General features: G+C 41.7%; 7 protein-coding genes across 7 annotated transcripts; 5 read left to right on the top strand and 2 right to left on the bottom strand.

Moving 5' to 3' along the window:
- The first annotated feature begins 15,890 nt into the window (after nt 1–15,890).
- Nucleotides 15,891–19,931, top strand: LOC133107504 (extracellular calcium-sensing receptor-like). Its single transcript, XM_061216491.1, has 6 exons — nt 15,891–15,979; nt 16,083–16,368; nt 16,814–17,386; nt 17,815–17,934; nt 18,606–18,729; nt 19,018–19,931. Exons 1-6 carry the CDS (start codon nt 15,891–15,893, stop codon nt 19,929–19,931), a joined length of 2,106 nt encoding a protein of 701 aa, XP_061072475.1.
- A 2,148-nt stretch (nt 19,932–22,079) lies between these two features.
- On the bottom strand, nt 22,080–26,060 carry LOC133107503 (extracellular calcium-sensing receptor-like). Its single transcript, XM_061216490.1, has 6 exons — nt 25,858–26,060; nt 25,348–25,639; nt 23,678–24,472; nt 23,360–23,587; nt 23,157–23,280; nt 22,080–22,993 (listed from the first exon to the last, which is right to left on the bottom strand). The coding sequence occupies exons 1-6, from the start codon at nt 26,058–26,060 to the stop codon at nt 22,080–22,082; spliced, it is 2,556 nt and encodes an 851-aa protein (XP_061072474.1).
- Nucleotides 26,061–28,696: 2,636 nt separating this feature from the next.
- LOC133107502 (extracellular calcium-sensing receptor-like) lies at nt 28,697–36,847 on the top strand. The gene is made up of 6 exons (XM_061216489.1): nt 28,697–28,923; nt 29,227–29,524; nt 29,609–30,448; nt 32,020–32,241; nt 34,373–34,496; nt 35,952–36,847. The coding sequence occupies exons 1-6, from the start codon at nt 28,697–28,699 to the stop codon at nt 36,845–36,847; spliced, it is 2,607 nt and encodes an 868-aa protein (XP_061072473.1).
- Nucleotides 36,848–42,533: 5,686 nt separating this feature from the next.
- LOC133107501 (extracellular calcium-sensing receptor-like) lies at nt 42,534–49,990 on the top strand. Its single transcript, XM_061216487.1, has 6 exons — nt 42,534–42,760; nt 43,052–43,349; nt 43,436–44,275; nt 46,098–46,316; nt 47,875–47,998; nt 49,095–49,990. Exons 1-6 carry the CDS (start codon nt 42,534–42,536, stop codon nt 49,988–49,990), a joined length of 2,604 nt encoding a protein of 867 aa, XP_061072471.1.
- A 4,124-nt stretch (nt 49,991–54,114) lies between these two features.
- LOC133107500 (extracellular calcium-sensing receptor-like) lies at nt 54,115–65,562 on the bottom strand. Its single transcript, XM_061216486.1, has 8 exons — nt 65,296–65,562; nt 63,440–63,477; nt 60,757–60,903; nt 60,193–60,490; nt 59,270–60,109; nt 57,224–57,442; nt 55,605–55,728; nt 54,115–55,013 (listed from the first exon to the last, which is right to left on the bottom strand). The coding sequence occupies exons 1-8, from the start codon at nt 65,560–65,562 to the stop codon at nt 54,115–54,117; spliced, it is 2,832 nt and encodes a 943-aa protein (XP_061072470.1).
- Nucleotides 65,563–73,211: 7,649 nt separating this feature from the next.
- LOC133107499 (extracellular calcium-sensing receptor-like) lies at nt 73,212–79,419 on the top strand. The gene is made up of 6 exons (XM_061216485.1): nt 73,212–73,435; nt 73,543–73,831; nt 74,386–75,213; nt 76,816–77,040; nt 77,336–77,459; nt 78,518–79,419. Exons 1-6 carry the CDS (start codon nt 73,212–73,214, stop codon nt 79,417–79,419), a joined length of 2,592 nt encoding a protein of 863 aa, XP_061072469.1.
- Nucleotides 79,420–86,069: 6,650 nt separating this feature from the next.
- On the top strand, nt 86,070–92,235 carry LOC133107497 (extracellular calcium-sensing receptor-like). The gene is made up of 6 exons (XM_061216484.1): nt 86,070–86,293; nt 86,404–86,692; nt 87,927–88,754; nt 89,880–90,104; nt 90,401–90,524; nt 91,334–92,235. The coding sequence occupies exons 1-6, from the start codon at nt 86,070–86,072 to the stop codon at nt 92,233–92,235; spliced, it is 2,592 nt and encodes an 863-aa protein (XP_061072468.1).
- The last annotated feature ends 13,568 nt before the right edge of the window (nt 92,236–105,803 follow it).

The following is a 105,803-nucleotide window of genomic DNA, read 5'->3' as shown; positions in this document are numbered from 1 at the left end:
TTACAATAAAGAACATTAAGTAGGCTGACATTTTTGGTTCATATGCTGTGTGACTTAACCTATAGCGAGGTTAAAGTTAGCTAGCAACACATAATGACAATTCAACAAAAACTGCATTTAAAGTGAGAGATAATGTCATAATGGTTGCCAAAATCAGAAAAAAAAAAAACGGAAATTCAACACAAAAACTGCCTTTTAAAGAAGAGATAATGATTGGCAAAAGCCGAAAAAGACAGGAAATTCACAGAAGCACAAAGAACATTATCTTGACCTATGCACTGACAAGGCTTTCAACACACAATGCATCAATACCTGCTATGGGTACTGTAACTATGGTGGTCCACCACTGAGCAGGCTTCTGAAGATTCAATGAAATATTCTCCTTGAATCAACAACCAAATATATTATTTTCAGAGGAACGCAGTTGATTTATTTCTAGGAATCAATGAGGTAAGTATTTTGTTGCTAAAATGTACCAATTATGTGTCTTGTTACTTTCTAGTATCTAATGCTCTGAAGAAGAAGAAAAAAATATCACTGTCACATTCAGGGTATGAGAATGAAAATAATAGTCATAGAGGAATATCAACATCCATTTGTTTCAGTCAGTATATATCTCCGTATCTTAATTTGAAATATATACATGTACAGTACTGTGCAAATGTTTTAGACAGGTGTGAAAAAATGCTGTAAAATAAGAATGCTTTCAAAAACATTAATGTTAATAGTTTATTTTTATCAATTAACAAAATGCATGAACAGAAGAAGTGAATGAACAGAAGAAAAATCAAAATCAAATCAATATTTGGTGTGACCACCCTTCAAAACAGCATCAATTCTTATAGGTATACTTGCACACAGTTTTTGGAGGAACTCGGCAGGTAGGTTGTTCCAAACATTTTGGAGGACTAGCCACAGTTCTTCTGTGGATTTAGGCAGCCTCAAATACTACATGTCTCTTCATGTAGCCCTAGACAGACTCGATGATGTTGAGATCAGGGCTCTGTGGGGGCCATACCATCACTTCCAGGACTTTTACATTAATTACATTAATGGAATTTGGCAGACGCTCTTATCCAGAGTGACGTACAGTTGATTAGACTAAGCAGGAGATAATCCTCCCCTGGAGCAACGAAGGGTTAAGGGCCTTCCTCAAGGGCTCAACGACTGTGCGGATATTATTGTGGCTACACCAGGATTCAAACCACCGACCTTGCGGGTCCCAGTCATGTACCTTAACCACTATGCTACAGGCAACCCCTTCTTGTTCTTCTTTACGCTGAAGATAGTTCTTAATGAATTGGCTGTATGTTTGGGGTTGTTGTCCTGCTGCAGAATAAATTTGGGAGCAATCCAATGCCTCCCTGATGGGATTGCATGATGGATAAGAATCTGCCTGTAATCCACAACTCCTTTTTCAGAAATGCAGCCGTATACTTGCAAGGAACCTCCTCCATGCTTCACTGTTGCCTGCAGACACTCATTCTTGTACTGCTCTCCAGCCCTTTGGCAAACAAACTGCCTCCTGCTACAGCGAAATACTGTATTTAACATTTTGACTCATCAGTCCAGAGAACCTGCTGCCATTTTTCTGCACCCCAGTTCCTGTGTTTTTGTGTATAGTTGAGTCGCTTGGCCTTGTTTCCACATCCGCAATTGTTCCATGAAGGCCACTTCTGACCAGACTTCTCCACACAGTAGATGGGTGTACCTGGGTCCCACTGGTTTCTGCCAATTCTGTGCTGATGACACTGTTGGACATCTTCGGATTGCGAAGGGAAGAAAGCGTGATGTGTCTTTCATCTGCTGCACTAAGTTTCCTCAGCCTGTTTCTTTGTGCTTATTCAACAGAGCTTGGACAGCTCTGGAAAAACCCCTGTCTGCCTTGAAATGTCTGCCTGGGAGAGACCTTGCTGATGTAGTATAACTACCTTGTGTCTTGTTGTTGTGCTCAGTCTTGCCATGTTGTATGACTTCTGACATTAAACTGTCTTCAGCAACCTCACCTTGGAAGCAGAGTTTGGCTGTTCTTCACCCAGTTTTAACCCTCCTACACAGCTGTTTCTGTTTCAGTTAATGATTGTGTTTCAACTTACATATTAAATTGATGATCATTAGCTCCTGTTTGGTATAATTGGTTTATCACACACCTGATTATATGCCTACAAAATCCCTGACTTTGTGCAAGCGTACCCAGTAGAATTGATGCTGGTTTAAAGGCAAAGACTGGTCACACCAAATATTGATTTGATTTAGATTTTTCTTCTGTTCACTCACTTTGCATTTTGTTTTTGTTGTAGATAAAAATAAACTATGAATATTTTTGAAAGCATTCTTACTTTACAGCATGTTTTCACACCTGCCTAAAACTTTTGCACAGTACTGTACATTTACAATAACCGTGAATACTTAGCATTGAATATTTCAACATATTTCAACAGCATTGCAATATGGTATAATTATACCAAATAATAACTTTTTATTTAAACCAAACCAGGTTACATGTTGTGTACGTCAAGCGTCACCTGATTGCAAAGTATGGGGCCATTTTATTCTGACATTACTTATTTTGAAACGTACCGATAATCTATTCGAGCCCGGTGTATTGAATGAGGTGTATTGCCTCTGTCACATATTGTCGTGAGAGTTAACCAAGGATCTGGATGGGAGTGCGGTCGCTGGTCACACAAGTTTGTGATTTATGAACCACTCCATCCTCTTGGCCTCCCTGGCATCTACAGGGATCTGTGGCACAGCCTTAGAGTGGATCAAATCTTATCTCTCTGGCCGGTCCTCCCAGGTGTCCTGGGCTGGAGGGGTGTCAACCCCTCGCCCCCTTGTTACAGGAGTCCCCCAGGGCTCAGTCCTCGGACCCCTCCTCTTCTCCATCTACACGAGATCCCTTGGCCCCGTTATCTCTGCTCATGGCATCTCCTATCATTGTTATGCCGATGACACCCAACTCTTTTTCTCATTCCCCCCATCAGACACACAGGTCTCTACCCGTATCTCCGCCTGCCTGAGAGACATCCAGAGCTGGATGGGCAACCACCATCTAAAGCTCAACCCAGGTAAAACGGAGGTCATCTTCATCCCTGCTATAACCTCTCTCTTCTCTGATTTCTCCATCTCACTAGGGGATACCACAGTGACCTCATCCCCTAGTGCAAGAAACCTTGGAGTGGTGATGGACAACAGGCTATCCTTCTCTGAGAACTTCGCTACGGTGACCCGGGCATGCAGGTTCTTCCTGTACAACATCCGGAGAATCCGACCCTTTCTCACCACCTACTCCACTCAGCTCCTTGTTCAAGCAATGGTCCTGTCCCACCTGGACTATTGCAATTCTCTGCTGGCTGGCCTTCCAGCATCTGCCATCAGCGCCTCCTCCTCACCACACCTGCACCTCACGCTCACGACTGCTGTCTGTTCTGGTCCCACAGTGGTGGAATGACCTCCCGGTGGATGTCAGAACGGCAGAGTCTCTGACCTCCTTCAAGCGCAGACTGAAGACCCATCTCTTCAGGCTACACCTTTCCCTCCCCAACTCACCACCATGATTAGCCTTAGACTGTAATGGCACTTATGTATAGATTGTGTAGATATTGTTACTTGTATAGGTATTGTTATTTTTTGTATTCTAGCTGCAATTGTGGTATGCTAGTTTGAAAGTTGATTGTACTCTTAAAGGGTTCTGATTTTCTGCATGTTTACACTAGGACTCGGAACTATACTGTCCCCTCAGGTCCTCTTTGCACTTTTTCTTGTGTTTAATTTGCACTTTGTTGTATATCGCTCTGGATGAGAGCGTCTGCTAAATGCCATGTGTTTGAGTGATTTTTATCTGTATTATTTAATTCATGGAGCAAACTGACGAATGTGTTACTTAAAGAGTATAGTGCTTTCGGACAACGTGGGTGTGTGTTTAAAGGGCGAGTGTGACAGAAACAAGGAAAGCCAAAAGTGTTCCTCTTAAAATTGTTCACTCACACACATCGTTTTATATTGACTGTTATTGACTATGTCATGCTCAATTCTGAGTACGAGTAATGAGTAATGGATAATTTAATTTCTTAGTATCGGAAACGGATACGAATAATGCACTATTCGATCACCCATACTCTAGAGGTCCAAATTCCCGCCTCTTTCATATTCAGTTTGTGATAACTTTTTAGTTTTGAGAACAAGTGTTTGGCTGTGGCGGCAGTCATATAGTGAAATTTAGAATTAGTGCACACTAGTTAGTTAAGGATCTACATGTGGTACTTCTGCTGCTTTTACAGTTCCTCCTTTGTTAATCATTTGTGCTTTCTAGCTATCTTTTGCTGACGTACAGTAAGGTAAACACGACACTAATCATGATAGATCAAGCCCAGTTTAAAGCAGGCCAATCATGTGATAGATTGTCAAAAACAAATAGTTGAGCTGTGCTGGTGAAACAGGCTAAGATGCAACATTGCAGTTTGTTGCAGTTGCACACCGAGGACCAGGATTCGATTCCCGGTCCTGCCAAAAAGCCGAGTTTGTCCTCATGGAGTGTTATAATTGGCTCGCTGCTCCAGGGGAGGGACTTGGCAGGGTTAGTAGGGATCATCGCATACAGCGCCCCGGGCGCCTCGGAGTAACGGTCTAATTGAGACAAGACGGCTTGGAGAAGGCATGTCGCTCTCAGGGTCGCAAGATCCAACTGGGCCACTGAGTATTGTTTCTGTGTTTTTTGCGTGTGAGCAGTAGGTTATAAGGAAACCTTGTTAGTCCATCAGCAGTTGTAGATTTGTTGTCAAATTACTGCGTTACTTAGACCAGGTGTTTTGCATTTTCTGTCATTAGTTAGCAAATCTCATGTGTTTTTTCACCAGCCGCCGGCAGTTTCGCTCGGTTCTGTTATTCTGATTAGGTGATCAGAATCAGTTGGATGCTTTGGACGCTGCAATTGTTAGGATAATTTTTAGATCGCTAGTTTGCATTAGTAATTAGCAGTTTATATAGGCGTGCTCAGAGCAACGCTATATAACAGTGGAATTGTTTGCAATTCGGCAGAAAAGTGCATTTTTTCCACTAGCGGTGTGTAGTCGAAGACCTCCAGGGAGCTTAAGTATTGTTTCTGTGTTTTTTGCATGTGAGCAGTAGGTTATAAGGAAACCTTGTTAGTCCATCAGCAGTTGTAGATTTGTTGTCAAATTACTGCGTTACTTAGACCAGGTGTTTTGCATTTTCTGTCATTAGTTAGCAAATCTTGTGTGTTTTTTCACCAGCCGCCGGCAGTTTCGCTCGGTTCTGTTATTCTGATTAGGTGATCAGAATCAGTTGGATACTTTGGACGCTGCAACTGTTAGGATAATTTTTAGATCGCTAGTTTGCATTAGTAATTAGCAGTTTATATAGGCGTGCTCAGAGCGACGCTCACTCCCATTTTGGAATGGTATGTTGTGTCAGCACCCCATTACGGTCTGCTCTCTCCCCTTCAGAATGCGCTTCCAGCGACGTGGCCCTCCACGACGACGGAACCCCACCAACCTCTGCTACCCCTCACTGACCCCCTGTGACAACTTCACAGTTGCAGGGGGGCTATGGAACTGTCAGTCTGCCACACGGAAGGCTGACTTCATTACGGGTTATGCCTCCCTCCTGTCCCTACAGTTCCTTGCCCTCACCAAGACCTGGATTACACCAGAGAACACTGCCACCCCCGCTGCCCTCTCATCCTCCTTCTCCTTCTCACACACCCCCCGGCCCTCTGGCCGTGGAGGTGGCACTGGCTTGCTGATCTCCCCTTCGTGGAAATTCTCTGCATTTTCCCTCACTGACCTATCCCTATCCACATTTGAATGCCACGCTGTCTCGATTACTCACCCTGTTAAACTTTATATTGTCGTTGTCTATCGTCCACCAGGTGCCCTGGGAAGTTTCCTTGATGAGCTTGACACTCTACTCAGCTCATTCCCTGAGGATGGCACCCCACTTATCCTCCTGGGAGATTTCAACATCCACCTGGAAGCCTCCCAGTCTGCTGCCTTCTTACCACTACTTCACTCCTTTGACCTCTCTCTGCAGCACTCTCCCCCAACTCACAAGGCTGGAAACCTTCTTGACCTGATCTTTCTGAGGAACTGCTCCTCTTCTAACCCCACTGTTACCCCTTTACACAAGTCCGATCACCACTTCATTTCCTTCTCCATCCCCCTAGCTGCTCTACCTCCCTCCCCTTCTCTCACCCCCACTGTTTCTGTCCGATGTAACCTCCGCTCTCTATCGCCCTCATCCCTTGCCCCCAGAGTCACCGCTTCCCTCCCTCCTCTTGAATCCTTCTCCAAACCACCCACTGATTCCGCATCTTCCGTGCTGCTTTCCTCTCTCTCCTCAGCTCTTGACTCTCTCTGTCCTCTTGTCTCCCGGCCTGCTCAATCCTCCCCTCCCAGCCCATGGGTTTCTGACCTTCTATGTTCCTCCAGGCCAAGCCTACGTGCAGCTGAGAGGAAGTGGAGGAAATCAAAAGACCCGTCGGACTTGTCTTCCTACCAGTCTCTCCTGGCGGAATTCTCCTCCGCTATCACCACTGCCAAAAGAAATTACTACCAAACAAAAATCCAGAACTCCACTTCTAACCCTCGTCAACTGTTCTCCATTTTCTCCTCTCTCCTCAGCACACCTCCCCCACTATCTCAGTCCTCGCTCACTGCTGATGACTTGGTATTTTTTGACGAGAAGGTTGCAGATATCCGCAGCACCTTCGCGACCACCACCACTTCTATGCCTGCTTCCATTTCTGTGTCTGCCCCCTGTTTCTCCTCTTTCTGTCCCCTTACAGATGCTGATGTGTCTCACCTCCTGCTCTCCCACCGCCCTACTACTTGTGCCCTGGACCCCATCCCCTCAAACCTCTTTCAGGCAATCACGCCTGACATCCTCCCGTTTGTCACCTCCCTTGTTAACTCCTCTCTGTCTCTGGCTGCTTTCCCTCATCATTCAAGAGGGCCTACATCACCCCGCTCCTAAAGAAACCCACTCTTGACCCTTCCTGCATTCAAAACTACCGTCCGGTATCTCTCCTTCCTTTTCTATCCAAATCCATTGAACGAGCCGCCTCCAACCAACTCTCTTCCTTCCTCTCTCAGAATAACCTGCTGGACCCCCACCAGTCCGGCTTCAGACCTGGCCACTCGACGGAGATTGCACTCCTCTCTGTCAACGAGTCCCTTCAGGTTGCACGAGCAACCTCTCTCTCCTCTTTCCTGATCCTTCTTGACCTCTCTGCGGCGTTCGACACGGTCAACCACTCCATCCTCTTAGCCTCCCTGGCATCTACAGGGATCTGTGGCACAGCCTTAGAGTGGATCCAATCTTATCTCTCTGGCCGGTCCTCCCAGGTGTCCTGGGCTGGAGGAGTGTCAACCCCTCGCCCCCTTGTTACAGGAGTCCCCCAGGGCTCAGTCCTCGGACCCCTCCTCTTCTCCATCTACACGAGATCCCTTGGCCCCGTTATCTCTGCTCATGGCATCTCCTATCATTGTTATGCCGATGACACCCTACTCTATCTCTCCTTCCCCCCATCAGACACACAGGTCTCTACCCGTATCTCCGCCTGCCTGAGAGACATCCAGAGCTGGATGGGCAACCACCATCTAAAGCTCAACCCAGATAAGACGGAGGTGATCTTCATTCCAGCTTTAACCTCTCCCTTCTCTGATTTCTCCATCTCACTAGGGGATACCACAGTGACCTCATCCCCTAGTGCAAGAAACCTTGGAGTGGTGATGGACAACAGGCTATCCTTCTCCGAGAACATCGCTACGGTGACCCGGGCATGCAGGTTCTTCCTGTACAACATCCGGAGAATCCGACCCTTTCTCACCACCTACCCCACTCAGCTCCTTGTTCAAGCAATGGTCCTGTACTATTGCAATTCTCTGCTGGCTGGCCTTCCAGCATCTGCCATCAGACCCCTACAACTGATCCAGAATGCTGCAGCCCGTCTGGTATTCAATGTTCCCAGACATTCACATGTCACCCCCCTGCTCAGCAACCTCCACTGGCTGCCTGTTATGGCTCGCATCAAATTTAAAACTTTGGTGCTCGCATACCAGGCAGTTAAAGGATCAGCCCCTGTGTATATTCAATCCCTTATCAAGACCTATACACCAACAAGACCTCTCCGTTCTGCCACTTTGTGCCGTCTGGCGCCTCCCCCTCGCCACACCTGCACTTCACGCTCACGACTGCTGTCTGTCCTGGTCCCACGGTGGTGGGATGACCTCCCGGTGAATGTCAGAACGGCAGAGTTTCTGACCTCCTTCAAGTGCAGACTGAAGACCCATCTCTTCAGGCTACACCTTTCCCTCCCCAACTCACAATCACTGTGATTAGCCTTAGACCGTAATGGCACTTATGTATAGATATTGTTACTTGTATAGGTATTGTTATTTTTATTGGCTGTTGTTGTATTCTAGCTGCCAACAGTGGTATGCTAGTTTGAATGTTGATTGTACTCTTCAAGGGTTCTGAATTTCTGTATGTTTACACTAGGACTCGGAACTGTACTGTCCTCTCAGGTCTACTTTTGCACTTGTTCTTGTGATTAATTTGCACTTTGTTGTACGTCGCTCTGGATAAGAGCATCTGCTAAATGCCACGTAATGTAATGTAATGTAATGGACGAGGTCGTAAGGTGGTGTATCCCTAGCTAGCACTAATTGGATAAGATGGGGTATAATTGGCTCTCCAAACTGGGAGTAAAAGGGAAAATTTGCTCTACTGCCAAATAAAAAAAATGGAAAAACACGTTATTGGTTACCTTGTAACCACGGGGGAGATATGCTATGCAAATCAAAGCTACAACAAAATAGTCTTAATAATAATTGCATTTATGATGACTATATGTTAAGAACAACACTTAATGTGTATTTTACTAGTTATGGATGTGATGCTTCGGATTAAAAGCGGCTGCTAAATGACAAAAATGTAAATGTAAGCTCCTGGTCCAAGCGATGGTTTTGTCCCGCCTGGACTACTGCAACTGCAATGGCTGGCCTCCCAGCGTCCGCCATCAGATCCCTCAAACTTATCCAGAATGCAGCAGCTCGTCTGGTCTTCAACCTTCCCAAACACTCGCATGTCACCCCCCTGCTTACTTCCCTCCACTGGCTGCCTGTCATGGCTCGCATCAAATTCAAAACATTGGTGCTAGCCCTCCAAGCAGTTAAGGGGTCAGCTCCAGCTTACCTCCAAAAAATCATCAGACCCTACACCCCAGCCAGACCTCTTTGTTCGGCCACCACAGGCCGCTTGGCGCCTCCCCCTCTCCGAACTTCCACCTCCCATTCACGACTACTGTCTGTTCTGGCCCCACAGTGGTGGAACAAACTTCCCATGGAGGTCAGAACAGCAGAATCTCTTAGCATCTTCAAGCGTATACTGAAGATGCACCTCTTCAAGCTGCACCTTTCCCTGTCCCTCCCTACCTCTTTTTTTTATTTGGCTAGGTATGCATTGTTTGGCTAGGTAAGCGGTTCATACATTGTTCATGCATTTGTGTGTTGCGGTACTACGATTAAAAAATAAATAAATAAATAAAAATAAAAATTTAAAAATAATTCAGATGATCAAATGGGCCCTGGTCCTTGTCTTCATTGTGCAGGTAGCAGTTGAAATCGTACTTCCCTCTAGGGTCTTTCAGCACACTTAACCCTGGTATGGGTATGCACTTTGCACTTTGTTGTACGTCGCTCTGGATAAGAGCGTCTGCCAAATGCCATTAATGTAATGTAATGTAATGTAATGCATGTTATTTGGCTATGTATATAGCTGGCTAGTCTATATAGTCAACCGCAAACGATGCAACGGTAACTTAGTTTGAGACAAATATGGGTTTAGCACGTTTTAACACGTAAATAGATAAAAAATTGCCCAAATTGCACTCCAGACAAGTGATCACTGAACCCCAATTACTCATTATACAAGCAAAGAATACATATCTGTTATAATATTCTATCGGTAGCCACAAGCAAATGAGCAAAAGTTAGCTTGCCAAATTTACAAATATCCACCTGAAGCAATATGAACATAGTAGAACTATTACAAGCATTTGAAGACATTATGTTCAAATAACAGTGGAAATTATGGCTAGCTATGGAACTTTATAACTGTTAACTGAGAAGTAGCCAGCAAGCTATTTAGCTGTAAGCTAATTGCAGGCTAGCTTGTGTAGCTCGGTGATTTGGAGACTAGACTGAAGCTACAGTGAATGAGGCCTCATCATTTGACGAAACTGTGATGCAACTACGGCCACATGACCCCCTGAATTGAATGGACTTGAATAGAACACATTCACTGGCAAGAATAAATGCAACATTTAAATGTATACTTAGTGCAGTCATATACGTCTATGCAAAACGAAAGTAACACAGTGCTGAAAGTTTCAAAGTTTGACCACAAAGTTCCATTAAATGCCGTTTAAAGTTCTCACAATTTTGGACTCCTAACAGTCAAGAGAGGAATTGCAACAACCTCAAACCACAAAACTGTTTATGCTTCCCACAGTCTATGAATATAACACGTAATATAAATTGTTATTATACAGTTCAGTGTTCTCGTGCACTGTTTTGGAAAGCTGACAGTGACAAACGCAACAGAGCCTGCCGTCTTTTCATAGTGTTGACTTTATGAGATCTTGACTTGGTGCGACAAGCGATCACTGAAACCTTGTATGCTATTGCTTATCTAGTCAGAAAACAATACCAGTTCACAAACAAGCAAATTGGCGAGTTTCAGTGATTGCTTGCCTCGAGTGCAATTTGGGCAGCACACGAACGAACACGATCAGAATTAGCCCTCAGAATGCCATTGGCTGTGGCAGTTGGAACCAATTTTGAACCAATGAGCTTTAATTGCTGTACAGCTGTACAGTGTTTTGATACATTTGATGGCCTTCCAAATGTACACTTTGAAACCCAAATTTAAGGACCATAAACACAGGCAGAGGGTGAGTCAACATGTCAGTGAGTCTTTGTCAATGATAGGAAAGGATTTACAAAGAATGTCCAAATTTCTTTTTTTTCCTTTTTTTTACAATGACAGTGACGGACAGAATAAGTGCATGGTATACATTAAATATAGGACCTTACACAAAAATGTATTTTGGCTGATGCATTTATAATAGGTGGGAGCATGTTGTAAAACAGCTACTACATATATATTAATTAATATTCTGTGATCTTAGTCGAGGGGTATTTTCAGAAGGGTGTTTTATAGTATCATTTACTAGTATAATCACATTAATTGAGAAGAGATCTCTATGTATAGTCATTGCACAATCATACCAATTTTATCTTATATATCGATTGAAACTTACACTAAATCCTCTAAACTTCAAGAAACAGAGAAGAAATAGATTCCAGGCCTCCCAGGCCAGGAATGCAGGGCCTCCCCATCTATCTCTCACTCAGCTACCCAAAGCCAACCAGGAAACAAAATATAGTGAGTGTGTGAGTGAGTGTACGTGAGTCTTTCTTCCTCTACCTTCCTCTCCTCTACTTCTCTCTCCATCACATTGCCTGTGCCCTTTCACCTACTTGGATCCTAGGCTCTAGGACCAGTAGTTTGAATTTGCGTGTCAATGAATAAACACAGATGAAGAAACAGCATACAATAAGCCATAAGTGAACTAACAGCTACAGATTTAAAACACACAGAAATTATTTGATAGCTATAGTACTGTAGCATTCAATTCCCTGTGGTCTTTTAATTTTTAACCCTCTGAAATGGCATCCGATTGCTTGCTAGTACTACTGTAGCTTGTCGATTACTAGTTTGGAATGTAAGCAGCATGTAATATTACATGCAACATTTGTCCAATGATGTACTGCTTTGATTATTTTTATGTAGATACAGCATAGTGGAAAGCTACATTCAGTTTGCTGGTAGTTTGAATTTACGTGTCAACGTATACACGTGGATCAAATATTGGTTATCAGTTATCAATTCTTTGTTTTACCTTTAGAAATCAGTTTCGGTTGACCGTTTAAACGTTTAAGTGTTCACACCCCTAGTAAATACTGGACTCTTTCTGCAGAGAAATAAATACTTTTCTTCTGGATATACCTGGCCTTGCTCATTATAAGGAGAGAAATGACTCTGCTCAACAGCTGCGAAACAGGACGGCCAGGTTACAGTTTGCTATGTAGTATGAAAAAAACGTTGTAGTTCTGGAAAAAGGTTGTGATGACAAGAGCAGAGTGTGAAGGCTAAAAGGAACTGTCCAAGAACAAAAGCACCCCCCCCCCCCCCCCACTCGTTTGTGAAGCAAGGTGGTGGGAGTATTATAGTTGACTGCCACATGTGCTCTCTTGCCTTCATTGTGAGACGGGTGCGTGGGGGTTGGACCCAAAATGCACGACTCAGAAACAATAATGGAATAAAGTCCCGTTAGGGCTTTATTTGGGACGAATCCCAGGAGTGTAGTCACAACAAGCAAAGTCCATACACGTAGATCCAGCCAAACAAACGATAAACAAACAAAAAGCACGGTGCCGAGGGAAGAGGCAAACTCGTAGTCGGTAAACGTGCAGGGAGGTCCGGTAGCAGGAGAGCTGTCAGCGGGGCAGATGTACAGGCGGACAGCAGGCAGAGTCGTAGTCGAGGGCGATGCGGAAGTCGAAACCATAAAACAATCAGCGAGGCAAAAGTACAAAACGGTAGGCGAAGACGTGGTCAAAAAACAAACAACGAAACTGAAATCAATAACGATGGTCGGTAAAACAGGCTTGGATCTTAACATGAATCAAATCAGAACTAATGCTCAAGAGTTGCGTAGTAAACTAGAGGCAGGCAATTTCGCGAAGAACAGTTGCGCGACTGGGCTATAAATGCGGGTGTAGACAGGTGTAGACGATTAGTTAGAGCGTAGCAAGGAAATGGAAAACAGGTGCGATGGATGACAAGTTTAACAAGGAGATTAGTAATCGTTAGTAATAAACCTATCCTGCCCTAGCATTAGTAAATTAGTAAATGACATGCACGAGAAACGTAAGGTAACATGAACACATGATTAGTTTGTTAGTTTCTACCCAATCCTGATCTAACGTTAGTAGTTTTAGTAAATAGACAAATGGAAACACTTAGGGAGTGAATGACAGAAGGAGAGAGAGAGAAAAGGCGGAACGCAAGGTTTACGGAAAGACATGTAAAAGTGTATGCATAAACAACGACCAGTTAACGTAACAATAAACATAAATCAAAACATAACACAAAGCGAAACTAAGACGATAACCAATCAACATAACAAGGTAATATAATCGTACGAAACATAACTAGACATGACAAGAAAATAAATCGTAACGAAACATAACTAAACAACATGACGAACCTAGACTAACATAATACATGATAAGACACTACGTGACTAAGACAACATGAATGAACATAAAACATGGCGAGACAGACCTGAAACGTGACAGGACCCCCCCCCCTTAACGACCGACTCCTGGCGGTCCATGGAATTTATCAGGGTGGTCACGATGGAAGTCTCTGATCAATGTCTTATCTAGGATGAGACTGGGAGCTACCCAGGAACGCTCCTCAGGGCCATAGCCCTCCCAGTCAACCAGATATTGCACACCACGGCCCCTCTTACGAATGTTCAAAAGCTTCTTCACGGTGAATGCAGGGTGGTTATCAATGATGCGGGGGGGAGGGGGTGGGGGATCGGGGGGACAAAGGGGATGAGAGGATACAGGCTTAATACATGAAACGTGGATGGCGCTTCATCCCACAGCCATGATCTCAAACATATGCCAATGATCCCTTTATTTGTAATGGTGTTCCAAATATAATTTTTGGTAAGCCTATTGTCTGGCCTATGTCTGTAGCTGTTTTTGTGTAATTTCTCAGCCTCATAATGGCTTCCTTGATTTTCATTGTCACAAGTCTGGTTCTGATGTTGACAAATGGCAATGACAGATTTCAAAGGCAATCAAAAGCCTTGAATTAAAACTGGATACTGAAAGCTTATTTATGCCTACACTAAGGAAGCAATTGAACACACCAACCCAACTGTCCAATTACTTTTGGTCCATTAAAATGGAGGGACGATGTTTAAAAATGTCTCCACAGGTTACCTGATATCAAATTTAAACTCATTATTCATTGCTTCATTTCAAATCCAATGTGGAGGAGTACAGAACAAAAAGAAAATAAATTGTACCACCGTCCAAATACTTGCAGATTGCACTATCGGTATAATTATTTTCTTGTATTTGCCAGTTTTAAAGAGGGGTAAAACTGGGGAGATAATAGATAAAGTTATTTCACCCACATCCTGCCATTACTATCACAGCCAAATCAGTGTTGGGAATGACAGTTGTAGGAATGACAAAAGTACAGTTTTTGGATAAAGCAAGGTACATGCTCAGGCAAAATTTTGTGGCTAACATTTGATCTAGATTAAATACACAAAATTCCTGTATTTGCATAATCACATATACAGTCCGTAAGTACTTGGACAGTGACACATTGGTTATTGTTTTTGCTTTGTACTCCAGCAAACAAATAGTTCAAATAAAACAATCACCGTCTGCTTAAAGTGCTTTTAGCTTTAATTTGAAGGTTTTCAACATATCCTTAGTGGGTGAACAGAATTGTAGCTGTTGTCATACATTGTTTTGACTTTGCTGTTGTCCCCCCAGTTTTTGAAAGCTAATTTGGAAGAAATTGGACAATTGGCTGCTCAAATATTTCTTGGACTGGCGTCTTAAGTGACATCATTAGTTCATGCAATCTGTTGTTGCTTTCTCTCAAAATGAGGACTAACAAAGTGTCAATGCCAGTAAAGTAGGCCATCTGTAGGCTGAAAAATCAGAATAAACCAATCAGAGACATATAGAGCCAAATAATTGGGTGTTAAAATGTTTGGTATATTTTAACGAAGCATGAACACACTGGTGAGCTCAGCAATAGCAAACAACCTAGTAGACCATGAAAGATGTGTCAGTGAAGTCCAGCAAGAGAAGACCACGCCAGCAGGACCTCAGAGGGTTCACCCCAAGATCCAACCCCCTCGCAAGCCTCAAGAATAGAATGGCATGTTGTCATACACTTTAGTCTGAATTCATGGTAGTTATAATGCTTGTCTAACAATTGATTGCAGTTTTTAGCTTACTTGTACGGTGGTACTATTTCTCACAATAGCAGAGAGCTCATAGGCTGCCCATATCCCATGCTGAGAGAGACCTTTTCCTATATTTTGCAAATACATATGATAGAGATATCTAAACTTGGTCTAAATTCATCTGAAAATGATACTGAATAAGAAATGCTGATTCATGAACAATGACAAGTAAAACACTACCACTGGTACCACTGAAAACTGAAAAGAGGGAGTTGGAACAGAAGCAGGTAAACCATTACCAAATACCCTTTGGAAACTATTCACTAACTGACATGCTATTTATTGAAACATTTTTAAAACGGTTATAAAATAACCAGTCTAACTTTTTTTTTGTATTTCATTTATGTATTTTTTCATTTCGTTATTTATAGTGAATTGGCTTGCAGGACATACATTTTATTTGCTACATTCTCTCTAGGGACTCTGTTGTTTACTTTGTTAGATCATGCCACAACAGCATTGCAATGCCCCTTAGGGAACAACATCAAGCATATTTTCCAGAAGCTACACCTTCACTTAAAAATACACACATGCATCCTGAGGACTGAGCTGCCTTAAATAAATGAGAGATAAATCCCTCAGTTCTCCAACAAAGAAGTGGGGTACAATGGCAAGGCTACACAAAAGCTTACTATGCATATTATTCCTGAGTGTAGAAGTTAAGGGTGATTCAAACTGCAAGCTATTCGGCAATTTTGGACTGCCAAGTATATCCAAACGGGGTGATGTCATGCTCGGAGGGATTTTCCCAGTGTTCAATAAAGAAGAGAATCGCAATGTTTCCTTTCAAAAAGAACCACATGGAGGAAACTGTGTAAGGTAAGAGCCTGATTTAAACATAAAATAAAAAATTTCACAATTGCTTTTGCTTTACACTTTGTTCATGTTGAATCTCCCATAAAATTCTGTACATTTCCTACAGATTCGACTTGCGAGCGTATCGTTGGGCACAGGTGATGATGTTTACGATAAAAGAAATCAATGAGGACCAGAGCTTGCTCCCAAACATCAGCTTGGGATATGCGATTTTTGACTCATGTGGCTCCCCAATTAGTGTATTGCGAGCTGCTCTCACACTATTAAACGGACAAGAGGAGACAAAATCAGCAGCTGAATGCCATCCTCCCGTATCTGCAGTTATTGCAGCAGCAGGATCATCTCGATCTGTAGCTGCTGCTGGAGCACTTGGACCATTCAGTGTACCAATGGTAAAGTCTTGTTGCATGCAGTAGCCAGATTGAATTTGCTGCATGTGTTGCATGTAAGAGCCAGATTTGGTATTTAACAGTCATGGCCTTTAACGTTAATTGGATATTTCACCCTTTAATAACATGAATAATTTTGTTGAGCCAACCCACATAGAAATAGAAAAAATATTTCCAGCTGTTTGCTGACTGCTGTTTGCAGTTTAAATTAATCTCTGCTCATTTGCTTTTTCTATGTACCTGGGTGTGTGTTACAGAAAATTCCAATTGATTTGTTAGAACTTAATTTATGGGCACCACATTTTTTTATGTGGATAAAAAAGTTATTTGTATTATAATTAATTTAGGAACATATGCAAATTATTCATGAATAATTCAAAAATACAAATTATATTATTTTAAGCACTTTTTCTCAGTGGATTAAGTTAATGCTTATATATTCCATTAGGTAAGTTACTTCTCAACCTGTGCTTGTCTGAGTGACAAAATTAAGTATCCCACATTTTTTCGCACAATTCCAAGTGATTACCATCAAGCCAAAGCTTTAGCCTCTCTTGTCAGACGATTTGGATGGTCATGGATTGGAGCTATTCAAGCAGACAATGATTATGGAAGAAATGGGGTCCTGTCATTTACAGATGAAGTAAAAAAGTTTGGAGTTTGCATTGCATTTATCGGAACAGTTTTACGAACATATCCAAGGAGTAAAATACTGGACGTGGTTGAGATGATTAAACGTTCAACAGTGAGAGTGATTCTTGCATTCGTTCCAGAAGGTGACCTGTATCCTCTGATGCAAGAACTTGTAATGCAAAACATCACAGGTATCCAGTGGATAGCAAGTGAAGCATGGATAACTGCAGCAAGGCCATCTACCATTGAGATTTTCCGGTCTTTTGGTGGTGCAATTGGATTTGCAACCCGCAAAATGGCAATGCCTAAACTAAAAGACTTCCTTGTGAACATCGATCCCTTAGCTGTTCAATGGGATCCTTTTGTGAGGGACTTCTGGGAAACAATTGTGGGTTGTGACTCCTCTCCAATGGCTCATGTATTGCCCAAAAGCAAACCATGCACAGGAGATGAGAAATTGGATCCAGCTCATGCTTTCTTGAATGTTACACAACTACGGGTGTCATATAATGTGTACAAAGCAGTGTATGCCATTGCACATGCTCTTCATAATTTGATATTTTGTGTGAATGACAGTGAAAAAAATTTGAGGAAACTGTGCATCAACACTTCACAAATTGAGCCCAAACAAGTAAGTCTATACAGTATTTTTCAAAATCTCCCTTTGGCTAAGAGTGGATATATATATATATATATATATATATATATATATGTATATATAATTTCTTTATATTATTATTCAATTACACGGACAGAATTGTGTTTTTCAAAGGAAACCTGGTTAATTATTTTTGTTGTTTGCAACCACTTTTCAAGGTCAGTGATCATCTAAAGAGAGTGAATTTTGTAAACAGCTATGGGGAGGCTGTGTTCTTTGATGAAAATGGAGACCCTCCTCCTTCCTATGAAATCATCAACTGGCAGCTGAGAAATGGGGTGGTAAAGCACGTGACAGTGGGACATTTCAGGACATCAGCGCATGGATACGAGCTTGTTATTGAAGAGGAAAACATAATTTGGAGTACAGGAAAAGTGGTACTGATACCTACATTCTGCTATATAAATGCAAGGAATTAATATTATTAATTACATTCCAATTGCAGTACATTCTAACACATAATGTTGACGCTATTTTAACAGTAGTGTGAAAGATGGGCAAGAAGTAGATTACTTTATTCATTCTTATTCTTTAATTATGTGGTCCTTGGAACTACCATGGAAAATAACATCAACACTGCAAAAAACAAACCTCCAAATGATTCAGATAGCTAAGTAATCTGAATTAATTTCATATGAAATTCTGAGCATACTACTTCTCGGATGTTTACATTCAAAAAGCCAACAAGTGATATGTAAAAAACAGAGAGAGAAAGAAAAAGTAAACCACTGGGAGATTTGCTGTAGATGTAGACTGCATATTCACAAAATAACTTCTTTGAATGCATATTACATTGTGCCAAAAGAGGAAAAACTGATATACTGACTTCTGGAAAACTATCTCTTTAAAAAAATATAAGGATGCTCTCATATTGGTGCTATTAATGATAATTTGTGAATTTACTACAAAACTGAATCTAAATTAAATAAACTTAATTTCCATATGGCAGATTCCGAAAGCGGTATGTACAGAAATCTGCCCCAGAGGCTCAAGGAAAGCACAAATTAAAGGCAAGCCCACCTGCTGTTTCGACTGCATTCTGTGTGCAGGTGGAACAATAGCCAACACAACAGGTACAGTAAGAACCCTGGAATATTTAAAGCATTATTGCTTTGATCTTCGTCAAAGAAATTCCAGTAGGAAGAAAAGTGTGACACTGGCCATGTAAAAAAACCCTATATATTTTTTTTATTTCAAGTAAAATTATTGTATAACCTAAAATTATGACAATACACTATATCCCATACATTCATCCATTTAATAAAGGTGTTTGATTATAGTTTCCTTAATCTGGTGTAAAACTTTAATTAATTAACTTAATTTAATTTTTTTATTTAATCATTTTGCCCGTTTTTGTGTAGGTGCAACTGACTGCATCCCATGTCCACTGGAGTACTGGTCAAACAAAGCAAAGGACCAGTGTATCCCTAAAGATATAGAGTTTCTGTCTTATCATGATGGCATGGGAATAGCACTTACAGTGGTATCTCTGTCTGGGGTATGCTTGGCATTTTCAACTATAGTGGTCTTCTTTAACTTTAAAAACACACCCATCGTGAAGGCTAACAACTCTGAGCTGAGTTTCCTGTTGCTGTTCTCTCTACTGCTGTGCTTCCTGTGCCCACTCACCTTCATTGGGGAACCCACAGTCTGGTCTTGTATGCTGCGTCACACAGTCTTCGGCATCACGTTTGCACTCTGCATCTCCTGTGTACTGGGAAAAACAATTGTGGTGGTCACTGCCTTCAGAGCGACACTTCCCAACAATAACATGGCCAGGATTTTCGGCCCAATGCAGCAGCGGATCATAGTATGCTCATGCACCACTGTGCAAATCTTCATCTGTCTGCTCTGGCTCACTCTCAATCCCCCTTTCCCAGACAGAACATTTAAGCAGAGTGACATAAAGATCATCCTAGAATGCAACACAGGATCAGAAACTGCATTTTACGCAGTTCTTGGATACATAGGTATTCTCTCAGCAGCTTGCTTAGTGTTGGCGTTTTTAGCCAGGAAATTGCCAGACAATTTCAATGAGGCAAAGTTTATTAGTTTCAGCATGCTCATTTTCTGTGCTGTATGGCTAACATTCATACCAGCATATGTCAGTTCACCAGGAAAATACACTGTTGCAGTTGAGATATTTGCTATTCTGTCCTCAGCATTTGGCTTACTGTTCTGCATATTTGCTCCAAAATGCTATATCATTTTAATAAAACCAGAAAAGAATACAAGGAATAATGTTATGGGGAAATCAATTGCAAAAAGATCATGAATGCCATTTTATGTACAAATGTTCTAATGTATTTGATATTCCCAGAAATAATTAAATACTTGACCATGACCATGTCTATGCATTCATTTCAGTCTTTCTCCCATTGTGCTTCACACATCACCCATACAGCCAAGGCCACAGTTTACACAAAGACAAAATAATAAAATAATTAATTACTAGGCTTTTGATAACTGAAAGCATTGGTGCGTGAGGAGTGGTGGGTGCTAGGTTCATTAATTAGCACTTTTTGGTTCTCAAATACACTGTTTTCCATCAATTTGTGACAGGATAATGCATTTCTAAACTTCACTTTGACTATGTCAAGAAATCTTGAGAGAAACCCTTCTATAGGGGGATGCCTATAGAAGAGCAGGACAGCAGTGGTCCAGGGGGACCGGTGGGGGAAGAAAATTAGCTAAAGGGAAGGGTCCCAATCAATGTGGGCAATGTTATTGAAGGAAAGGGGGGACCGGAGTATTATTTGCACCTGGGCCTGACAGTTCTTAGTTATGCCACAAGCATGTAAGTGTGGGAATTACTGGTACTGGTCATCTGAATACTCGGACAAGACGAGTACCCGTTACGATTAATGTCATTTTAATCGTAACGAGTGCTGTACGAGCAATTGAATAATTTTCTGTGATGATCGGAGAATAAGAAAAATAATTTATTTTCATTTGCTGCGGGAGCTGTTCATCAGTAAGGAATGTGTAACATAGATGTTGCGTTGTTGTGTGATAGGCCAGTACTATTAAATAGCCGACTTTACCACTTGAAATTAGACAGCGCCATGGTGCTGATCCGAAGGAGGGCGGGATTCACATAAAACGTTGCACTTAAAGAAAATTCTACAAAACCGAAATGTCCTGAATACACAGTGAACAAACAAGAGGTTAGAAAAACCTGTCTGACAAACTAATCTGATTTCTGATTTAGAATATAATTTGTCTACTAACACAAGCAACTAGGTATTTATATTAGGTATTTATTTACCTATTTTATTTTTAGATGTATTCAGTCTTCTGCTGCTGTAGCCTATCCACTTAGAAGTTTGACGCGTTCTGTGTTCAGAGATGCTCTTTTGCATACGACTGTTGTAATGTGTGGTTATTTGCATTACTGTCACCTTCCTGTCAGATTCAACCAGTATGGCCCTACTCCTCTGACCTCTCTCATTAACAATGCGTTTCTGCCTGCAGAACTGTTGCTCACTGGTTGTTTTTTGTTTTTCGCACCATTCTCTGAAAACTCGAGAGACTGTTGTGTGTGAAAATCCCAGGAGATCAGCAGTTTCTGAAACCACCCTGTCTGACACCAACAATCATTCCACGGTCAAAGTGACTTAGATCACATTTCTTCCCCATTCTGAAACTTGGTCTGAAAAGCAGCTGTCTTGGCCACGTCTGCATAGATACAGACGGACATCCGGGTCTTTTGCCTAAATTTGAAGTCCCCACAAATGGGTAAAGGCAGAATGGTGTAGTGCAGTTCTCAATGCAATCCCTATAAGAATCCTTGTGAAATACCCTGTTTTCACTGGTTTACAACTCATTAGACAACCTACAATATACTATAAAAGTCGGTCTGCGTGCTGGTTTTTGTTCCAACGAATTGCCCTGTTATTAATTTTCTGACAGCCCTATAAATTACCCTGGTTCAAGCGTGTACTGAAGCACAGTAAAATCATTCGGATACACTTGCAGTCTGCAGCTGTAGCTGGTACTCATACACATATCAGATAATTATTTGATTGACTCAATCATATCTTAAGTCCAGAAGTTGTCACAAAAGCAAGCAAGCATTATCCAGGCTGTTTCAGAGGGGGAATGATTTACATCCATGGATATAATGGATGCATATTTTCACATCCCAGTGGTGAGAAAGCACCGGCTGTTCCCAGGTTTTGTCAAGGGTGCCTAAGACTTCTACACAGCACTGTATATGAATTCAATAAAATAATAAGTAGGCTAAGTTCCAGAGTTCTAGGATAGTTAGTTGGCTAAGTTCAGTGTTGGAACAACATTGAGATGGACCACCGGTTACAATAAAGGCAATTTATTGAACACAGATATATATTTTTTTTAAACACATTCCTCTCTCAGATATTACAGACATGACATTTCTCTTCAGCATAACAGATGCAGACAATCACTGAGATTTGACATGTGTTTTACCCATTATATGTTTTTTTGTATTTTTCTCAGGTCGAAATAACATGATATAACATTTTGGAATAAATATACAGAACAGCAAGCCAAAACTAGATGCTAAAATTGCAAATATCTCCACAGCAACAGTGAACTTTCCAGGTGAGCTGACATAAGCTGGTATAAAGGTGATCCAGACTGCACAGAATATGAGCATGCTGAATGTGATGAATTTAGCTTCATTGAAGTTGTCAGGTAGCTTACGAGCCACAAAAGCTAAAACAAAGCACAATATAGAGAGGAGCCCAATATAACCCAGCACAGCCCAGAACCCCACTGCTGATCCTACATCACATTCTAGAATGATCTTTTCTTTGTAGTGCTTCATGTTCTTGTTGGGGAAAGGAGGGGATATTGTTAACCAAAGCACACAAATAAGGACCTGTATGAGAGTGAAAGCAAGAACACTCAGTCTCTGCTGGAGTGGCCCAAACCACTTCATGACATTACTGCCTGGAAGTGTTGCCCTAAATGCCATTAATACCACTATTGTTTTCCCCAGAACACAAGAGATACAGAGGACAAAGGTGATCCCAAATGCAGTGTGGCGCAGCATACAGGACCACTCAGAGGGGCGACCGATGAAGGTAAGAGAGCAAAGGAAACACAGGTTCAATGAAAAGAGCAGCAGGAAGCTCAGCTCTGAGTTGTTGGCTTTCACAATGGGAGTGTCCTTTTTTATGAAGAACAGCACAGCCACAAGTACAGTTATACATGCTCCAAATATGGAAAAAATAACAAGCAATATTCCCATAATTTCTTGAAAGGACAGAAATTCGACTGCCTTTAGAACACATTGATCTCTCTTAGCATTAGACCAGTATTCTTCCAGGCACTTAATACATTCATTAGAATCTGTAAGAAAACAATCAACATGATTAGAAAATTCAGTGACAATGTGTAAATGCTCAGAGTGAACAGATATGGCTATACAATACAATAAGTGTATGATAAAACATTGAGTGAATACAACATGATGCAAGAAGCATAAAAAAAGACTGAGTAGACTCAGAATTACCTGTAGCATTGCTGATTTCTCCCTCAGCACAGGGCACACAGTCATAGCAGCAGACTGGCCTTCCTCTCTGCACAGCCTTCCGAGTGCCTGGGGGACAGCTCTCACTGCACACTGACCTGGGTTTCTGTGCAGCATGGTTCAACTCTTAAATAAAAGCACTAATGGGCAATGCGATGTAGTTCATGATGTGAATAAACGCTTACCTCGTTTTCCCCACCCGCCCATACAATACTAACAGGACTCATCACAAACTGCTGACCAGATGGTAGAGAAGCATCATAGTAGCCAACCACTTTGAACTCTACTACACCATCAGGACCAAGCTGCCAGTTCACCAGCTCATATCTGGCTATTGGGTCTCCGTTACTGTCAAAAGAGACTTTCTCTCCGGTTCTCAAAGTGAAATTGACCTTTTTCAAAGCCTCAAGCACCTGTAGATATTCAAGCAGACAAATGCTTGATTGCCTGTGTTCATAATGGAGGAGTTGAATAATTATATATATAAGGGCTAATTGAGTTACCTGCCAGGGCTCTGTTTTCACACTGTTTGTGCAGCCTTGATGGGGTGTACATGCCAGCAGGTCATGTAGAGAATGAGCAACAGCGTACACTGCTTTATAAACATTGTTGGAGATTCTCAGCTCTGACACATCAGTGTATTCATTTTCCAATTCATTCAAGCTCTCTGATCCGGTACAGGGATTCATGTGAGGTCGATTGTTTTCATTTATTAGGGAACACTGAAACACATTTTCCCAAAAGTCTATAACAGCAGGGTTCGCTGGGCTTTGTGAGGGGTGAAGTTTTAGTATGAATTCTTTGAAGCCATTTATTTTGCCTTTGGTAATAGCAAAGCCAATAGACCCTCCAAGGATTCTATAACTTGTTTGTGTTGCTAGATTGTATTCTGTTATCCAGGACTCACTGCCAACCATTTGTAAACCTGTAATATTCTGCAGGGTCAGCTGCTCAAGTAAACTTTTCATCTCAACCTGAGAAAAAAATGCTACAATTACTTTTGCAGTACCTCTTTTGATAACATCTACCACCTTCAGTAGTTTCTCGTGTTCTGTTATGTGAAATTTCTCAGAATACTCAATGCAGATGCCTTCTTGTTGAGCAGCTTTTATAAATGTGGCCATCCCGTTGTTGCCATAATCATTATCACTCCTCACGGCTCCTATCCAGGTCCAGCCAAAGTGCTTCACCATCTGAGCCAGTGCTCTGCTCTGGTAATAGTCACTCGGAATGGTTCTAAAGAATGAGGGAAACTCTTTTCTGTTGCTCAGACATGCACATGTTGAAAAGTGACTGATCTGAAAAACATAGCAAAGGTAGAAGATGAGTACTTTACAAATTTACACAAAGTTTAAATATTTCTTTGTATTTATTTGGAAGTCATTGAGCTTTGTGTATATCATGTGTATATGTACTCAGTGAGCACTTTATTAGGTTTTTTTTTTTTTTTTTTTTAACTTCTACTGCTGTAGCCTATCCACTTAGAATGATGATGTGTTGTGTGTTCAGATATGCTCTTCTGCATACCACTGTTGTAATGTGTGTTTATTTGCATTACTGTCACCTTCTTGTCAGCTTTGATCAGTCTGGCCATTCTTCTCTGACGTCTCTCATTAACAAGGCGTTTCTGTCTGCAGAACTGCTGCTCACTGGATTATTATTATTTTTGCACCATTTTTTGCAAACTCTAGAGACTAGTGGCCATGAAAATCAGCAGTTTTGAGATACTCAAACCACCCTTTCTGCCACCAACAATCATTCCACAGTCAAAGTCACTTAGATCACATAAGCTGATTTGATAATTGCATGAATAAGTAAGTGAAATAAAGTAAAAATGTTCCTAATAAAGTGCGCGGTGCGTGCAGATTTTCTATCATAGAATTTACACAATGGAAAATACCTGCTTTATACACCAACAAGCATTGAGCAAAATTATCATGACTATGCAGCAGTTAAATCAACTCATACAGGGCACATTTCACTGTGACTTTTCATGTGTTTGTGAAAAAAGCTATTAAAAGTTTATTTTTTACCATTACATTTTCACAATAGAGAATCCTTGCTTACGAGGTCCAGACATACAATACTGAACATACTTGTTCTTATTTCAGTTACATATCAGTGTGTTACTCATTGTTTTGGAGTATATACAAGGGAGAAATTGAACTCTTACCAATGGAATTTGAAATAATCCAACAGTTGCTGCAATTGCAATGGAGTTAGTTGACACAGACTCCCCAATAATGGCCTGCACTACTGCTGGTGTGGAACATGATGTGTCGGACAGTGTTTCCTCATAACCATTCATCAGAGCCATGGCTGCTCTAAGAGAGAATATTGTAGAGATGCAGGAATCATATATCTTATATCCAAGAGTTACCCCAGGGAGCAGGTCAGTTCTGTTATTTATTTCTTCAATGGTGAAGATCATTGTCTGAGCCACCCGGAATTCTCTGAAATTAACTCTAGAAATGTCATGTTATGATGATAATTCTCATTTCAATATATCCATGTTTATTATGCACTTTACTTCAAATGCAAACCTACTGCAGTGTTTTTTGCAAGGAATATTCAGTATTACCTTTGATTAGGATGAAATAGATTTAATTACATGTACTACAGGACAGTATAATCAAATAATCACTAATACAGCAGCTGAATGTTGAATAATATTTAACCTCACCCTGAACACTTCTGGGACTCGGGTTTAATGTCAAATTTCATGGTAATTTCCAAAGCAGATTTCAGGGCAAAGACCCCACCGATGTTGATGTCTCCGTGTTGATAGAAGCTGGGCTTGACTGCCCTCCCCAGTCTTCTGCATGGTGGTGTCTGTGCTGCAGCCCAGAGGACTGTCAGTGCCAGCAGAATGGTCTGCAGTGCCATCCCACTGCACATCTCAGATCTAGCACTGCTGTGTACCAGGTTTAAATACAGCTTTCATTCTCCATCAATCTATGATTCTCAAAGGCATGACTGAGCCTCAGGATAATCAGATTGAGGTGGAACAAATTGCAGAAACATCGGAGTAACAGCAAATGTGAACAGAATCAGAAATCACTGCAACCAGCATTCAATGTCAACTCTTTAATTTAATTAAGTAATGTGGAAGAAAGTATAGCCACATATTACTTGCAAATGATGCAAATGATCAAACACTAATCACATTTTTTTGCTTTCTGGGGATTTTTTTAGGCAAAATCAAGAATAGAAATACTGTTATCCTTCCATTTCATAAGCATACTGTTCTAGTTCCTCCAGAGCAGAATCCTAAAACAATGCTGATCAGTAAGGCATGACTAATAATTGCATATTTCAAATACTTTATTTGTAGCATGTAAATGTAACCTGGTTCGTATATTGTTAAACATTGATGGTGACCATCACCAGCAGAGGGCAACTCTGGCACATTTGTTATGAAAGCCTACATTTTTGGAATTCTCATTATCATGTAATTAACATACCAGTATAATTACTAGTATAAGCTTGTATCATGGTCAACCTAAAGATGGGAAAACAGCATGCTTTTTATTGAAACATATTTCCTCTCATGATCCAATGTTTCTTATTAAGTAATCTATTTTTTGATAAAAAACCATAGGTGTCCAAATTATTGGAACCCCTAAGTTTGTTTTTATATTAACCAAATGGTTTCTAGCAAATTTTGTGGTTTTTCTATTTAAAATCAATAGGAAATCGGGAGACAGACACAGTCCCTATTGGTTTGGTTTTAATAAATGTTTCAGAGAAAGTAGCAGACATTTTGGGACAGAATGCCTGCGGCCTAGCCTGTCAATTAGAGAATTTAGACTGCAGGTAAAAAGATAAAAGGGCTGTGCCCTCTCAGGATTGATGAACCCCATCTCTATTTAAAAGACCAGGCCTTTCTCGAGAACGATCGGCAGTTATCAATAAAACCTGCATTATTTCCTGCACCCCAGTGTGATTTTCTTTGCTAACAAGCACACTGACTCAAAATTACTTTTTGTGACCTCCTCAGTCAAACGTCATTAGTCATTAGTACTAGTGTGAATAATAATGTGGAAAATTCATGTTTGCCTTTATCCAGGACTTTCAAATTGGCCTCGATGTAGGTAGATTGAGTGCCAGGAATGCCACATACCATGGCTGCTGGTTTATTAGAGACTCTGATGCCTCAGACTATTGAATCACCTATAATCAAAGCTTTGTCTGATTTTCGATTTCCTTTCCTCCACCGGTTTATGGGGAGTGGGATTAAAGGGAAGCAAGGACTTTGAGGACATGAAATAGAACTAACACGAGCATAGGGATGAGCAGAAAATGAAATACTTCTAATGTCTCAATGCTGTAAGGTTTATTTAAGTCAGGGGTGTCAATCAGCTGCCAATTAAGGCCAATTAAGGCCTTGAGAAAAAGGCGTGTGGATACTTTAACCAATCAATGACTTGACTGAACCCAGAACACCCCAAAAACCAGCAGACATTACGGCCTTCCAGGACTGGAGTTTGACACCTGTGGTCTAAGTGCTTAGGATTTCCGTGTATTGTTACCCTCTGTGCACACCATAGTCTGTCAGTTCAGTCACTTCATTAATTTGATTCACCTGATTCCTGATTGTTGCCCCACACCTGATTGTTATTTCCCTCTTGTTACCAGCGTATTTAAACCCTTCTGTTTGTTGAAATGTCTAACTCGTTGCCAGACTTCTGCCTTTAGATTTACCGGTCTGTCTTGTTTTGAACCGTAGTGTATCGACCCATTTTGGCTTTTCGACTTCTGTCTTTGGATTCTGTTTTGTCCCCTGGTTATCAACCCCTTGCCTGTGACTACAACGTTTTGGATTATCCTTGCTGTTTCTGTTTGTTAGTGTATTCACCCTCTGCCTGGAAACTGCTTATCCCCTGCTGATTCCGTTTGCCTGCTATCGACCTCCACCTATTTAACCTGACAAATTTATAATCAAGACGCTGAACTGAAAGATACTCCTTGGTCTTGCTATTGGGACTGTTGTTCTGCATTCCTGATACAATGCAATCTTTTCCGCTAGACGGGCATGAGAAATGCATTTACTGCATATAAAAAGTCATGACCAAACATGTTGCACTCTGACCACAGGACAGGGAGAGAAATTAGAGAGCACAGAGAAGCAGTCGTGATAGTTTCCGTAAGTAAATAAAAGCCGGTGTAAACTGGATTAATTGAGCGATACTCATCAGTGTTTTCTGGCTGTATAAGGGAGAACTTTCCTTGTTCTTCCAACTTCATGAAGAAGTTCAAAGAATCCACAAACTTGGGAAAAGTTAGGATTCTATTTTCTGAAAAAATGAGCCCAAACACAGCACAGTACGATGCAACTGAATTAGAATGCCAAACAGGAACTGTAATTGGAACAGGAAGCCCCAGTCATGTTAACAACACAGCCCTAGCAGAATTAAATGCCCCAATGGGAAAATTAACTCATTACCACCTGACTCTACGTCCTCATTCCTGTGGGTTTCTATATAACCGACATCTCAGTGCTGAGCGAACCTCAAGCTATGATGGCGTTCAGCACTACTGAGGTCCTCAAAATGTTGCTGTTCCTTCTGGCAGCTACAAACAACATCATCACAACTCAAACCAAGTGTATATTTCAAGGAGAAGAAGATGATCATAGTTTGTATGAAGAAGGAGATGTTGTTTTGGGAGGTTTATTCCCACTGCATGCTAATCAAATATCAACTTCACAATCCTATAAGAAGAAACCTCAACCACTGAGTTACAAGTCGTAAGTTATATATTTCAGTGTGTTTGTGTAGTTTAGTAATGTGTGGTGATTTATTCTAAGATTATATTTTTCAAATCATTTAATTACCTATCATCACCTGTGCAACCTTGCAATTACCTGTGCAATTACCCTTGAAACAATCTGATTGTTTTTGCATTATGAAGACATTTCAAACCAATCATTTGAAATCAAAGTAATCACTTCAGAGGTTGTAGTTTTATGATTCACAACACAGGAATTGCAATACATGCCTTTGGTACTACTCTGCTACCTTAATGTTCTTAGAAGTTGAATTTGCCTCAGTTTTAGTGCTAGAGCCCTACAGTGGATGCGAACAATGTCTTTTGCTGTCTGGGAAATAAATCAACGCCAGGATCTACTTCCTTTTCTTAAACTGGGATACCATATTCGAGACAGTTGTGATGACATTCCAGCTTCATTGCAAAGTTCTCTCATTCTTGTGAATGGGCAGCCTGAGCAGAACACAAACTACAGCTGTGTAGGGCTGCGCAGACCTGTTGCACCTGTTTTAATTGGAGATGCAGGTTCAGGAGCGACAATGTCCCTTCTCAGGACTTTAGGGTCCTTTCAGATTCCAATGGTGAGCTTTCTTCACACTCTACAAACAATTATTTCCTCTGAAGGCCATTTTTGTTAAGCCTTATTAAATTAAAATGTCTTTCAGGTGAGCTACTTTGCCTCTTGCAGTTGTCTTAGCAATCGAAAAGAGTTCCCTACATTCATGAGGACAATGCCAAGTGACTCCTTCCAGATAAAAGCTATAACTAAGCTTATCAGGCACTTCAACTGGACATGGGTGGGGGTGATAGGGGCAGATTCTGATTATGCTCGTTTTGCTGTACAACTTTTCCTGGAGGAATCTGCCAGAATTGGTGTGTGTGCAGCTTATGTTCACTTCTATCCCCAATCCATGCCAAAGGACTCCATCATCAAGCTGATACACAATATTAAAAGATCTTCAGCGAAGGTGATCCTGAGTTTTTCTGGGGAGCCAGATTTGCACACAATTTTAAGAGAGTGGAAACGTCAAAATGTCGCAAGGGTACAGTGGATTGCCAGTGAAGCTTGGTCTACAGGCAATTCTCTGTGGAATGATTATCACGATCTGTTGATCGGAACGTTGGGGTTTGGGATACGCAGGGCTGAAATCCCAGGCCTGAAATCCTTTCTGACCAGGTTGAAATCCTCAGATGCACTTGGGTCTGCTCTCCTTGCAGAGTTTTGGGAGGAAACATTTGACTGTAAACTGAACAGGTCCTTAAACACACATGTACATGGCAATAAAAGTGCCACCCTCAGTAGAAAGCCTTGCACTGGGCTGGAGAACCTGGAAGATGTGCACTCAGTATATTCAGATGTTTCCCAGCTCAGAGTGTCCTACAATGTGTACAAGGCTGTGTACCTTATTGCACATTCACTGCACAACATGAGGACCTGTGTAAAAGGAAATGGCCCATTTGGCAATGGGCAATGTGCTGACCCTAAAGACTTCCTCCCATGGCAGGTGGGTCTGTGTGTTTCTTGTACTGTATTGGAGCACGTAAATTCTGAGAAATTAAATTTTAACTAAACTATTGAAAAAAACAAGTTCATTCATATTATTTTAAATGTTAGTATATATTGTCACCACATTGTTTCCATGCAATTCCCTACTTTTCACACAAAATCTCAATGTAAAATAGGTTATGTTTTTAAGATTTTTGAAATCATTTCATCAGCTCTGATCTTTATTGCTCTAGAAACCTTTTGTGTTGTGTTCCCCACGTCACTGACAAGTAGCATCATTTTCTTTATGAATTAAAAGGGTTGACTCACGAAGCATGTCATAGTGGTAAGAATGTCTGGAAGTATTTATTAAAGATATCTGCTAGTTTTCAAGTGTTTCCCAAAACAATCGCATTACATGAAATTAACATCCATGGACTAGTCATGATAAAGTATTTTGTCATGTTAAATAACTTTATTCTGATTGAGGTCAAATTACTTAGTTTAAGGTTCTGTTCCACTGAAAAAATCCAGTGAAAAATCCATGTACCCTTTTCTGTTTACGGCTGCAGATGATCCCTTATCTATTCAACTTTCAGGATAATATCACATTTTGAATTATTATGTCATGTGTATGGTGTAATTAGTACAATTATATTCCATTTCTGTCTTTGGAGTAAATTTTCTCAAAACCTGATTTTGGATGATATGACAGGACCAATTATTTTGTTGCTTAAGCTTTTGTGGTGGGTACAGCATCACAAATCTCATTGTTAGATCCTGAAATTTTTATTCATGAAAAATCCCAAGTTTCTAGAAATGTTCTTTTTTTTTTTTTTTTAAGACTTGGTTATAAAAAAAATGGCTGAAAACCATCTTCAAACATGTCTTATTTAGAATCTGAAGGAATTATAACAATATCGTACTTGCCACAAAAATGTTCGAATTTCTTATGCAAATGAGCAAATTTACATGTTTTATTAGAATTTATCTTTCCAAGTACATAGCTCATGATATTTGAAGTATGTACCTCTCAAATGATTTGGAAGACCAACGATGCATTTTCGGTGGAACATAACATTAATCCAATTACCTAAATCTGTAGAAATCTGTCCAAACTGGTATTTCCTCTATCCTAGCACAAATGTATGTTTTCAAGACATTACTTTTTGGGAAAGTGATCTTAGGTTCTACTGCTTCTGCAAGTTAAATTTTTGTTGATTAAAAATGATATTAAAAACTGCTTCAGTAAATTGGTGGACTGTCTAGTTCGACTTAATGTCCTTTTGATTCTTTCTTGCAAACTCATGAAGAAAATCTTTTTTTTTAAAACACATGCCATTTTCAAGATTTGTCTAAAATTATATTGAGCATTTTAAAGACACATCGTTGTCTTTAAACTCAATACCCGTGCATCTGAAATATAGCGCTGCATAGTGGTGGTAATGCTTGGGTATGAGGTCTAGAAACATTTGTGGTTATTTGCACAAATTGCAATCTGTTTTTGTCATTATGATTGAAATTTTGGAGGTGAGACATACCAGTAAACTGTCTCCCCTTTGCTCAGTGTGTTTTCCTTGCTTTGTGCAGCTTTTTCACTACATGAAACAGACCAGGTTCACAATACTCGGAGAGGAAGTCAGCTTCAATGAAAACGGGGATCCTATTGCCTCATATGACCTTGTCAACTGGCACCAGGGCCATGATGGCTCACTACAGTTGGTGAAGGTGGGGTTTTATGATGCCTCTCTGGGCAGAGAAAAGGACCTCTTCATAAATGAATCGGCTATTCAGTTTCAAGGAGGCCAACAGGTTTGTCATTTTCCTCTGCTGATAAGGTTCTCTGTCTTCTATCTGGTCCCTCATCTCTTGGATGACTGTATTTGGAAATATGAATTTGGTAAATGTTGGCATATAGCAGACTGCTTTGTAGACATAAGAATGGCAATTTATACACACATACACACCTTCCTAATTTGTCTCACATTCGTTACATTTTCTTTCACAAAACCAGGGGTGGAACAAGTTCCTAGAAATTATACTTAAGTTAAAGTTTGGTTACTATGTAAAAATGCAATCAATTCAGAGTATCTAGCTAAAAATAAACACAAGTGAAAGTAAAAATAGTTTTAACTGTAGGGATATACAATGCTGAAATTAATGGACAGAGGGCACGTTTTTTATTGCATTGAAATTACGTGAATGTTATTTTAGATTACATCAGTGTCACATGCTGTGATGCACCCCTGAGAGGATAGATGAGCTGGACATAGGGGGGTTATTGACAGTCCGGATTGCAGCGGTGTTTTATTCAGTTTTCACAGGAGCGGGGAAGAATGTAGCCAGGGTGCATTCAGCCTTCCCAGGAGAGGAACTCGGCACAAGCGTTTGCAGATCCCAGCCAATGGATTACCCAGAAATGGAATGGCTGGAGAGCCAGATAACACTTTGGCGTTGTTGTCTTTCATCCAGTGTTGTCTTTCGCCACTGGAGCAGGGCGTGGTGCGAATAGAGAACAAAGTGTTTTCCCAGGAGGTAGTAACGTACTGCCCATTTTATTAGGAGACGTTCCTTCTTGATGGTACTATATCAACCCACCCTGGGGCTTAGATTGTGGCTGAGGAAGTGGACCGGTTGCTCCTCCCCCTGTACCTCCTGGGACAACACTGCAGGCATCAGTCTGCAGGAGAAAAGGGCAGTGTACTTGCTTACAAACCACGTGTTACTTCGCCCTAGAAATGAATGAAAAAAATGGAAGAAATTGCGGTATTCTGAGCAAGGCAAGATGCCAGCTATTGGCTGTACAGTGTATATACTGTGAGGGACAATGGCCAGTCATGACAAATTGACCTACTGACTGGCAATTATTTTGCAATGAGTCAAAATAAGTTTTATGAAAACCCAAATAAGTTAATTTGATCAGTGTATTTTGAGTCTGCTTGAATGTCATTTTGAATCTGCTTCAACAAAAAAACGATGTTGGCTTTGTGTCAAAAATGAAGCAGCGAGGAAATTGACCTTTTTCTCAAAAGACAAAAAATGGATATACACTCAATGAGCACTTTATTAGGAACATGTACACCTACACTTATTCATGCAATTATCTTATCAGCCAATCACGTGGCAACAGTGCAATCTGTAAAATCATGCAGATATGGGACAGGAGTTTCAGATAATGTTAGATAACATCAACCATCAGAATGGAGAAGAAATTTGATCAAAGAGACTTTGACTGTGGAATGATTGTTGGATTGTTAGTATCGCAGAAACGGCTGATATCCTGGGATTTTCAAGCACAACAGTCTCTAGAGTTTGCAGAGAATGGTGCGGAAAAAAAAAACCGCCTTGTTAATGAGGGAGGTCAGAGGAGAACGGCCAGACTGGTCAAAGCTGACAGGAAAGTGACAGAAACGCAAATAACCATGGATTACAATATTGGTATGCAGAAGAGCATCTCTGAACACATAACGCATCAAACAAAGTGGATAGGCTACTGCAGCAGAAGACCAATAAGTCCAAAGAATATGTCTAATAAATACCTAATAAAGTGCTCACTGAGTGTATGGGTAGCCACAAACATGGATGTTTGTAAATAGGGGGGGGGGGATTAGCGGCTTAGGAGAACAGCATTTTTTCTCCATTGTTAACCTCATGTGCACCTCACGTATGTTTGACTTTGATTGATTTTACAATGTTATGGAGCATCAATGACAAGTTTTGTTTTTTTAAATGGATATATAGCGTTTTCCAATTAAATTTTAATATTGAGTGTAACTCACTTCTCTTGGGTGGTTAGCCAGTGTATAACTACATTTTGTTGGTCTGTGTGTACACCTGTATCAGGGCCTAAAACACAGCAGTTAGTGTACTGTCTGCCCTGTATGTGTGTTTTATGTTGCCTGTGTGCTATAACCGTATTTGTGTGGATGGCATACCCCTTCAGGCAACACTATCAATGTGCAGTGAAAGCTGCCTACCAGGTTCCAGGAAGGCCACTCGCAAGGGACAGCCAATCTGCTGTTATGACTGTATACCTTGTGCTGAAGGGGAGATCAGCAATGAAATCGGTAATTACATATCTGACAACTGTGCAGTTGCATCTTCTGAAATAATATTCATGAATATTAAAGGAATGAGTTCACAAAGGACTAAAATTAAAGTGAATGGATTTGAAGGTGCAGCCCACTCTGCTGCTTCAAGGAGTCGGGGAAATGGGGCGACCAGCGCCCATTAGCTGCCTTGGGTGTCGTCTGTGCTGGCAGTTTGTTGTCACAGACACTGACTCCGGGTGCTGCTGTTTATAAAAAACATTACATTACCCCTGGCTTCCTTTGCCATAAGGTGATGCTCAGAAATGATCAGATAAAACTTGTAAAAAGTATCAGTCCCTTGTTACCGGCTCAAAGTAACAAAGAAATGGCAGGAGAGACTTCACAACTGTTTCACGCTTAAGGTTTATTTACGTGAAAAAAGCATATGTATTTCAAAATGATCTCAAACACCAAACAGAACAAAAGACAAAGCAAAGCTCTCGCCGCTTCTCTGGAAGGCCGGGCCCACTTTATGTCCTCAGCTGCGCTGGCACATCCCATCCAGGAACACACGGGACCAGGCCTACAAGACATGAGAACAGAATTAAGCAACATAATGCAGAATAAGGCTGAGAGGCCCAAGTGGCCGTAACACCCTGCATATAATGAAGTTGCAAACCACCAACCAACCCTACTGTATGCTGACCACAAAACCAATTTCCAGACTGCCAAACTCAAGTGAAGAAATACAGCTTACAGCAAATATACCTTACAGAAGCTGTCTTATTTACACAAGGTATTATGTGTATTTGAAATAAACATGTGGGAAGTTCTCTCTTTTTAACATTGGGTGGCCTGTAGCGTAGTGGTTAAGGTAAATGACTGGGACACACAAGGTCGGTGGTTCTAATCCCGGTGTAGCCACAATGAGATCCGCACAGCCGTTGGGCCCTTGAGCAAGGCCCTTAACCCTGCATTGCTCTAGGAGAGGATTGTCTCCTGCTTAATCTAATCAACTGTACATCGCTCTGGATAAGAGCGTCTGCCAAATGCCAATAATGTAATGTAATGATACCTTGTGTAAATAAGACAGATGCTGTCGGAGATGCTGTCGGAGTTGCTGTCAGGTGTATTTCTTCACTTTGAAGGAGGTAGGCTGCTGACTCCGATAGCTTAGCATGAAGTCTTGAAGCCTAACATGTTATGCTAACATGGACATTGAGCCAGTGAATGCACAAAAATCAAAATGTAATTGAACATCTCGTCTAAGTCTGGGTAAGTTGGAAAAAAGGTTTATTTCCCAAAATGTTGGTGTTTTCCTTTCAAATGTAGCAATCCCCATACAATGAAATACTTGAATACACATCAACAATATTATATTCTAAAACATCAATCACATAAGGTGCATCTTATGAGACAAGAAATATTTGTAAATACTGAAAAACTGTGATTTGTTATGTTACTATTTTTTTTTCTTTCTCTTGTTGGCAGATTCTGTAGAGTGCAGAAGATGCTCTGTGGAGACTTGGCCCAACCAAGGCAGAGATGAGTGCATTCCCAAAGTCATAGAGTTCCTGTCCTATTATGAATCAATGGGATTTATTCTCTGTGTTGTCGCAGCTGTTGGAGCCTGTACCACTACTGTGGTCTCTGTGGTTCTTGTTGCCCACAGAAAAACTCCAGTAATCCGTGGCAACAACATGGAACTGAGCTTTCTATTGCTGCTATTCTTGGGTATTTGCTTCTTGATCGGGCTGACATTTATCGGTGAGCCCACAGACTGGTTCTGTATGATCCGATACACTGCTTTTGGAATCAGCTTTGCTCTCTGCATCTCTTGCATTCTTGCTAAAACTGTGGTGGTCTTGATGGCTTTCAGGGCCACACTGCCTGGCACCAATGTCATGAGATTGTTTGGGCCAATCCACCAGAGAGCCAGTGTTCTCCTGTGCACCTCTGTGCAGGTTGTTATCTGCCTGGTTTGGCTAACCACAAAACCACCCTTTGCTGCCTACAATACCAAATACCAGACTGCCAAGATCATTGTAGAGTGTGCTGTGGGATCAGAGGTGGGATTCTGGTGTGTGCTTGGTTACATTGGGTTCTTAGCATGCTTATGTTTTGTCATGGCATTTCTCGCCAGGAAACTGCCCGACAATTTCAATGAAGCAAAGTTTATCACTTTCAGCATGCTGATATTTTTTGCTGTTTGGATCACCTTCATCCCTGTATATGTGAGCACATCAGGAAAGTACACTGTAGCTGTCCACATCTTTGCAATCCTCACCTCTACTTTTGGCCTCTTGATCTGTATATTTGCCCCAAAGGTCTATATTGTCCTATTGAGACCTGAGAAAAACACCAGAAAACATATGATGAAAAAGTAAAATAATATTTTTTTTTAAACAACAGAATGTTAATTATTGAAAAAAAACATGTATAAGTATCTTAGGTAGGTATTCAGGGCTGTCCATGTTGTTTGAAGCACTACAGGAGTAATTCTTGAAATACTAGCTTATATCTCAAACATAATTGCCATTCCTGAAGTGAATTAACGAGCAGTTAATTTTTTTTCAGGGATACTTTCAATGTTTAATGAATGAATAAGTGTTGCCCTCCATTGTCATGTTATTTTAGAAATGGATATGCATGCTACAAAGATTGCATATCCCAAAACAAATGTGATGCAATGCGGTAAATGGGGCATCATAATATCTCTAAAATAAATAGTTTGATCTGAAACTAGAAGATCAAAGCTACAAAATGAGGTATTGCTTGTTGGGATTGACTAATCTGTTTTGGAGATACAGTCCCCTCCAAAAGTATTGGAACAGCAAGGCCAATTCTTTTGTTTTTGCAGTATACTGAAGACATTTGGGGTTGAGATAAAATGATAAATATGAGAGTATTTAAGTAAATGATAGTAAATAACACTTCATATTTGGTAGCGTATGCAATGACCCATTGACATCACAATTGTTGATTTTCCAGGCTTTTACTGCAGCCTCTTTCAGTTGTTGTTTATTTCAGGGTTGCATGAATGGATTCCTCTGGAATGGACACATTTCTCCGTAAATTGACAGACATAATGTTTTTGTATACTTCTGAATTCATCCTGTGACATGCAGGTTAGGCAGATTGGAGAGTATAAATTGCCCCCAGGTATGTGTGTGTGTGTGTGTGTGTGTGTGTGTGTGTGTGTGTGTGTGTGTGTGTGTGTGTGTGTGTGTGTGTGTGTGTGTGTGTGTGTGTGTGTGTGTGTGTGTGTGTGTGTGTGTGTGTGTGTGTGTGTGTGTGTGTGTGTGTGTGTGTGTGTGTGTGTGTGTGTGTGTGCCCTGCGATGGACTGGCGACCTGTCCAGGGTGTATTCCTGCCTTTCGCCCAATGTATGCTGGGATAGGCTCCAGCCCCCCTGCGACCCTGTTCAGGATAAGCGGGTTAAGATAATGGATGGATGGATGGATGGCATTTCAAGTACATCTTTTGACATCAAATTCAGTTGTCTTCAGTGCATAGCAAAAGAAAAGGAATTGACCTTGCTGTTCAAATACTTTTACAGGGGACTGTATGGCTTGTTAAAGTATGTGTGACATAAGAGGTTTTGAGAAATTCATCTTTCAATTTGTCCTCATTTAGAATTTACTTAGGTGTTTTAATCATTTCTCATTTAAATGCGGTTAAAGTGCATACTGTTAGATTTTAATGAAGGGCATTTTATACAGCAGTGTTTATACACAGTCCCCCCATTTCAGGGCACCATAATGTTTGGGACACAGCAATGCTATGTAAATTAAAGTAATCATGTTTAGTTTCTTGTTGCATATCCTTTGCATGCCATGACTTCCTGATGTCTGTGACCTATCAATATCATCAGAGTCTGGATACTTCATTTTCAGGTTATCCTACAAGCGATACTAAAAGTCTTTGCATTTGAATGGATTTGAAGGTGCAGCCCACTCTGCTGCTTCAAGGAGTCAGGAAACGGGGCGACCAGTGCCCATTAGCTGCCTTGGGTGTCGTCTGTGCTGGCAGTTTGTTGTCACAGACACTGACTCCAGGTGCTGCTTCCTCTGTTACACTGGTGTCCAAGTGAGTGTCCTGCTGGCATTGGGCTTGGACATACAGGCAGCTGCATTCCGACTTTTGGGAAACATAGCATGACAGGCCAATTCTCCGATCACGGATAATGAATCCAATTACTCGTACAACACTCGTATTCGGAAAAAGGCAATGCTCATTTCAAGTACTCGTCTGAAATTAATGCTCTGCTCACCCCTAATAAGTAGGCTTAGCCAACAAGTCTAAATGTTTGCTATAAAGAGGGCGTAGCCTGCTTAACCATCATTTATATGGCTGGCCTCTCTTTCCATTACATGTACATTTATTGCTTTAGCCTATTAGAAGATTTGGGGCACGGTGTAGCCTACTTCGGAAACAGCACATCTTCAAAGACTGAGCCAATTTTTTGGTGTGGCTTACAGAAAACATAACAAACAATAAGGGTGAGTTCAAGTTTACACTGGCAAACACCATGGTATAGGAGTGGCAAGGCATGTGGCTGATGTGCTTCATTTGTTTATGAGTTTTCCTTTTTGCCTCATGTTAAATATCAGAGGTTGACTTTTTTCCCAGTTGGAAGACGGTAATTTGATCATTCCGATATGACGTGCATGCAGCATTAGGCTTCGTTGCTATAGCTGACCTCTCTTTACATTACATTTACTGCTTTATTAGAAGATTTGAAGCATGGCCACATAACCACTCTGTTTCAGGCTTGTGACACCTCCTCCTGGCTCTCTGCAAGGACAGGGAAAACGTATAGGCTATTGCCCTCCGGTGGGATTCCAGACAGCGACATCTCTCCTATAATTTATCAATGTGTTCCTCCAGCCCTGTACTTTCCTTCCCACAGTGAAGCCTGGAAGCCAGCAGCTTGTAGAACTAGTAAACTAACTGCAGTGGGTTTAGCAAACTAGCAAGCTTAATAACATAGATACAGATACATTTAATAAAAATACATTAAAGAAAAGCTGCCTGCAAAGTAATGTTATGTAGCTACACATAATCAGTGGTTGGCAGAGCTGAAACTGTTGCCTTCCAGGCTTCACTATGGGAAGGAAAGTACCACTTTTTGTCTCCCGTTTAATGTCAAACCATTTTCTTTTTACCTGCTACATAGTCCGTGTTACTATATATAAATGCCAACCATTTACTTAAGAGTTTACAACAGCTAGGCTATATGTTGGCAGGCTTTAGTCTTCCCCAGCTCTGACAATTCATTGCTTACACTACACAATACAATCTTTTTTTGACTTGTATTTCCATTAACAGAATGTCAATCTTTGCTTCAGAGAATCTTTTTTCAGAGAATCTCTTTTAATAGACACATAACATTAATAGTTAAAAAACTTTTTAAATTAGATGAATAAGACCACTGCAAATTCTTAATCTTTACTCATTAATATGTGAGATTCGCTTGCCGTGAATTCCGGTCCATCTCATTCAAATTGACACAAGGTTGTAAGGCGGAAATGATTAAACATTCTCACATGAACAATGAGTGGGTAAGGTTGTATTCCTCTGGTAGTCGGGTCATAAAGTCGGCAAACTCGTCGCGACAGGGGTGACATTCTTTACGGCACGGGCAGGTTTCCTGCAGGGCCCCAGGCATTATTCTCTTGAACTTTCCCAGTAATTACTCTCTCCCTCTCACATCTCTATCATTCCTCAGTCACTGAAATATGCATAGAGCATTGGATTTCTCCCGATAAAGCCAGTTTAGATAATATTCAATATTCATCCCTGACCAAATCCCCCCGCCTGAGATGGTATGGCTCTAAATTCAAATTGGTTATAGACGCCAGGTGGTTTATTGTGGACCCATTTTTATGATCGGGATCAAAGGCCTGGTTTGTGATTTTAGGGAGAGGGAACCAAGCAATCTGGGAGACTGTACTCAGACTCCCATGCACATAGTGTTTGTAGATTTTGTTGTGGTGTCTGTAGCCAGACCCCCATGCACCTAGCGTATGTAGCCTTAGTTACCAGGAATGACTTTTAAGACTCTGCAATTTGGTTTGTATTGTAATACTTTTAGATTTTGACTATTTAGATTTAATTTGTAATTTAAATGTGATTAACTAAGTGACCTACCTGGTCAAATAAATTGTTAAAACTTGATCTTTGTGGTTTCACTTACTGAACACTCACTGTTACACAGGGAATGGGTGGTTACCCCCTGCAGTTGGTAGAGATATTTCCCAAACCTCTCACAGGCCCAGACACTCGCCAAACACTTATATTTAATACTTAATACGTCCTATTTGCGCGTATCTGGTTTCTGCATCAGTCAACCTCCTGGAGCAGTATGCTACTGGCTTCCAGTCTTCTCCGTGGAGTTGCAGTAGCACACCACCAATCCCGTACATACTTTAACAACTCATATCTACAAAATGGTTTGGCCAATCCAAACAACTGATACCTAATTTTGTAGCTCTGATCTTCTAGTTTCGTTAGAAGTTTCCAATGGGAAATTTGGATCTGGAATGTGATACGCCATTTTACGTGTTGCTTCACAATTGTAAATGCAATGTGATAAGAAAATGGACAGACAAAATAGGATTATTAGTGTCAACACCAAAGCTTAGGACTAATTATAAAGTATGTCCGTGATAATAACTGAGTCTAAAATATTAATGAATGCAGATGTAAAAGAATCATCTATATTCTCAATGTGTACATTAAAGTCCCCTAACATCACCACTTTGTCATAGTGTATAACTAAGTGAGAGAGAAATTCTGAAAATTCATGGATAAAAAGCCAGAGTAAGGGCCAGGAGGCCTACTGACTGTAACCAGGGCAGTAGGTTGGGGGAAAGGCAGGCACCACCAGCATTCATGAATGAATTAAGTGATTTGGCTGAGACAGGGATTTTGAGTATTTATGACATTCATTTAAAGTCTGTTTTCAGCCAGGTTTCAGTGAGATATAGTACATCAAGACAATAGTCGAAGATTACTTTGATCACAAGTGTGTTTTGTTTTTATATTAACCAACTTTTCGTGGTAAAATGGGGTTCATCCAGCCCTCTCGGGACCCGATCTCTTTTTAAAAGACCAGGCCTTCGCCAGAACGATCGGCAGTTATTAATAAAACTCACGTTATTCCATGCACACCAGTCTGATAACCAACAATTCAGGGATGATAATCTGCTATAGATTTATTCACTACACCATATAAGGTAAGGACCAGAGCACATTAATGACACGCAACATTTTCTTTGCTAACAATGCAGGATTATTTATTATAATTAAAGCTCTCTGATTTCCTTTCCTCCATTGGCTTATCCACACGTGTGGTCAAATAAGTTTGATAGAGGAGTGGGATACGAGGGAATCATGGACTTTGAGAACATGAGAACATGAAATAGAACTAACATTAACACTAGCATCGTGATGAGCAAATTAATCCTCATTATTTCTCATGTTTTGCAGAGTCTCAATGTGAGCTTCCAGTTTTAAGATCTTTTCCGCTAGATGGGCATAAGACATGCATTTATTGCACATAAAATCCCCACAAATAGCGGAAGACTCGTAACAAAACATGATGCACTCCGAGCACAGGATAGGGAGAGAAATTGGAGAACATGGAGAAGCAATCATGGTAGTGTCCTTACGTAAATAAACGCCGGTGTAAACTGGATTAATTGTGTGATACTCATCACTGTCTTCTGGCTGTATAATGGAGAACTTTCCTTGTTCTTCCAACTTCATGAAGAAGTTCAAAGAATCCACAAAATACGGGAAAATATGACAAAACACGATTGAAAAAAATTAGGATTCTATTTTCTGAAAAAATGAGCCCAAATTCAGCACAGCACGATACGACTGAATTTGAATGCCAATCAGGAACCGTTCCAGGAACAGGAAGCCTCAGTCATATTACCAGCACAGCCCTAGCAGAATTAAATGCCCCAATGGGAAAATTAACTCATCACAACCTGACTCTACGTCCTCATTCCTGTGGGTTTCTATATAACAGACAACTCAGTGCTGAGCTAACCTCAAGCTGTGATGGCGTTCAGCACTACTGAGGTCCTCAAAATGTTGCTGTTCCTTCTGGCAGCTACAAACAACATAATCACAACTCAAACAGGGTGTATATTCCAAGGAGAAGAAGACTCTCATAGTTTGTATGAGGAAGGAGATGTTGTGTTGGGAGGTTTATTCCCACTGCATGCTAATCAAATATCAGCTTCACGATCCTATAAGAAGAAACCTCAACCACTGAGTTACAAGTTGTAAGTTATATATTTCAGTGTGTGTAGTTTAGTAATGTGTGGTGATTACTTTAAGATTATATTTTTCTAATAATTTAATTATCTATCATCTCCTTTGCAACTTTGCATTACCCTTGAAAACATATCTAATTGTTTTTCATTATCAAAACATTTTGGAACAAATCACTTTAAATTAATTTAATCACTTCAGAGGTTGTAGTTTTATGATTCACAGTAATGGAATTATAATACATGCCTGTTGGTTCTACTCTGTTACCTTAATATTCTTAGAAGTTCTTGAATTTACCTCAGTTTTAGTGTTAGAGCTCTACAGTGGATGCGAACAATGTCTTTTGCTGTCTGGGAAATAAACCAACGCCAGGATCTACTTCCTTTTCTTAAACTGGGATACCATATTCGAGACAGTTGTGATGACATTCCAGCTTCATTGCGAAGTTCTCTCATTCTTGTGAATGGGCAGCCTGAACAGAACACAAACAACAGCTGTGCAGGGCTGCACAGACCTGTTGCACCTGTTTTAATTGGAGATGCAGCTTCAGGAGTGACAATGTCCCTTCTCAGGACTTTAGGGTCCTTTCAGATTCCAATGGTGAGCTTTCTTCACACTGTCTACAAACAATAATTTCCTCTGAAGGCCATTTTTGTTAAGCCTTATTAAATTAAAATGTCTTTCAGGTGAGCTACTTTGCCTCTTGCAGTTGTCTTAGCAATCGAAAAGAGTTCCCTACATTCATGAGGACAATGCCAAGTGACTCCTTCCAGATAAAAGCTATAACTAAGCTTATCAGGCACTTCAACTGGACATGGGTGGGGGTGATAGGGGCAGATAATGACTATGGTCGTTTTGCTGTACAACTTTTCCTGGAGGAATCTGCCAGAATTGGTGTGTGTGCAGCTTATGTTCACTTCTATCCCCAATCCATGCCAAAGGACTCCATCATCAAGCTGATACACAATATTAAAAGATCTTCAGCTAAGGTGATCCTGAGCTTTTCTTGGGAGCCAGATTTGCACACAATTTTAAGAGAGTGGAAACGTCAAAATGTCGCAAGGGTGCAGTGGATTGCCAGTGAAGCTTGGTCTACAGGCAATTCTCTGTGGAATGATTATCACAATCTGTTGATTGGAACAATGGGGTTTGGGATACGCAGGGCTGAAATCCCAGGCCTGAAATCTTTTCTGACCAGGCTGAAATCCTCGGATGCACTTGGGTCTGCTCTCCTCGCAGAGTTCTGGGAGGAAACATTTGACTGTAAACTGAACAGGTCCTTAAACACACATGTACACGGCAATAAAAGTGCCACCCTCAGTAGAAAGGCGTGCACTGGGCTGGAGAACCTGGAAGATGTGCACTCAGTATATTCAGATGTTTCCCAGCTCAGAGTGTCCTACAATGTGTACAAGGCTGTGTACCTTATTGCACATTCACTGCACAACATGAGAACCTGTGTAAAAGGAAATGGCCCATTTGGCAATGGGGAATGTGCTGACCCTAAAGACTTCCTCCCATGGCAGGTGGGTCTGTGTGTTTCTTGTACTGTATTGGAGCACGTAAATTCAGAGAAATAAAATTTGAACTAAACTATTGAAAAAAAACAAGTTCATTCATATTATTTTAAATGTTAGTATATATTGTCACCACATTGTTTCCAAGCAATTCCCTACTTTTCACACAAAATCTATGATTTTAAAAAGCATTATCAGCTGATCTGTATTGCTCTAGAAATCTTATGTTCCCCAAGTCACTGTTAAGAATTCTTCAAGATATTTGCAAGTTTTCTAGTGTTTCCCAAAACATGTTGCAATACATTAAATGTAAAGTGCCAGGACTAGTTGTGAGATTCCAAGTATTTGTGTGTAATGTTAAATCACTTTCTACTGATTGAGGATAAAACACTTAGTTTAAGGTTCTGTTCCACTGAAAAAAAAAACACATTTCCAGTCACATTTACCATTTTCTGTTTACTGCTGCAAATCATCCCGCATCTATTCAACTTGTAGGATAATATAATGATTACACCATGTGTATGGTGAAATTAGTACAATTATATACCATTTCTCTCGTTGGAGTCAACTTTCTCAAAACCTGATTTTAGATGATATTACAGGTCCAATTATTTTCTTGTCATAAGATTTAGGGGCGGGTACAGCATCACAAATCTCATTATTAGATCTTCAAATGTCTTTATTTTTCTTCATGAAAAATCTGAAATTTAGAGAAAAATAACTATTGGGTACTGGTGATAAAAAAAGAATGGCTCAAAACAATCTTCAAACATGTCTTATTTAGAATCTGAAAGAATTATAACATGGCGGCACGGATCAGTTGGTGCAGTTGGTAGCACTGCTGCCTCAGCAAGGAGGTCCTGGGTTTGAACCCCGGTCGGCGGGGGCCTCTGTGCAGAGTTTGCATGTTCTCCCTGTGTTCGTGTGGGTTTCCTCCCACAGTCCAAAGACATGCAGGTTAGGCTAATTGGAAAGTCTAAATTGCCCGTAGGTATGAGTGAGTGAGTGAATGGTGTGTGTGCCCTGCGATGGACTGGCGACCTGTCCAGGGTGTATTCCTGCCTTTAGCCCAATGTATGCTGGGATAGGCTCCAGCCCCCCTGCAACCCTGTTCAGGATAAGCGGGTTAAGATAATGGATGGATGGATGGATGGATGGATGGAAGAATTATAACAATATCATATCAAATTTGTCATTTCCGCTGTCTTGAATAAAGTATGCAAATTAGCTAATTTACATGTTTGGAATTAATCTTTTAAAGTCATGATAATCTGAAATGATCTGGAAGACCAAAGATGCATTTTTGGTGGAACATAACCTTAATCCATTTACATAAATCTATAGAAATCAGTCTAAACTACTTCACAAATGTGCGTTTCCAGACTGCGTTTTCATTTTTGGGAAAGTGATCTTAGGTTCTACTGCTTCTGCAAGTTTAATTTCTGTTTATTAAAAATGATATTAAAAACTGCTTCAGTAAATTGGTGTACCACCTTGCAGGGACATTGGTGTTTCACTTAATGTCCCTGCAAGCACAACTGATGAAGAGTTAATTGAATTGAATGGTAAATCTTAGAGAAACCTTTTTGGAAAAACACATGCTATTTTCAAGATTTGTCTTGAAATTCTGCATGAAGTATGTTGAACTTTTTCAAGATATGTTGTTGTCAAATATAGGGCTGCATAGTGTTGGTAATCCTAGGGTATGAGGTCAAGAAAAAAAATATTGTACAGTCGTTTGGTTATTTGGTTATCTATTTTTGTTATTAAGATTGAACATACCAATAACATCTCTCCCCGTTGCTCAGTGTGTTCTTCTTGCTATATGCAGCTTTTTCACTACATGAAACAGACCAGGTTCACCATACTTGGAGAGGAGGTCAGCTTCTATGAAAATGGAGATCCGATTGCATCATATGACCTTGTCAACTGGCACCAGGGCCATGATGGCTCACTCCAGTTGGTGAAGGTGGGGTTCTATGATGCCTCACTGGGAGAGAAGGACCTGTTCATAAATGAATCAGCTATTCAGTTTCAAGGAGGCCAACAGGTTTGTCCTTTTCCCTCCCTGATGAGGTGCTCTGTCTTCTAACTGTTCCTCATCTGATCCCTCATCTCTTGGATAACAGCAACATAAGAATGGCAATATATGCACCCACACACACACACCTTCCTAATTTCAGATGTCTCACATTCATTTCATTTTGTTTCACAGAACCAGGGGTGGAAAAAGTACCAAGAAATTATACTACAGTTAAAGTATGGTTACTACGTAAAAATGTACCTCAATTCAGTCAGAGTATCTGGTTAAATATACACACAAGTGAAAGTAAAAAAGTATGCACTTTTAAATGTACTTAAGTATTAAAAAGTAAAAAGTTTTTAATTGCTAGGGATATACAATGCTGAAATTAAGAGAAAGAGGGCACATTTTCTGTTGCATTGAAATTAGTTTATTAATGTTATTTTAGATTACATCAGTGTCACATGCACTAACACACCCCTGAGAGGACAGATGAGCTGGACATAGGGGGGAATATTCAAAGTCCGGATTGCAGCGGTCTTTTTAAGTGTTATGGAACAAGAACCTGTGGTATATCATGGATATTGGCACAGCTAGCAGGGTGGTGTGCCGTTACACCCCCTAGCTGTGCCAATATCCACGATATACCAACCGTCCGATTTACATAAAGCTTACTTCATACAATGGTTACCAAATGTATCTTTCAAAATTTCTCAAAAGAAATACAAGACACATTTAAATGAATGTATTTGTCAGGGAACTATTTTTTATGGTAAATGTATTCTTCCGCTGAACAGTAGTTTATTGGTTTCTATGCAATGGTATTGCGAATGTTAGCGAGCAATAATGTATCCCCACTCCACTATCTAAACAATGGTACTAAGCAATAATGTATGCCCACTGCACTAACGTTAGCTAAGCAACACTATTGCAATAATGTATCCCCACTGCATTAACATTAGCTAGCTTGCTAGTTTACGTTACACCAGACGACAACAGCCAGTTATGACAAGTTAACCTACTTACTGACAATGATTTTTCTATGAAAATAACTTAAAAGAGGCTTTATGAAGACCCAAATATGTTAATTTGAACAGTTTATTTTGAGTCTGCTTGAATGTCATTTTGAATCTGCTTTAACACCAAAACGATGTTGGCTTTGTGTCAGCAAGGGAAGCAGCCAGGAAATGTACCTTTTTCTCAAAACACCAAAAATGGATATATCGGCAGCTTCAAACATGGGGGATCTTCAAGCATTTTTTCCCACAATTTTCTTGTCATGTGCACCTCATGTATATGTTTGACTTTGATTGATTTTACAATCTTATGGGGCATCAATGACAAAAATAAATCAAAAATGTTTTTTTTTTTAAATGGATATATAGTGTTTTGTGGTGAAACTTTTTAAAAATGTAACTCAACTCTCTGGGTTAGTTAGTTGGTGTATATGTACATTTTGTTGGTCTGTGTGTACACCTGTATCAGGGCCTAAAACACAGCAGTTAGTGTACTGCCTGCCCTGTATGTGTGTTTTTTCTTGCCTGTGTGCTATAACCGTATTTGTGTGGATGGCATACCCCTTCAGGCAACACTATCAATGTGCAGTGAAAGCTGCCTACCAGGTTCCAGGAAGGCCACTCGCAAGGGACAGCCAATCTGCTGTTATGACTGTATACCTTGTGCTGAAGGGGAGATCAGCAATGAAATCGGTAATTACATATCTGACAACTCTGCAGTTGCATCTTCTAAAATTATATTCATGAATATTAAAGGAATGAGTTCACAAAGGACTAAAATTAAAGCAGATTAAATGAATAAAAAACATTCCATTACCCCTGGTTTCTTTTGCCATAAGGCAATGCACTTTATCTGATAATACTCAAAAAAGTATCAGTCCCTGCATATAATAAATTTGCAAACCACCAACCAATCCTCGTGTATGCTGCCCACAAAACTACCAGACTGCCAAACTCATTTTGGAGTGTGCTGTGGGGTCAGTGGTAGGATTCTGGTGTGTACCCAGTGACATTGGGTTCTTAGCATGGCATTTCTGGACAGTATTCTCATATTTTTGGCTGTTTTGATCACCTTCATCCCTTCATCAGGAAAGTACACTCTGCCTGTTCACAAAAAGTGCAATTGTGTTCTAGAAAAACCTTTGGAAACTATACCTTTTTTTGACATTTTCATTTCTGTGCATTCACTGGCACTGTATTTGAACTAAACGGGCAGAAGAGTTGTTTTTGGAGAAGAAGGTTTACCTTTTAAACCTACCTTAAGAAGGTGCACGGATCACTGTTATCCAGTGGAAATGGAAGAGGATACATGTGTGTTCAGCGGTTATAGTTCCAACCCTTTTCAGACCGTCTCTCGTTTTAACACGATATCTTGTGTAAATAAGGAAACTTCGGATTTGCTGTAAGGTGTATTTCTTCACTTTGCAGGAGGTTGGCAACTGACCCCAATAGGGTTCAAGTCTTTATGGTTAGCTAACAAGTGATGCTAACACGAAAATTGTGCCCGTGAATGCACAAAAATGAAAATGTAATCGAACATCTCGTCTAAGTGTGGGTGGCTATGCAATGGTATTGTCGGAAAAAACGTATTTCTCCTCAAATTATGCCATTTTCCTTTAAAATGTAGCAATCCCTGCATATTAATCGAACACACAATTAAATACTTGAATACACATCAACAATATTATATTCCTCTAAAACATCAATCAGATAAGGTGCATCTTGTGGGAAAATAAATATTTGTAGATACTGAAAAATTGAGATTTTTTTGTCTTTCTCTTGTTGGCAGATTCTTTAGAGTGCAGAAGATGCTCTGTGGAGACTTGGCCCAACCAAGGCAGAGATGAGTGCATTCCTAAAGTCATAGAGTTCCTGTCCTATCATGAATCAATGGGATTTATTCTCTGTGTTGTTGCAGCTGTTGGAGCCTGTACTACTACTGTGGTCTCTGGGGTGCTTGTTGCCCACAGAAAAACTCCAGTAATCCGTGGCAACAACATGGAACTGAGCTTTCTATTGCTGCTATTCTTGGGTATTTGCTTCTTGATTGGGTTGACATTTATCGGTGAGCCCACAGACTGGTTCTGTATGATCCGATACACTGCTTTTGGAATCAGCTTTGCTCTCTGCATCTCTTGCATTCTTGCTAAAACTGTGGTGGTCTTGATGGCTTTCAGGGCCACACTGCCTGGCACCAATGTCATGAGGTTGTTTGGGCCAATCCACCAGAGAGCCAGTGTTCTCCTGTGCACCTCTGTGCAGGTTGTTATCTGCCTGGTTTGGCTAACCACAAAACCACCCTATGCTGCCCACAATACCAAATACCAGACTGCCAAGATCATTGTAGAGTGTGCTGTGGGATCAGAGGTGGGATTCTGGTGTGTGCTTGGTTACATTGGGTTCTTAGCATGCTTATGTTTTGTCATGGCATTTCTCGCCAGGAAACTGCCCGACAATTTCAATGAAGCAAAGTTTATCACCTTCAGCATGCTGATATTTTTTGCTGTTTGGATCACCTTCATCCCTGTATATGTGAGCACATCAGGAAAGTACACTGTAGCTGTTCACATCTTTGCCATCCTCGCCTCTACTTTTGGCCTCTTGATCTGTATATTTGCCCCAAAGGTCTATATTGTCCTATTGAGACCTGAGAAAAATACCAGAAAACACATGATGAAAAAGTAAAATAATATTTTTAATAATATAATATTTTTAGAATGTTCATTATTGAAAAAAATACATGTATAAGTATCTTATGTAGGTATTTCAGGGCTGAACATGACCAAAATTAATTTCAGTAATGGTGTTTGCAATAGCCTACATTCTCTACACACACAGCTGTGGAAATTGCAAAGTTAGAAATCGTCAGCTGGAAGATCATATGGGTAGGTAAAGCTGAAGTTCCGCTGAATGGCATTTCCAGTATACTGCTAAGTGCTATGTTAGCGGATTTCATCATAGACAGCAACAAGAACAACTTCATATAAGCAAATGAAGCATTAAATTGTTCTTCAAACACAAAATTACATGGCTCCAGACCATCTGCAAATAAACACAATGCAACTTGTCGTTGATCTTTAAAAATGTCTCTAGTTATGAGCGTATGGTCAGATTTGTGTACCAAATGCAACAACAAAGATGATGCTATATATCTTGAGGTGGCCAGTCTCATGGGAAGTACCAACACATTTGTGCGCATGGGGTTTTTACCCCAATTGCGCTTGTCATTGGTTGCAGGTTGCCATAGATTACACAAATGTATCCTATTTCTAATCAAGTTTATAAGTTAGTTTTTTTAAATTGCACGAGTCGGGACAATAAATTAATACAGACACACTGTCGGGGGGAAATGGATGTTGCAATTATGGAAATTTCGTCACAATGAAAGGCTACGCATTATGGGAGGCTAATCTAAAAACGCAGACCATGACTTTTTACAAACTGAAATCCCATCGTATCCAGTATATAGTTTTGAATACAACATACTTTGAATCCAGACTTCAATGTTACATAGTCTTTTTTTTGGAGGGGCAGGGAGGGGTGCATCACAGCAAAAATTGGGGGTGTGCCCCAAATTTATGTCCCCAAATTTTTGATAGCCTCCCTGATGGTATTGCAGGAGGGATAAGTATCTGACCATTAATTCTGACCAAATCCCCAACTCCATTTGCAGAAACCATACTTCACTGTTGCCTGCAGACACTCATTCGTGTACCGCTCTCCAGCCCAGTTTGGCTGTCCCCCGCCCAGTTTTAACCCTCCTACACAGCTGTGATCATTAGCTCCTGTTTGATATAATTGGTTAATCACACACCTGACTATATGCCTACAAAATCCCTGACTTTGTGCAAGTGTACCGAGAAGAATTGATGCTGGTTTGAAGGCAAATGGTGGTCACACCAAATATTGATTTGATTTAGATCTTTCTTCTGTTCACTCACTTTGAATTTTGTTAATTGATAAAAATAAACTATTATCATTTCTATTTTTGAAAGCATTCTTACTTTACAGCATTTTCCCACACCTGCCAAAAACTTTTGCACAGTACTGTAAATTTCTTAATTCTTAACTTTCAAAGTCTGACTACAGTATTAAACAATAAAGGTTGTTGAAGCTCACTGTTCTAATTGGGTCATTGCCTGAATAATGAGCTTAATCTGCCCTACACTTCTGCTTCTTACACTTCTGCTACACTGAAGCAACTCACCCATTATGAAATCTCAATGACCATGGACAAGGGCAGTTTAAAAAAAAATCTGATTTGCCAGCCCCGTGCCACCACGCACATAGTCAGTCTGCTTTTACTAAGATAACGTTTTTACCAAGACACCATCTTTCCCGCTTTACTGCCTTCCAAATGTGCATCAAAAGCGCACCTGTCAGAAGCAACAATCTAATTTGCACGTTATTGGCTGTTTTGTCAGTCAATCTGTTTTTACGAAGACACCGTCTTTTCCGCTTGCAAGACTGCCAAGCTTGTATGGTGCATTTTGTAAGCATCTAAACTTTATTTTGCTCTTGTCAGTGTGACAGGTTGAAATATTGAATATGTTGGCTGATAACGTTATGGTTAAAATATAATTGAAATGTCATCATTAAATGACATCAAACTAGTTAGCAAGCTGATGATAGCTAACGTTAGCGTTAGCTGACTAAATTGAAGATTAGTGACGAGCTAGCTAGCTAACAAACGTTAGTCTCAACAGGAAATAAATGACTTGAATGCTGTGATTCTTTAATATAATATTCCCCCCTTGTGTACTACTAGTTAAATCAGCTAAATCTATGTAGCCAAATAACTAACTTATCTGGTTAGTTAGCTAACGTAACGTTGTAACTGATGGTTTGAAAGAATGTGTATTTACATAATAATATTGTACCCACTGTGTAGGTGCTGGTATATAATTATTTTAGTGTTTAGTCATTTTGTGTGACACGTTGATTGATGCAAGTACTCAAGGCAATAATTCATTCATATAGTTTCCAAAAGCTCTTTATAAGGTTACATGTAAAAAAATTTCTCATGTCACATTGTGACAACGCTGTGTATGACCCCTCTATTGTTTTAAAAGATTTAATTTAAATAAAGATCATTTTTCTCAAGTTATTGTTGAGTTTGTGTTATCTGTATTAATTCAGAAGAAGACTAACATCATGTGACTGGATAAGTAACATGCATCAGAGCTGGTGAGAATGTGATTTTGGACAAAGCAACAATGTGTATTATCATCATTGTAATTAATTTAATTAATCATTTTAATCATATTAAGTTCATTTGTTAAAGATCCATGACCAGAAATTCTTGAACAGGCTTAGTTACAGGTCACAGCATTATTTATTGTAATAAATCTCAGGTACATCATGATGATAATACACATTCTTGCTTTGTCCAAAATTACATTCTCACCAGGTCTGATGCATGTGTTACTTATCCAGTCACTTCATGACACTGAGCACTTTATAAGGAGCATTTTTACTTTATTACACCTACATCTATGCAAATTGTGTGGCAGCAGTGCAAAGAATACAATCATGTAGATACGGGTCAGGAGCTTCAATTAATGTTCACATCAACCATCAGAATGGGAAAAAATTTGATCTAAGTGACTTTGACCGTGGAATGATTGTTGATGGCAGACAGCATTGAACAACACCTGCCGCCTGATCACTGGTTGCTTGAATCCCACCAACACAAACAACCTGCACATCCTCGCTGGCACTGCCCCTGCTGATATCAGACGGGAAGTGGCCAGTCAAGTCGAGATGAAGGCTGAAGTCAAGCAGAAGCTTCCTGGGGGGAACTATGTATGAAAAGGGATGTAATTCTTACACTGAACAGCCAGTATGGATGTAAATACCCTAAAATTAAAGGCTGCAGTCCGCAATTCAATCTTCTAATCATTATCTAATTTCAAATCCAATGTGTAGGAGTACAGGGCCAAAAGAACAAAAATTGTACCACTGTCTAAATACTAAGATCACACTGTATATTGTGTGTATATCTATATCTTGTGTGTGACTTTTCATTCCACCCTTGATCTCTTCCTCAGCAGTCGTCTCAATGAAAACAGTTAACACATTTAAGTGCTTAGACATTTTTCCTCATATCATTTTAAGACAATGCAGGTTTAGTTTCAGTATGCAGGTGTCTAGATTGTCTGAACTAAGGACAGAAATCATTGCCCTTTTATCAATCTCCTTCAAAAGGAATCATTTCCAACACAGCACATTTATTTAGGGATTTACAATCTTCGTAGCATGCATATCAATTTCTAAAATAACATGACTATGGAGGTCAGTAATTATTCACTTTATTCACAGTTATTCAAAGGGTCCCTAAAGAAAAATTCACTGCTTGTTAATTCGCTTCAGGAATGTCAATTATGTTTGAAATATAAACCAGCATTTCCAGAGTTTGATTATTCTTGTAGTGCTTCAAATGTCATTTTCTGCCCTGAAATACCTACCTACTTATAAATATAGTTTTAATATAATTAAAATGTTTTATTCATTTATTTTTTTCAGATTTTTCATTTTTTCTCCCAATTTGGTTGCCAATTGTACCCTATCTATATAAATTACCCATACGCTCCGAGGCGATCAGGGTGCTTTTGTTGGATGTGGTGAGCCTGCTGAGTCCCCCCCCCCCCCCCCCTCAGAGTGGCGAGCCAATTATGCTGCTCCACGTGAGCCGGCCAAACCCAGGACCGGGAATTTGTGTGCAACTGCAACAAACTGAACTGCAACTGCAAGCTTCACTGCAGCGTAACCTGTTGCACCACCACGGCTCCATGAATTATTTTATTATTTTACTTTTTCATCATCATGTGTTTTTTGGTGTTTTTCTCAGGTCTCAATAGGACAATGTAGACCTTTGGGGCAAATATACAGATCAAGAGGCCAAAAGTAGAGGCGAGGATGGCAAAGATGTGGACAGCTACAGTGTACTTTCCTGATGTACTCACATATACAGGGATGAAGGTGATCCAAACAGCAAAAAATATCAGCATGCTGAAAGTGATGAACTTTGCTTCATTGAAATTGTCGGGCAGTTTCCTGCCGAGAAATGCTATGACAAAACATAAGCATGCTAAGAACCCAATATAACCAAGCACACACCAGAATCCCACCTCTGATCCCACAGCACACTCTACAATGATCTTAGCAGTCTGGTATTTGGTATTGTAGGCAGCAAAGGGTGGTTTTGTGGTTAGCCAAACCAGGCAGATAACAACCTGCACAGAGGTGCACAGGAGAACACTGGCTCTCTGGTGGATTGGCCCAAACAACCTCATGACATTGCTGCCAGGAAGTGTGGCCCTGAAAGCCATCAAGACCACCACAGTTTTAGCAAGAATGCAAGAGATGCAGAGAGCAAAGCTGATTCCAAAAGCAGTGTATCGGATCATACAGAACCAGTCTGTGGGCTCACCGATAAATGTCAACCCAATCAAGAAGCAAATACCCAAGAATAGTAGCAATAGAAAGCTCAGTTCCATGTTGTTGCCACGGATTACCGGAGTTTTTCTGTGGGCAACAAGCACCCCAGAGACCATAGTAGTGGTACAGGTTCCAACAGCTGCGACAACACAGAGAATAAATCCCATTGATTCATGATAGGACAGGAATTCTATGACTTTAGGAATACACTCATCTCTGCCTTGGTTGGGCCAAGTCTCCACAGAGCATCTTATGCACTCTACAGAATCTGCCAACAAGAGAAAGAAAAAAATAGTAACATAACAAATCTCACAGTTTGTCAATAATTACAATATTTCTTGCCCCACAAGATGCTTTATCTGATTGATGTTTTAGAGGAATATAATATTGTTGATTTGTATGAAAGTATTTGTGTGTTGCATTAATATGCATTGATACATTTTAGAGTTTTCCTAGAACACAATTGTACTTTCCTGATGTGCTAACAGGGATGAAGGTGATGAAAAGAGCAAAAAATGTGAGCATACTGGCCAGAAATGCCTTGACACAGCATAAGCATGCTAAGAAACCAATGTAACTGAGTACACACCAGAATCCCACCACTCACCCCACAGCAAACTCCAGAATGAGTTTGGCAGTCTGGTAATTGGTTTCGTGGACAGCATTTTATTATATGCAGGGACATATACTTTTTAGAGTTTTATCAGATAATGTGCATCACGTTATGGCAAAAGAAACAAGGTGTTTTATTTAATCTGTTTTAGTTATTTTATTTATTTTAGTCCTTTGTGAACCCATTCATTTAATATCCGATAATATAGGTAGAAGATGCAACTGCAGTTGTCAGATATGTAATTACCAATTTCATTGCTGATCTCCCCTTCAGCACAAGGTATACAGTCATAGCAGCAGATTGGCTGTCCCTTGCGAGTGGCCTTCCTGGAACCTGGTAGGCAGCTTTCACTGCACATTGATAGTGTTGCCTGAAGGGGTATGCCATCCACACAAATACGGTTATAGCACACAGGCAAGAAAAAAAAAGCATACAGGGCAGCCAGTACACCAACTGCTTTTAGGCCCCCATACAGGTTTACACACACATTAACAAAATGCAATTAGGCACTGGATAACCACCCCAGAGAAGTGACTTGCATTCAAAAGTTTAATCAGAAAACGGTATATATCTGTTTTTTAAAAAACATTTAGTAATTTTAGTTTTCTCCATAAGATTGCTGAATACAATGCAGAAGCCAAACATATGTGAGGTGCACATGACAAGAACATTGGAGAAAAAATGCTGTTCTCCAAACCCCAGACCCCCTCTCCCTATTGAAAAACATCCATGTTTGAGGCTGCTCATTTATCCATTTTTGGCGTTTTGAGAATAAGCCCAATTTCCACTACTTCATCTTTGACATGAAGTCAATGTCATTTTGGTCTTCAAGCAGACTCAAAACGACATTCAAGCTGACTCAAGATAATTGAATGCTTTTATTTGGGTTTTCATATAACTTATAATGACAAATAGCCAAATCATCATCAGTCATCATCATTATCCGTAGGTCAGCTTGGAATAACTGGCCTCACAGTGTGTACACTATACAGCCAATAGCCAGCATTTTGCCTTTCCCCGAAACACTTTTTTAAATCTTTTTCTCTTTCATGATACTCTACTGACCTTCCTCCCTTTATTGGGCGTGGTGACATGCGGTTTGCAATAAAAGACTGTATTCATGTAACTGTCACTGTGGGATATCATTGTAATATACACTCAGTGAGCACCTGATTAGGCATGAAAACCCTAGGAGATCATCAGTTTCTGAAATACTCAAACTACCCTGTCTGGCACCCACAATCATTCCACGATCAGTGTCACTTTGATCACATTTCTTCCCCATTCTTGCATTTGCAGGTGAACTTCTTGACCATGTCTGCAAGCTTGTATGCATTTAGTTGCTGCCACAAGATTAGCTGCTTAAATATCCGCCTTAACAAGCTGGTGTACAGGTCTACCTAATAAAGTGCTCACTGAGTGTAATATGTTATATCTTTGGAGCCTGCTAGCTCCATAAATCATTTTGTTATGAAACTCTTCATGTATACTCAAATGTATAGTTAACGCTAAGAACTTTTATACACAGTAAATACGCAACCTAAAATACAACCAACAACCTAAAACCGAACCGAGTACATTGAACACTACTAATTTGATGAGTTAATGGTCAAAAATACATTCATAGTTTTGTGAATTTTTTTTAACTAACATTATACATCTGAAATCAGGAAGGATTGTGCGCATCTGTTTATGTGCGTGCAAACCCACTAAATTGCCATTCTTATGTCTGCCAAATGCACAGTCTGCTGTATGCCAACATTGACCAAATTGATATTTGTAAATATGGCTATGCGAGAGATGAGGGACCAGATGAGGAACAGATAGAAGACAGAGAACCTCATCAGGGAGGGAAAAGGACAAACCTGTTGGCCTCCTTGAAACTGAATAGCTGATTCATTTATGAACAGGTCCTTCTCTCCCAGTGAGGCATCATAGAACCCCACCTTCACCAACTGTAGTGAGCCATCATGGCCCTGGTGCCAGTTGACAAGGTCATATGATGCAATCGGATCCCCGTTTTCATTGAAGCGGACCTCCTCTCCGAGTATTGTGAACCTGGTCTGTTTCATGTAGTGAAAAAGCTGCACAAAGCAAGGAGAACACACTGAGCAAAGGGGAGACAGTTTACTGCTATGTCCCACCTACAAACATTTCAATCGTAATGACAAAAACTGATTCGAATTTATGCAAGTAACTATACAACTATGCAATATTTCGTTGCTTTACCTCCAACCGTAGCATACTCGCCACTATGCAGCTCTGCATTTGAGATGCACAACTACATTTAATACTAATGCTCAATATACCTCATGTACAATTTCAAGACAACTCTTGAAAATGTCATGTGTTTCCCAAAAGATGATGTGAAATTTTTCAAAGAGTTTCAGAAGATAGCTTTCACTTCAATTAACTCTTCAGGTGTGTTTGCAATACAAAATGAAAAGGACATTAAGACGTTTGTGCTAACAGCTAACAAACTGCACTTTGAAACTAGAGTAGTTTGAATTTCCTTTTTACTCAACAAAAATTAAACTTGCAGAAGAAACTAAGATCAGTTTCTTAAAAATGAATGTCTTGAAAACACACAATCATGCTAGGTTAGCAAAGATAGTTTCAGACAAATTTCTATAGACATAGGTAATTAAGGACTTTGATCAGTAACTGATTTAACTTGACACACAAAATACTTGGAATCTCAAAATACTTGGATGTTGTGGGAAAATGTTCATTTAATGTACTGCTTCAGTAGCAAAATGTTTTGGGAAACACTTGATAAATAGCAATTGTGTTGAATAAATACTTCCTGACATTCTAACAACTATTTCATGCTTCGGGAAACTCAACCTGATAATTTGGAAAGAAAATGATTGCTACTTGAGAGCAAATTGGAGAACACAAGACAAGAAGAGTTTCTAGAGCAATGAAAACCAGCTGATGAAATGCTTTGAAAATCTAAAAGTTAATCTATTTTCCATAGAGATTTTATGTAAAAAGTAGGGAATTGCATGGAAACAGTTAGTATGACAGAATATATACTAACATTTAATGGCACTTAAGCTCTTAAGTATCACCACTTTTTTTCTCACTGAAAACATTTTCTGTATTTGGATACAGATTATTGTAGTTGTTGGCTGGTGCAGTTAGAAATACAATTGTGCCATAACCACCCACAACACTGGACAAATTCCCTTTCAAATGTGATGAAAATATCACCAGAAATTAGAATTCTGGATTGTTTTTTCTAAGCAGTTTTGTCTAAAATACTGCATTTTGTTTACTAAACTATACAACACTTTTTATCCTGAAAAAAGGTGTTTGCACTTCACATTCCCCCTACTCTGCCCCAAACTCCCTCGCCTCAGATAGCAACAGGTCGAGAAGATCATAAAAAATAAGTATAATAACTATGATAATGCCATCACGTATACTAATATACACTCAGTGAGTACTTTATTAGCTATTTATTCAACTTATTTTTTAGACTTCTACTGCTGTAGCCTATCCACTTAGAGTTATGATGCATTGTGTGTTCAGAGATGCTCTTCTGCATACCACTGCTGTAATGTGTGGTTATTTGCATTATGGTCACCTTCCTGTCAGCTTTGACCAGTCTGGAAATTCTCCTCGGACCTCTCTCATTAACAAGGCGTCTGCCGACAGGACTGTTTTTTCCAAGTTACCACATTATTAAAATGATTAACAATTATTGCATTTGGCTCGCTGGACTGCTGGATGTTTTTAGTTTTGCACACCATTCTCTGCAATCTCTGTGCATGAAAATCTCAGGAGATCAGCAGTTTTGGAGATACTTAAACCACCCTCTCTGGGACCAACAATCATTCCTTTTTTTCTCCATTCTGATGGTTGATGTGAACAGTAACTGAAGTATAAGAAACACACAGACCCACCTGCCATGGGAGGAAGTCTTTAGGGTCAGCACATTCCCCATTGCCAAATGGACCATTTCCTTTTACACAGGTTCTCATGTTGTGCAGTGAATGTGCAATAAGGTACACAGCCTTGTACACATTGTAGGACACTCTGAGCTGGGAAACATCTGAATATACTGAGTGCACATCTTCCAGGTTCTCCAGCCCAGTGCACGCCTTTCTACTGAGGGTGGCACTTTTATTGCCGTGTACATGTGTGTTTAAGGACCTGTTCAGTTTACAGTCAAATGTTTCCTCCCAAAACTCTGCGAGGAGAGCAGACCCAAGTGCATCTGAGGATTTCAACCTGGTCAGAAAAGATTTCAGGCCCGGGATTTCAGCCCTGCGTATCCCAAACCCCAATGTTCCGATTAATAGATCATGAAAATCATTCCACAGAGAATTGCCTGTAGACCAAGCTTCACTTGCTATCCACTGCACCCTTGTGACATTTTGACGTTTCCACTCTCTTAAAATTGTGTGCAACTCTGGCTCCCCAGAAAAACTCAGGATCACCTTAGCTGAAGAGCTTTTAATATTGTGTATCAGCTTGGTGACGGAGTCCTTTGGCATGGATTGGGGATAGAAGTGAACATAAGCTGCACACACACCAATTCTGGCAGATTCCTCCAGGAAAAGTTGTACAGCAAAGCGAGCATAGTCAGAATCTGCCCCTATCACCCCCACCCATGTCCAGTTGAAATGCTTGATAAGTTTAGCGATAGCCTTTATCTGGAAGGAGTCACTTGGCATTGTCCTCATGAATGTAGGGAACTCTTTTCGATTGCTAAGACAACTGCAAGAGGCAAAGTAGCTCACCTGAAAGAAATTAATTTTTATTTATTAAGGCTTTACAAAAATGGCCTTCAAAGGAAATTATGTACAGTGTGAAGCAGACTCACCATTGGAATCTGAAAGGACCCTAATGTTTTTAGAAGGGACATTGTCACTCCTGAAGCTGCATCTCCAATTAAAACAGGTGAAACTTGTCTGCGCTGCCCTGCACAGCTGTAGTTTGTGTTCTGTTCAGGCTGCCCATTCACAAGAATGAGAGAACTTCGCAATGAAGCTGGAATGTCATCACAACTGTCTCGAATATGATATCCCAGTTTAAGAAACGGAAGTAGTTCAGGGCGTTGATTTATTTCCCAGACAGCAAAAGACATTGTTTGCATCCATTGTAGGGCTCTAACACTAAAACTGAAGCAAATTCATGAACTTCTAAGAATATTAAAGTAGCAGGGTAGTACCAATATGCACGTATTACAATTCCCTTATCGTGAATCATAAACTTACAACCTCTGAAGTGATTACATTGATTTCAAGTGATTGATTTGAAATGTTTCAATAATATAAAACAGGTACAATATCAGGTACCGTAGATATGCGTATTTGCACAGAAGATAGATAATTGAATGATTAGAATAATCACCATACACACACACATAAGGAAATGTATTACTTACTATTTGTAACTCGGTGCCCGAGGTCTCTTCTCATAAGATTGTGAAGCTGATATCTGATTAGCATGCAGTGGGAATAGACCTCCCAATACTACATCTCCTTCTTCATAGAAACTATTAGAGTCTTCTTCTCCTTGAAATATACACTTGGTTTGAGTTGTGATTATGTTGTTAGTAGCGGCCAGAAGGAACAGCAACATTTTGGGGACCTCAGTAGTGCTGAACGCCATCACATCTTGAGGTTAGCTCAGCACTGAGATGTCTGTTATATAGAAACCCACAGGAATGAGGAGGCAGAGTCCGGTTGTGATGCGTTCATTTTCCCCTTGGGCTATTTCATTCTATCAGTTATTTTCCTCTAGCTGTGTTGGTTCAGTGTGCACTCCAAAGGGCCTGTGATTAAGTCAAAGCCTGTCCAACCAGTATTATTCAACAAATCCAGCTACCAGCTAATCCATTAATTTTGTGTAATCCAGCTAATCCATTAAGATTTATATCAACATCTTAATTACATATCACAGTTAGTTTTTTTTCCAATACAAAGTATGCTTTTTCAAAACTCTTATCACAGGCAGCACAACAGCAGTCTATGTGGACAAAAATGTGGATAATGCATTCAATGACAACATCTTTCAAAATCCATTGATTCTTTTCTCACTCAAACACAACCACCAGCAAAACACTTTATCGACAGCACTTTTTGCACATATTAAAATACTGTTTTCAAAACATAACACTAACATTGATTTAGACAGCAATTTTATATTTCCACCGTAATACCACTACAGAGTCTTAGCAGACAATGCAACATTTGCTAATGTCCAAAATGTAAGTTTGACAGCCATTGCTGGAGTACATACCAGGAATTGGTCCATACAATACAGAGCACCTCATTTAATTTCTGGATGACCTCTATGGAAGGTTTGTTCCAGGAAAGGGACGTGTGAGAACCATGTGCAAACATTTGTAATCACATAGGACAAGGGCTAGCGGGGTCTTAAACTCCCCATGAAAAAGGCTAACCTTGCTAATCATATGGGATTTCCGACCTCCGCGAGTTAAATAGTGACAGCATGTTTCGTTTTTCATTTTCTGACCGCAATTTTCAGTACTGTTTTCACTTCCTGGTGATGTCATGTTGTATTCACACCAGATCACATTTATTTCCTTCGTAACGCATGTGTATTGGTAAGGGACTCTATATTTCATTACATAACTTCCTAATCCTATTACTGCTACAAAAAATATTAACCCTATTATTGCTAACCCTTTCCTTTCCCGATCTTGTTCCTTCTTCAAAGACTCACTGTGGAGGATTTGTTGATTTTTCTTTTGGTTTCGGATTTTCATGTACTCTGTCAGCATTTCCCGGAAACACCCGCTGAAACACGACATTCTCGGCCTCCTTGGGCGTCGTTGCTGAGAAGCATCACTAGGTCCTCCATTGCTCGGGTTATCTCTCAGTGGTATTGGAGTAGCAAAATCGCTGACGTCCTTGTACTCTGGCTCGGTGTCTGGAACTACAGGTTCAGCTGCTTTTCCCGTAGCATCTGCTTCTCCTCCCTCTTCGTCTGTAGACAGGGGTTCCACTGAGTGCCTAGCTGAAACAGAGTATACACCTTCGCCAACCACAACTCTGGTGGTGACTGTTATGGTTAGTGTGTAGAGAGGCCCTGTGGCCTCATCTTTATCATCAGAATAGTTGTGGCGAGGGTTTATCCGCCCTGTGGCTCCCCGCCGAGATTCCTCAACCACAATTGTTTCTCTCACTTGCCCTTTATCATCAATAAGGCCTTCTGCGCACACAGTTAATTGTCTTCTCACCCCTTTTAATATCCCTGCTACAGGGAAAGCGTGCAACCTGAAGTATGCCACTTGCCCTACTTTTTGTGCTCTAGCTTTGAACTTTCTCATTAATAGATCTGTATCACTGCTGTACCATGCTCTGGTTGTATGATCCCAAAAGGTACGTCTAGTACTTCAGCATCTTCTGGTGGGTACAGACAATTTTTAACTTCCTCTTTGTAATCTGTTAATCTCCATACTACTCTTCCTTCTCTATTTTTGGCTTTTCGCCTAAACCTCATAGGTCTGGTATCTGTTTCCCCCCTTCGGTTAACCATCAGCAGCCAGGTGGGCCCGTAGTTGTATGTCTGTTCAATAATATTTCTTAGTTGGTCGTCTCGTTATCTACCCATAATGGGCTGGGCGTATGTTGACTTTTCCTGACCTTTGGAGCTCTCGTTTTAATCATAGGGGATTAATGCATGAGTACATGCATTAAGCTGATCCCTCGAAAGTGAGTTCTCTGCATTCATTACATGTCACAAGTTCCCCTTCTGCTGTTTCAAGGCAGTAACATTTTTTCCTAGGCTGCCCCCCCTTCTCAGGCCCCTCTATCTCTCTAGCCATGAGGAAAGTGGTATTTGTCGCAATGCTAATTCTGCATTGTCCACAGACCACAAATCTGTGCATCATCACTACAGGAGAATGCCCTGTCTGGGTTGTCATTCCCCATAGGGCGTCCCCTGGTAACCCCTCTATTTTTGGGGGTACTCTTGACCCACCAGGTCCCTGATATCCTGGCCTTAACTCATTACATGAACACAGGATGCAACAGCCTGGCCCTTTAATATCTTCCAGCACTGGACAGGCATCATTGAATATCGTTTTTCAGTAGTATTATTATTTGTTATTGTTTTTTGCATCAAAATGAATTAGCACCTGCTATAAACAATTAGAGGCGGCACGGATGGCGCAGTGGGTAGCACTGCCGCCTCACAGCAAGGAGGTCCCGGGTTCGAATCCCCGTCGGCCGGGGCCTCTCTGTGTGGAGTTTGCATGTTCTCCCCGTGTTTGCGTGGGTTTCCTCCGGGTACTCCGGTTTCCTCCCACAGTCCAAAGACATGCACGTTAGGCTGATTGGAGAGTCTAAATTGCCCGTAGGTATGAGTGTGTGAGTGAATGGTGTGTGTGCCCTGCGATGGACTGGCGACCTATCCAGGGTATATTCCTGCCTTTCGCCCAATGTATGCTGGGATAGGCTCCAGCCCCCCTGCGACCCTATTCTGGATAAGCGGGTTAAGATAATGGATGGATGGATGGATATAAACAATCAACACCCCCCCCCCCCCCAATCAAAGAAGAGCATCTCTGAACATACAATGCATCATAACATAAGTGGATAGGCTACAGCAGTAGAAGTCTAAAAAATAAGAATAATAAATACCTAATAAAGTGCTCATTGAGTGTATATTAACCCTCTTTAATCTGCTAAGACATACTATCTGAAAGAGAAAAAGGTAAGGAAGGCGTTCGGTTTAGTTGTGTAGGACACCGACGCCTTCCCTAAGGGTTTTCTATTTTGTTTGGGGCTCGTGTGAGCCGACGGTAGAGGGACGGTGTCCCCGGTTATTGTATTTTTGTTTTGTGTTTATTCCTGAGCTGCGCCTCAGGATTTTTTGTTTCATGCCTAGCTGTTTTTCGCTAGGTTGTATTTTTATTTTTATTAACTCTCAGTTGGTAATCCTCAGTGCTCGCCTTTAAAGCATTAATATTGGTTGGAACACTCGCCCTGTTTTCAGAGGGTTGTTTTATTTTTCTCAGCCGTTTTTTGGGCTCCATTTCTGTTTCCTTATTAAGAATCGCCTTCGGGTTTGTTTTCGTTCCTCCCCCCTGTTTCGGGAGTAGCTTTTATTTTCTGTTCTACTAATCCCTACACTCCGCTCCTGGGATCTAGAGAGGTTCTTATTCGGTTGCACTTGGCTCTCCGCTCAACCCCCACCTGATAGAACACAAAAGCCACCCTGGAGAGACCAGCGACTTGTAGTACAGGGATGAATATGGGAGATTCCCCACTGGAAGCGGTGGTAGCCGCCCAGCAGGCTGCTCTGGGTAGGCAGGAACAGGCGCTGCAGGCATTGCAGGCATAGCAGGCTGCTACAATCGAGCAGCAAACTCTTGTGTTCCAACACCAGGATGAGATCCTGGCCAGGTTAGGCAGGCAGCAGGAGGTGCTACTGGAGCTCGCCAATTGCTTTCGGCATCTAGCGAGCGAGTTCCGCTCAGCACAGGTACAAGCACCATCCCTGGTTCCCCCTCAATCACCCACTCTTCCCCAACTGGCGGTGCCCTCTTACCAACCCATTACACCAGCAGTCAGGGAGCCCAAATTACAGCTGCCGTTACTGTACAGGGGGGAGGCGGGTAAATGCAGGGGGTTCTTATCCCAGTGTCAGCACAGCCCTCACGGTTTTCCACCGAAGATGCCCGGGTAGCGTTTATTCTGTCGCTTTTAACTGGTAAGGCTCTGGCCTGGGCAGACCCGCTGATCCGGGCACAATCCCCCCTAATGGCTAACTCCCAGCTCCTCATACGAGAGATGACTAGGGTCTTCGATCACGATGTCACGGGCAAGGAGGCGGCGGCCCGCCTAACTTGGATGAGGCAGGGAACCTTGAGTGTCGCAGAATTTTCCGTGGCGTTTCAGGCTCTGGCAAGGGAGACGGGGTGGGCGGATGAACCGCTGATGACACTATTTACAGGCGCCTTGTCAGACCCCGTCAGGGACGCTCTGGCCACTTTAGAGCCGCCAGGGGATTTAGGCTCGTTAATTTCTACGGATCCGGATCGATAACCGGGTTCGGGAACGCGCGAGAGAGAGAGCTGGCAGAACAGGGCAGAAGTATGGTAGCAGAGGGGGGACAGGGGGCACACCAGGTAGAGGAGTCCATGCAGCTGGACGGTACTACGCTGGCACGCCCCAAGAGGCGATTCGGTCCGTGCTACTTCTGTAAACGACCAGGGCATCTAGTAAAAAACTGCCCCGACCTAAAAGTAAAAGGGCAGTCCCACTAGCGAAGCGAAAGTCGCTAGTGGGACCGACCGAGGGTATTAGCTTTCGCACAACTATTGGAGAGGGGTCGTGGTGGAGGCTGAGGCGTTTATCGATTCAGGGGCGGTGGATAATTTCATGGACCGTCGGTGGGCTGAACAAAAAGAACTGCCAGTCCGGTCAATGCCACAGCCCCAGTCTATCACAGCTCTCGACGGCTGCCCCTTAGAGTCTGGGGTAGTCCGCCACAAGACTGAGCGGGTTACTATGCGGATCCCGTTCCGGGGCCACCAGGAGCGTATCTATTTTTATCTGGTAGACTCTCCAGCTTACCCGATGGTTTTAGGGCATGTATGGCTGGTAAAACCTGGACTGGCTGACCTGGGCTGGTATCAGCACGCTATCAACTGGGGTAGGCGGAGCCATCCGGTGTCTCGGTGGGGTCCGCACTGCACTACTCATTCCGATCAGAGGCATACTTCCCTGACTCCTCCCAGAGAAACTGATATAGGGTCCGAATTGGACGAGGAGGAGGCTGGGGAGCCCCTGGGTCCTAATTCCAGTGGCCCGGAGGAGGAGGAGCAGGGGGGGAGTCTAGAGCGGGACTCGGTCTATGATTGGGAGCATCCTGTTGACGAATGTGAGGGCAGTGAGGGAATCGACTGGGACACCCAGAGCCTATTCCAAACTACAGGCAGTGAGGGTGAGGGTCGGATGGTAGGGGCTATTGAATTCCTGTTGCCCAAGAACATCCCAAGGGAATATAGCAGGTTAGCGGAGGTGTTCAGACAGTTCCACCTCGAGGCTCACTTTATTCACTGTCTCTACTGGAGAGCAGAGCTATGAGGGACTACATTCGCGATGCTTTAGCCAGCGGGTTCATAAGACCGTCCTCCTCACCGGCGGGAGCGGGTTTCTTTTTCGTTAAAAAGAAAGACGGGAGCCTAAGGCCCTGCATTGACTATCGAGGGCTGAATACCATCACAGTAAAAAATAGGTACACCCTGCCACTTATGAACTCGCCGCTTCGAGCGCTTACAAACGGCGTCTGTGTTCACTAAGTTGGACCTCCGGAATGCGTACAACTTGGTGCGTATAAAGGAGGGTGATGAGTGGAAAACTGCTTTTAATACTCACTCAGGTCACTACGAGTATTTAGTTATGCCGTTTGGCCTTACCAACGCCCCCGCTGTATTCCAGGCGTTTGTCAATGATGTGCTCAGTGAGATGCTAGAGAAGTTTGCGTTCGTCTATCTAAATGATATCCTGATCTTCTCCGCCACTCTCTCTGAGCACATTCGTCATGTAGAACTGGTGTTGACATGCCTGTTAGAGGCTCGCCTGTTTGTAAAGGCGGAGAAGGGCGTGTTTCACGCAAACTCCGTTTCTTTTCTGGGTTTCATTGTGTCAGCCGGCAAAACGGAGATGGACCCGCAGAAAATTAATGCCGTTAAAAACTGGCCCACCCTGGAGTCAGTTAAGCAGGTGCAGAGATTCCTGGGGTTCGCCAACTTTTACCGCCGTTTTATTCTGAATTTTAGTGCTGTGGTTGCCCCCATTACCGTGCCCACTAATAAGAGTGCGACGGCGCAATTTGTGTGGACCCCGCGGGCAGAGGCAGCGTTTGTGGAATTAAAGAGGAGGTTCTGTTCAGAACCTATACTTGTAACTCCTAACCCGTCGTTGCCCTTTATTGTTGAGGTGGACGCTTCTGAACTGGGGGTGGGGGCCATTCTCTCACAGCGGTCGCCGAAAGACCAAAAAGTTCATCCCTGTGCGTATTTCTCTCGGTCGCTGTCCCAGGCTGAGAAGAATTATGACGTCGGGTACAAAGAATTATTAGCTGTAAAATTAGCCTTAGAGGAGTGGCGTCATTGGCTGGAAGGGGCGGAACATCCTTTCACGGTGTGGACGGACCATAAAAATCTGGAAATACATCCAGACCGCAAAGACACGCAATTCGCGCCAGGCGCGCTGGGCGTTGTTCTTTGCACGCTTTTCGTTCATCGTGACGTACTGGCCAGGATCCAAAAATGTGAAACCTGATGCCCTTTCACGAGCCTTTGGCAAAACGGACAGGGAACACACTCCGGAGCCCATTCTCACTGGTGCTCAGATCGTGGCTCCAGTTAGTTGGGCTATTGAGTCGGCGGTGCAAAAAGTGCTACGCCATGAGCCAGACCCAGGGGGGGGGGCGTCTCGCTGTCTCTTTGTGCTCGCTAGGGTTCGGTCTCAAGTGCTTCAGTGGGGACATGCCTCACGGCTGGCAGGGCATCCAGGGGCGCACCGCACCAAAGACTTTTTGTCCCGACGGTTCTGGTGGCCCGGTATGGAGAAGGATGTCCGGGAGTTTGTGGCTGCCTGTCCTGTTTGCGCTCGCAACAAGAACTCCCACCAGGTTCCCGCAGGGCTATTACGGCCGCTACCCACCCCGAGAAGAACATGGTGCCACATTGCTTTAGATTTTATCACGGGGTTACCACCCTCCGAGGGCAAGACGGTCATTCTCTGTCCCCCTGTCTCAAAGCCACCTCGCACATCCCCTCCCAGTCCTTGGATATCTGACACCCTTTGTACCTCCAGGGCCAGCCTCCGCGCAGCGGAGAGGAAGTGGGGGAAATCCAGAGATGCTTCAGACCTCATGACTTACCAGTCTCTCCTGGCGGCATTCTCTTCCGATGTCACTGCCGCCAAAGCAAAATACTATCAAACACAAACTCCGCTTCTAACCCCCGGAAACTTTTCTCCATTTTCTCCTCTCTCCTCAACGCACCGCCTCCTCCTCCTCAGTCCTCCTTCGCTGCTGATGACTTTGCTGATTTCTTCGATGAGAAGGTCACAGTCATCCGCAGATCCTTTACAACCACCGCCCCCCTCACTGTGCCCTTCCCCCCCTCTAGGCCCATCCCTTCCTTTTCCACTTTCTCCCCCCTTACAGACTCTGATGTTTCTCAACTCCTGCTCTGCCACCGCCCTACAACCTGTGCCCTTGACCCTATCCCCTCTTCTCTTCTCCAAACTATCACACCTGACATTCTCCCATTTGTCACCTCCCTTGTCAACTCCTCCCTGTCTTCCGGCTGTTTTCCGGCATCCTCCAAGAGGGCCCACATCACTCCGCTGCTAAAAAAGCCTACCCTGGATCCCTCCATCATCCAGAACTACCGCCCGGTATCCTTGGCCCACTTCTTTTTTCTCTTTACACTCGCTCCCTTGGCCCTGTGATCACTGCACATGGGCTATCCTACCACTGCTACGCGGACGATACCCAACTCTTCGTCTCGTTCCCGCCGTCTGATACGCAGGTTTCAGCCCGTATCTCTGCTTGCCTGAGGGACATCCAGAGCTGGATGGACAACCACCATCTAAACCTCAACCCAGGTAAAACTGAAATGATATTCATCCCTGCTAATACCTCTCCCCATCTGGATCTCTCCATTTCCCTCGGGGATACCACACTCACGCCGTCACCCAGTGCAAGGAACCTCGGCGTGGTGATGGACAGCAGACTGTCCCTTTCCAGCTCCTGGTCCAAGCGATGGTTCTGTCCCGCCTGGACTACTGCAATTCCCTCTTGGCTGGCCTCCCAGCATCCGCCATCAGACCCCTCCAACTCATCCAGAATGCAGCAGCTTGTCTGGTCTTCAACCTTCCCAAATACTCACACGTCACCCCCCTGCTTACTTCCCTCCACTGGCTGCCTGTCATGGCTCGCATCAAATTCAAAACATTGGTGCTAGCCTTCCAAGCAGTTAAAGGGTCTTCCCAAGCTTATCTGCAAAAAATCATCAGACCCTACACCCCTGCCAGACCTCTTCGTTCAGCCTCCACAGGCCGCTTGGCACCTCCCCCTCTCAGAACCTCCACCTCACGCTCACGACTACTGTCTGTTCTGGCTCCACGGTGGTGGAACGAACTCCCCGTTGTGGTCAGAACTATAGAATCTCTCCCCACCTTCAAGCGCAAGCTGAAGACGCACCTCTTCAAGCAGCACCTCTCCCCATCCCTCCCTACCTCCCTGTGAACCTTAATTGTTGTCTCTGTGACTTGCTTTGTGTATCGGTATTTTTAGTTGGCTAGGTAAGCAGTGTTTGGATAGTTAACTTTGGTCATTTTTGCTCTGTTTGTTTGTTTGTTTGTTCAAAAAAATAAAAGAAATAATAAATAAATAAATAAAAAAATGGCCCTTGTCCTTATCTTTGTTGTACAGGTAGCAGTTGAAATTGTACTTCCCTCTAGGGTCTTTCAGCGAACTTATCCCTGGTTATGGGTATGCACTTTGTTGTACGTCGCTCTGGATAAGAGCGTCTGCCAAATGCCAATAATGTAATGTAATGTAATGGTTGATCGCTTCTCTAAGGCAGTGCATTTTGTGGCGCTGCCCAAGTTGTTTAGGATACACGGCCTTCCTCAGGACGTGGTGTCTGACCGCGGACCGCAGTTTGTCTCCCGTTTCTGGCGTACGTTCTGCTCCTTGGTAGGCACCTCGGAGACCAATGGGCAGACGGAACGTACCAACCAGACTCTGGAGAACACGCTCCGGTGCCTGGCCGCGGCCAACTCCACATCCTGGAGTCGACAACTCACGTGGGCCGAGTCCCCTTTCGAGGCACAATTTGGGTACGCCCCATCGCTGTTCCCGGAACTGGAGCGGGGGGCTGAAATGCCTTCTGCGGTGGCTTTTGTACGGCGGTGCAGGGCCACCTGGAGTAAGGTGCGAGCCGCGCTCTTACGGGCCACCGCCACCCAGAAAAGACTGGCTGATAGGTGTCGTAGGGTGGCGCCATCCTACAGGGTAGGGCAGTCGAATCCTTCAAGCTCGCCCCTCGCTACGTGGGTCCTTTTAAGATCATAAGGAGAATCAACCCGGTTACAGTGCGCCTCCAGTTACCCAGGTCTATGAAGATCCACCCCACCTTCCATGTCTCTCGCCTTAAACCAGTGTGTACTAGTGCGCTGGCTCCGGCAGAGGTTCCTCCACCACCTCCACGGCTAATCGACGGGGGTCCAGTCTACTCCGTGCGCCGCATTTTGGTGGAGCGCCTCAGAGGCAGAGGCAGGCAGTACCTCATTGACTGGGAGGGTTTCGGTCCAGAGGAGCGCTGTTGGGTCTCCTCAAGGGACATCTTGGACCCGAAACTGATTCGGGAGTTCCACAGGCGGGGGGCTGATGGAGCATCTTGGGCCGCTCCTTAGTGGGGGGGTCCTGTCATGGTGGGAGGTCATTCCTGTGGTGCCCGCTAGAGGGTCTAGGATAATTGTTGACACCTGTTCCTCATTTGCGCCAGGGGAATTATCTCCCAGCTGAGTATTTAAGGCCAGTTCCTACCAGCCTTCAGTGCTTTTGTGTACTGTTCACTCTTCTCAAAGCCGGTGATGCACACGGTAGACTCTGGTCTGTTAAGAGTCAGGTACTGTGCAGGTGTGTGTTTGCTAAGCCATACTATCTAAAAGAGAAAAAGGTAAGGAAGGCATTCGGTTTAGTTGTGTAGGACACCGACGCCTTCCCTAAGGGTTTTCTATTTTGTTTGGGGCTCGTGTGAGCCGACGGTAGAGAGACGGTGTCCCCGGTTATTGTATTTTTGTTTTGTGTTTATTCCTGAGCTGCGCCTCATGGTTTTTTGTTTCATGCCTAGCTGTTTTTCGCTAGGTTGTATTTTTATTTCTGAACTCTCAGTTGGTAATCCTCAGTGCTCGCCTTTAAAGCACTAATATTGGTTGGAACACTCGCCCTGTTTTCAGAGGATTGTTTTATTTTTCTCAGCCGTTTTTTGGGCTCCATTTCTGTTTCCTTATTAAGAATCGCCTTCGGGTTTGTTTTCGTTCCTCCCCTCTGTTTCGGGAGTAGCTTTTATTTTCTGTTCTAGTAATCCCTACACTCCGCTCCTGGGATCTAGGAGAGGTTCTTATTCGGTCGCACTTGGCTCTCCGCTCAACCCCCACCTGATATTGATTGCTAAAGGAATCCTGTACAGGAACTGCTCTCTGAACTGTTATCTACTGGTACCACTGCGTGTCACATAGGCCGTTATGTGCACATCTCACGAGCTGGCTAGATGTCTGCTTTATTTCAGACGTTGTGTAGGATGCCATTTGTTTAGGTATATCCATCCGATAGCAGCTCAGGGACTCATGAAGGCCCACTGCAGCTATCCCTGTTCTCAACATGGATAAACTGCCAAGCAGAGGAAATTGTTTTAGCAATGAAATGCGCAATACTGCATACACTTAAATGTGCATCCTCCCTAGACCAAACTTGAGGGGGGAATCCAAATATTACCTGTATAACTGAGCGTTCAGTACATTTCAGAAAAACCTCACTGATCAGGTTTTAACTATTTATTTGTCAAGCAGGTTACTTAAAACCAATTACATTCCAAATTAAACATAAATAAAAGTATTACAAAATACAAAACAAGAGTCTGAAAGTTAATGTTCATACCTGGCAACAAAAACTACATGATTTATGCACACAGGAATCTGGCTGAGATCCCAGATCACTTGGTTTCCTTCGCTAAAAAGCACAAACAAGGTGTTTGATCTACAGTCCTAAAAAGGTCATACCATTTGCGAGAATTATAGTCACAGTTCCTGGGTGGTGGGTGTTGGTCAAAGGGTGGGGACAGATTGCTTCACCATGGGAAGATCTCCACACTGATGATCCAATCTTTCTCCTATCTTCCTGGCTGGTTATTAAGTCCTGTGGAAATTAGACCATTGCACCAGTATCACTCAGACTATTCACATGTAAGTAAAATCACACCAAACATGAATATAATCTCAACTTTCTTTGTAATGAAACATCCCATGCTGTTTGCATCATTTCAGTGACTGAGACCTGAGAGAAATGATAGAGGAAGGGGTGATTCAGAGCGGTCAGTAAAAAAACGGATGTTTTTTGTACTGTGTGAGCTTTAAGGTGCTACACCCAGGCAATTTAGGTGCCGAGAAGGAACTGTGGTACACATGAGAAATGGGGATGTGTAACGTGTATTGTTGAGGAAAATTTTACATTTTATGACACCACCATCAAAGGACCTCCCAGGCCACCTCACCCACACAGTGATACAGTGTGTAAGGGTGGAGATATTAAGGGTTATTACTGTCAGGCTGCCTTACAAAATCTTGACTGAACTTTTGAAATGGCTGACATGAACATTGCGCCTCCTGGTGTTCTTGTCAACCATTGTAGGTTATTGCAAATCCGCAGGACCGGCAGAATCCTTCACTTATTTTAATTGACTGCATCTGTATGCCACATAATTTGTATGTGTAAACCTGAAAGAAGATTAACCTGAAAGAAGATCATTGGTGAAGTTGGTTGTGTTACACAACCACTATCAAAGTCTATAGAATTCTGAGACTTTTATTGAAATAAATAAATGCTGACTTAAGACTTAACAAAATGATTAACTGATTATAAAGACAAGAATTTATTATGATCTTGCTTAGGGAATTTCACATAAGCACTTTTCTATTGGGAATACAGAGGAGTGTTGTCATGTGGTCTCCCAATGATGATGAAATCCAATGAGATACAGAACATAATGAGATGTGAGATGCTGGTGAATAAAACACCCTTCCTTGTTCAACAGTCCAGTGTGTGGGATAAGCCTGGCTGAAGATGACGACTCCATTGGTGGTGATGTGGTCCCTATTTTACCACCTCTCTGCTGTCACTCCTGCCAGCCTGATCCCTGCTCCAGTATGTACTTTGCAGGGCAACTTTGAGCCAGATTTCCAGGCTGATGGAGACTTAATCATTGGAGGACTTTTCCCCATGCACTACAGGGTTGAGCCACCAGACCAGAACTTCACTTACAAACCAGCTGCTCCACAATGTTGGGGGTGAGGTCAAGGTTATTCTGATAATAGGTACTGTTCTCATTTCTCTTTTATAGGAAAATGGTTTTCCAAAAGAGTCATGTCACATTCTGCTGTTGGTCTGTGAACAGATTTGACCCCAGATCTTTCCGCTGGGCCCAGACCATGAGGCTGGCTGTTGAGGAGATCAACCAGAGTCAGAACCTGTTGCCTAACTTCACCCTGGGATACAAAATCTTTGACTCCTGTGCAACACATGTAGCAGGACAAAGGGCAGCTCTGGCAATTCTGAATGGACCAGATTTAGCTCAGAGTGTTGTGTGTTCTGGCACTGCTCCTGTGTTGGCAGTTGTTGGAGATTCTGGGACTTCTCAGTCCATTGTTGTCTCCAGAACTTTGCAGCCCTTCAGAATTCCAATGGTGTGTATATTTGTGTGCATATTCTATAAGATAAAATGTCTATATCTGACTTTACAAGCTTTACAAGGTTGCACAATCTCCTACACACATAGTTTGCAGCACCCATAACCAATAAACATTATGAATATAAAAGCTGAATGCCATGCAGTTGCCCTGTTACTATAGGCTAGATTCCAACCTACTTTATTTATGAAAAATAAATGGATTTTTCAGGAGTATTTAAATAATGGATATCACTTTCATAAATATCTAATTTCTCCTAAATTCTTGGTTTTTTATTGATACATTTTGTTGACTCACTAATCCAGCATTAAATGGAAAACAACAAACCAGTATGACTGATTTCATGTGATCTGAGCTTAAGCAAATAATGTTTATACATCAAAGCTATATGATACCAAAATATATATATAGATTAAAAACAATTATAGTAACCAGTTGTAGCATATTACATGTTCAAAAAAGTTCCAAGGTTTTTCTTTGTTTGAAGACATCTGAAAAATGAGGAAAGAGTAGAACATAGCTAACTTTTTATTATAAAACTTATTTTTCAGATCAGTTATTTTTCAACTTGTTCCTGCCTTAGCAACAGGAAAGAATTCCCAACATTTTTTAGAGTAATTCCTAATGATGATTACCAGGTGAAAGCCATTGCAAGCCTCCTGCTGCGATTTGGTTGGACATGGGTTGGTGTTGTCACTGAAGATGATGATTATGGGAGATTTGCTGTACAGGGCCTGTTGAAGGAAGTGAAAAACTCTGGTGTGTGTTTGGCCTATCAGAAAATGATCCCCAAAGTGTACAGTCGTGAAGGGATCCTTGAAATCCTTGATGTGATGAAGCACTCCACTGCAAGAGTGGTTATCAGCTTTGCTGCTGAAGGAGAGCTATATCCCTTTTTTAAAGAGTACATGGATCAGAACATCACAGGAATACAATGGATTGCCAGTGAAGCCTGGGTAACAGCATCAGTGTTCACAGGCAGTGAGTTCTACCCATTTCTAGGAGGTTCTATTGGTTTTGCGGTCAGGCAGGGGCAAATTCCAGGTCTTAGAGACTATCTGGTGAGTGTAAACCCATTGAGATACCCCAGTAACAACCTGGTTCACAAGCTGTGGGGTGCTTTGTACGGTTGCTCTCTCTACCCCTCCAGCAACAGGACCCAAACTTCCTCCCAGCTGCCCCCCTGTTCAGGGCTGGAACCCCTGCAGGAGCAGCACTCTGCCTACCTGAACACCTCCAGCCCTCGTGTTGCCTACAATGTGTACAAAGCTGTGTACGCCATAGCTCACTCCCTGCACAACCTTATCAGCTGTAAGCCTAGGAGAGGGCCCTTCCACAACTCCTCATGTGCTGATGCCACAAACATTCAACCATGGCAGGTAAGACTTCACAATACAATACCTACTGTACATTTAGTTTACTTTTTCACACATTTTGTTTGAACTTCAGAATATATTCTGTTTGGGTATCTGTGTATTGTTCAGATGTTATTTGTGGCAGACCTACCTAGAAATTATGGTGCTGTGCAAAGCTGTGATGCCACTGTACAGTAATTGTTGTTTGTTTACACACTATCTTGATCATCCTTTATTCAACCAAAACTATGTTTAAAGTGAGAGGTAATGTCATAATGGTTTAAAGCAAAAAAGCCAGGGAATTCAACCAAAAACCATGTTTTAAAGAAGAGTTAATGATTGGCAAAAGTTGAAAAAGACAGAAAATTCACACAAGCACTGAGAGCACTATCTTGACTTATACCCTGACAAGACTTCCAACACACAATGCAATGCTGAGAAAAAACATTCAGTTATTTCCACAGGGTCATTCTGTATGTGTGTGTGTGTGTGTGTGTGGGTGTGGCAGCAGTTATTTCCACAGGGACAGTCGCAGTTGCTGTAGTTTCTGAAATCAGTACCTTTTAATAAGACAAAGTTAGCCTCAAAATGTCCGCGTTTTTGAAACGCACGACAAATTTAAATCTGCATTTTTAAAATGTATTTCCTGCGTATATAACACTCAATTCTGCATTAGTGTGACCACTGATATTATGATGTATCTAAACAGTAAATGGAGTGCGTTACATGTATTCATGGATTATATATTGTAAACCTTTTTTATTTTTATTTTTTGGCTATATACTCCAGAACTTTGGATCTTACATACAAAAATCCAAATGATACATTGACGATGAAGTTAAAGTGTAGACTGTCAGCTTTAATTTGAGGGTATTTCTATCCATATCAGAACTTACGATGGCTGTAGTACAAGCTAAGCGACCAAGTATTAAACATGATAACTGCATGATACATGATGTTAATTAGTCCAAATACTTTTAGTACTCTAAAATTGGGGGACTATATACAAAATGGCTCAGGCAGTAAGAGCAGTCATCTGGCAGTCGGAGGGTTGCCGGTTCGATACCCCACCCGGGTTGTGTCGAAGTGTCCCTGAGCAAGACACCAGCCTTGCATGGCAGCCAATCGCTGTCGGTTTGTGAGTGTGTGTATGAATGGGTGAATGAGAAGCATCAATTGTACAGCGCTTTGGATATAGGCGCTATATAAATTCCAATTTACCATTTACCATTTACCAAATGTGTTGTAATTTCTAAACGATATGGAGGAAAATACCCTCATATTAAAGCTGACCGTTGGACCTTATTGTGCATGTGTGTGTATATATACCATACATACAGTATGTACAAGACACACCGATAGAGACTTTCAATTACTTAGTTATTTAGGGAAATCAGATCCTAGACCAGCAGTCCTACTCAGGTAAAATCGAGATGCATTAGACCAGGCTACTTGAGCCTGTGCCCACTGCAGCCTCCGCTTTCTGTTCTTGGCTGACAAAACTGGAACCCAACATGGTCTTCTGCAGTTGTTGCCCATCTGCCTCAAGGTTCGACATGTTGTGCATTCTGAGATGCTTTTTTGCTCACCACAATTGTACAGAATGGTTTCTGTTTCATGTAAAAGGTTCAGCAGTATCTTCAGGACGTTGTCTTCACTATTTCTGGAGAAGAAGTTGATTTTGATGCACATGGTGATTCAATTCCTTCATATGATCTGATCAACTGGCAAAGAGGAGCAACTGGAAATATTGAGTTTGTCAATGTGGGTCTGTATGATGGTGCAAAGGACATTGGGAATGAGCTGTTTATCAAGGAGGAGGCGATCATGTGGACTGGCCATCAGACTAAGGCAAGCTGTAAACAGTATGCATAGTTTATCAGGACAACCATCAATAAATGTATTCTATGATATACAACAATACTTCACATTTATAATGCATGCAACTATTTTGTAAGACTGTTTTGCAGGTAGTTGCAGGTGATCTATTGCTTGTCAGGAAAAACTATATTCAAGTTCTAAACAAATCAAAGTGTGTGTTTTTACAAACATACACATATTTAAATAAACAAAATAGTTTGAGGTCAGTGCATATGGGCGAGGTACCATGATGTCTATGCCTTTAAGTGTGTTGGTGTTGTTGCAGGTGTTGGTGTCTGTCTGCAGTGAAAGCTGTGCTCCAGGAAGCAGGATGGCTGTGCGTCGTGGGGCGCCTGTGTGCTGCTTTGATTGTGTTCCATGTGACGACGGCAAGATCAGCAATGAGAATGGTGAGGGCTCACTCTTGATAGTAATGGCTGTACCTTAGTCTCGGCACAGTGCGCTGCTAACCCAAACAGAATGTCATTGATAATGTCAGAGAGACGCAGTTGTCATTTTATGGTCCAGGACCTACACCAAGGGCCGAATGCAATTGGCTTTAAAGGGAAGGGAAAATGTTAATCTGATTGCTTTATTGCATGTTACACCCAATACTCACCTCTTAATGAAATGAAGCAACTTAAAAGAGCCCTGCACCTTACTTTGCGCTGGAACTAGAACAAAAGTGTGTCTGACCATACCTTGAATGGACGTGTGTGCTGCATGCTATACTGTGCGCTTAAACTATGTAGACAGCAACCTAAGTGTTACATTCATTTTTTTTTTTTTTTTTTTTAATGGTAAATGGCAGGCATTTATATAGCGCCTTTATCCAAAGCGCTGTACAATTGATGCTTCTCCATTCACCCATTCATACACACACACACACCGACGGCGATTGGCTGCCATGCAAGGCCCCGACCAGCTCGTCAGGAGCATTTGGGGGTTAGGTGTCTTGCTCAGGGACACTTCGACACCGCCCGGGCGGGGGATCGAACCGGCAACCCTCCGACTGCCAGACGACTGCTCTTACTGCCTGAGCCATGTCGCCATGTCGCCCCTGCCCTTTTGTGGCAGTAAATTGAGTACAAATATCCCAAAAAATGGGACTGATGTACAGTATAGGGATTTGTATTGTATTGTATGAAGGAAGGTTTTTTTTCTTAATGTGTCAGCTTTTACCTGTCTCATGTAGATTATTGTATTACTTCAAGCATATTCATTTCTGTGATTGAATTCTCCACTCGATTCCTTTCTCAACGTGAGGAGTTCCATGCAAGATAGATAGCTTAGTAATACCTCCTGCATAAGCACTTCCAGTGTTCATTATTTGAATTTCAGATTTATCTTAAATATAGTGTAGCAATTTAGTAGTCATTTAAGATCTTTATTTCACAGATTACGATAGTGGAATGTGTGGTGCTTTAGTCACATAACAATCATTGTGTCTATTACTCTTCCCCTTTAGATTCAGTAGATTGCACATCCTGCCCTGACGATTACTGGTCCAATGCAGCCAGAACTGAATGTATACCCAAAGGGATTGAGTACCTCTCCCATGATGCAATGGGACTGACCCTGACTGTGATTGCTGTACTAGGAGCCTGCCTGACTGTCGCTGTTCTGGGAGTTTTCCTCTACCACAGGAACACTCCGATTGTCAAAGTCAACAACTCAGAGCTGAGCTTCTTCATCCTGCTCTCTCTGACTCTGTGCTTCCTGTGTGCACTGGTGTTCATCGGAGAGCCTACATCATGGTCCTGCATGCTGCGCCATACTGCCTTCAGCATCACTTTCTCACTCTGCATCTCCTGTATCCTGGGGAAGACTCTGGTGGTGCTGGCTGCCTTTACAGCCACCAGGCCTGGAAACAACATCATGAAATGGCTGGGGCCCAAACAGCAGAGATTTATCATATCTGTCTGTACCTTCATACAAGTGATAATCTGTGCAGTGTGGCTGATCACTGCTCCTCCTTTCCCAAATAAAAACACTCAGTATGACCGGTCCAGAATAATCCTGGAGTGTAGTGTTGGTTCTGAACAGGCCTTCTGGTGTGTTTTGGGATACATTGGGTTCCTGGCTGCTCTCTGTTTTATTCTGGCTTTTCTGGCCAGGAAGCTTCCAGGTAATTTTAATGAGGCCAAATACATCACCTTCAGCATGCTGATCTTCTGTGCAGTCTGGCTTGCCTTTATACCAGCGTATGTCAGCTCACCTGGAAAGTTCACTGTAGCTGTGGAGATATTTGCAATTCTAGCATCAAGTTTTGGGTTACTGCTGTGCTTATTTGCTCCAAAATGTTACATCATTATACTGAAACCACAGAAAAATACCAAACAACATCTGATGGGAAAAGTTACCAAATAAACAATATATTTTGTGTAATAAATGGAGCTATATTCCAAATTTGGATTTTGTGACACAATTTGAGATTGTCAGGTTGTGATGAGTTCATTTTCCCCTTGGGCCATTTCATTCTTTCAGTTATGTTCCTCTCACTGTGCTGGTTCAGTGTGCACTCAAAACGGCCTGTGATGAAGTCAATGCCTGTCCAATGCAAGTCCAATGACTAAATGTCCAACCAGTATTATTCAACTAATCCAGCTGCCAGCTAATCCATTAATTTTGTATAATCCAGCTAATCCATTAATTTTGTATAATCCAGCTAATCCATTAAGATTTATATCTAAATCTTAATTACAGCTGTGCCAGTTAGTTGTTTTTTTTTTTGCAATTGGTATACCCATGCCCTAGTACGAAGTATGATTTTTAAAAACTCTTATCACAGGTAGCACAACAGCAGTCTATGTGGACTAAAATGTGGATCATTTTTAATTGCTTTCACATAAAATGCATTCAATTACATCTTTCAAAATCCATGTATTATTTTCTCACTCAAACACAACCACCAGCAAAACATTGTAGCTACAGTGCTTTTTGCACATGTTAAAGGTACAATAGGTAAGATTTTTTGTTGCAAGACCATTGTAAATCCCTTCCTATCATTGAAATAGGCTCACTAACATGCTGACTCACTCTCTGCCTGTGTTTATAGTCCTTAAATTCGGGTTTCAAATTATGCAGTTGACGGGCCAGCACTCTGTACCAAAACATTGTATAGCTGTTCAATAATTCAAGCTCATTGGTCGAAAATTGGTTCTAATTCCCACAACCAATGGCATTTTAACGCCACCGCGTTAACAGAGCAGGGGTGGGATAAACAGTGTTGTTGTTTGAGCGTGTTTGTTGCAGCAATTCCTCTTTTGACCGTTAGAAGTCTGAAATTACATATTGTACCTTTAAAATACTGTTTTCAAAACTGTTAAATCTAAAAAATTACATAATTGAATTAGACAGCAATTTGCAATTTCCACCGTAATACCACCACAGAGTCTTAGCAGACAATGCTACATTTGCAAATTGTTATAGTCTAGGAAACATGAAATCACAATGAAGCAGCTGCATATCGTCCCCTTTGAGAGGAAGTAAGAGCGTGTAAAGGAACTGAGGTCCCAATATATCCAGGTAAAATGTCTATACATCTCACCATTGGAAAAAAAGCAACAGCGGATGGTCCTAGTCAGAGGGGAGCCAACATATTGTAACAATGTATGCAGCAATATCCTCCAATGGACTGCTGGATGACCTCTAGGGAAGGCCTTTCCCAGGAAAGGGGCATGTGATGAAAACATTCATAATCATATGACAATGTGGCATTTCACCATGGTGGGAGAGAGGGGCTAGTGGGGTCTTAAGCTCCCCCTGATCCCCCCCCTAAGCTTCCCCTCCCCCCAAACCCCCAGTAATTTTGTGATTAAAAATATGTTTGCAATAAAAAATATAATATGTGAAAACATCGGACTGACTTATATACTTTTCATTTACGTAAGTGATAATGTTGTGTGAATTGATCGGTTGGTTCGTAACATTGCAAGTGTAATTGCATGTGCACAATAATATTAACATTAGTCTAGAAGTTTCTAGTCTAGCAAGTTTCGAATCGATTTGGTGAAATACAATTAGTTTGTGTGTTAAATCTAATTCCCTGATTATGGACCACTTTGCTTTTGTTAACGCAAACAAAAAAACTAGGGAGAGTGGTTAATCCATCGGTAATGTCAGTGGCGATCCTAATTCCAGCAATGAGAATGCTAACTTGGTGAAGGACATTGTGATCCACAAATCACTACAACAGGTAGATTGCTCTCTTGTAACTGGTATGTACATCTGTCTTTGTTGATATGCAGGTTTAAATTGTTTGCTACAATTTTGTTTTGCAAGTGATTGTTTTCTTTCTGAACGAGCTGCATTAATATTGTCAGTTAGCATCGCAAGATGAAAGTAGGCTAGCTACAGCTGGCTGGTCTTGTGTATTCCTGTTTCCACTGTAACATAAGATGGCTCTGCATTACTGTATTCAACTCTATCCAGTGCTACAGGCATTGTTGCACACAGCTACAGTATTTTGTAAATTCACAGATAGTTTCTGTGGTGACTATGATTTGGATTGTGACACCGAAAAGATCAGATCAACTTTCCTTTCTAGTTGCATTATTCACTTTGTGAGATTTTACCATACAGATACAACGAACATATTGACAGAAGCCTTAGAATCTTGACTTTGCACGTATTGACACATAGTATTAATAGTTTTACAGTTTTTCTCAATTGCTTAAATACAATTCCGGAAACACTAAACATATTCTCAAATCTGTAAGCACAAACCCCACAACAGTAACTTATTTGTTCAAAACACTCTATCACAAAATGCTAATGTAAAGCACATCTCTGCAAACTAGTAAACAAAAATCAATTGATTAATCAAATCAAAATGGATTATACCATTTATCATTTCAATGCCATCACTCCCACATCTATGTATACATATGTTCATTGTGCAAAATCTTACATGCAAAATAGTACAAACAACAACCAATACACTGGCACTCAGGATCTCCTTATGAAAATAGGTCTACATATATGGCTCCCTTTATCTAAAATTCAGGCAAATCTTGTATTCACAAATTAGTTATTTTTCTCACAGCTGAAAGCAACCAATCACATGTGCAATTTACATAGAGTTTAGCAACAGGTGCAATTCTCCAACAATTAAATCAGAACACATCAGTGGAGGCTCCTCCATAGAGGTGGAGGAGGCCTGGCCTCCCCAATAATTTGAGAGAAGAGAGAGATTTAAAAAAAACAATAAACATATTTTTTATTTTTTATATTCATATTATTTTAGTTTTGTTCATAAATCTAAATTTTCCCATGGCTAAAACCCAATATTGCAATTGTAAAGCAACAGGCCAGATTTCCCTATCAGTTTGTATTAAGGGAGGCCAGGCCTCCCCTAGGAAATTAGCTTTTCATAGAAGTCAATGTAATGCATTTTTTTTCATGCCAATATGTGATTGGCCAGATCACTGAAAATGGGTGGGCAACGGAGGCCTGGCCTCACCATGCATTGTGTCCAGAGCTGAAAGATTGACATTTTGTTCGTCCAATCACATGCTACTGGTTCATTTGGAATCAACTATCCTTTCCTTTCCTATTCAACACAGAAGCCATTTTGAGAATTCGCTAGTCACTTCAGTCAAACAAACACTCGCCATAGTGGCTACGAGTGTCCTATCAACTTGTGCTTTTCAGGAAATTTAGAGAACACCCCTGGCTATCATCTGGAGTTTATAGCTCATTTGGCCAAACACTTTTGCTTAAAACTACCTCGGAAGTCGGCGAGATTCTGGCGCAATTTGAGATCTTGGGCTGGAGATATGCAGATTCCAGATACTAGGGAGTGAGAATGACATTCAATAGGTCATGTTAGACACCATTTGGGATTTATTGAACAGTTTTATTTTTAATGTAGTCCATTTCGTTTTATTACAAGTCAATTTAATAATCTTCCATATCAAATTACTGAATTGTTGCTCTGTGAGGAAATTCACTCTAAATACGAATAGAGTGCTGCCCTCTAGTGGATAACGTTAACGTTAGATAAAGCCAACTGGAACCATATTTTTACATATTTTATATTAAATATATTGAATAAAACTACATATGATAAAGAAAGTGTTATCTTATCTTTTTTATATGCTAAACTTGATTAAATTGGTGATTACATGTTGAAGCTGTAGAAGAATGAAAAATGTAAGCTAAACAAAATTGTTTTTAACTACATAATTAAAATTCCTGCCTTTTACACATGTTCACTTGGCATTTATATTACATCCAAATGTCATTTCTCAGCTTAATTATCAGGCAGGCTCATAGACTTACAGCAATGTCATTTCTTCAGGAAGGCACAAGGCTAAGCTCTGCACAATGAATTTCATCAGCCAGAACTTTCTGACTGTAGCTTACACTCCAAATAGTATGCCTTTGGCCAGCACAAAGACAGATAAGAGAACAGGGAACATTCCATCGCGAGTGAAGTGAGCAAGCGGAAAAAAATGGCCTCCTCAATTCTGGAAGTCACCAGCCTCCACTGGAACACATATATACTGCTAAGCTACTAGTGCATTTGTGGCTGGATGAAAAATTGGAAGGAGAAGAGCCAGGACATGTTGCAAGAGGGCGAGGTATCCAAATCCATGGTGGTCGTGCGAGAGGAGGGCATAGGGGACATGGAAGAGGCAGGCGAAGGCAAAGAATTTCGAATGACATACGGGCTACAATTGTGGACCATGTACTTAACTATGGCCTAACCATGGCCGAGGCTGGTCAGAGGTTCCAGCCCAATCTCTGGCAATACTCAGTGGCCTCAATAATCCGGACATTTAGGATTGAAAACAGGTACATGATCATGCTACATATTTCTTTACAGTATTCCATATATGCCTGTAAAGTTTTAGAATTTAGATTACATTGAATTTGTTTATCAATTCTTTGCATTTATAGAACTGAAGCACTACCCCATGTTGGGGGAAGATAAAACATTTTCACACCTGAACCGGAAAATGAAATGGTCAACATGGTCAGGGCAAAAAATGCCATTAGACTCAGAGAAACACTGTGTTGTGATAGAAGATAATGGCATATTTGGAAACATTAACACAGTGAGCCTTTCCACAATAGACCGGGTGAGAAGAAACCAATTATCACTCAAACAACTGTATACTGTTCCTTTTGAAAGGAATAGTGACCGGGTGAAGGAGCTCAGGCACCAGTATATACAGGTAAGGCCTCATCAATGTACTCTACTGTAATGTCTTATCATTGCATAGTAACGTTCCATAAATACCTTCTTTTTAGAATATATAACCATCATTTTGGATGTATTGTACTTTACTGTGTGCATGTACTTTACTGTACTCTAACAGCATGGTTTTCTAATGAATGAAACTCCACACATGAGGCAGGCTTCAATTTAACAAAAGTTAGACGACGTGGTAGAAATCTTATAGGCCACCGGGCCACAATTGATGTGCCAGGTCTATGTATTAGCTATTGTGATTTGTACTATTTCCTGTGGACTTGTCTACCCGTGATACGGTTTCTTTTAATTTAATTTTTTTCCTTTTCTAGCTTTTCTGTTTCCTTGGCCATGGCGGGTTGCAGGCCTGGGTTGCTGGAGGCAGGCACTGGTGAGGTGGTGGGTATATGACCAGACTGATCAAAGCTGACAGGAAGGTGACAGTCACGCAAATGACCACACATTACAACAGTGGTATGCAGAAAAGCATCTCTGCACACACAACGCATCATAAGTGGATAGGCTACAGCAGTAGAAGTCGAAAAAATAAGAATAATAAATACCTAATCAAGTGCTCACTGAGTTTATGTGAACCCTCATTAATCTGACTCAAATTTCTATAAATTTAGGTAGACCTGTGACTGATAATTTAGACTTGATTGCTAAAGGAATCCTGCACAGTAACTGCTCTTTATTAGCAAAGCAGGTTGCAGGTTACTTAAAACCAATTACATTCCAAATTAAAACATAAATAAAAGTATTACAAAATAAGTATAATGAAAGTATAATGTTCATACCTGGCAAGAAAAGCTACATGATTTATGCACACAGGAATCTGACTGCAGAAGCTCCCAGATCACTTGGTTTCTTTCACTTAAAAGCACAAACCAGGTGAATGTCATAGCAAGATTTAGAGTCACAGTTCCTGGGTGGTGGGTGTTGGTCAAGGGGTGGGGACAGATGGCTTCACCGTGGGAAGATCTCCACACTGATTATCCAATTTTTCTCCTAGGTTCCTGGATGGGTATTAAGTCCTGAGGAAATTAGACCATTGCACCAGTATCACTCAGACTACTGAAATGTAAGTAAAAAGACACCAAAGATTAATATAATCTCAACTTGCTTTTGAGAGAAATGAGAGAGGAAGAGGGTGATTCAGGAGGTCGGGAAAACACATGTTTGGGGACACTGTGTGAGCTTTTCTTTCAAACAGTCCCATGCAATGAAGGTGCAGAGAAGGAACTGTGTCTCAATGAGTGATACAGTGTGTTAGGGCGGAGATATTAAGGGTTATCACTGTAAGGCTGCCTTGCAAAATCATGACTGAACTTTCAAAATGGCTGACATGGACAGTTGTGCCTCCTTGCGCCTCCTGGTGTTCTTGTCAACCATTGTAGGTCATTGCAAATCCGCAGCACCTGCAGAATCCTGCACTCATTTTAATTGACTGCATCTGTACGCCACATAATTTGTATGTGTAAACCTGAAAGAAGATTATTGGTGAACTTGGCTGTGTTACACAATGGATATCTAACCACTGAAAAGACTATATAATTCAGATACTTTTTATATACATAAATAAATGCTGACTTAAGACTTAACAAAATAATTAACTGATTATAAAGACAAGAATTTATTATGATCTTGCTTAGGGAATTTCACATAAGCACTTTTCTATTGGGAATACAGAGGAGTGTTGTCATGTGGTCTCCCAATGATGATGAAATCCAATGAGATACAGAACATAATGCGAGATGCTGGTGAATAAAACACCCTTCCTTGTTCAACAGTCCAGTGTGTGGGATAAGCCTGGCTGAAGATGACGACTCCATTGGTGGTGATGTGGTCCCTATTTTACCACCTCTCTGCTGTCACTCCTGCCAGCCTGATCCCTGCTCCAGTATGTTCTTTGCAGGGCAACTTTGAGCCAGATTTCCAGGCTGAAGGAGACTTAATCATTGCAGGACTTTTCCCCATGCACTACAGGGTTGAGCCACCAGACCAGAACTTCACTTACAAACCAGCTGCTCCACAATGTTGGGGGTGAGGTCATGGTTATTCTGATAATAGGTATTCTTTTCTTTTCTCTTTAATAGGAAAATGGTTATCTTTTCCAAGAGTCATGTCATGTTCTGCTGTTGGTCTGTGAACAGATTTGACCCCAGATCTTTCCGCTGGGCCCAGGCGATGAGGCTGGCTGTTGAGGAGATCAACCAGAGTCAGAACCTGTTGCCTAATTTCACTCTGGGATACAAGATCTTTGACTCCTGTGCAACACATGTAGCAGGACAAAGGGCAGCTCTGGCAATTCTGAATGGACCAGATTTAGCTCAGAGTGCTGTGTGTTCTGGCACTGCTCCTGTTTTGGCTGTTGTTGGAGATTCTGGGTCTTCTCAGTCCATTGTTGTCTCCAGAACTTTGCAGCCCTTCAGAATTCCAATGGTGTGTATATTTGTGTGTATATTGTATAAGATAAAATGTTTATATCTGATATTGGATTGTTCAGTTAAATGTATTGCATCTACTATAAAGATGTGTCGCCTTTTAAGATTTTAGAGTTTAGTACGTAAGTTTTTAACTTAGCTGTAAGAGTTCAAAATATGTGGAGCAGGCGGAAGATGATTCTCTAAAGGGAACATTATCTTCCAGAAATATGTTCTTATTTTTTTAAACACAACACTCACATTCATGAAAGTTGAAATTTGGTGTGATATGAAGTGCAAAACAACCTGAAGCAGTTGTTTCAGTGGATATGGAATGAAGACGACATTTTACATTCTTGCAAAGGTCAGCTACATTACAAGGTTGCACACTTTCATATACACATAATTCTGCAGCACTCATAACCAATAAACATTATGAATATACAAGGTGAATGCCATGCAGTTGCCCTGATACTGTAGGCTAGATTCCAACCTACTTTATTTAAGAAAAATAAATGCATTTTTCAGTAATTTAGTTAGAAGAAACTATTTGAATAATGGGTATCGCTTTCATAAATATCTAATTTCTCATAGATTCTCGGTTTTTTATTTATACATTTTGCTGACAGGCAGCACGGATGGTGCAGTGGGTAGCACTGCCGCCTCACAGCAAGGAGGTCCTGGGTTCGAATCCCCGTCGGCCGGGGCCTCTCTGTGCGGAGTTTGCATGTTCTCCCCGTGTCTGCGTGGGTTTCCTCCGGGTACTCCGGTTTCCTCCCACAGTCCAAAGACATGCACGTTAGGCTGATTGGAGAGTCTAAATTGCCCGTAGGTATGAGTGTGTGAGTGAATGGTGTGTGTGCCCTGAGATAGACTGGCGACCTGTCCAGGGTGTATTCCTGCCTTTCGCCCAATGTATGCTGGGATAGGCTCCAGCCCCCCTGCGACCCTGATCAGGATAAGCGGGTTCAGATAATGGATGGATTTTGTTGACACACTAATCCAGCATTAAATGCAAAACAACTTACCAGGATGACTGATGTAATGTGATTTGAGTATAAGGAAATAATTTATATACGTCAAAGCTATATGATACCAAAATATGAAAAATAAGACAATTGCAGTAAACCAATTGTAGCATAAAAACGTTTCAAGTTTTTTTTTTGTTTGAAGACATTCAAAAAATCAGGAATGAATATCGTAGAATATAGAATATAGTTAGCTAACTTTTTATTCTAAAACTTATTTTTCAGATCAGTTATTTTTCAACTTGTTCCTGCCTTAGCAACAGGAAAGAATTCCCAACATTTTTTAGAGTAATTCCTAATGATGACTACCAGGTGAAAGCCATTGCAAGCCTCCTGCTGCGATTTGGTTGGACATGGGTTGGTGTTGTCACTGAAGATGATGATTATGGGAGATTTGCTGTACAGGGCCTGTTGGAAGAAGTGAAAAACTCTGGTGTGTGTTTCGCCTATCAGAAAATGATCCCCAAAGTGTACAGTCGTGAAGGGATCCTTGAAATCCTTGACGTGATGAAGCACTCCACTGCAAGAGTGGTTATCAGCTTTGCGAAAGAAGGAGAGCTCTATCCCTTTTTTAAAGAGTACATGGATCAGAACATCACAGGGATACAATGGATTGCCTGTACAGCCTGGGTAACAGCCTCAGTGTTCACAGGCAGTGAGTTCTACCCATTTCTAGGAGGTTCTATTGGTTTTGCGGTCAGGCAGGGGCAAATTCCAGGTCTTAGAGACTATCTGGTGAGTGTAAACCCATTGACATACCCCAGTAACCACCTGGTTCACAAGCTGTGGGGTGCTTTGTATGGTTGCACTCTCTACCCCTCCAGCAGCAGGGTCCAAGCTTCCTCCAAGCTGCCCCCCTGTTCAGGGCTGGAGCCCCTGAAGGAGCAGCACTCTGCCTACCTGAACACCTCCAGCCCTCGTGTTGCCTACAATGTGTACAAAGCTGTGTACGCCATAGCCCACTCCCTGCACAACCTCATCAGCTGTAAGCCTGGGAGAGGGCCCTTCCACAACTCCTCATGTGCTGATGCCACAAACATTCAACCATGGCAGGCAAGACTTCACAATACAATACCTATTGTCAATTTAGTTTACTTTATCACATTTTGTTTGAACTTCTGAATATATTATGCTTGGGTATCCGTGTATTGTTCAGGTGTTATTTGTGGCAGACCTACCTATAAACGATGGTGCTGTGCAAAGCTGTGATGCCACTGTACACTAATTGTTGTTTGTTTACACACTATCTTGATCACCCTTCTTTCAACCAAAACTATGTTTAAAGTGAGAGGTAATGTCAAACAAAAAAAGCCAGGGAATTCAACCCAAAAAAATATTTTAAAGAATAGATAATGATTGGCAAAAGTTGAAAAAGACATGAAATCCACACAAGCACTGAGACTTGACCTATGCACTGACAAGGCTTCCAACACACAATGCAATGCTTAGAAAAAACATTCAGTTATTTACACAGGGTCAGTGTGTGTGGGTGTGGCAGCAGTTATTTCCACAGGGTCACACACAATTTTATTTTTAATTTCCTACGTATATAACACAGAATTCTGCATTAGTACGACCACTGATATTATGATGTATCTAAACTGTAAATGTAGTGCGTTACATGTATTCGTGGATTATATATTGTAAACCAAATGAGATACAGAAGTGGGCCCAAAAGTATTTGGACAGTAACATGTTTTTTTTTCTTTTTCTTGTTTATTTTGCCTCTATGATTTTGCCTCTGGTGATTTTGCTGACCTTTGGACTTTATTGTGCAAGTGTGTATATATATATATATATATATATATATATATATATACCATACATGTGTACAAGACACACTGATAGAGACTTTCAATGGCTAGAATGACTATAGAATAAACAAGGAATGCTGTTTTTTTGTGGTGTAAAGAGATAAGATTTTTTCTTCATTCTGATGGTTGGTGTGAAGATTTACTGAATCTTTTGACAGCATGATTTTATGTATTGCACTGCTGCCACACGATTGGCTGATTAGATAATCACATTAATCAGTACTGCTCAGTGAGTGTTTATTCAATACAAAATCTAATTCAATTGAAACTTGGTTTCACATAAATAGAGTAGATACATTTTTGAGGAATTTCTTACTTCTCTTCACTAAATGTGTATAATTGCTCTTACTGTTTTATGTAAAAGGTTCAGCAGTATCTTCAAGATGTTGTCTTCACTATTTCTGGAGAAGAAGTAGATTTTGATGCACATGGTGATTCAATTCCTTCATGTGATCTGATCAACTGGCAAAGAGGAGTAACTGGAAATATTGAGTTTGTCAATGTGGGTCTGTATGATGGTGCTAAGGATATTGGGAATGAGCTGCTAATCAAAGAGGAGGTGATCATGTGGACTGGCCATCAGACTAAGGCAAGCTGTAAACAGTATGCATAGTTTATCAGGACAACCATCAACAAATGTATTCTATGATATACAACAATACAATACTTTATAAAGCATGCAACTATTTTGTAAGACTGTGTTGCAGGTGGTTGCAGGTGATATATTGCTTGTCAGGAAAAACTATATTCAAGTTCTAAACAAATCAAAGTGTGTGTTTTTACATACAAACACATATTTGTAAATAAACAAAATAGTTTGAGGTCAGTGCATATGGTCGAGGTACCATGATGTCTATGCCTTTAAGTGTGCTGGTATTGTTGCAGGTGTTGGTGTCTGTCTGCAGTGAAAGCTGTGCTCCAGGAAGCAGGATGGCTGTGCGTCGTGGGGCGCCTGTGTGCTGCTTTGATTGTGTTCCATGTGACGACGGCAAGATCAGCAATGAGAATGGTGAAGACTCACTCTTGATAGTAATGGCTGTACCTTGGTCTCGGCACAGTGTGGTGCTAACCCAAACAGAATGTCATTGATAATGTCAGAGAGACGCAGTTGTCATTTTATGGTCCAGGACCTATGCCAAGGGCCGAATGCAATTGGCTTTAAAGGGAAGGGAAAATGTTAATCTGATTGCTTTATTGCGTGTTACACCCAAGACTCACCTCTTAATTAAATGAAGCAACTCCTGCTTCAAAGGGCCCGGCCCTTACTTTGCGCTGGAACTGGAACAAAAGTGTGTCTGACCATGCCTTAAATGGATGTGTGTGCTGTATGAAGCAAGGTTTTTTTTCTGACTATTGTGTCAGCTTTTACCCGTCTCATGTCGATTATTTTATTACTTCAAACATATTCATTTTGTCTATGATTGAATTATCCACTTGATTCCTTTCTCCGTGCAAGATAGATAGCTTAGTAATACCTCCTGCATAAGCACTTCCAGTGTTCATTATTTGAATTTCAGATTTATCTTAAATATAGTGTAATATTCACTAACGCAATCTCGTAGTGTTTCTGCACTGTTCTGTAACTCCACCTCCCTATGCTATCCCTGATTACTCGCTTAGTTTCATCGAAGTGTTCACACCTGTCTCTGACTATCACTACATCTTCAATCTATGCAAATGTCTACTCCCAAGTCCAGAGCCGTATGTTTTATTATATTTAGTAGTCATTTAAGATCTTTATTTCACAGATTACGATAGTGGAATGTATGGTGCTTAAGTCACATAACAATCATTGTGTCTATTACTCTTCATCTTTAGATTCAGTAGATTGCACATCTTGTCCTGAGGATTACTGGTCCAATGCAGCCAGAACTGAATGCATACCCAAAGGGATTGAGTACCTCTCCTACGATGCAATGGGACTGACCCTGACTGTGATTGCTGTACTAGGAGCCTGCCTGACTGTTGCTGTTCTGGGAGTTTTCCTCTACCACAGGAACACTCCGATTGTCAAAGTCAACAACTCAGAGCTGAGCTTCTTCATCCTGCTCTCTCTGACTCTGTGCTTCCTGTGTGCGCTGGTGTTCATCGGAGAGCCTACATCATGGTCCTGCATGCTGCGCCATACTGCCTTCAGCATTACTTTCTCACTCTGCATCTCCTGTATCCTGGGGAAGACTCTGGTGGTGCTGGCTGCCTTTACAGCCACCAGGCCTGGAAACAACATCATGAAATGGCTGGGGCCCAAACAGCAGAGATTTATCATATCTGTCTGTACCTTTATACAAGTGATAATCTGTGCAGTGTGGCTGATCACTGCTCCTCCTTTCCCAAATAAAAACACTCAGTATGACCGGTCCAGAATAATCCTGGAGTGTAGTGTTGGTTCTGAACAGGCCTTCTGGTGTGTTTTGGGATACATTGGGTTCCTGGCTGCTCTCTGTTTTATTCTGGCTTTTCTGGCCAGGACGCTTCCAGGTAATTTTAATGAGGCCAAATACATCACCTTCAGCATGCTGATTTTCTGTGCAGTGTGGCTCGCCTTTATACCAGCTTATGTCAGCTCACCTGGAAAGTTCACGGTAGCTGTGGAGATATTTGCAATTCTAGCATCAAGTTTTGGGTTACTGCTGTGCTTATTTGCTCAAAAATGTTACATCATTATACTGAAACCACAGAAAAATACCAAACAACATCTGATGGGAAAAGTTACCAAATAAACAATATATTTTGTGTAATAAATGGAGCTATATTTGAAATTTATTTAGTGACAGACAATATGAGAGTCAGGTTGCGATGAATTCATTTTCCCCTTGGGCCATTTCATTCTTGCAGTTATGTTCCTCTCACTGTGCTGGTTAAGTGTGCACTCCAAAGGGCCTGTGATGAAGTCAATGCCTGTCCAACCAGTATTATTATTTTTACAATTGGTATACCCATGTCCCAATATGAAGTACGCTTTTTCAAAACTCTTATCACAGGTAGCACAACAGCAGTCTATGTGGACTAAAATGTGGATAATTTTTCATTGCTTTCGTACAAAATGCATTCACTGACAACATCTTTCAAAATCCATGAATTATTTTCTCACTCAAACACAACCACCAGCAAAACATTGTAGCTACAGCGCTTTTTGTAAAAGGTTAAAGGTAAGATTTTTGTGTTAAAACATTCTTACAAGACCATTGTAAATCCCTTCCTATCATTGAAAGAGGCTCACTGACATGTTGACTCACTCTCTGCCTGTGTTTATAGTCCTTAAATTCGGGTTTCAAAATATACAGTTGACAGGCCAGCATTCTGTATGAAAACATTGTATAGCTGTACAATAATTCAAGCTCATTGGTCGAAAACGCCAGCGCGTTCACAGAGAAAGGGTAGGACAGACAGTGTTGTGGTTTGAGCGTGTTCGTTGCAGCAATTCCTCTTTTGACTGTTAGAAGTCTGAAATGACCTATTGTACCTTTAAAATACTTTTAAAAACTGTTAAATCTGAGTTTGATAATAATATAAATAACATAATTGAGTTAGACAGCAATTTGATATTTCCACCATAATACCACCACAGAGTCTTAGCAGACAATGCTACATTTGCAAATGTCCAAAATGTAAGTTTGACAGCCATTGTTATAGTCTAGGAAACATGAAATCACAATGAAGCTGCTGCATATCGTCCCGTTTGAGAGGAAGTAAAACCGTGTAAAGGAACTGAGGGACCAATATGTCCAGGTAAAATGTCTATACATCTCACCATTGGAAGAAAAGCAACAGCGGATGGTCCTAGTCAGGGGGGAGCCAACATATTGTAACAATGTATGCAGCAATATCCTCCAATGGACTGCTGTTACACATACCAGGAATTGGTCCATACAATATAGAGCACCTCATTTAATTTCTGGATGACCTCTATGGAAGGCTTGTCCCAGGAAAGGGGCATGTGATGAAAACATTCATAATCATTTGACAATGTGGCATTTCACCATGGTGGGAGAGAGGGGCTAGTGGGGTCTTAAGCTCCCCCTGATCCCCCCGTAAGCTTCCCCTCCCCCCAAACCCCCAATAATTTTGTGATTAAAAACATTTATGCAATAAATAATATATGAAGACATCGGACTAGGCAGCACGGATGGTGCAGTGGGTAGCACTACCGCCTCACAGCAAGGAGGTCCTGGGTTCGAATCCCTGTCGGCCGGGGCCTCTCTGTGCGGAGTTTGCATGTTCTCCCCGTGTCTGCGTGGGTTTCCTCCGGGTACTCCGGTTTCCTCCCACAGTCCAAAGACATGCACGTTAGGCTGATTGGAGAGTCTAAATTGCCCGTAGGTATGAGTGTGTGAGTGAATGGTGTGTGTGCCCTGCGATAGACTGGCGACCTGTCCAGGGTATATTCCTGCCTTTCGCCCAATGTATGCTGGGATAGGCTCCAGCCCCCCTGCGACCCTGATCAGGATAAGCAGGTTCAGATAATGGATGGATGGATGGACATCGGACTAACTTATCTACTTTTCTTTTAGGTAACTGATAATGTGTGAATTGATCGGTATGATTGCAAGTGTAATTGCATGTGCATGATAAGTTTAACGTTAGTCTAGCAGTTTCTAGTCTAGCTACTTTCGAATCGATTCGGTGAAATACAATACGTTTGTGTGTTCTAATGTGTGTTAAAACTAATCAACTGATTATGGACCACTTTGTTTTTGTTAACACAAAAGAAAACGAGGGAGAGTGGATGATCCATCGGTAATGTCGTTGGTGATCCTAATTCCAGGACATTGTGATCCACAAATCACTACAACTTTGTTGATATGCTTTGTTGATTTGTTTTGCGAGTGATTGTTTTCTTTCTGAAGCGTGTCACTGTCTGAATGAGCTGCATTAATATTGTCAGTTAGCATCGCAAGATGAAAGTAGGCTAGCTACAGCTGGCTGGTCTTGTGTATTCCTGTTTCCACAGTAACATAAGATGGCTCTGCATTACTGTATTCAACTCTATCCAGTGCTACAGGCGTTGCTGCACACAGCTACAGTATTTTGTAAATTCACAGTTAGTTTCTGTGGTGACTATGATTTGGATTGTGATTGTTTGTTCTTGTTGCGTTTTTGACTGATGCTAAACATCTATCTGGGGTCGGCGGTGTTGCCGGCAACACTGACAAGATCAGATCAAATTTCCTTTCTATTTGGATGATTCATTTCGTGAGATTTTACCATACAGATGCAACGAACATATTGACAGAATCTTTTTGGAAACACTAAACATATTCTCAAAACTGTAAGCACAAACCCCACAACAGTAACTTTTCTGTGAACATTTCTGCGAACTAATAAACAAAAACCAATTGATTAAGTCCCTTATCAAAATGGATTATAACATTTCAATTTATACATATGTTCATTGTGCAAAATCTTACATGCAAAATAGTACAAACAACAACCAATACACTGGCACTCAGGATCTCCTTATGAAAATAGGTCTACATGTATGGCTCCCTTTATCTAAAATTCAGGCAAATCCTGTATCCACAAATGAGTTATTTTTCTCACAGCTCAAACCAACCAATCACACGTGCTGTCCAATTTACATAGAGTTTAGCAACATGTGCAATTCTCCAACAATTAAATTAGAACACATATATACTGCTAAGCTACTAGTGCATTTGTGGCTGGATGACAAATAGAGGGAGAAGAGCCAGGACATCTTGCAAGAGGGCGAGGTATCCAAATCCATGGTGGTCGTGCGAGAGGAGGGCATAGGGGACATGGAAGAGGCAGGCGAAGGCAAAGAATTTCGAATGACATACGGGCTACAATTGTGGACCATGTACTTAACTATGGCCTAACCATGGCCGAGGCTGGTCAGAGGGTCCAGCCCAATCTCTGGCAATACTCAGTGGCCTCAATAATCCGGACATTTAGGATTGAAAACAGGTACATGATCATGCTACATATTTCTTTACAGTATTCCATATATGCCTGTAAAGTTTTAGAATTTAGATTACATTGAATTTGTTTATCAATTCTTACTGTATTGTTTGCATTTATAGAACTGAAGCACAACCCCATGTTGGGGGAAGATTAAATGTTTTCACACCTGAACCGGAAAATGAAATGGTCGGCATGGTGAGAGCAAATAATGCCATTAGACTCAGAGAAATTCAGAGTGCTGCGATAGAAGATAATGGCATATTTGGAAACATCAACACAGTGATTAATTAATCAAGGTTCAAGCGATATTATGGAATGGAATGGATGGAATAGCTTTATTGTCATTGCACAGTACAGAGCAACGAAATTACAGTTGACAGTTTCATCCCGTCCAAGAAACATACAGAGGCCATTTCGTGGCCAACATGGGGAGGGAGACAGGAGCAGGAGAACTATCATTAGATAAGGAAGAAACAATGGGGGGGAGATGAGGGAAAAAAATACAACTCCCAAAACTGGGCTCCTTTAGGGGGGCCCAGTGTGGGATTAGGAAAAAAAACCTCGGCACATAAGCAAACAATTAAACATCACAACAAGAAAACTCGAGACATGCACATTTTGGTATTGGGAAAGGTCTCAGGGAGGAGAGGTGTCACAGGTCAGACACTAGGGGGAGCGCGCAGCCACATGGCGCAACGCTCAACTCCCCAGCAGACTGCTCTATGATAGGGAAAGACTTGAGGGGGCCGACTAAGGCGTTGAATCCAAGGGTGTGTGTGCGCGTCTTTGTGTATGTGTATGTGTGAGCCTCTGTACTTCGTCACCGCCCAGGCCAACAGTGTTCTCTATCGGTGGTGAGGATTGGAGACAACCTTGAGTCCCAAGTGGTGAAGTCCACAGGAGGAGTAGGGAGGAGAGGGGTGGGGTTTGGGGGATGGGCTGAGCAGCTATCTGCATACCATCCAGGAGAGTAGAAATCGGCTGTCCAAGGCCGAAGCGGGGGAGCCAATGAAGATAAGCTTGTTTGGGTTAGGCCGACTCTGCAGTTTTCTGCCTGCCTTAAAGTCTCACTGGTTCTCTCGGTCCAAATTAGCCGAATGTGATGGCCCATTCCGAGTCGTTCCAATCCACTTCTCCAAGTCGTTATCCATCTTGCGAGTGAGGCGCTGCAGTTCGCCTATCGCTTGAGTCTGAGAGTTCATGATCCAACACATTCCCTCAAAGACGGACAGCTTCTCAATTGCCAAAACTGCTGCCAACGCCTTTCGAACTATGCGATAAACCAGGAACCCACCAAATCCAAACAGCAGGAAACCTGTTATCATAATCCCAATTATGTAGACGTTCAGTTTTCGGAAAGAGATGCAGTGAGAGGCTCAGAGTTACAGGTTCAGACAGAGACTACACAAGGACAAGAGCAAAGCAGGAGAGATAAGGGCAGGGAGAGAAAGAAAATGCGACCGCCTCCGTCGAGAGTAGCAGAAGAATCGTATTCCGTATTACCGTTTACTTTTTCCTGTGGTCAACTTTAAAGCTCTTGGCCTCCTCTGTTGTGAGCCCATTTCAGCCTTTGGGCCTATGTATTAGCGATTGTGATTTGTACTATTTTTATTACATTTCCTATGGGCTTGTCTACCCGTGATACGTGTACGGGTAGAGTTCTTTGTTTGAGTTCCTTTTCTTTCCTTTCGGGTTGCAGGCCTGGGTTGCTGGAGGCAGGCACTGGTGAGGTGGTGGGTATAGGCTATTGGTGTTGTAATAGTTCACACATCCTTTGTTTTATTAGGGAGTATAGACTGTGGCATACACTGTTCGCAGTGCATATGACTGTGCCTATAGCTTGCAGTGGAATTACAGTTTATAGTGTACACGGTTTGCAGTGCCTATAGCTTGCAGTTCATATTCTGTAATATATGTGAGTGTTGGTTTGGTCTGCACGCTCTCCCTCTCTCCCTGCCAATAGGGCCAGGGTCCTGTCGCAGTTGGTCTTTCGTTCTCTCTTCCTCTTTTTCACTCTTCCTCTCTCGTGTGTTCCGAGCATCTTGGCCCGGGACAGGCATAAAGCCGTTTTTGGAGTGCTGTATTAAATAAAACTATTTGTAACAGCAATCAATGCTCATCACAGTTTTTTTGCCTCTTTGTATGTAAGAGCATCTGTACATCATACCTCAGGTTGACCTTAGAGGTCCCCCTCCTCAGTAAAGCAGAGGGGGCCATAGAGGAACCATCGCCCATCATATCTGAGGGTCACACACTGATAAAGATATTTTAATTTGGTGTAATTATTATTGACAAAATTGTTTCATTTTGAAACACGAGTTAAACATTTTGAGGGTCTTAGGGCCTATTGCAGGTGAAACATAGTTGTAGGGTCCTCGCACGGGCCACCAAATAACGTAGGGATTTTACTCTCTACAAAACCGGGGCGCCAATTGATGTAGTGTAGCAGTATAACTGCAAAAAGTAATCAGTCTCATAAAATTTGTTATCAGAAATATCTAACCACAAATTTAGTATTTTAATTAATAATTAAAATAACCAATATTAATGATTAAACATACCCATAACCTGAAGGTTGGAAGTTCTTTGAAAGACTGCTTTAACTCGGCTCTCAGTACAAAACAGACACAGGGTTTAATTAAATATATTTATTAAACAAATGTACAAACACAGAACAGATATAGGTTTGGACTAACGGGAGGTTAGTAGGGTAAGGTATGTTAGGTTGTGTGCGCTCGCGCAAGCGCACATCTCCCTTGAACAAAGGAAAGGTAAAAGTGGGAGTGTTAATGTGTTAGCTGTTGAAAGAGAGACTACTTGCATAGTTTTACTCTATAATTACATACGCGAAAGACGGCAAATAAATTCACATATATATATATATATAGCTAACAAAATACATTCAAATGATAAGACTAAACTAAACACTGGCTATGCCTAAATGTTTGTTGTCCTACTGAGTCCACACACATTGCTGGATGCAAAAGACGTGCAGTCCCTGTAGAAGCCGCGATGGTGTTGTGAAAAATGTCCTGGCTAGGTGCGCAAAGCCGTCTCAGCCGTCGAGTCCGTTCTGTTTCTTCTCCCAGGTGGAAAAGTTTTTGCTGTGGTTTGCAGTGGTAAACTGATGTAGCATTCCGCATACACGAGTTTCTACTCGCTATAGGCCACAAAGTTACCACGAGGTGAATAACTTATTGTTTCTTCTTCAATATTATAACTGTTTCACTGCTGGTACTTCGAATCACATTTCAGGATTTTTCAAAATTTGAGGGTAATATGTACGTTCTCCTGAGCTTTCACCAATCTTACACAATCCTTATTCGGAATGACACAGTTTCCATTGTTCAGATACTGAATATAAACTATCTGAAAGGAAGTGCTTCATCCTTAGTGACAAAGCACTCCTTTAGATATGATAATGTCTATTGACAGGTTTCCTGGTTAGGCCAAAGACAAATGGTTGTCGGCACCTAGACCTCAAATCAAGGCCAGGAAAGGACATTTAAATAGTGGGGAAAACAGGGTGATTGTGGGGACATGCTGTTACGCCCCCCTCTGATGGTCGGAGGCCGCCGGCGTAACATAGACAGTGAGGGTGTGGAAACCGAGGGAGTTGTTCTTGAAGTCTACGGGTGTCCAAGCCATCTTCATCACTACCTGGCTGAACTGGAGAACCGGTAGAAGCAACTCCAACTGTGGCCACTGGGGGCACTCTCACGGAACCAACACAGTCTCTATCATGGTACAGCTTAAGCATATTAAGATGACACACGCGTGTTTTTCTCTTACGGTCGGGAGTCTTGATTATATAATCAGTCTCACTCAACTTCCTCTCAACAGCATAAGGACCTGAAAACCGAGCGGACATGTATGAACCCTGAACAGGTAACAAGACCAACACCTGGTCACCTGGCAGGAGAGAACGAGGAAGAGCGTTCTTGTCATACCGCTTCTTCATGTCGCTCTGAGCTCCAGACAAACTCTTTTTAGCTAGACTACATGCACTATGCAGCCTCTCACGGAATCGACTCACATAACTAAGGACGTTTTTCTTCTTTGACAGTCCCTCACCAAGTATTGTATCCTTCAACACTTTCAGAGGCCCTCTCACAGTGTGACTCACAGTACCTAGTGAGTCCTGCACTTCCCGGACCGCGAAGAGAGCTAATGGGACACCATCATCCCAGTCCTTGTTGTTCTCAAGACAGTATTTTCGCAACACAGACTTAATTGTGCCATGCCATCTCTCTAAAGCGCCCTGCGACTCAGGGTGATAAGCACTGGAGACACGGTGAGTGATTGCTAGAGATTGTAACACCTGCTCGAAGATGCCTGATAGAAAGTTAGTACCTTGATCAGTTTGTACTATTTTTGGCAGCCCGAACGTAGAGAAAAACTTGATCAGGGCCTTCACTACAGACTGCGATTGATTATTGATTACCACTCTTTGTTTTTGGTAGGGGACCAACACAATCGACTAAAACATGCTCAAAAGCCTTGCCTATAGCGGGGATCGGACGAAGAGGAGCAGGCTTAATAACCTGATTTGGTTTGCCAACCACCTGACATGTGTGGCATGTACGACAGAACTGAGTCACGTCCCTCTTCAAACCTGGCCAGAAGAAATGTCTAAGAACACGATCGTACGTTTTTGCCAGTCCCAAATGACCTGACCACACATGGTCATGAGCCAGGGACAAAACTGACTGTCGGTATTTTGTGGGGATAACCACCTGAACCACAACACTGGAATCACTGTCAAAATCACAACAAGATCTCCACTTCCTCAACAGTAAACCATCGTCAATAAAGTACATGGTATCCTTGTTTTTAACCGAGTGTGGATTTGGATGAGGCTGTCACGAGTCATAGGTAAATGTTTAGTACCAAACACAGTCTCTTGTTTTAGCATAGATTTAACATTAGCATCTATACTATTCTCAGAAACATGACTGGCGACAGAGGGCGACAACACCTTACCGCTCAGACTGTCAGCAAACACGGTATCAGACAGATCGACTACATTACCCAGCTTGTGGGCCTGCGCACGAGTCACGGCGCACACCGGAAACACGTCAGGGTAGGTCCGCCCAAGGATATCCGGCTGCGACACGTCAGGCTGATCTAACACCTCTAGGATAGGCATAACCTTTCTACCAGCAATGTCATTACCAAGAAGAAATGTGACACCTTGCATGGGTAGCGAAGGGCGAACACCAACAGAGAAGTCACCGCTTACTAAATCACAAGTTAGAGTCACATGGTGCAAAGGTACAGAAACATAACCCATTCCTATCCCTTGGACTAGTACGCTAGAGCCACACAAGGAGTCTGCAGAGAAAGGCAAGACATCAGACAGAATGAACGACTGAGCTGCCCCTGTATCCCGCAGTATGCGTACCGGATATTTTATATCTGAGCCCAAGGAAACAAAGCTGTTTAACATGAATGGATCATACGACACATCATTCACATTGCTTGGCATATCAACTAATGGACAAAGTCCGTTTGGCGAGGGAGTGTTTACTTTACTCGCCTCTCTGCGCATGCGCAGAGAACAGTCAGCTATCAAATGGCCAGTTTGATGACAATAAAAACACTCTCTCGCATCTGAACTAGGAGGAGAGGAACACCGACTAAGCTGGGAGTGAGGCTTGGTACTCTTGGTTGAACTAAACACAATAGTTTTGGTTCTGTCCTGTCTATCAGTCCTATCCGGTCTATCTGGACGAGATGAACTAAAATGCTGTGTGTCAGTGAGGACAAACTCGTCAACAAGAACAGCAGCATCCCCCAGCTTAACAGTTTTCCGCTCGTTTAGATACGTAACTAAACGTTCCGACAAAGAGTTTTTAGACTCCTCCACCAAAAATAAATCACAGACTGACTCGAAGTCAGCAACCTCACTGGCTTTCAACCAACGGTAAAACACAGTCTCCTTCTCTCTGGTGAACTCTACAAAAGTTTTCTCTGGGGATTTTTTGTGAGTACGAAAGCACTGTCTGTATGCCTCAGGCACTAAACTGTAAGTACGAAGCACAGCTGCTTTTAACACGGCATAATCCAAGCTATCTTTAAGAGACATTTTATTCATCATTTCCGGAGCCTTTCCGGTCAGCTTGCTCTGTAACAAAGGCGCCCAAGCATCCTTCGGCCATTTAAAAGCGGTCGCAACCCTTTCAAAGGACTCGAAATATGAATCTACCTCCAATTCACGGAACAGAGGGACCAATGATACTTGCCGGCTGGCATCAAAAGGACAGCTGGGAGTACCCAGCGGTGGGTCAACGGGAAACTGAGGAACGGACGGGCTAGCGCTAAGCTCAAGTATTTTTATCTCCAGCTCAACCTCAAGCTTTTTCATATCTAAAGAATGCTGAGCCTCAAGCTCGAGTTTGCGAATACCCTCTTTATGCCTATTTTCGGGGACTAGCAGAACCATCCGAGAGAGAAACACTATGTAACCTGCTGGAACTATGGGAGGGAGTTTTCACATCCTGCTCCGCCTCCTTCCTCACTTCAGAAGAAACAGGGGAACCAGTACCGGTAAGTCCTGCGACTACTCCCACCTCCCCAATAGACACGCCCTTCTCTCTCAAAAGAGGTAGCACTGCCTCCCTTAACTGAGCCAAAGTTCTAGTTTTGAGGAGCTCAACCCCAAAGTAAGTGCCTATTGCACATAACTCCGCCTTCTTACACTGGTCCAGCCCTTCCAAGGTGGGCCTGGCCAGGAAGTCCTCAACACTAAAACCCGGTAGCCATTTCTGTAGTGGTGAACTGCAATTGAAACTACAAAACTACAATGTCATAAGCGAAGTCACTAAGCACAAATATATACTGTAGGGCGTGGCACAAAGCACACTTACCAAATTAATGGAGCCCTACACTCCACTACACAAATGCAGCAGCCAAAAAACCGAACGCGAAAAAAACCCGAACCTATTACCAGCCTCTGCCACTGCACTCCAACACCCACACTCTCACTGTCTGGCGGGACCACGAGGATCCCGGACGAGCCCCCAATATGTTACGCCCCCCTCTGATGGTCGGAGGCCGCCGGCGTAACATAGACAGTGAGGGTGTGGAAATGGAGGAGGCAGTGACACCAAATAGTTGTAACAATAATTTATTAACAAAAAAAACAACCGGAACACAGGGCCGAGACACAACATGTACCCAACCCCCTGAGCTATGCAGCGACTACTAAAAGAAAAAGCCCAAAACAAACTAACCCTACCTAAACACACAAAAACAACCCCAGGACTAATCCCCCTAGCCTAACCCCCTTGACAGGCGCGCTAGCACCCCAAAGACATGGGTTAGTGTCGCCGCTCTAACTGTTGTACTTATACAGAGAGAAGTCGACATGTGGTGCAGGACAAGATGTAGACCTGAAGGCGGATACCTAAGTTCCCTACCTCTCGAACCCTGCGTCCGGCTGAGTCTAGAAAAAAGACAAAAAGAGAACAAAGTTACCAAACAGCTGGTAAACTGAAAAAGGTAAAAAAAAAAAGTGAATCAAAAACTACATAATCAAAACAGAATCAAAAGTATCAAACAAACAAACAGAGAAATCTGAGACCTGCCACATCCCCTGACTGGGAGCAAACAAAGAACTTAAATAGGGTGTGTGTGATGATAGGTTGATTGGGTGACTCCAGCTGCAGGTAATCCAGATGATTAGCTGACAGAGGAATCTACTAAGGGATGACAAAAGTGAATTACTGAAATGAAACCAGAGGGAAAACACACACAACGAAACAGAACAGAACTACATGTACACAGATCTAACTATGAACATGTACAAAAACTCCACCACCCGTAACACATGCATTTGAAGGTGTGGGAATAGGAGCAGAACTTGCGTGTAAAACATTTTAACTCATTATATCTAGAAAACACCGAAAGGTAACTAGGTGTGTCCGTAGGCCTGGTGGTGCTCTGTGCAGAATTCAGCCTCTGTCCGTGTCACGGAGCAAATGAGGCGAAGAGAATGGCCAAAGAAGGGGGCAATCCCAGAACATGCCTTGCGCTTATAGGGGGAAAGTTTATTGCTCCCGCCATTACGGGATTAGCTGAACCGAGCTAGACGTCATGCGTGGTGGATGTCACGGAATTGTCCTGTGGGATTGTGGGAAATGTGGTTCCAACATAGTGTTGTGGTAAACACTTTTACTGTCGTGGGGTTTGTGCGTAGAGTTTTGAGAATGTGTTTAGTATTTCAGGAATTGTGTTTAAGCAATTGAGAAAAACTGTGAAATGTTCAAATTGAAACAAGGTGATAATTATTCTCTGGGAGGGGAGGGGCGATGCCCTGTGCAAGAACACCAACTGTAAAGTGCAATACAATGACATACAGACGCATAGGCTATTCACTTCTTTTGAGATAAACATCTTTCATCACGGAACACATTTCATTACAGAAAATGGGACGGATGACTGGACGTAATGAGTAAGTGCATTTCTTCCGTGTGTACTGCAACTTCTACAGCTTCGTTTCAATATTCCCACACTCTAACCACTGCATCTCAAAATAATACATACGTGATGTGTAGTGGCACAACCAGGATTCTAAAACTGGGTGACCTTGCACAATCGATATTAGCATACTGAATATTCAGGAATGTGTGCTTGTAAGTTACCACTCTTTTGAATTTATGAACAATTATAACCATTACATCTTAAAATATAATACCTTTCTGCAAGACGTTCATGCTTGGCAGGATGGATATGGGGGAAAACAGAACACTGTGGAAGTGCAAAGAGTGTGATGTCCCCCTGTGCTTGCAGCTAAACAGGAACAGTTCTGAAAAATGGCACACAAAACTTTGAGGTGTTTGTGAATGGCATTTTCATTGTATGCAGATGTGTGGTGATTTCATGTGATTATCTAATCAGCCAATTGTGTGGCAGGAGTCATGTAGATACGGGTCAGGAGCTTCAGTTAATGTTCACATCAACCATCAGAATGGGGAAAAAATGGAGTGACTTTGACCGAGGGATGATTGTTGGTGACAGACAGGGTGGTTTGAGTATCTCAGAAGCTGCTGATCTCCTGGGATTTTCACGCACAGTCGTCCCAAGAGTTTGCAATTAAAGGTGCAAAAAATACAAAGAAAAACATCCAGTGTGCAGCAGTTCTGCAGACAGAAATGCCTTGTTAATTAGAGATGTCAGAGGAGAATGATCAGACTGATCAAAGCTGAAAGGAAGGTGACAGTAACGCAAATGACCACACATTACAACAGTTGTATGCAGAAAAGCATCTCTGCACACAAAACGCATCATAACTCTAAGTGGATAGGCTACAGCAGTAGAAGTCTAAAAAATAAGAATAATAAATACCTAATGAAGTGCTTTGTGAACCCTCATTAATCTGACTCACATTTAGAAAGATTTTGGTAGACCTGTGACTGATAATTTAGCCTTGATTGCAAAAGGAATCCTGCACAGTAACTGCTATCTGACAATTTATTAGCAAAGCAGGTTGCAGGTTACTTAAAACCAATTACATTCCAAATTAAAACATTAAAAAAAGTATTACAAAATACAAAATGAGTCTGAAAGTATAATGTTCATACCTGGCAAGAAAAGCTACATGATTTATGCACACAGGAATTTGGCTGCAGAAGCTCCCAGATCACTTGGTGGCGGGTGTTGGTCAAGGGGTGGGGACAGATGGCTTCACTGTGGGAAGATTTCCACACTGATTATCCCATTTTTCTCCTAGGTTCCTGGATGGGTATTAAGTCCTGTGGAAATTAGACCATTGCACCAGTATCACCAGTATTCAGACTACTGAAATGTAAATAAAATGACACCAAAGATTAATATATAATTAATATATGCTTTGTCATGAAACACCCCATGCTGTTTGCATAATTTCAGTGACTGAGACCTGAGAGAAATGAGAGAGGAAGAGGGTGATTCAGGAGGTCAGGAAAACAGATGTTTGGGGACACTGTGTGAGCTTTTCTTTCAAACAGTCCCATGCAATGAAGGTGCAGAGAAGGAACTGTGTCTCAATGAGTGATGCAGTGTGTTAGGGGGGAGATATTAAGGGTTATTACTGTAAGGCTGCCTTTCAAAATCATGACTGAACTTTCAAAATGGCTGACATGGACAGTTGTGCCTCCTTGCGCCTCCTGGTGTTCTTCTTAACCATTGTAGGTCATTGCAAATCCACAGCACCTGCAGAATCCTGCACTCATTTTAATTGACTGCATCTGTACGCCACATAATTTGTATGTGTAAACCTGAAAGAAGATTATTGGTGAACTTGGCTATGTTACACAATGGATATCTAACCACTGAAAAGACTATATAATTCAGATAATTTTTATATACATAAATAAATGCTGAC

This window comes from Conger conger, chromosome 13 (genome assembly GCF_963514075.1).
Source record: "Conger conger chromosome 13, fConCon1.1, whole genome shotgun sequence".
In the NCBI taxonomy this organism is placed as follows: Eukaryota; Metazoa; Chordata; class Actinopteri; order Anguilliformes; family Congridae; genus Conger; species Conger conger.
The sequence above is the reverse complement of the archived record's forward strand: the minus strand, read 5'-3'. Positions and strand labels throughout refer to the sequence as shown.

Bases quoted from the DNA above. Each gene is read 5' to 3' on its own strand.
- LOC133107504 (XM_061216491.1), top strand. From the start codon at position 15,891: ATGCTCGGAGGGATTTTCCCAGTGTTCAATAAAGAAGAGAATCGCAAT. The intron at 16,369-16,813 runs GTAAAGTCTTGT...ATATTCCATTAG, and splicing joins GACCATTCAGTGTACCAATG to GTAAGTTACTTCTCAACCTG. The intron at 17,935-18,605 runs GTGGTAAAGCAC...TCCATATGGCAG, and splicing joins ACTGGCAGCTGAGAAATGGG to ATTCCGAAAGCGGTATGTAC.
- LOC133107503 (XM_061216490.1), bottom strand. From the start codon at position 26,060: ATGGCACTGCAGACCATTCTGCTGGCACTGACAGTCCTCTGGGCTGCA. The intron at 24,473-25,347 runs GTAAGAGTTCAA...TATGTTTTTCAG, and splicing joins GATTATTTCAAATTCCATTG to ATCAGTCACTTTTCAACATG. The intron at 22,994-23,156 runs GTAATTCTGAGT...GTTTTCTTACAG, and splicing joins AGAAATCAGCAATGCTACAG to ATTCTAATGAATGTATTAAG.
- LOC133107502 (XM_061216489.1), top strand. From the start codon at position 28,697: ATGGCGTTCAGCACTACTGAGGTCCTCAAAATGTTGCTGTTCCTTCTG. The intron at 29,525-29,608 runs GTGAGCTTTCTT...AATGTCTTTCAG, and splicing joins GGTCCTTTCAGATTCCAATG to GTGAGCTACTTTGCCTCTTG. The intron at 32,242-34,372 runs GTTTGTCATTTT...ATACCCCTTCAG, and splicing joins AGTTTCAAGGAGGCCAACAG to GCAACACTATCAATGTGCAG.
- LOC133107501 (XM_061216487.1), top strand. From the start codon at position 42,534: ATGGCGTTCAGCACTACTGAGGTCCTCAAAATGTTGCTGTTCCTTCTG. The intron at 42,761-43,051 runs GTAAGTTATATA...AATTTACCTCAG, and splicing joins CAACCACTGAGTTACAAGTT to TTTTAGTGTTAGAGCTCTAC. The intron at 43,350-43,435 runs GTGAGCTTTCTT...AATGTCTTTCAG, and splicing joins GGTCCTTTCAGATTCCAATG to GTGAGCTACTTTGCCTCTTG.
- LOC133107500 (XM_061216486.1), bottom strand. From the start codon at position 65,562: ATGCCCTGGTCGTTTACAGAAGTAGCACGGACCGAATCGCCTCTTGGG. The intron at 63,478-65,295 runs GTAAATAGTGTC...TGTTTATAGCAG, and splicing joins CGGGGTCTGACAAGGCGCCT to GTGCTAATTCATTTTGATGC. The intron at 57,443-59,269 runs GTGGGTCTGTGT...TGCTTTGTGCAG, and splicing joins AAGACTTCCTCCCATGGCAG to CTTTTTCACTACATGAAACA.
- LOC133107499 (XM_061216485.1), top strand. From the start codon at position 73,212: ATGACGACTCCATTGGTGGTGATGTGGTCCCTATTTTACCACCTCTCT. The intron at 73,436-73,542 runs GTGAGGTCAAGG...GTCTGTGAACAG, and splicing joins GCTGCTCCACAATGTTGGGG to ATTTGACCCCAGATCTTTCC. The intron at 77,041-77,335 runs GCAAGCTGTAAA...GTGTTGTTGCAG, and splicing joins GGACTGGCCATCAGACTAAG to GTGTTGGTGTCTGTCTGCAG.
- LOC133107497 (XM_061216484.1), top strand. From the start codon at position 86,070: ATGACGACTCCATTGGTGGTGATGTGGTCCCTATTTTACCACCTCTCT. The intron at 86,294-86,403 runs GTGAGGTCATGG...GTCTGTGAACAG, and splicing joins GCTGCTCCACAATGTTGGGG to ATTTGACCCCAGATCTTTCC. The intron at 86,693-87,926 runs GTGTGTATATTT...CTTATTTTTCAG, and splicing joins AGCCCTTCAGAATTCCAATG to ATCAGTTATTTTTCAACTTG.